This window comes from Vigna angularis, chromosome 5 (assembly GCF_016808095.1).
Source record: "Vigna angularis cultivar LongXiaoDou No.4 chromosome 5, ASM1680809v1, whole genome shotgun sequence".
NCBI lineage: Eukaryota > Viridiplantae > Streptophyta > Magnoliopsida > Fabales > Fabaceae > Vigna > Vigna angularis.
In genome coordinates, this window is record NC_068974.1 from 4,896,439 (window position 1) to 5,040,617 (window position 144,179).

The 144,179-nt window shown below is 33.9% G+C and overlaps 7 protein-coding genes across 10 annotated transcripts; 2 read left to right on the forward strand and 5 right to left on the reverse strand.

Moving 5' to 3' along the window:
• Positions 1-741: 741 nt before the first annotated feature.
• Positions 742-13,990, reverse strand: LOC108318809 (DNA repair protein recA homolog 1, chloroplastic). Its single transcript, XM_052878300.1, has 13 exons — positions 13,619-13,990; positions 10,842-10,933; positions 10,632-10,707; positions 9,126-9,188; positions 8,888-9,017; positions 8,680-8,765; positions 8,466-8,591; positions 8,198-8,302; positions 7,956-8,012; positions 4,497-4,559; positions 4,346-4,422; positions 4,021-4,093; positions 742-1,231 (listed from the first exon to the last, which is right to left on the reverse strand). The coding sequence occupies exons 1-13, from the start codon at positions 13,811-13,813 to the stop codon at positions 1,124-1,126; spliced, it is 1,251 nt and encodes a 416-aa protein (XP_052734260.1). The 5' UTR covers positions 13,814-13,990; the 3' UTR covers positions 742-1,123.
• Positions 13,991-30,394: 16,404 nt separating this feature from the next.
• LOC108340591 (kunitz type trypsin inhibitor 104) lies at positions 30,395-31,198 on the reverse strand. The gene has a single exon (XM_017578073.2). The coding sequence runs from the start codon at positions 31,113-31,115 to the stop codon at positions 30,495-30,497; it is 621 nt and encodes a 206-aa protein (XP_017433562.1). The 5' UTR covers positions 31,116-31,198; the 3' UTR covers positions 30,395-30,494.
• Positions 31,199-36,377: 5,179 nt separating this feature from the next.
• LOC108339849 (uncharacterized) lies at positions 36,378-37,979 on the reverse strand. Of its 2 annotated transcripts, none has more exons than XM_017577066.2 (2): positions 36,841-37,979; positions 36,378-36,655 (listed from the first exon to the last, which is right to left on the reverse strand). In XM_017577066.2, exons 1-2 carry the CDS (start codon positions 37,738-37,740, stop codon positions 36,611-36,613), a joined length of 945 nt encoding a protein of 314 aa, XP_017432555.1. In that variant the 5' UTR covers positions 37,741-37,979; the 3' UTR covers positions 36,378-36,610. The 2 variants fall into 2 exon arrangements, with proteins under 2 accessions (XP_017432555.1, XP_017432554.1); XM_017577065.2 differs by having other exon boundaries at positions 36,378-36,661; positions 36,841-37,978.
• A 2,752-nt stretch (positions 37,980-40,731) lies between these two features.
• Positions 40,732-41,673, forward strand: LOC108339156 (uncharacterized). The gene has a single exon (XM_017576298.1). The coding sequence runs from the start codon at positions 40,732-40,734 to the stop codon at positions 41,671-41,673; it is 942 nt and encodes a 313-aa protein (XP_017431787.1).
• Positions 41,674-51,120: 9,447 nt separating this feature from the next.
• On the forward strand, positions 51,121-51,774 carry LOC108339157 (uncharacterized mitochondrial protein AtMg00820-like). Its single transcript, XM_017576300.1, has one exon. It carries the CDS (start codon positions 51,121-51,123, stop codon positions 51,772-51,774), a length of 654 nt encoding a protein of 217 aa, XP_017431789.1.
• Positions 51,775-57,653: 5,879 nt separating this feature from the next.
• Positions 57,654-78,807, reverse strand: LOC108340390 (alpha,alpha-trehalose-phosphate synthase [UDP-forming] 1). Of its 3 annotated transcripts, XR_008248822.1 has the most exons (19): positions 78,585-78,807; positions 77,547-77,973; positions 75,933-76,030; positions 75,247-75,635; positions 74,103-74,217; positions 73,800-73,901; positions 73,090-73,240; positions 72,387-72,475; positions 68,499-68,547; positions 67,794-67,894; positions 63,171-63,358; positions 62,448-62,565; positions 59,600-59,767; positions 59,404-59,526; positions 59,131-59,224; positions 58,925-59,055; positions 58,726-58,824; positions 58,483-58,585; positions 58,134-58,273 (listed from the first exon to the last, which is right to left on the reverse strand). XR_008248822.1 is itself a non-coding variant. In XM_017577747.2 (18 exons), exons 2-18 carry the CDS (start codon positions 77,914-77,916, stop codon positions 57,881-57,883), a joined length of 2,778 nt encoding a protein of 925 aa, XP_017433236.1. In that variant the 5' UTR covers positions 77,917-77,973; positions 78,585-78,802; the 3' UTR covers positions 57,654-57,880. The 3 variants fall into 3 exon arrangements, 2 of the variants coding, with proteins under 2 accessions (XP_017433236.1, XP_017433237.1); XM_017577747.2 differs by lacking the exon at positions 58,483-58,585 and having other exon boundaries at positions 57,654-58,273; positions 78,585-78,802; XM_017577748.2 differs by lacking the exons at positions 58,483-58,585; positions 78,585-78,807 and adding an exon at positions 78,364-78,552 and having other exon boundaries at positions 57,654-58,273.
• Positions 78,808-123,806: 44,999 nt separating this feature from the next.
• Positions 123,807-127,624, reverse strand: LOC108340673 (zinc finger BED domain-containing protein RICESLEEPER 1). The gene is made up of 4 exons (XM_017578189.2): positions 127,339-127,624; positions 124,348-126,342; positions 124,192-124,257; positions 123,807-124,041 (listed from the first exon to the last, which is right to left on the reverse strand). Exons 2-3 carry the CDS (start codon positions 126,314-126,316, stop codon positions 124,208-124,210), a joined length of 2,019 nt encoding a protein of 672 aa, XP_017433678.1. The 5' UTR covers positions 126,317-126,342; positions 127,339-127,624; the 3' UTR covers positions 123,807-124,041; positions 124,192-124,207.
• Positions 127,625-144,179: the final 16,555 nt, after the last annotated feature.

The window sequence follows — 144,179 nt, forward strand, 5'->3', positions numbered from 1 at the left end:
AAGAATGATTTTTGCGTAGAAATATTAGTGGATTTTTATGTAAATTTAGTTAATAGTGGACATATTTTATTTTTAATTTTTAAAATTATAATTATGATTATTTAAAAGGTCTAATATACGCATGCTTGGATTTGTAGATCGTGAAATTCATAAACGTGATTAATCAATTCAAAATAAATTTTTAAATTAAATAAACCGTAAAAATATTCCAAATTAAGTAATCTATTAAACAATTTCAAATTTCTATATTACGTAATTCACAAATATATTTTAAAATCCAAAACTATATTACAAAGTGTACAATTTATAATCTATTGTAATATATTTTCAGATTACGCAATTAAGAAACGTACTATAAATCATATAATTTTAATTATACGATCTAAAATTAATTTTCAAATCCAAAATATATTATATCCGAAAAAATTTCAAATTATTGAATTCATAAATATATTATGAAAAGTATTATCAATACTACATTTATAATTCGTGATACACTTCTAAATTATATAATCCAGAAGAACATTTCTAAGTTCCATATCACAAAATCCAAAATAAGATTTGGGATTTTACAATCCAAAATATTTGGAGCATATAAATAATTTGAGCTTTTCCTCCAAAATCATATGCCATAATGCCATAATGCATAGGGAAGTCATAATATAATAAATTCCAATTTTCTTAGTACTGTCTAATTCTGTTATTTCATAAACTACTTATAAACACCATCTTCATTAAGGATAATTATAAAATATACTTTATTTTATGAAATCAAGAAAATCAAATGAAATTATTCAACATTATTTATCAGAATAAAATCTAATTTTACTTGTAATTGAATCAAAGGTTTTTCAGCTATAACTCAACCAAAAATAGAAATCTAGATTGCATTACTTGGGATTCAAAGAACATTCTGGGTTGAAAATCAGTCCTTCAAAATCCTCAATGTTTCACTGTTATCCTTTTGTTCATGTCTCATTCCATCAGTTTCTTTAACACTAATGGATCAAGATGGATGAGCCAAAAATTGGTGTAATCATCAAAGCCAAAACAACTTCACTTAGATATGGTGTGAAGAAAAAATTTCCCAGTTTCTGGAACCAACCACCCAAATAAGTGATTATCACTGACTTTCCTCAAATATATCATCATCTTGATGCACCACTGGACTGTTCTTCATGTGTGCAAGGCTTGCTTGATTACTTCCATCAACCAATGAAGACCTAACTACCTGCAAATAAACAATTTCTTATCTTCATGAATCCTACAATTGTGTGTAACAGTAAAATAAAATTTGGAAATATAGTTTCCTAAGATAGTTATTTCTTAAGATACACAAAACATGAGAAACAAACATTCTCTCCTTTTTGGGAAAAACTAAAAATTTACTAACTGCCATTACAGTAATCTGGTTATTTATAACTGAAATTTAAGATAAATTTGGTCAAAAACCATGTATTAGTAATATATGAAATGAAAACTAGGACACATTAACTTTATAGATACATTAGTAAGTAGGAAGAGAGAACATGAGAGGATACAGTATCCTCCAAAAGAAACCACAAAGTGGAAGGAAAACTAATTTGAGACCACCCACATATTTAGGGTCAGGATTTACTACCCCCAATAAAAGAAATATTAACACCAGTGTCTACTATTACCTGAAATTTATCGAAAATTACAATTCTTTTGTGAATCTCATAAATCACTCTATCCCAATAAATTTTAACCAATAGCAGAACTTATAAAGTGGATTTTAAGTGTAATCCAACTTTACAAAAACCATAAACTTATAAGATTTACATTTACTTATATACTAAAATTTAATCATATATTTAATCGATATGGAATCTCTCTGACAATAAGACAAGTGTATTAGTTGTACTGTTGAAAGTTAAACATATGTTTGTAGTAACTTCTCCATAAGCACTTGTAGGAGAAAAGAATAATATATAATAAAATTAGTTTCTCCAAAAGGTAAAATTATCTTATATACAAATTAATAACAATAATTTAAAGAAGTTATATGAGAAAACTTCTACAACATTGATCAATAAGAAGATATCTGGTGGTTCGACCGGCTGACCTACTGATCTTCCAACATCATTTCTTCCTCAAGATGAGTTTCCTGTAGATGATTTCTCATTTTCCTAGACAAAGGTATTTGGTACACTTGCAGCCCTAACCCTTTATATGTTAGTGCTCTTCATCGTGATTGAGTAGCTTCTTTCTATTTCTTTTTGGATTCTATGTCTACAATTGAATTCATGACTAGTCCGTGTTGCAATCAAGCAATGTTAGATGAAATGAAATGGCTTCTCAAAAAGTCAATGGCCCTTTGGAATAGGTCTACTTACCTCCCACAAAAGACTAGTGTTAGTTGCCAGAGCGTATACCATGAAGGCTGAAACATGTGACAATATTTATTACTACAAAGCTCACTTGGTGGTCAAAGACGATACTCAAATCTTTGGATTCAACTATCGAGACACCTCTGCCAAGATTACTTTTGTGCATCTCTTTCTAACAATGCTTGTCAGCTGCCATTGATCGTTTCACCAATCAGACATTATGAATTCCTTCTTACATGGACATCTAGAGAGCGGAATAGATACTTGAAATTGCGAGGGGTCCAATAACACCTCAATAGCAGGGACATGATAAGTTCAATAAATATTGCTAGGATAGACCTTGATACCATATTACAAAGTGGATTTGGGTATAACTCAATCTAACAAAATTATCTTGTAAGGTGAGAATTTCCCTCTCTTATATCGTATTTTGACACTGTTAGGAGTTGGAAAGTATATAAAAGGAGGAAGAAAAATACCGAACGGTAAGAGAAGGATGGTCCGAACGGTAGGGGAATAGGAGGAAGGGAGTGGGGATCCGAACGGTAGAGGAGGAGGAATGAAGGAGCCGAACGGTATATACACTAATACCGAACGGTGGCTGCTAAGGAGGAGGGAGCGCATGGCCAAACGGTATAAGGTTGCTAATACCGAACGGCTGATGATGAATAAAAAGAGCGGGAAAGTTTGTTAGGCTGTTATGGGGAGAGAGAGAGTATAAATATACCTGGGTTATCTCAGATACAAGAACGATTATTTTCTTATGTTTTGTAAACAGGTCCTGGACCTTGTTGAGGGGGATTAGGCTCCCAAGTTGTATTGTTTTCATTTTACAGTCACAGTGAATACATACCATTACAGAGATTATACACATTTCCTTTGATTTTCTCTTGTTTATTTGCGTTGGCGTGAGTGGGTGTTGCGAGAATAGTTAGGTCTCTTACTCGGAAACCTAACAGATACTATCTCTTGTTGATGCACACCTTGAGTATTAACCAAAACCCCTCACGTCTAGCAGTACTAGGCTTGGTACATGTAAAACATGGTGAGTGGACCTTCTAATAGATCAAAGATAGGCTCTAATACCATCATACAAAATGGTTTTCTCATCCCTATAAAACCATTTTGTAAAAGTATACTACTGATGACATTATTTGTATGTCTTGAAATAGCCTCATCATGCATGATTTGGTTGCTTTAGCTCTACATTACTCAAATCTGGTATGAGTTGTTGTGAGGCTTATCACTGTTTTTTCCCAACATTCTTCGTTGGCTTGAGCATCTATTTGTTATAACTGATAATGACTCGAATGGGATCCAATGCCTAAGTGTGTGTTTGGTTTGCAATTTCAGGGGCACCAAACATTAGTTTGCACATTCCACTGCACAAAAATGAAGTAATAACGGTAACGGATTGAAAAAAAAATAATCAGGAAGCAATCACACAAGCAGTTTATCATTTTAAGAAATTGGTATGCTCCACCGTCATCCAAGTGACATTCTTATGAATCCCATTGTGAAACTCCTATAAGGCTCAGGAACTAGTATAAAAACATAATCAGGAAGCAATCACACAAGCAGTTTATCATTTTAAGATACAAAAGAATATACAGCGTAAGATCTAATTTTGAAGTCAATAGCAGCATATAACAGGCTCAGATAATGCAACCTTTTCAATTTCTTCTAAAAGATACGTGTTCTCCTTTAAGTACTGTATTGCTTTGTCCCTTCCCTGTCCCAACCTGTTTCAAGACACCAATTGGTTGGTTAACATTAAACTATGGAAACTTACATACAAAAACAACCGACCAACCATTTGGAGAAAGAATGGGGAATACAAGGAAAAGGGAGAGAAAGAAGGCATTGGAGAAAAACCAACTTTTGTTTCACAAACTGATTAGCTTGCTAATAAATTTTACATTATAGAGAACAATGAAAGAGATCTCTAAATAAATAAAAAATAAGTATTAAGACTCAGAAAGTAGACACAATACCGATGGTCTCCATAGCTGTACCAAGAGCCCTTCTTTGAGACAATATCCGTCATTTCTGCACAATCTAAAATGCAGCCCTGCATTCAGAAGGAAGAGTTAAAATAATGATATAAACTAACAGGTCTAAATGCTTGTATGCTGCAAAACTCACCAGCTTACTGATACCCTCTCCAAATATAATTTCAAATTCAGCTATTTTGTAAGGCCTTGACACCTACAACAACGTATTGAGTTAATGACCTCCGGAACATAGTTTAAAATCAATGAAAATACAAGCATAATATTTGCTAAAATATAAAAAATATATCTCCAAATATCTTGGTTTTATCTTTAGAGTAATTTAGAGCACCTCAAATGAACTCAGGGATTGATTCCATATTTTATTTTATTATATCACCTAATTTGAAATTAAGGGTTAGTGCTTTTTATAACAGTGATTGTATATGTTATCTATCCGAGTAGGAGACGTAATTAACAGTGATCACGATAACAGTGCTTTTTATAACAGTGATCACGATAGGTAGAAAAGACAAATGAATCTTTTTAATTGATGGTAATATCTGAATAAACAAAAGTAAACAATAATTGGGAGCATAACCTCCTTCAGTTACTTGGGAGCATAACCTCCCTCACAGGACGTCTAGCCGCTTGTCAACAAAACTCAATAATCAAAAGCATAACCCTAACAATAGCCTCTAGCTTTATTTATACTAATTATTTCCCACCCATCTTGTGCTAAATCTTTCCCTAGAATATTGTTCTAAGTAAAATATTTCCCTAGAATAAAATATGAATATTGTTCTAAATAAAATATTTCCCTACAATAAAATCTTTCCCTAGAATATATTTCCCTGAATATCGCTCTAAATATACTAAATATTTCCTGCCTATCCTAACTGCGAGCAGTTAGGATAGTAACTTCTTCAACCAATCGGCTTTGCTTCCCCCTGCCTTATACTGTTCGGCTCCAACTCTTGACCACTTTCCACGGTTCCGCTTGCTTCCCCCTACTTCCTACCGTTCGGCTCCAGCTCTTCACCGCCTTCCACCGTTCGGCTTGCTTCCCTTTTGCCTCCTACCGTTCGACTATCTTGTCTCCTACCATTCGGCTCCCCTGCTTTCTATCCTATCACCTAGTATTCCTATCAGTATACCATACATATGCTATTATTTAAAATCTTACAATAGGGAAACGAGAATAAATCATAATTTGTAGTAACCTATATTTCCATATTTGCATGTAATAAATGTCCTCATTCAAAATAATTTTACAACACTCCACTTTAGGTTGAAGCATGCATTGCATACAAACCAGCTTGTTAAAATATAGACAGCAGACAGAGTCTTTAAATGAGTATGACCATGTCAACCAGTTGGTCACTACATCTAACAAAGGAAGTTGTATTTTCCCTTGACAAAACCTTTCTTACAAATCTACAAAATATCTTTATGTGCTTAGTACATTCACTGAAGACCTGTTTTGACTCAATTTGGATAGCAACTTAATCATCACAATATATAGTTGTTGAGGAATTGCTTGAGCCATGTAATTTAGCAAATACTTGCTATCAATAGTATGAGAACCTCCAAAACACTATCCCTATTGTTTGAATTGCACACACTAGTAACTCCTTTGCTAGCATCTCTTAGTCTCCTTCCGTTGGTCCTCAATTGCTGACTCTGGTGCATTTAACCACATTTCTGGTAATTGTTCTTTCTTCTTCCTTTTCTACATTTGATCATGCCAATGGTTCCCAAACCCAACCGTAGGGGCTCAACACTACCCACTCCTTTCCTTCCTTAACCATAGATTTTGTTCTAAATGTACCTAAGTGTTCTTTTAATATCCTTTTTATTCATCGCCTCAACCAATCCCATAACTGTTTAATTACCTTTACTAAAGACATTGTTACTGTTTGAAGGCCCACATCGACTAGAGATAAGGTCAATTTATAGTATATAGGTGGGTGTAAACCTCACCTTACAAGCCGATTTTGTGAGGTTGAGTTAGGCTTAAAGTCCACTTCTTAACATGGTATCAGAGTCAGGTTAGAGTCTATCCTAGCGAGATTTGTGTGGACATATTGTTCCACCCGCTATCGGGCCATGATCGAACCACCCATTAATATCTAGTTTAACACTCAAGATATATATACCTCGGCGTGAGGGAGTGTGTTGGAAGTCCCATATCGAGTAGAGATAAAGGCAATTTATAATATATAAGTGAGCGCATACCTCACCTTACAAGCCGGTTTTGTGGCATTGAGGTCCACTTCTTAACAGCTACCATGCATGACTAGAGTTCAAGACAGATGATTGGCGTTGAATGAGTCCCATGGCCTCTAGTATTTCTCTACTCCACCATAAGCATGCCTTGCATAGCCAAAGGCTCATCATTATGCTCATGAGGGATACTTTCTCTCCCTTATCTTCAAATATTGGACCCACATGAGGTTGCCAAATAGGACCTCATGCATGGACAATATTAGAGGTTGGTAGGAGCCCTCCATGAAGACTCTTTTCAAGGTTGCTTGGTGGGACCTTGTGTTTCCTGTTACTGAAGGTGTTGTAAAGAAGGCCTTTGCATGTACTAATGTAACTAACCAAAAGATTGCATTGCTTATGGCGTCTTCTGCAAGGAATCATCTAAGTGAGGGACCACGCCCTAGCCACCGTTCCAACCATGGGAATTGATTATCATGAATAGGATCCTTCAAAGGTGTCTGATTCCTAGAATTAGGAATGGCCAATTATTTTTGGATACTACTAAGGTTACTTTTCTTATTTTTGAGTTGTAGGCACATTATTTTAATTTATTACTTGTTATGGACAATTAGTACTTTATCAGCAAAATCCTTTGTTTCCTTTTTAACTCTCTTATATATTTGGATGTATGTTGATATAGTGGAGCAAAGAAAAAAAATATTACTCTCATTGTCACAATAAATTAGCAAGGAGCTTTGTCTAAAACTGCAAATTTCTGTTAGTTTTTGTCATGTAGAGAAGATGGCTCATTACATGAAGAATATGTGGTAGGGCAGAGTCTAGTAAAGGAATTGGGACTGGGGACGTGTCTGGCATGGCCTCACGGGCAGGTGCAGCGGCATGTTCAGGCACCACAATGGATTATTGGTATCACTGGTATGTTTAAAGAGGTCAAATAACTCAGGAATCCTCATTTAGAATTTCCTAGAAGACACAAAAAGGCAAGTGGAACAAGAACAACCATTGAAAGAGACACAGGAAATAATGTGGCAGACTCAAAAGTGTAACACAGCTGAGGAGTCTTCAAGTTGAATTTCCTTGAAGACATGAAATAAGGACAAGAGAAACAAAAACAACTATCAAAAGAGACTCGGGAGATAATGCACCAAACTCAAGAGTGTCACACTGCTATTCTGTTTTTATGCACTGTTACAATAAATCTAGAATAAATTAGGGCAAGAAACAGAGAGACTGATAAATGATAGGAAAGAATGAATCAAAATTCCTAACTTTGGAAAGTATAATAAATGTCAAGTTTCAAGGGATTATGTTATGCAGAACTGCAAAAAATGAATAGAAATGTTTTAAACAGAAATTTTCAAATTTTACAAATATTGTTGCTTACCTTGCTCTTTTGAACTCTTAAACGAACTTTAAGGCCAATTTCTTCATCTCCTTTAGCCTAAAAGAAATTCAAACCAGAACGATGAAAATGCACAGTGATGCCTCATCAAACAACTTTGACATCACATTCAAAAAGGTAATTTCAGTAAAACAGGAGATAGTTTGGAGTTGAGATGCCTCTGGAAAACAGTAAGGTTTAAGATTATATAAAAGATTATGCTATGACAGTGTTATTGAGCTTACAGACTTTATCTTCCCTATAGAACGAACTTCTAGCCGAAGTGATGCAAAGAACTTCAATGCAATTCCTCCACTGGTCACTTCTGGATTTCCATAATAGACACCAATCTACAGAAGTAAATAAAAAAATTAATCATATTAACAAGAACTAGAGGTTTAAAAAATCAAATATAAACATTGAACTCCATTGATTGAGTAAGCAGTTGGAATAGTCATAATGAAATGTATGAAGTCAACCAAAAGAAAAGTTTGATTCATTAAGCACAAGTACCTTATATCTTATTTGATTCAAAAATACAAGAGTACAACCAGCTTTAGACGCATTTCCAGACATCTTACGCAAAGCTTGGCTCATAAGACGAGCTTGTAATCCAATTTGTTGCATTCCAATTTCCCCCTGTGCATTTATATGAAAAGATGTGTTAAAAAAATGCACTTCTTAAATTATAACCAGGAGTACATGAAATCAAGAAGTAATTGTTTACTTCAATTTCAGCTCGTGGAGTGAGAGCTGAGACAGAATCCACACAAATGAGATCTATGGCACCAGATCTACACATTCGGTCTGCAACTATAATATGGAAAGTTCAATCAATTCATAGACACCAAACAGCACCCCACTATTGCAATATGGGCAGCACAAAGATTATTTTTTCCATTAGAACACAATCACATTAAAGGAAAATATATTACTCTCAAGAGCCATCTCTCCATGATCAGGTTGGCATACAATTAAATTTTCTACATCCACTCCTAATGCTTTAGAATATGCAGGATCAAAAGCATGCTCTGCATCAACAAGCATCGCATTGCCTCCTAACTTCTGCACATCATAAAAAAATAGCATATTGACCCACAATTTTCTTTTATATTAAGTGATTCTTCATGATCAAGAATTAATGATTTGAAAAAATCCAGACAGATAAGTTACCTGCACTTCTGCAATAGCATGAAGAGCTAGGGTGGTTTTCCCACTACTTTCTGGTCCAAATATCTTGAAAAGATATAGCAGATAATATCAGCTTGACCCATGACAAAACAGATATGAATGGGGAATTTTAAGAAGGTAATACATTTGTATAGACAATTTGAATTATTTCATGATAAAATATGCTGTTTAATAAAGAATTTGAAATCCTAAAATCTTATGAGTACTTTGAATTTCAAATTTAAGAAAAAAGTAAGAAATCAAAATTCCACTTAGCTTCAGTCAAGGTGTCATCAACTCAGTTAAAACCAAGACATTATCAGTTTATCCAAGATCAGGGTGTTGTTAATTCATCATCGTTCTTTTACTGATGTCAGCAAAGATTTCTTCTAAGCTAAAGTCAACCAGAGTTATTTTTTGTCCTGAGATTGTTTAGTTATTTTATTGTCAATGTGGGTCAGTGGTATTTCCCAATCAATGTTAGATAGGGTTTCCTTGGTCAATATCAATAGTATTTTTCAACTGATGACAAACTCATTTTTTCCCGTTGACTTCAATTGCGATTATTTTCAATTGATGTCAGTAAAGGTTTTTTTCTCGACCAACGTCAGTCAAAGTTACTTTTTATCCAAAGTAGATTGGGGTTATGTCTCAAATGACAAGCTTAATGAGTATTAGAGTTATGAGAAGACCTAATACCTTTATTTACTGGATTAGGTAGTTCTACTTCAGGAGCTAGAGATGGAAAGTTTGATGGAGTAGAAGATGAGTCTATAGGTGGAGTTTGGATGGGTTGGACAAGGCCTCCTTTGAGAAGGGAGCATGGGAGCAATGGAGACAAGAGTGAGAGCAATCAGACTGAGAATGATTAAGTGGTATTATTTTATTGAGATGGTCATTGTCAACTCAAAAATATATGGAGAAGAAAGGATGGGTCTACAAGAAGCTGAAATAAGAGCAGAAGAGATCAGGAAAGAGCATGTCAAGGAAAGGGAGGAAAGACATTTAAGGGATTTGGCAGCCATCTCATCATTTCCTAAAGTGTGGTCATGAACAACAATTCTTGATAATAGGGTTTGTTAATAAAATAACACATGAATATTTTTTTAATAAAAGGCTAAATTATTAATAGGGTTTCTATTATGAAGCTCATTTTACAAAAACTCAGTTTTGTTATTAAGAATTGTAATGTGAATTAGTTCACACATAATCATTAATGGGGACCATATGATAATTAAGCACTATTAGAGGTTTGTTACAGAATATTTGGGTTTTTACATTTATAATACACTTTTATGCATTATTTGCTTCTAATGATTAACTGTATACGTGGATGGGAGAGCCAATGTGAAAATCCCATTTGTATCTTGCTGTCTAACACAACCAAATTTAAATGAAATACTATCCCTGACAATAAATATATATCTCATTCTTCCTAATCAAAAAATGTTAATAGGGTATATGATAAAAAAAAGAAATGAACAACAACGAGATATGTAGAGGCAATACCTCTACAATTCTTCCTTTAGGAAGACCACCACCTAAAGCACAGTCCAAGGTCAAACAACCACTGGGAAAAGTTTCACTGCAAACATTCAAGATGAAATACAAAATCTGTCATGCCGTTTGATTCACAGAAAATAATGACAGGGTATATAAACTGATGTTTCTCAACAATTTAGGTGAGGTAGAAAACATATATGTGGAGAAAATGCATACACCAAAGCTCCACCAGCACTGCCCAGTCTTGTAACACTTCCCTTTCCAAAGGAGCTGTTTATATCATTCATTGCTGCTTCCAGTGCTTTTTGCTAGAATGGAAATGTATTGTGAGATTGAATACACTTAAAATTAGAAACATCTCATCAACAATTTATAACTAAGGAGAAACCCCATTAGAAGAATAAACTACTAATTTTATGAATGTGGCTGACAATATTATTTCATCAGAATAGTAACCTAAAATCAATTTTGGCTTAAATATGTTTTTATTCCCAGTACAATTAGTATATCTTGATTTTGGTTCACTAAAAAATTTGTTTCTTTATTTTGCATCCGTATAAAATTTGAAAGCACTCATTTTAGTCCTTATAAAATGTGAGTTTTAGTTTTTAGTCCTTATACCGTATTTCTCAGTGAATTTCATCCCTCAAATATGCCAAATCACCATTTTTAATGCCTAACATTCATTTTAAGATAGATAAATATCATTTATTTTAAGAATCTTAAGATATTCTTTTACCTGTTGCATGCTAATATTACATCACATAGTAGTATGCATCACTTGGAATGGTGACTTAACCTTTTGTTCAATACATAAGTAGTTAATTAGTGTCATAATACTAGGGATCAAAAGTAATTATTTTCAGTTTTAGAGGAGCTAAAAACAAAGAATTTTTACAGGGAGCAAAACCAAAAATCAATTATTTCACATGGACTAAAACCATATTTAAGTTTATTGAAAGTCCCACATCGATTAAAAATAAAGTCAATTTTACAATATATAAGTGGTTGTGGACCTCACCTTACAAACCGGTTTTGTAAGGTTGAGTTAGACTTAAAGTCCACTTCTTAACATGATATTAGAGCCATGGGTCAGAGCCTATCCTAATAAAGTTTGTTGTCTATTGAGTTTATCATTCCACCCGCTATCGGACCGTTATTAGACCATCCATTAATGTCAAGTTCCGTAGTCAAGATGAATATGTCTCAACATGAGAGGGTTGCATTGAAAGTCTCGCATCTATTAAACATAAGACCAATTTCTAGTATATAAATAGGTGCAAACCTCACCTTATAAGTCGGTTTTGAAGGTTGAGTTAGGTTTAAAATTTCTTAACAAAGTCATCAGTTTGTAACAAATTTGCTACCATATATACTAAAACTGACATGCTAAATGAATCTAGTGGACCAGTAAAGGAAACATTATACTTCCATGAGTATTGAGATCAGGGAAAGTGCACAAAAGATGATATGGTGAAATTTTCTTTACCATTATATCTATCCCTCTATTATATATCTACACATATTTTTGCCGACCAAATAAAAAAATTATATCTATCTAAAAGGTGGATTGAATATGATGTCAAACATATCTAGAAACAATAAAATATCACAAAAACATCATACCCCAGATAGAATAACTCTAATACATCATTGTTTTGGAGTACCATATCTCTTCTATTAAACAACAATTCTTGATAAGCATGAATTCACTGAATTCCTTCTAGCACTATTCAATAAACCCCACTAACAGCTTGATGAGATGACATTGGTCAATGATTATAGGTTGCCTGCCAACACTTGACATGGCAATAATGTAGCTTAGGAGACAAAATTGATGTTTTTATGAGGTTTCGGACATTTTGATTAGTTCTCTTCTTAGCTTTTATTTCTTAAGCCTAACCATACCCACAAGAAACAAGACCAGCCATCACTACTATCATCACCAACTTCCTAGTTCTGCATGTCATGTATAGAAAGGGGAGGCACAAAGGAGGCCAAGAAGGAATGGATGGAAGTGAAAGCAGGGTACATGGCTAAATGAGGAAAAAGAAAGAGGATGGTGTAAAACAGAGCCCCATGGTGAAGACCAACTGAGACCATGGTATCTGTGGCTGATTTAAGAACCATATTAAGAAAATGATAAAATCACAAGACACATTTCACAAGTCAAAATATTTTCTACGCAAGGATATCAGAATTTCCAGATGCATACTCCTCCCCTTCTTAGAGGAAAATGAACACATGAACAACATCATACAAATTCATCTTTCATAGCTGCCTTTGAATTTGGTGTCATTACAGTTTAAAGAGAGAATGAAGAGATTTAGATTTCGTGTAAAATGAAATTTTAACCCCAAGTGTACTGAGTACAATCAAGTATATAAGCTCTACAAACCTAACTTAGAGTCACTGTTGTACAAAAATAGAAAAGAAAATTATATTTTTGCAGACTAACTATACTCAATAGAGAATGTCACAAAATGCAAACAAAACTTGTCTCAACACATTTTAGTAATTGTTGTCCCCGATCCCACCTACATAGCTAGAGATTTTCAGAAACTATACATACAAAGTAATCAAACCCCCCCACCAAATTCAAGTAAGCCCTAAGGCAATGTCTTATGAAATGTCCTTCAAAACCTAGAACTTTGTTAGTCCAATTTCTCTATCTCAAGGTAAAGCAACACATCCACAGCATAACATCAAACACATATACAACAGCCACTGAACCAAGCACTTAGTAATGGAAGTAGAAATAGTACAATAAAGAAACAAATAAAAATCTCTTTCAGGCTATGTATAAACATACAATAAAAACCACAAAGAAAAAGTCCCAAAAAAGTGATATTTTCATCCACAAGTGAAAGTACCAACAAGAGCACAAACGCAACACTCACTTCAAAAGGAAAGTGAAGCCTTCGTGAATGAAATATAACCAGAGCCCATAAAAGCAAAAGTGTTCGTAACAACAACAGCAAAATGGGGCATACCCTATCAATGAAGCGAGTGTCGAAATCACCACCGGAGAGAGCCCCATTGGGTCGGCCTTCAAGCTCGCATTGAATATTTACATGCTTGAAAGCGGTGACAGCACGGAACCTGAGAGGAAGAGGGAACGACAGAGAAGAAAAGAGTGGTGCTTTGAGAATAACACTGTGCGGTTTCAGAGGGAACATCAAATCCATTATTGCTGGAACAAAACTAAAGATACAGAAAGACTTGTTTTTTCTGTTGTAACAGAGATAACAGGGAAGACAAGAACCTGCGCAAACAAAAATCTATATCTTCGGTTTCGTTGGTTGTTCAGTGAAAACATATAAACCAGGTAATAGAACACAACTAATGAAAACCAAATAATCTAAGTGACACTTACTAATATTCATGTAATGCTCTAATATATTTTTAAGATTTCTAAAAATGTTTATTTATCTAATTTAAAATTATTGTTGATAAAAAAAGAATTTCAAACTTTTGAAGATTAAAAACTGAAAGATACGATTTATAGAAACTAATGTGAAAATCCATTAATTTTATAAAATTAAAAATAATAATTTCAAAATTTAGAAGAATGAAAAACGAAGAAAAATAACTGGTGCCAAAATAAAGATAACGAAATCGAATATTAGAGTAAAATTATAGATTTTCTAAAATTCAAGAATTAAAGTATAAGAAAGAAAATATGGGGACTGAAATCTCAAAAAGGGAACTAAAGGGACTAAAAATGTAATTTAGCCAAAAAAATAGTTTATAAAAAGATTAAGCTTGGGCGACTTTTAAATGTAAACGTAAAAATAATAAATTGAAATTGGTTTCAATTTTTAAAAACTAATTTAGTTCTTTCGGACAAAATTAATAAGTAATATGATGAAATTGTTAAAGAATTAAAAGTAAAATGTTTTTTCATGTTGATGTTGATAAGAATGTTTATCGCTCTTGACGTGCATAATAAGTACTCTGACAAAATTCTACGTTCAAACTTTTGATTGTTTATTTTATTGCCCTTTCTCACCCTTTGATTATGGCTTGCCCTAGTTCGTATTCGAATCTCAGCATCGATTGAAGTATATTTTTTGCTAAACAACGTGTTGTTGTGCGGTTATTGGTGAACAGAGGTTAGTATATTACATTATTTCATCTATGGAACTAAGGGTTTTGCTTTGGTTAGGTTCCTTGATGGTGCCGCGTGCAAATTTTCAAAAAATTATAAGGAAGTTGCACAATTTGAATCATTGAATGACTCTCTTTTCATCAACAGGTTTTCTAAAGGTTGTTTTTGAGCTTATGAAATGAAAACAGAAAACAAACTGTAGAATATAAACTGATAAGGAAGCGTAGAATATAGAATACTGTGAATGCAATAATGCTTATGAAACTGAAACTGAAACTGTGACTGAATGCTCTGAAGAACAATAGCAATATAGAACACCGAACTAAAACAGTAAAAAGAATTGACCACTTCATCTGGATTATCAGCCCTGAATCTAATAGCATTGACACAAGTGGGACAAGGGTTGGCCCAGGGCTGACAGTGAAGAACAAGGAATGGTCAACCTTTATAGGGACTCTAGCAGGGTGCTTTTTGGAGTTTTGGCTTCTGAGTGAGTCAGGGAAGCAACTTGTGATTATGGCACTGGGAGCATAATCCTTAGATAAAGAGTTTTTCATTAGATTGCATAGCTTTCAGGGGCAGAGAATCTGATAGGTATTCCATATTTATATGAATCAACTTTACTAAAGTGTAAAATAATATATAACATTCACAGAACTTCCTCTAAAGAAAGGATCCCAAACAACATACAAGTTTCTGGTTATTAGAGAGAACCAGACTCTTCCTCCCTAACTTTCACAAGTAACAAAATAAAAATAGAAACTGTTAAAACTGTTTATAGAAGTCAGATGTAACTTATTACAGACACATAACTACCTTACAGACAGTTAAAATTGTCTTAAAAGAGGACATCTTAGTAGAACTACTGTAGTTAGTATTAAACCAGAATTCTGCCCAAGATAACCACTACGGCCACTTCCTAGGATGTGTACCAGTCATGCAACGTAAATAAGTCTCTAGGCAACGATTAACCACTTCTGTTTGGCCATCGGATTGTGGATGATATGCAGTGTTGAACCTGAGTTTTGTACCAGCCTGTTTAAACAATTCTTTCCAAAAATTGCTTAAGAAAATATTGTCTCTATCGGAAACAATTGTAGAGGGAAACCCATAAAGTTTTACTATTTCTTTAATGAACAATTGAGCGACTTCTGCTGCTGTAAAGGGGTGAGCAAGGGCCAAAAAGTGAGCATACTTCGTGAGTCTATCCACCACTACTAGGATGGTGTCTTTCCCTTGGACTTTAGGCAGGCCTCCAATGAAATCCATATAGATGTCCGACCAGACTTGAGTGGGAACGGGTAAAGGCTATAATAAGCCTACTGGAGCTAGTGTTTCAGCTTTGTTCTGTTGGCAAATTGCACACTGTTGGACCCATTCTTTAATATCTTTTTTCATACCCTTCCAATAAAGGACCCCTGCTATCCTTTTAAATGTTCGAAAATAACCACTATGGTCGCCTGTAGGAGATTCATGCAGCTCTTTAATTATAGCAGACAAACTGGAAGAATTTTTTGGTAACACTAATTTACCTTTGCAGAACAATCTACCCTTCCGTAACTCATAACCCTCATGAGATGAAGGGTCCAGCAGTAAATCCTGAATCAGGGCTACCAAATCAGCATCCTGTTGCGATTCTTCTTCCCAAGTGCTCCATTGCTCTAGCTGGAGAATAGAAATGGCCTTAAAACAGTCCCTGCGAGACAAAGCATCAGCCACTTGATTATCTTTTCCAGGTTTAAACCTTATCTCAAAGTCTAACCCGAGAAGCTTGGAAGCCCACTTAAACTGCTCCTCGGTCAACAACCTTTGGTCTATGAGAAACTTTAGGCTTTTCTGGTTTGTGAGTATGATGAAATGGCTGCCCATGAGGTAATATTTCCAATTTTTAACGGTCTGGACTATGGCCATTAATTCCCGTTCATAGACAGACTTTTGCTGGCCCCTTTTCGATAAAGCTTGACTCCAAAAAGCTAATGGCCTCCCTTCTTGTAACAGAACAGTCCCCAAACCTTTGCTAGAAGCATCTGTTTCCAAAGTAAATGATTTAGAAAATTCAGGGATTGCCAAAACTGGTAACTGGGAAACAACCTTCTTCAATTCCTCAAAGGCCTGTTGCACCTCTACTATCCAATGGAATCCCTCTTTAGATAATAGTTGAGTTAGAGGTTTGGCAATCTTACCATATCCTTGGACAAAACGTCTGTAATAACCTGTGAGCCCCAAAAATCCCCTTAAAGCCTTAGGATTTCGCGGAACTGGGCATTTCTCCATGGCCTCAACTTTCTGCGGGTCTGCTGCCACCCCTTGTTGGGAAATAATATGGCCCAGATATTCTAATTGTAGTTGGCCAAAAACACACTTCTTCTTGTTGAGCTTCAATTTGTGCTGATGCAGTACCTTAAAAACCTCTGTTAGGTGGGTCACATGAGTAGGTAAGTTTGGACTGTAGATCAGAATATCATCAAAGAAGACAAGGACAAATTTCCTTAGAAAAGGTTGGAGTATCCGATTCATCAAAGCTTGAAAGGTTGCTGGTGCATTGGTTAGTCCAAAATGCATGACTAGAAATTCATAATGGCCTTCATGGGTGCGGAAAGCAGTTTTTTCAATATCCTCTTTACGCATCAAAATCTGGTGGTAACCAGATTTTAAATCCAGCTTAGAAAACATGGTTGCACCTGCCAATTCATCCAACAACTCCTCTATCACCAGAATGGGAAACTTGTTGGGAATGGTGACCTTGTTTAGAGCCCTATAATCAACGCAACATCTCCATCCACCATCTTTCTTTTTTACCAAAATAATGGGGCTATAATAAGGACTTATGCTAGGACTAATAACTCCTGCTTGTAACATCTCCTGGACCAACCTCTCAATCTCACTTTTTTGTTGATGAGAGTACTTGTAGGGCCGCAAAGAAGGAATAGCAGCACCCTCTTGTAAGTGGATAGAATGATCATGTTCTCTGCTAGGGGGTAATCCCTCTATCTCCTGGAAAATGTCTTCATTGGCTGCCAAAATTGAGAGAACTTGTGGTGGTACTGGAACAGTCCCAAAGTTCTTAATTTCTTCCCACTTGATAACAAAACATGTCCCTTGCTGCTTAAAATCCTGCCACAAAGATTTTAAAGAGGATTCTGATCTAGATAATGTGGGATCTCCCCTTAAAACATCTTCCCGCAGCCCGTTCCCAATAGACAAACGTAAGTTGTCAAAATTAGCCTGAACTTCCCCAAGGGATGCCAACCATTCCAACCCCAGCACAATATCAGCACCTCCCAATGAGAAAACAAAGAAATCTTGCTGGATCTGCAACCCCTGAACGTCTAGAATCAACCCCTGGCACTTCCCTTGGCAACGCACCTTGTGCCCATCCCCTACTCCCACCATATATGGCAGGGTTGGTTGCTGTTGCAGCCCACATTTGGTAAGCAATTCATGTGAAATGAAGTTGTGAGATGCGCCACAATCAATCAAGATCACCACTTTTTCATTGCCAATCGTTCCCCAATATTTCCATGATTTTTTTGTAGTGAGGCCAGCCCTTGCACATTGAGATTATTGCAAAATTTGTGTAGTGTCCTCCCCTTCTTCCGCTGGCAAGGGTATAAGGTCCTTGCCACCTTCCAAATCTTTTATATCCTCATCAGAAAGCAGCAGCATATGAAGTTGTTTATTCTTACAGGTATGATTTGGACCAAATTTCTCATCACACCTGAAACACAAGCCTTTTTTTATCCTATCTTACAGCTCTTTAGGAGATAACTTCTTGAAGGGTGCTCTCTTGTGTTGCAGTCCATATGCAGAACTACTAACAGTACTCACATAGTCATTGCCTTCACCTCCTTCCGTGGAAGAATTGGAAAACGTTGTTGCACTTCCTCCCTCCAAAGAATGACTCCTAGTCTGTGGCAGGGGTCTGAAAGAAGTATTATATCGTTGCACCATCAAAGATCCTCCCTTGGAAGTGATCTGAATTTTGCCCTCCACCATTAGAGCCTTCATCATTAATTCAGCAAGGCTCTTGGGCTCATACAACTTAACCTCTGACCTTATGTCATCCTTCAATCTATTCAGAAAAATGCCAATCAAATAATCCTGCCTCATGCCTTTCAGGAATCTCGCATATTGCTCAAATTGTTCAATATACTCTCCCACCCGCCCAATCTGCCTAAGTCCAACCAAGACTTCAAAAGGATTTTGAAGCATTATTGGTTGGAATCGTTGAACAACTGCCTCTTTGAAAGCCTCCCATGTGGGATTCGGATAGCAAGTCTCCCACTATTGAAACCAATTCAGGGTTTTTCCTTCCAAAGCCACTATAACAACCCTCATCTTCTTCTCCTCATTGACTTCTTTCAACCGGAAATATCTCTCCAAAAGGTTAGTCCAGCCATAAGCATCTTCTCCTACAAAAACAGGAATATCTAGACTATGGCCATTTCTCCCCAATCACTCCTGAACGTCCACTTTTATTCCCCGCTTCATTACTATCGTCCTTCGCAACAGAAGCATTATTCGCTGTTTGTTTATCAGAGGATGTGAAACGTTTCACCAACCCTGACAGCCCTATAATCATTTCCTCCAACCTGTGGAACCTTATCTGATTTTCATGTTCCTGTTCTTGTATTAGGCTCTCCAAACCATTCAATCTTGCCTCTATTCACGTATTGACCATGCCTCACAACCACCACAGCACCAGGAAAATGGCTCTGAATACCAATGATAGGTATTCCAGACTTATATGAATCAACTTGGCTAAACTGTAAAATATTATATAACATTCACTGAACTTCCTCTAAAGAAAGGACCCCCAAACAACATACAAGTTTCTGGTTATTAGAGAGAACCAAACTCTCCCTCCCTAACTTTCACAAGTTACAAAATAAAAATAGAAACTGCTAAAACTGTTTATTCTGAGTTTATAGAAGTCAGATGTAACTTACTACAGACACATAACTACTTTACAAACAGTTTTAATTGTCTGTTCATACAAAAACTAACTCATACATTTTTTCTTCTGCTGTAAACCTTCTCTTTATACCTATCAGAATCAATCAGTGTACACATACTTGTTGGTTGGTTATGTAATTCCTGTAAAATTTTGCATGTTTTCTCAAATCTTCTAGTCATTTTTGTACTTTAGCATTAGTTTTGTTAGTGAAATAGATTTTGTTCGTCCTTCAGAGACAATAAAGCAAACTTCTCTTTCTCAGAATTAATGGAAGCTAGTTTTGACTTGTGAATAACTTCTTTGAGCTCATCACTTTGGTGCATAAATTCTTCTTTTTGTTCCTTTTCAGCCTCCATGGCGGCTTCATTGTTTTTGCTTTAGTCAAAGCATCCAACTAGATCTCTGGTTGCTACAGCTGTTGTTTTTGTTAAGAAGCTCCCTTTATGCAGCATTCAATTCACTTAAAACAAGTGAAAACTAGTCCCAGACCTTCATAACCTCCAAACTTTGATCAACCATCTCTTTCATCTTGGATTAAAGTTCATATTTGGAAGATCTATTCTAAACATTCGTTCATGTTCTTATTTTCTCAATTCCAATTTGTTAAATGGGGCGGGCAATTTGTGAATCATTTTTTGGTTGTGCTCCAACTTAAGAAGTGTTTGCATGTGTGCAACATGCCTTACTTCAAACTATACCATGTACTTGGAACCTGTTAGGAAACCACAGAACAAGAAATGAAATAAGGTAAAAAGATAGTATAAGAAAGGATCATAGATCCTGTTTCATTGAAATGAAGTCAAAAACAGAAGGAATAACCTACTGTCCAGAGCTAGGCTCCTTAAGAGACCAAAACGGTACTCTCCACTCTATATTTCATTCAACAACCCAATGCCCCCCTACACACACTGTCCTGACAATATAAAGGTAATAACGAAAAGGTAAATATTCCTAGGATCCTCCCATTCTCTCTCTCTAACTAATTCTGTCCACCTCAGCCCCTTTATTTTGTTTTCTCCTGCTATACACTTGTCCCCACCTCTTTTGCTCTTTTGTTTCTTTGTCCAATATATTGTGTGGCCCAACAGGTATTTGGGCTGTATCAATACCGCCCTCTTGAAAGATAGTCTTGTCCTCAAGACTAAAGGTTGGAAATTGGACCTTCATTGACATCTCATCCTCCCACGTTGCTTCTTCTGCTGTTTTTCCTAGCCACTGCACCAACCATTGGTTTACCCTTTCTCCCCCCTTGAGTATGCATCTAGTAGCCAACACTTTCTGGGGTAACCATACCTTTGATTGGTCCTCTTCTAGTCCTGTGGGCAGTCCTTCTGCTGATTTATACTCCCCAATGGCCTTCTTGAGCAGTGAAACATGAAACACAGGGTGGATTTTTGAATTGGGTGGTAACTGCAACCGATAAGCTACCTCTCCGATCCTTTCAATGACTTCAAAAGATCCGTAGTACCTTGCACTAAGCTTAGGACTAATGCGCGAAATAACCGAGTGTTGCCTGTGAGGTTTCAGTTTGAGAAACACCATGTCCCCTATCTCAAAACTTCTTTCTTTTCGATGTTTGTTTGCTTGTGCCTTCATACGATCCTGGGAACGCACCAAGTGTCCCTTCAGCTGACGAATAGCTTCATCTCTATCAACTAATTCCCGCTGAACTACCTCAACTTTCACCTCTCCTCTTACAACTGGAATAATCCTTGGGGGAGGCCTCCCATAAACTGCCTCAAAGGGTGTAGTTCCTATAGATTCATGGTAAGTGGTGTTCAACCACAATTCTGCCCACGGCAGCCAATTAATCCACACCTTCGGTTGATCAGTGATGAAGCAACGTAGGTATGTCTCAAGGCATCGATTGGTCACTTCCGTTTGACCATCGGTTTGTGGATGATACGCTGAACTCATCCTTAACTTAGTCCCCTGTAACCTGAAAAATTCCCTCCAAAAAGCACTTATGAATGTAGGATCTCTGTCACTTACCACTGATTTAGGTACCCCATGTAAGCGAACTACCTCTCTGATAAAAATCTCAGCGATGCTCTTCGCAGTAAAAGGATGTTTTACTGGAATGAAATGACTATATTTTGTAAGTCTATCAACAACTACCAACACCGTATCAAATCCCTTGGATTTTGGTAAATTTGTAATAAAATCTAAGCTTATGTCCTCCCACACTTCTTCCGGAATTGGCATGGGTTGTAACAATCCTCCTGGGGCAGCAGTTATATATTTTTGACGTTGACAGGTGTCACATTCTTGAACAAACTTCATGATATCCCCCTTCATCCCTTTCCAATATAAGTTCGCCGTAGCCCGTCTATATGTTCGATAGAAACCAGAGTGTCCGGATTGGGGAGATGCATGCAACTCTTTCAACAGTTCAGGAATCCAAGGAGATTGAGATGAAATGACTAACCTGCCTTTATACTGTAGTACACCTTGTTGATAGCTGAATCCTGTATACTTACCCTCAACTCTTCCCTCTTTCAGTGCTGTAATAATCTCCACTAGCTCCCCATCCTTATGCGCCTCATCAACTATTGCAGGATAATCCATCCAAATTGGCTCTGTCACCAGTTTTCTTAAAGCTGCAGCGTCCTTACTCCGCGACAGTGCATCCGCCCCTTTGTTCTCACAACCCGGCTTGTACACTATTTCAAAGTTATACCCCAATAACTTTGCTACCCAATTCTGTTGGCTCCCTGTTGTGATGCGCTGCTGCAATAATTGTTTGAGGCTTCTCTGATCAGAAAAAACTTTAAATTTTTGCCCTAGTAAATAGGGTCTCCAATGTTGGATGGATAGAACTACCGCCATCAACTCTTTCTCATACGCTGATTTGGACAGATTCTTTGGGCTTAGAGCCTTGCTATAGTAGGCGATTGGTTGTCTGTCCTGCATCAGAATGGCCCCAACCCCAGTACCTGATGCATCACACTCAAGTTCAAATTCCTTCTCAAAGTTGGGCAAACAAAGACATGGAGCAGTTGTTATCAATCTCTTCAACTCATCAAAAGCTTTGTGGGCATTTTCATTCCAACTGAAGTTATCTTTCTTCGTCAATTCAGTTAAGGGACGCGCCACTTTTCCATAGTTTTTCACAAACTTCCTATAATAACCTGTGAGGCCCAAGAAACCCCTCACGCCTTTTACATTCTTTGGCACGGGCCAGTCAACCACACTTGTTACCTTCTCAGGATCTACAAAGACTCCTTTCTCTGATATCACATGTCCCAGGTAGTTAACACTACTTCTCCCGAAACTACATTTCTCTTTATTTGCAAATAAGATATTCTCCCTTAACAGCTGTAATACCTTAGTGAAGTTTGTTAGATGCTCTTCCCAATCCTTTCCATATATCAATATGTCATCGAAAAATACCAAGACTCCCTTTCTCAACATCTTCTTAAAAACTTCATTCATTAAAGCTTGAAATGTTGAAGGTGCGTTCATGAGTCCGAAGGGCATTACCAAGTACTCGTAATGTCCCTCATGGGTTCGGAAGGCCGTCTTCTCTATGTCTTGTTCCCTCATCCTGACTTGATGATACCCGGAAGTGAGATCTAGTTTTGAAAAATACTTAGCTCCATGCAATTCGTCCAAGAGCTCTTCAATTACGGGGATTGGGAATTTGTCAGGTACCGTCACTTTGTTCAACGCTCTATAATCTACACACATTCGCCAACACTTGTTTTTCTTTTTCACCAGGATTACCGGGCTTGAGAAAGCACTTTGACTATGCCGAACATGCCCCATTTCCAGCAAGGAACGAACCTGATTCTCGATCTCATTTTTCTGGTGAAACGGATACCGGTAAGGTCTCACGTTAACTGGTGCACTTCCGGGAAGCAAGTTGATGCAGTGCTCCTTTTGGCGTGTTGGAGGTAGACCTTCTGGATCCTTGAACACATCTTCATATTGACCCATCGTCTGTTTTAATTTTTCCAACAGAGTTTGATTCGTTTCCTCTTCCTTTTTCACCTACCCTTCGATATCGAACTTGCAAAGGTTAGCACTCAAAGATTCACTTTGCTCTGTCCCTCGCAATACTTTAATTCCTTGGGTCAAGTTAAGCTTCATGATTTGTTTCTTCCAATCTACCCGCATCTCTCCCAACGACTCCAACCATGCCATGCCAAGGATAAGATCAATATCCTCAAGTTCGAATAAAAACGCATCCACTACGAACTCCCCTGTCTCAAGAACAATCTTCAACCCCCGACAAACCCCAGCTGTTTCTGTTTGATGCCCATCTCCCATTAAAATACGCATTCTCTGCGTATTTTGCCACTCCCATTCCATTGCTTTCACTAACCTTCTCAAAATGAAGTTGTGAGACGCTCCGGAATCTATCAAAATGAGGAGAGGTACTCCTTTGATAATCCCTTTTAGTTTCATCGTTCTGGGCGCATCTCGAGTCTCCTTCTCCAGCACGAAGAGACTGATTGCACTACAAACTCCATCGGCTTCCTCCGATTCGCTCTCGTCGTCACTTTTGTCGGTTCCTTCTTCATCTTCACATTCAATCTGAATCTCATTCTCGGCGACTATGGCCCTTAGTTGTTTAATTGGGCATTGGTGATTTGGCCCATACGGCCCACCACACTTGAAACATAGCCCTTTCTTTTTCCTATCCACCAAATCCTGATAAGATAAGTGACGCACGCCCCTTTCACGTGCTCCCCCTGATCCCTTATCATTTGCACCGCTCTTCCAGTTTGGGCCTAACCCATTACTCCAACTCTTAGACCCATACCCTTTTTGACCCACTCGTCCTACTATGTTGGATCCCGTTTTGTGACCCGAATTGTCACCTCCTACCTGTGCTTCGTTCCGCCTGTGCCACCCTCTGCTTCGTCCCGACACCTCCAGGTCAACAGCACGCGCAACGTTCATCAAACGCCCCCTGGTTAGAGGGTTTGCGATATGTAAGCTTCGCACCTTCGCTCGTACCTCCTCCCTGAGCCCATGGGTAAAATATGAAAAATATTGTTCATCGTGGAGTTTAGGAATTTGGGCGATCAGGCATTCAAATCGTCCAATATATTCATCCATGTTCCCTGTTTGGTTCAGCGTCGTCAGTTGATCATATACACTTCCTTCCCCCATTCCTCCGTAACGTTCAAGCAACTCCCTCTTCAAATTATCCCATGACAACACCTCATAATCGTTTAACAACGAATTGAAAAAATGGATTGTCCCTCCTTCCATGCACAAATGAGCCAGATGTACTTTCACCGTCTCGCTGGTCTCCTGGACCTTAAAGTAAATCTCCGCTCTCGAAATCCACCCAGCCGGATCCTCGCCCGTGAATGCTGGTAATTCAATCCTTTTTACTGATTGTTGAAACTCTGCCAAAGCATCCCCTTCTAGGGCTGTAGAACTCGCTCCACCCTTGGTCTTTGTATTTTTGTTTCCCACAGAACCTTCACCCTCTTCGTATATTCTCTTTTCAAAACTCTTCGTCATCAACTCTATCATTTTTGTTTGATTTTCTGCAGCTTCTTTTCTCATCTCTTCTAGTGCTGAGTAATTTTGAGTTGCTTGCAGACGCAACTCTTCCATGATTGCTTTCATTCGAATAACTTCTTCTTCTACATACCCTACCCTCTCCTCCATTTTTCCTGAGACCACTGGTTCTCCTTGTTTTCTGCTATCTGCTCGAGTGTTAACCATTCACCCTCTAATGAAGTTATCCGGCAGGTCGGACCAGAATTGTTAGGAAACCACAGAACAAGAAATGAAATAAGGTAAAAAGATAGTATAAGAAAGGATCATAGATCCTGTTTCATTGAAATGAAGTCAAAAACAGAAGGAATAACCTACTGTCCAGAGCTAGGCTCCTTAAGAGACCAAAACGGTACTCTCCACTCTATATTTCATTCAACAACCCAATGCCCCCCCTACACACACTGTCCTGACAATATAAAGGTAATAACGAAAAGGTAAATATTCCTAGGATCCTCCCATTCTCTCTCTCTAACTAATTCTGTCCACCTCAGCCCCTTTATTTTGTTTTCTCCTGCTATACACTTGTCCCCACCTCTTTTGCTCTTTTGTTTCTTTGTCCAATATATTGTGTGGCCCAACAGGTATTTGGGCTGTATCAGAACCATAGTGTACTTTTATTTCTCTTCCAAAGGTAGCATGAAAAAAATTCATGCTCAGGTTCTCCTGCTTTCTTGCAGATTGAGGTTAATCTCATGATTAATTATCTAATGATCACTAGCAACATTAGCTTCCATGAAAGGATATGTGACAAAATCTTTGTAAGTTTGATAAGTTTATGAAAGTGTTGTAATTAAAGGAAATATCTTCTTAATTAAATAAGATATTTATAGAAATTTCCTAATTAGAGAAAATAGATGTGTAATTTTCTAGATTATTTTTGTTTTCCTATTTTCCATCATTCTTATTTTCAACTTGGTGTCGGAGCTCCCAATCTTGGGGGCTCCGTTTCCGCTGCAACAATAGTCGCCTCCACCACTGTCTAACCATTGCGGCTGTCGCCGTAGCCTACTGGGGTTGTTGATAAGGCAGAAAGGTGCATCCAACTCTTGCGAACACAACACCAGAAGTCGCTCTGGAAAAGAAGCCTCCACGCACCACCACCGTCGTCGGCGCATGTAGTCCACCGCCTAGTTCCAACGAGACCCACTCGCTACCACCGTCACAGACAGGGTCACCGGAGCCTCCTGAGTCCGTTCCAAGGGTCGAGGACATCCCGTTTGACCCATGTAGAGCGTTAACTCATTAGTAAGTGCACCAAATCATTCAAGTAATAAAATATGGTAACAACAAGTATTATTTCCTAAGGGACTCCGGCAATACTAGATAATTGTACGATTAGTAACTTGTCTACACTAATGAATACAAGAATATGTGCAAGTAAATAAATGAAAATAAGAATTAAAGGTGGACTGTGATAGTTGGAGGCACTTAAAGGGATGGAAAAGTGAGGAATGGAATGGCATGCAAAGGTTAGAACTTGTCGGCTTCACTCTCGTGCACCCACAAAACATATCTTTTCCATCAAACACTAAAGTCAATCCATTAAAACACTCTAGCCCTAATACCTTAGGTGAAAGAGTCCTAGTTTATTATCAAATTGACTTTTAATAATATAACCCTAACTCTAATCAATTCTTAATTATAATTAGAAGAAACTTTAATTCGTAATATGATTTTAATTAATTAAATGGAAACCCTAACCTTTAATATTTCCCTAATATTGATGAAAGGAACCTTAATAATATTACTAGTCTCAATTTCAAATACTTTTTAGAGCTTTCTCACTCTTATTGAAATCAAGGTAGAACCTTCATTAAAAGATTTCCATGTGTATACCAAAAGAATGATAAACCAATGTTTATTGGTCTAAAAATTATCATTTTTCATGGTTCTCAAGCCTACCCAAAAAAAAAATTTCAAGAGCCATCCAATCAACACAGACATTCATCCGTGGTTTAAAGCATGTAGAATTAAATTAACAACTATGTACATATGTAATAAAGTAAGGTTAACTTCCCATATAGTGGCTTAATGCAAGGTGAATCAATCACAGACTCTCACGCTTCTCTTATTTTATCTAGGAACTCCTTTCTCCTCTTTAAAATGTCAGTCTCTTTGTCTTACGATGCTCTTTTTCTCTTTCTCTCAATTTTTACGTGTCTCTCTTTTTTGAATTAAAATCTATTATAACCTAAAAGTAACTGCCTAGATAATGTTTTTGTAATATCTCAACCAGTTTTTAAAACATAATTGCTATTCCAAAAAAAAAATCAGCTTATTTATTTCAAATGCAAGCCTTTACTTCCTACACCCCATTTCTAATTTTTGTACCTTAAAACACAAAGGAGAAAAAGACATTTTTGCCCCTAAGCAAAATTATAAATACAATAAAGCAAAGGTTTCTCATAAATCATTCTCCTAACAAGCCAACACATGATACTCAATCATCACAAATTTAACAACGATAACATGTGTTGCACTTATATCAACAAAATAAATAAATAACATAAAACTTTATTTTCTAATCAAGCCTTGAACACATGGTCACTTAGCCCATCAAAAAGCTCTCACCAAATAAGCTACACAATACGTTATGAACTCACACAAAATCTAATAAAACATACTTAAGTCTTATTATAGTATTATTCATAAGCCTTACATTTTCTCAGGTTTTATACAAATATGATTGGGTATTCTTTTTCAAATAGCCACTCTTGGCTATGACGAAGAAATTGGATAATTCCCAAGCCAACAAATCACTAGTCATTAGTTATTTGTTGACGTATGTAAGATTGATGGTTTCTTTTATTGGCCTTGAAAATTTAGTAGTATTTTGACAATATGCAATATGTTTGCTTTATTCTTCTTCTTGAATGACTTTATATGGACTTTTGAAAAAATTAGTTGTTATAGAATTATTTCTAGCCATTGAGCAACTTCAACTCTTTTAAATCTATTTTCTTTTGTCTAAAGAGTTTGATAGTGATAGATGCTTTTAGTGCATTCCATGTCGCAATAAATGTTTCTTTCTCAATAGTTAGAGTGGGCAACGCACAATCCCTTTATTCATCTTAAAATACAGTACATTACAAAATAGATCATTCTTACAAAGTTGACAATGCTTTGTTTAGGGATTTGGTAAAAAAAAGCATAAATATCTCTTTGTTCGAGTGGTTCTCTTAATGTGATCTGTTCTAACCATTTCTTTTGTCAAACGAAAGAGATAGAAATTCCTTTCAACATAGAATAACCTTTTGCTTTTTTATTTTGGTATGAATTATTCTTTTATTATATGAGAACATTTGTGTTTTATTAAAGATAAACTAAGATTGCATAATATTGTTTATCAAACAAAACACTTGCATCTTTCAAAATTTGTTGTGCATTAAATTGTCTTGAAATGAAACATAATCATGTTAATACATAATTGTTTTTAGTCCTTAATCAAAATTATATGATATTGAAATATTTTCTAAATGTGATATTGTGACATATGGTAGCATATAAAATAGTCTACAAATACATGAACCGAAGTATATCCTATCCCACTCATAGATGAGAGGTTCTTTGCTGGAAACTATACTATGTAATGCTGGCGATTATTTTTTGTTTACAAACTAGAAAAGTATAAGAATTCTGAAACGAAACACAATCACGACGTCTTTTTAAAGCAATCTATTTGTAATAAGGAAAAAAATTTAACAATTTTTTTTAACAATTTATGTAGTAACTCTGTGATTGATTCCTTTAAAATATATAAACTAATAAAACAATCACACATAATAGACTATGATGATTAATAAAAAGTTATATCAACTTGATGATATATCATTCATAGGAGAATAGCTCATTTCAATGTAATAGTTTCACTAAATCGGAAGTCCAAGCTCACTTTAATTTAATTATTTAATTCTTGCATTAGTGTATATTATTTAAAAAATTATATTTTATAATATTTTCAGCGTTGCTAACAGTCGTATCGTATCCTGTAATTTATTTCATTGAAAAATGTATTGAATTTGGGCACTGGTATTGGTATCTGGTAGCAGTTCCTTTATGAGCTAATCCCTATAACTTTCTAACTACATCTTACTTTTCTTCTTCCTTTCTAAATACGCCACCTCAAAATAAAACTTCAAACTAAAATATTCAAAACATAACGTCATGAGACTTATAATATTCAAAACCCCAGAATTTCAACAGATAAACTTATACGAATTTCTACATCCATTATCTAAATTAAATCTGAAAACGTGTAGGATCTACCAACTGCATTACGTAAATTATAATATATTTTTATAAATAAAAACTTCCTCTGCACCAAAGAAAAAAATATATAAGAAGATAAATACACCTTAATTATAATCTTATTATTACAATACAATGTGAAAAAAATAAGATTTTACAAAAGGTATTAACATCATTTTAACAATAATTGATTTTAAAAGTATAATAACAATTTTGCAAAGAACAACTATTATCGAACTCCATAACATATGGGTGGGTGGAAAGAAAAGAAAAGTATCTAATATAATAAAGGGCTAAAATAAATTTTATATTTTTCTATTAAAATTCGTATATCCAATAAATTTTAGTATTTTTTCATCGCAATATCTAATTCATTCAATGTCTAAAGTTTATTTTGTTTAATTAGCCGCGTTTATATGTTATCAACTACTCATATATATTAAACATAATAACATATCTCACATAATTACTTATATTATTGAATTAACACAAGAAAAAAAAAATCAATCGAATTACTAAATTCACATATTTATAAGAATAAAATAATACAAAACAAATTTATGAACTTACAACAAATTATTTAAACTTATAATGAGAGTGGAAAGATAACTAATGGTAACTATAATATTCATCTTAAATGATCATTTGAAAAAGCTAATGTCTTTAATACAGTAATATGATGTTTTCTAAAAAATAATATAAAATGACACAAATAATATAAAGATAAAATAATTATAAAAAATAAATTTTTATAATTTAAAAAAAATTAAAAAATATAAATGTAAAAAATTTGTGTGTCCACATATGAGAAAACTAAAAGATTAGAATGAGAATAATAATAGTAATATATAACAACAGAAATGATGAATGAATTACATACTCTTAACATAACAGTTTAGAGTTTTATTTTACAGATGAAGAAGATGAGAATACTAAAGAAATGTATATTTATTTCATCCAAATATACATAAAAATGGATGGTATGCTATGATATGAACAAAGAGAAGTTGTTTATTCTTGAAGTTTCAAATCAATCATCCTTTTTCTGGAAGACAACTGGGAGAGCAGAACCATCCAAGGCAAACAGAATCTGGCCATTCTCACGAAGAATTCCACCAGTTCCACAAAAGAACCTGCAAATGGGGCACACTTCAGTAGGGCACCACCCAATGTTATAGATGCTCGCATTCTGTGTTTCCTCGATTCTGAAATAGTTTCCGACACTTGACCGTCCATCATCACGACCAGTCACGATAACCCTTCTTCCACTGCTCGTGTCATTCTCACCCAGCCTCCATTCAGTCGATTGCACACACGTCGAAGAAACTTCCACGAACTCCACTTTCAGGTCCCTATTCACCTTCACATCATCATCGTCCTCGTCGTTGGCAAAAGGGGTGAATCTCACAGGGTATCCCTCTGGTAAGTCCGTGTTTTCGAGGCCAACGTACAAAGGGCACGATTGGTTCCTGTTGATCAAGGTGAAACGGCCACCGTTGTCTGTTATGGCTGGTCTGATGAAGTATTCCTCGTCGGTTTCCAGAGGGTCGCCGTTTGTGTCCAGCACGTAGATGTTGGATTGGGACAGTGTTGATGTGGCCGTCAACAGCCACACTGCAAGAGAAACCGAAGCGAACAACTTCACCGACATGGTTCTACTCTGTTCTCGGAACACCGTATGTGGGTTAATGTTTGCGTGTTCTGTAATGGTGTGTGTGGTTTTTGATGTCGGAAGAGGAAGGTATTTATAGGGTTGTTGGAGGTGTTGCCGTACGTGGTGACGAGTAAAAGTCAAACATGATTTATCCGAAACATTGCTTGTACCTTAAGTATTTCAATCATAAACTTATTATTTCAATATATTTGTGGAATTCGTTTACTCCACCAAATCGAAATTTTGTCAGTCTATATGTCATATAATCATAATCTGATGTGAGTAAAAGACCCAATTCAATTCACTCTTATCGTACCGTAATATATTAACAACTTCTTTTTAATAACTTTTTTAGAATGACACGGACACGTGTTAAAGAGGTGTTAGTCCATTTCAATTAATTTTTAAAATGAAGAAAAGTGACGTGGAAATACACATAAATTTAAAATGAATTTTGCTTTTTCTTTTCAAAATTATCTCTTTTCAATTTTTCGAAAACTTCTCCTTTTCCATCTCTCCATTCTCTTCCTTTCTCTATGTGAGGTGATTAGTGATTCGATTTTCATCGACGACACCTTTTCCATTTCTTTCACTATTATTAGTGTGATGACATTGCCCTCATTTATTTGGATGGTTTATTTCTTCAATTGAATCTTCACCGGCAAGACACCTCTCCCATTTCCATTTTTTTGTGTTGTGGATTCAAAAATGGAAAACTCTAGTGACTATGGTATTTCCGCTATGCCTTTTCCTCTTTCTCATTTCCTATTTATCGTTTCCTCTTTGATTTTTTTTTCTTTTTGCATTGTTATGACATAATAGGTATACTTTTAATGCAGTTGTGTGTGAACTATTCATTCAAAACGAAGTTAGTTGGTGTTTTGAATCGAATGTTGACTCTATAGTAGATGAGTTTTATTCAAAGGACATCATTTGATTGGTTTTTAGAGTTGCATAAGAATGTTAAGATTGGTAGTAGTCTCTTGAATGAGTATGTGTTAGATAGGTTGATTGGAGGGGTGAATTTTGTTTCGGAAAGAAAATTGTAAAATTTGAGGAAATGGATGTGTGATAAGGGTTAGGGTTGAGTTTAGTTGGAGAAAAAATTGAGTTAAATGGGGTTGCGGTACATAGTGAACGTAGAAATTACTTTGATGCTGGAAAAGTTTATGTGAATGTCATATATGAACTTTTGTTGGAAGAACAAGAAAACTTTCTTTTATCACATTTCTGTAACTTAGATATCTTGTTAGGGATATCTGAAGTTTTATTGCCTAATCGTAGCAGAACAATTTTTCTCATTCCTTTTAATATTGTTGATGACATAGGGTGTGTGCGTTAATGCTATTAGGGTAGTTTAGTTTAACAGTATTTGGTGAGTAATTTATGCAATGCTTCTATAGCATTTAAGAAAGGAAAAGGTACAATCAATATCTATGTTGTTAGATGCGTTTACATGTTGCAAGCAAATCATGTATATTAAATGTATATTTTTTATGGTGTGGAGTGGTATGTGACCTAGTGTTTGGTTTTTGACATTTTTCAGATATGGTTTTGTGATCATTTTATGTGTTCACACTCATGCATATACGAATTCCCAACACTGATGCATTATATTAATATAAATATAGGTGAGAATTTCATTAAGCGTGTTATGGATAAGGCTGTTGTGTGTATTTGGTTATTTGAGATTTTTATGTTATACATATTGTCACTAAGAAATGAATGGTTTTTAGAATGAAAATTTTTTAATTTTGCAGGTAGTTAATGATGTTGGTGTTTCAAAACAAGAACTTTGTCATGCAATTGTGAAAGAAGCAGTTGATAGAAGTGGCGAGGATTTCAACCAGTAAAAAGGAACACATAATAACAGACGTAAAAAAGTTCTTATGTGTTCTTTAGAGGAACAAGATTTACTAATTGAAGAACTCGAAGCTTTAGTTTTTGTTTTGGAGAAGTTGGTTGAAGAGAAGAATAAAGATTAGGGTGGAAGTGTTGCTTCTCGTGTATTTCAATCAGACATGGAATTTGGTTGTGACAGTACGTCTTTTCAACATGATCACATCAACACTCAGTTCTAAGGCGAGGGAGGCATTGACCAAAGCAATATGTACAAGCGCATGAAGGAAGGATGATGGGTACGTTACAAGAGTCGTGCGCTAAGAACTTCCTATGTCGAATATGGTCCCAAACGACACTAATATGTGTATTAAATAATTTTTTTAATGAGGTTAACAATATAAAATGTAAAGTTAACTAAATGAAATTTGATTTCAATAATTATTAACAATGCTAATATATATCCAAATATTTCCAATCAGTGCCATCATTGGTGGCTAAAATAGTTTGAGTAAAAAGTTAGGATCCAATGTGATTTGAAGTAACGATTATGATCATTGGTGACTAAAATAGTTTGAGTAAAAAGTTAGTGTCCAATGTGATTTGAATTGATGATTGTGATCATTGGTGTCATTCATTGTTCGACTAAATACTTAGCGTCCAATGTGATTTGAAGTGATGATTGTCATCCTCGATGCCTATTATACGCATCTAGGACATCCAATTAGTTTATGTAGATGAATATTCAAAACTGGCAACCTGACCACCAAGATATAAGAACTAGACTCCTCCATGTATTCATGAAAAACATCTTATTCCATTAAAATGTTGTGGTGAAATCCCATATAGGTGGTGGGAAGATAGGTTGTTCAAATCCGTGAACATTGGTGCCCAACTTAGGCTCTGATAATCGACTACAAGGGCCTAGTAATAGATTACCAAAGGCATTTTGAGAAGTTGTACAAAATCTTGAACGTGGCTCCCTAAGTAGGAGAACAGGGCTCCCCAAGGTGGTCTTGAGTGTGTTTTTGGGTGATTTTTTCAATTCTTTGGCTTGAATAAGTGAGTTTCCTCGTCATTGGTGGTGTTTAGTGCATGAAAAGCTATCTTATTCCATTAAATTGTTGAGGTGAAATCTCATATAGGTGGTTTGAAGATAGGTTGGTCAAAACCATGAACATTGGTGGCCAAGTTAGGCTCTAATAATCGATTACAAGGTCTTGGTAATCGATTACCAGAGGCATTTTGGGGAGTTGTACATAATCTTGAACATGAATCCTCAGGTAGGAGAACAAGGCTCCCTAGGGTGGTCTTGAGTGTGTTTTTGAGTGATTTTTTCATTTTTTTTTCTTGGATAAGTAAGTTTCCTCATCATTAGTGGTGTTTAGTACATCAAAATACATCTTATTCCTTTAAAATATAGAGGTGATGAAATCCCATATAGGTGGTGGGAAGATAGGTTGGCCTAGGCTCTGGTAATTGATTATAGGGTCCTAGTAATCGATTACCAAGACCCTCGATTACCAAAACTTAAGTTTGGCACCTCAACACTCCGGAAGAGAAAACAAAACCCAAAGTACAAAGAAAAATCATAACCCAACCATCAACAACAAAAATAACACAAAGAGAAAACATAACCAGTTTGGGAAAGGAGACATCTTTACTCCTTTGTCAAGAGCACAAGAGAGGTGGAATGCGAAAACAATAATGGAGCAACGGTGGAGGTAACGGTAGTAGTGATCGTCGAAGTCATAATAAGTAAGAAACTAACGAGAAATAGTGAGAGAGAGAAAAAATCTCGAAAGAGATAAGAGAGAAGACCAACACATGTGAGACACGACAAAATGCGAGAACGGCGGTGGTGACGATAGTGGTTACCATCGACAAGATAGAAAACAATGGTGAATGAACACAAAAATGACGAAAGAGAGCAACAGTGAAGAGGCTGAAAAGAGAAGACGAAGAGGTTGCAAATTCATTTTGGAGATACATGCAAAACTTTTTTTTTTCTTCCAAATTTATCCTTCATGTCACCATTTCAATTTTTAAATTTTATTTGAAGTGCACCAATGAAACCTGATAGTTGGAGTTGTTAAAAAATTTAGTCACTTTGATTATTAAAGTAACGTTTTTCATTAAAGTATAACTTTGTATAATAAAGAACATGATTAATAATTTCTCCATTAATTAATTATTTATGAGTTTCTTTATATTAGAACACCATGTAATATAGATCAACCCTCAATTTTGATATTCTATATTTTTGTTACGGGAGATACAGAAAATTTTTAATGCGAAACCTATATGAAAATTTTACAGTTGTTAGAAATTTTACATTAATTAAAAGTAAAGTTAATTTATAATATATAAATAGATTTAGTAAGGTTAATTTAGACATAAAATTTATTTATTTTTTTTATATGTTTAACTCAAAATACTAAATAATAAATTTATAAATATTTTAACTAATACATCTTCGCTTACACGTTTTTATTTAAAATAGGACTTCCATCTTAAACTATTAACAGTAGCTTCTTTAATATTATTCTTTATATCATTTTTGAGTTTCCATTTCTTAGGAAAAAATTGTTGATGTATTATGTATTGAATAGTATATCATTTTTATTATCAACAAACTATTTTAGATTGTGGAAGCCTTGGAACATTCACCAAATTTAAATAGAGAATTTTAACACTTATTATTTATTTCATGCTTAATCACATCAGATAACATGAATTAAAATCAAAATTATCAAAATTTTATTGATTTATTTCATCTTTTACCATAAATGATAATAAAATGTTATATGTTAAGTCGTAATAGATGATAAAATTACACTCATGTTATATATATAAAAGTAAGTCGTTTATGGTAATAGATTATTTGTAAATAAAGTAAAGAAGTTAAAGTTTGCTGGTATTTTATGCAAATGATAAAATGTAGTAATACGTTTATACATATAATTAATGTTATTAATCATATCGTAATCTTGGCCGTTAACAATAGATTGATGCAAGGAAAAAAATGTCAATGTTCGGGAATTATATGTATATTTTGTACCTTTTTCTCCCTCTATGACTAGACTTTTGTATCAAACCTACCAGAAGAACATTACATTTTTCTATAATAGTGTCAAAATTTTAATTATTTTATGTGATACATTTTCTAGGGTAACTTAAGTTACCTTATAAAAGCAATGGATCAATGGTAAGAGATTGGATTAAACTAGAAATTCAATGCAAGGTTGTGTCTGTCCGTTGCATACTTATACAATATCCTAATAATAACAAAGACTAAAGTTTAAATTTTAAGCATAAGTTAGACATATTTGAGAGCTACTACTTTATTTTGAACCACAATAATATGAGTTTTTTCTTTTTTCTTCTCCCACCCTCCCCCAATTAGAGAAAACTTAAATATAATAATTAAAATAAGGCGTATATTCTAAGTTTGTAAGAATTCAACCATTATTGTTAACACATCATAACTGTGGTCCACAATCTTCATCTAAAAACTTAGAACACTTACAAAAAGAAACATGCTATAACCTATTCAAACTAAAATTACAACATATTCAAAATGATCTCCAAAATAACTAACTTTGAATTTCCTAAGATTCGTTAACCGACCAACATAACTTGAGAAATTATTCCTACTTTTCATCTTCAAGAGGGACAATCTTGTACTTCCCAGATTGCTGTTGCTGCGTCAGAAAAGGACTTCAGTTAAACCATATGAATATAAAATACCAATGTAACAAAACTAAACAAAAAAACTATGAGTAATAGAAATAAACTAAACTCTCAAAACATAAAATAAAATAAAATAAAATAATTGATGTAGTGAAAGAATAAGAAGAATGAATCAAAAGCAGAAATTTACCTTTTCCCAAATCTGCGTGTGGGATTTGCAGAAGCCAGCAACAATGGTGGCCCCTTTCTTCCCTTCCTTGTACTCAATCCAAAGCTCCTCCTTCAGCGCGCATGTCACATGAAACGCCAACCCACACTTTGGCTCGGAGCACACGAGACCGCAACCGTCACAACACTCGCAAAGGTAGCACCTTTGCGACCACCTCTTCCTCGGAACCATGGAGCAGTCGATCCCCTCCCTCCCTTCCGGATCCTGGAAAAACACCTCCGGCACGAACAGCGCGCACACTACGTGCGCCCACGCGCCGTCCGCGGTGCGCTTCATCGCGCCCTCACTCGCGGGACACAGCGCGCAGCGCGTGCCGCTCTTGCCTTCCCCGACACGACACCGTTCGCAGAACCAGTCGCCGTCGGGGACTCCCTCCGACAAAGGGTGGCCGTAGCAGGAGGCGTGCACCGTGAGGTCGCACCCGTCGCAGAACACGATTGGGTCGGCAGGATCCCCGTCCGTGCTCTGGCACACACAGCACAAAACCCCGTCGTCATCGTCGGCCGCGTTGTTTTCGGATTCTCCGAGGTTGGGGTTGTATTCGATGTTGAGATCAAAGGGGGGTGCGGCGTCGTCAGAGGAGGGTTGGGGAGGGGAAACGATGTCGTTTGAGGAAGGAGGAGTTTGGGGGCGTGGGGCCCACACTCGTTTTTTGGCGGGGAGGGAGAAGTTGTGAAGGGTGGAAGGAGGAGAAGGGGTTCTCGATTCTCTGCGTTTTTTGGCGGGTAAAGGGGAAGAGTCAGAAAAGTGATTTTGGTGTGTTTGTTGTTGTTGTTGAATGAGTCGGAATCTCTTGAGCGGCGGAAGGTGGCGGAGGGAAGTGGCGGAGGAATGCATTTTGGGGTTGTTAGATTGAGACATTGGGAAAGAAGAGAGTGAAGATTAAGAATTGGAAATGGTTGAGAGAGACATAAAGAGTGAGATTTGGGTTTTGAATTTGCGAATGGGAGGGGAAACAGAGCGGTCAGGTCAAAAGGGAAAGGTGGGAGAAAACAATTCCGACAAAAATTTTGGGTGGCGGGAGATTGAAACGAAGCATTTCGTAAAAATTAAATAAATAACAATTGCAGACCCCGCGTGTTTTGTTCTCCCTATTCAACTGAAACCATGTCTGTCAGCTTTAATTTTGCTGTCAGTTTTTCAGTTTATTTATGGTTAAAATAATATTTTTGACATTAAATTACAAATTAAAATTAACTTTTCTTTCCTTCATAATGTTTTATTCTATAATTAACCTAATTAGATCTTAAAGTGGGATCGAGCTACCAGAGTTCTACATTCTATATATATGCCTTTAATTTCTTTCACTAATTAATTATAAATGTATTTTTCTCTACTTTTGGAGTTAAACTTTTTAATTTGATCATTAATGTTAAGATAAAAGTAATTAAAAAAAATGTTGGGTTTTTTTGTTTTTCATAATTATATGGACTTCATAATTTAGGGAATTTTTAAAGTATGGAATATGAGTTTTTTTTTTTCATGACAAACAATTTTGACTACCTCATCATAAAACATGATTTTAATCATTTTTTTAAGGTTTTTTCTCTTCCTTTCCATCACCCTATTTTATTTAGAAATCATGAAATATATCATTTGATTCCCAAAATGTTTGAAACTTTTAATTTTCAAACTCATTACCATGGACACTTTTAATTCCAGAGATACAATAATCTTTTTTAATCTGTACTTTTTTGTAGAATATCACAAACACATGGAAAGACTCAATCTTGTAGACAAGAAAGATAATCCATGTTCATTTATCTGGCGATAAACAAGGTTTGTCTATCCAATTATGAGACTCCACATATAAAACACATGTTCATGGTATTTATCAAAGGAAACCATATAACCATAGTCGCATAATTGACTTATTTTCAGTGCATTATATTTGAGTTTTTTCACTTATAAAACATTTATAATACATACTAATATAGATATACCTATATGAAGATGAGGGGTATATGGTTTTAATGGTCTCAACTGATCTATTAATGAGGAAGCTATATAGAGTGAAAATTGGAGATTGACCATAGATGAAGAGATCAAATCTATTTTGAAAAAAAATCAAATGTGGACTATTTGATGGAGTGAAATACAAAACCAAATACCATGAGATTGGAAAAATTGATAAACACAAGGTCTGATTGGTTATTAAAAGATATTTTCATAACTATGGAGTAAACTTTAGAAAAGTTTATGCGCCAATGACAATAAAGATACAATAAGAATGATCATTAGCTACACATAAGAGTTAGCAGCTTTTTTAGCTGGATGTTAAATCAGCCCTTTTTTTTCATGGTGAGTTGATTATTGATGTTTATATGGACCAAGCAAGAGGATATGAAATAAGGGCATAAGGGTAAGTGAAGATATCTTCTTTATAAGTTGCATAAAGCTTTATACAGATTAAAACAAACTCCAGAAGCATGGTTTAATCTAATTGAAGCACATTTTAGATTGTGTGTTTATGTTGATGATTTAATTTATATTATGATGACTGAATTTAAAAATTCTATGTTAAGGAAGTTTGATATGTTTAACTTGGAAAAGATGAGGTTTTTTTATAGGATTAAAGTCAGATCTAGTGGTATTTATATGTGCAACAATTCAGTAGCCAACCCAATAGTTTCAAGTTGTAGAATGAGCTAAACCTTGTGTGGATGAAACATACTATAAACAACTAATTGTCAGTTAGATGTACATTACTACCATATGGTGTATATTACTTGTCTTATAAGTATTCATTAATAGGTATCTAAAAGGGTTCTTTGATATCTAACAAGAACCATCAACTATGGAATTTATTAAAAGAAAGTAGGAGATTGTGAGGAGTTGGGATTCACAAATAATGATTATACAGGAGATTAATGTAATGAAACATGACGTGACAATTTTATGTGGTACTATCACTACTACGTCACACTATCATTGTCACGTGATATAATATCATTTTGAAACGTAACAATTTTTATTTAAAAAAATATCAAAAATATTTAAAAATATCAAAAAAATCACAAACAAATTGGCGCTCCCTTTAACGGTATTAGTATTGTACTAATAACAAGGACCTAATTGCTTCAATTTTTCAAAAATAGGGATCCAATTGAGACAAAAAAACCTCAAGAGACCGATGTGTTAATATTAAGTTTAATTTTGTTGTTTAATTACGTGTTAGTAAAAGTTCCCTATTTTATTGGGTGAACCAGTCTTTGATATCTAGTTTTTAGGAGTATTGGTTACTGCTTTTAACTTTCTATTGTAAAGTATGCGCACTTTAAGTTATTCAATTTCATTGTAATGCTTATATAAGCTATCTTTCATTATCAAATAAAAACAGACTCTCTGTTATTTCTTTTTGAGTTGTATATATCCTGAGTTTCAATATTTGGTATCAAAGCTCTACAAGGAGGCTGATACAAAGCGTGAGAAATTAAAAGTGTGAGCATCGTAAACATCCATGTATGAAAGTGTAAAGGATGTCTACCTTAGAGAAATTTGGGTACCCGGACATACCTAGGTTTGATGGCCATTATGATTTTTGGTCCATGACAATTGAAAACTTCCTACGAAGTAAGGAATTGTGGCTGCTCGTAGAAGATGGCGTACCTGTGTTTGAAGCCACACCTACTGAGGCTTAACAAAAAAGTGTGACTGAGGCAACTATAAAAGACCTAAAGGTGAAGAACTACCTGTTCCAGGCCATTGATTGAGAGATTTTGGAAACTATCTTGGACAAGGCAAAAGTGGATGTAGTCGTGGGAGAGGTCGCGAGAGACAATCGTTAAAAAAGCGGTCATTGAATGCTTTCAATGTCACAACCTAGGTCACTTTCAATACGAGTGTCCTGAGATGGCAAAGAAAGCCCACTATGCAACATGTGAAAAAGCGACAAAACCTGAAGAAGAACTCCTACTAGTGGCATATGAGGAGGTAACCCAATCTGCTCATATGGAATACTGGTTTCTGGACTCAGGCTATAGCAACCATATGGCCAGAAATAAACTCTGGTTCACAAAAGTTAAGGAAGAGGACTTTAGTAGAACAGTCAAACTCGGGAACAACACTACAATGATTATCGCTGCAGAAGAAAGCATCCGTGTTCACATTGATGGCACTTTTCACACTATTTTAGATGTTTATTATCTTCCTGAGCTTAAGACTAATCTCTTAAGCCTAGGACAACTCCAAGAGAAAGGGTTAGCTATCTTAATTCAAAATGATACATGTAAAATTTTTCATCCCGAGCGAGGTCTGATTCTTAACACGGACACGAAGGGTAATAAAATGTTCCATTTGTCAGCCTCAATGCCTCCTCAACACTTTAGGTATCTCCAAGCTGAGGACAAATCAGAAAAGGAAATGCATTTGTGGCATAAATTCTTTGGGCATCTTCATTTTCACGGATTAAGCACTCTTGCAAATAAGCAAATGATGATTGGGTTACCACCAATAAAACCTCCTCGAACAATTTTCACTGCTTATCTTATTGGCAAACAACATAGAGATCCTATACCAAAGCAAATTTCATGGAGAGCTTCGACAAAGCTTCAGTTGATTTGCGCCGACATCTACGGTCATATTTCACCAGCTTCACATAGCAACAAACGGTACACTCGAAGCTTTATTGATGATTACTTACGTAAAGCTTGTATTTATTTTTTACATGAAAACTATGAGACCTTCGCTAATTTCAAAAGTTTGAAAGTTTATGTTGAGAGGGAAGCAAGAGTCTACATCACCTGTCTCAGAACAAACCGATGTGGTGAATTCACATCCAAAGAATTTACATAATTTTGTACTCAATAAGGCATTACAAGGAAATTGACGGCAACCTACACCCCTTAACAGAACGGAGTTCCAAAACGCAAAAATCGCACTATGATGAATGTTGTTCGTACTGTTTTACATGACAAACATGTGCTCAAACCTTTCTGGCCTAAAGCAGTGCGATGATGTATACATGTTTAGAACAAAAGTCCCACTTCCACCATTAGTCAACAAACTCCGAAAGAGATGTGGAGCGGCGTCAAACCTCGAGTTGATTATTTTCAAACATTTGGGTGCATCGCTCACATTCATGTTTCAAATAAAAAACGTAGCAAACTTGATAACAAAAGCCAACAATGCATCTTATTGGGAGTAAGTGACGAATCTAAAGCCTACAAATTGTTTGATCCCGTTAAAAAAAAAGTAATTATGAGTAAGGGTGTGGTGTTCAAAGAGGACAAAAGTTGGAATTGGAATGAAAATATAGAGGAAAGCACAACTCTTGACTGGAAAAATGAAGCAACCAACGACAATGATAATACAGAGTCTCCATCAAACGAAATAACATCTAGTGATGTTGATAATCTAGAAATGTTGGAACTCGAATCAGCCTCAAATTCTTAACAAAATGATTCCCCAATTGTGTCAGAGCGGCTGCAGCGGAATGATTAGCGTGGAATAACAAACCAAGAGGGGGGGGGGGGGGGTGAATTGGTTTTTAATAACAATGTGTGCCTTTTAAAATTTCTACTCAATTTAACTTACCAAGCAAATATTAACGATAAATAAAAGAGTAAGGTTGAGAGAAATTTGCACAGATAATTTTATCCTGGTTCAGATCTTACCAATCCTACATCCAGTCGCTTATCTCAAATCAAGATAAATAGTTCACTACTCACAAAACAATTACAAATTACAATCACAAAGAAACAATTTGTAAGAATTTAGAAACCACCTCTCTTGATACCACAAGAGATGAATCTGCACCTCCTTTGAGTCTTCACAAAGGATGAAACACCTCCTTCTAATACTTCACGAAGGATGACTTTCTCTTCCAAGAACTTCCTTAGATGCACCAAGGATGTACCAGCTATTCCTCTGTCACCACAATAACACTTCAACAACTCCACAGAAAAGAGTTTCTTTAGTTGAGCACGATCACACAATTCTCAATGATTTCTGAGTACTAAAGCACTAGGGAAGAGTTGTTGTTGAAGGAAAATGAGAGCCTATTTATAGACTCAAGCAAACACTCTTCCGTTTTTCGTTTTCAATCATTTTAACGCTTTTAATCGATTAACATTCTTGTTAATCGATTAAAATAAGTACAACGGCTAGTTTTAACAACGAGAAAACTCCAACAGTCACCTTTAATTGATTAATCCACATTTTAATCGATTAGTTAATCGATTAATGCAAGTTTTAATCGATTATTGCAGAGGTAGTTAGAGTTTTTAGCTCCTATATGGATTAATCGATTATCACTAGGTTTAATCGATTAATACGGTACATTTTTTACTCTAAACAACAAATTTGAAATGTGAAAGTACATGGAATCAAAAACTACTAAGAACCTAAGTCCTAAACACTTAATTACAATTATTACAAAAGCTTTCTATAAAAATATGAGTCTTCAAAGGATCCTTTTGAAACTTGATATCTCTTGACTTGATTTGGACATCATCAAAACTTTATCTTCATCATTTTGCTAACATTCTCCCCCTTTTTGATGATGATAAAAAAACTCCTTTGATTTAAAGCTTTTAGTAATAATCTGGATAAAAACACAACTTATAGAAGAAAAGAGCATTAGTGAATAAACACAGATAAATTTGCTTTAAACATTTTAAACATCATCAAAACTTTATCTTCATCATTTTGGTAACATTCCCCTCTTTTTGATGATGATAAAAAAACTCCTTTGATTTAAAGCTTTTAGTAATAATCTGGATAAAAACACAACTTATGGAAGAAAAGAGCATTAGTGACTAAACACAGATAAATTTGCTTTAAACATTTTCGCTCCCTTTTTGATCATAATTAAAAAGCTGTGTTAAGATATCTCCCCCTAAAAGTATACTTCCCCTTAATAAAAAGCATGTATGCATAAGATGTAAACAAACATAATATATTTTATTTGATATCAATTAAAAAACATAAAGCATCTTAGAAAAACAAGAGAACCTAAAATGCATCACTATCCTGAAAATGTTTCTCTAAACTAGAGATCCTCTCATCAATTTTCTTAAGATGAGTACAAATTTCCTCATGACGAGCATTTTCCAGTCTTGCCATCTCGAACATTTGCCTATATAAGCTTGCCATACTAAACTCTTCCTGCACATGAGACGGTCCTGCAACATGAGTTGGGTCAAGCATTGGAATATCTTCTTCGTCTTCATCCACTAGAGCACCAACATCATCAACATGAATGTATAAATTTCCATTCTTTATGAAGCCCATTTGCCTCAGGGAATTATCACCAATTTTGTGATTTGGAAGCACATGCTCAACTTGTTCATTGGAGACATTGACACCTTTATATTCGCATATGCGACAGACTAGGAGCGGATAGGGGAGTGGTGCAGAATCCAACCTTTTTGCTTTGTACATGATGCTCTGGATAAGATGAGGCCAATTAATAGGAATACTTTGAAGTATTCCATACATGATCACAAGATCAACTTCTGAGCATTGGGCATGATTGGACCCTCTAGGACATAAGAGCCACACAAGACGATAATGCAACAAACGTTCTTCCATCTTTAGGCCACCAACAAGAAAGAGTCGATTGTTCTGGAGTTGTTGGGGACTCCTCAAAAACGACTGATACACTAAGATTTTGTCAAAATCACTCGGAATAATCTGAGAATTTTCCAAGAGAGGAATCTTAGCAACATTTGCCCAAAAATCATTGTCGAGAACAATATCAACCCCTTTGACCCTTGTGTGAAAAATATCATCATGAACTTTGAGGTTGTAGTAGAAAACCTGAACAAGATCGGGATAATAGCTCCCTCGAAGTTCCATCAAGTATTGAACATCTTGTTCAACAATGAGATGAGGAAAGTTGAATCCATAAGATGTGAACCATTGTAGATCAATAAAATTTTGTTTGAGAACTTTCCTCTCCTTCCAAAATTGCAAGAATTCATGTTGTTCTTGCGTATCAGAAATCCACCCTTCAAGATTAGCGTCACGTTGCGGAGGGTTGCTTTCGGATGCCATGCTTCTTCTTCTCCTCCTTCTGGATGATTCAGCCATTTATGAAGGGAATAAAGATTGCAGCAAATTTTAGATGATGAAAAAGTGAAGAAGGCAAGCACAAAAGAGTTTGGAAGGTCTAAGTAAGGTAAGGAAGCACAAATGGGGTATAAATAAGGAAAGAAAAGCTTCCAAACGGTCAAAAAATTTATAATATAGCCGTTAATAGTCGTTTAGAGACGTTGCCAACAACTAGAAACTCGAAAACCAATGTACTGGAGCGCATTTAGTCGACTAAAATGAAAATTAATCGATTAATTAGTTGATTAAAACTTGGATTAATCGATTAATTCAGAAACAACTCTACAACTGATCAAGGGTTACGCTTTTAATGGATTAACAAGTTGATTAAAAACGCTAAGTTTCGAAAAACACGAAAAAGGGCATGAAAAAACAATTTTAAGAGATTTCTAATATTCCCAAATCCCTCCTAAGCTCAAAAAATCTATCCTTAGGCAAAGCTTGGGTGAAAATATTAGCTAATTGGTGTTTTGAGTCAATATATTCTATCTCACAAACTCCTTTCCGCACATGATCCATAAGATTTGTACACAACAATTACCAGCAGCAATATATTCGGTCTCAGTGGTTGATAAGGCTACACATGCTTGTTTCTTAGAGTGCTAGGAAACTAAGGAACTACGTAGAAGATGACATGTTCCACTAGTGCTTTTCTATCTATCTTACAACCTTCATAATCTGCATCTGAAAAACCTACAAGACTAGGTTCAGCTCCTTATGGATACCATAAACCAAAGGATGTAGTTCCCTTAAGATATTTCAATATACGCTTAACTGCTGTAAGGTGAGATTCTCTAGGACTAGATTGATACCTAGCACACACACAGACACTTTGCATAATATCCGGTCTACTAGTAGTAAGATATAATAAAGAACCAATCATACCTCTATATTTAGTTTGTTCACCTTTTTACCCCGTCTCATCTTTATCTAAATAGCATGAGGTTCACATGGGAGTAGATGCTTCCTCTTTTAAGAATTTCTCTGCAGTATTTAGTTTGAGAAATGAACGTACCTTCCTCCATTTGTTTAATTTGAAGACCGAGGAAGAATGTTAATTCTCCCATCATTGACATCTCAAATTCTCCCTACACAGTCTTAGCAAAATTCTCACAAAGAGATTTATTAGATGAATCAAATATAATATCATCAACATATACTTGAATAATCAGAAAATGTTTTCCGACTCTTTTAATGAACAACGTTGAATAAACTTTTCCTCTATTAAAATCATTTGCTAAAAGAAAATTGCTAAGCCTTTCATACCAAGATCTAGGTGCTTGTTTTAAACCACATAGTGCTTTCTTTAATTTATAGATGTGATTAGGATATTTAAAATCTTCAAAACCTGGTGGTTGTTCAACATACACATCTTTTTTGATAAAACCATTTAGAAACTCACTTTTAACATCCATCTGAAATAATTTAAATTTCATTATAGATGCGTAAGCAAGAAGTAGGCGAGTTGCCTCTAACAAGGCAACTGGAGCATATGTCTCATCATAATCGATACCTTCTTCTTGACTGTATCCTTGTGCTACAACCCTAGCTTTATTCTTGGTGATGTTTCCATCTTCATCCAGTTTGTTTCTGAACACCCATTTGGTTCCAATTACTTGATGAGTGTCTTTCTTAGGAATCAATTCCCAAACTTGATTTTTTTCACACTGGTTGAGCTCTTCTTGCATTGCTATACATAACTTTTCATCTTGAAGAGCTTCCTTAATATTTTTTGGTTCTAACTGTGAAACTAAAGCAACATTCATGCAATAATTTTCTATATTTCTTCTAGTGTTTACCCCTGTAGATATGTCTCCGATAATGTTGTCCAATGATAATCCTCTAGGTTGTTGCCACATTTTGTTTAGATCTTCATCTTGAGGATTGTCATCATTCTTCGTTTCATTTGTTGTCTTCAGCAAGTCTTCATTACTATCTACATCTGATTCATCTGACTCAAGAGGTTTTGCCTCAAGGTCCACAATTTCATCAAAGACAACATGCATAGATTCTTCTATTACAAAAGTTTTTCGAATAAATACTCTATAATTTTTACTCGTTAGAAAATATCCAAGAAAAATACCTTCATTAGCTTTGGAATCAAATTTTCCTAAATTTTGTTTTCCATTATTTAAGACAAAACATTTGCATCCAAAAATTCTCAAATGTGAAACATTTGGTTTTCTATTCTTAAAAAGTTCATAAGGAGTACGTTTCAAGATAGTCCTAATAAGCGTTCTATTCATACATAACATGCAATACTCACAGCATCAGCCAAAAATTGTTTAGGAACATTATATTCATTTAACATAGTTCTAGCAAGTTCCTCTAAGGATCTATTCTTTCTTTCTACAACTCCGTTTTGTTGAGGAGTTCTAGGTGCAGAAAAATTATGAGAAATGCCATGATCTTCACAAAATTTTTCAAACAATTCATTTTGAAATTCACCTCCATGGTCACTTCTAATAGCTTTAATTTTCAAATTCTTTTCATTTTGAACCAAATTAGCAAACTTTTTAAATTCTTTGAAAGCTTCACTTTTAAGAGTGAGAAAGAAAGTCCAAGTATATCTTGAATAATCATCAACTATAACTAAAGCGTAATAATTTCCTCCAAAACTTTTTATCCTAGAAGGACCAAATAAATCCATGTGTTAAAGTTCTAAGGGTTTTAAACTAGAAACAACATTTTTCGAATGAAAAGATGACTTCACTTGTTTACCCTTTTGACATGCATCACACAATTTATCTTTCACAAATTTTAGTTTTGGTATACCAATTACTAAGTCTTTAGAAATGAGTTTATTCAATTGTTGCATATGAATATGAGCAACTCTTTTATGTCACAACCAAGGATTTTCTTCTTTTACAACTAAACAAGAAATATTCCTATTTGATGCCTTTTCTAAATCAATCAAATAAATATTGTTATGCCTAATTCCTTTTAAAGCAATTTCAGAAGAATCATTTTTATACATAGTGCAAGAATTATGTTCAAAGGTTACCTTGAGTCCTTTGTCACATAGTTGACTAATGCTAATTAGATTGTGCCTTAGTCCTTCCACATATAGCATATCTTTGATCATCAAGGTATCTTCACTCCCAATATCTCCTTTTCAGAGGATTTTTCCTTTATTGTTGTCACCATAGGTGACAAAGCCTTGCTCCTTTTTTCGGAAGTTTGTAAATTTCTTTTTATCTCCGGTCATGTGTCTTAAACATCCACTATCAAGACACCACAATAATTTCCTTGGTTTTGATAGTTTCTGCAAAATAAAAAGAACAAGCTTTTTAGGTACCCAACTACTTTGTGTGGGTCCTTTGGATTAGATTTTAGAGATTTGAAATTATTTAACAACCTAAACATATCTGCCACTTGAAACACCATAATGCTTAATTTGACATTTGTTTGAAGTATGACCCTTTTTCATACAATAAAAGCATGATACAATATTTGCGTTTCTAAAAGTTGTTCCTTTTTCTACCCATGTTCTACGGGTTTTATTATTATGTTTATTTTTCAATTTAGGACCATACCAATTTTTAACAACCTTGTTTTCATTATTTTTACTACATTCTCCTAAGGTTGTGTTATCTAGTGGTTTCTTATGATTCACACAAGATGCACATTCATTACTACTAATATATTTTCCTTTTTCATAAAATAAAATTTTGTTTTTCAAATGTTTATTTTCTTCAAAAATATTTTCAAAATATGATTTAAAATTTTTATTTTCCTCAAAAATGTTTTCAAAATTTAATTTTGGATTTTTGTTTTCTTCAAGAATATTTTCAAAATTGAATTTTAGTTCCTTGAAATCCTTTTTCAATTTCTTATGAGTCTTATCTAATTTTTCAGATTCTATTATTAAAGCAGCATAAATTTCATGCAATTCATCTTCATTATATTGACTATAATTATTAGAATAGCTAGATGTACTTACTTGGCTTCTAGTGTCGTCGTCCGCCATTAAACATATGTTTGCTTCTTCATCAGAATCACTCAAATCAGAAATTGTTTCATTGTCATCATCCCATGCAATGTAGGCTTTCTTTTTTTTTGAAGGTTTTCTTTTCTTTCTTTTCTTTCTTTTCTTCACCCTTCTTTTGATTTGGGCAGTCAACTTTTAAGTGCCTCTTTTCTCCGCAACCGTAGCATCTGAGTTTGAGGAAGATCCTTGGTTTTCTCTCTTTTCATACTTAAATCTTCCTTTTCATTTTGACTTCTTGAACCTGTTGAGCCTTTTGATTACAAGACTCAATTCTTCATCATATGAGTCTTCATCTTCCATTTTGTTTTTGCTCCTTTCGACCTCAGATTTAAAGGCTAGATTCTTTTTCTTAGTTTTTGCTTCTTCTTCATCTAGTCTTCCAAGGTCAAGTTCATATTCTCTCAACTTTCCAAACAATGCTGCCATAGTCATTGTGTTGAGATTTTGTAACTTAGAAATTGTAGTCACTTTTGGTTACCATGACCTGTCTAAAGATTTCAAAATTTTGATATTAAGCTCATCATTTTCGAAAGACTTACCTAGTCCAATGAGATGGTTAACAATGTTGGTGAAGCGTTTCTGAACATCTGAAATTGTTCCTCCTTGCTTCATCCTGAATATTTCATATTTCTGGATTAAGGTGTTCTTTCTAGCTCTCTTTACTTCATCTGTACCTTCGTGGGTTACTCTCAGCACTTCCCACATTTCTTAAGGAGTCTTACAAACAGAGATCTTGTAAAACTCGTCAACAGTTAGAGCAGATGAAATAGTATTACGAGCTTTTACATCATTTTGAAATCTCCTATTATCTTCAGTAGTCCACTAAACACGGGGCTTTGGTTCTTGCATATTGTTAGTAGGAACAAAAGGGCCAAATGCAATATTTTCCCAAATATCAACATCAATAGACTCAATAAATGTTTGCAAAATTTTCACCTGTGAATAGGGGTGGTCTATTGATAGAAGCACCCTGTGCAAAAGTTTGATATGATCCTGCCAATTGAATACCTATCAAATCAAGCTCTGATGCCAATTGTCAGAGCGGCTGCAGCGGAATGATTAGCGTGGAATAACAAACCAAGAGGGGGGGGGGTGAATTGGTTTTTAATAACAATGTGTGCCTTTTAAAATTTCTACTCAATTTAACTTACCAAGCAAATATTAACGATAAATAAAAGAGTAAGGTTGAGAGAAATTTGCACAAATAATTTTATCCTGGTTCGGATCTTACCAATCCTACATTTAGTCGTTTATCTCAAATCAAGATAAACAGTTCACTACTTACAAAAAAATTACAAATTACACTCATAAAGAAACAATTTGTAAAAGTTTAGAAACCACCTCTCTTGATACCACAAGAAATGAACCTGCACCTCCTTTGAGTCTTCACAAAGGATGAAACACCTCCTTCGAATACTTCACGAAGGATGACTTTCTCTTCCAAACACTTCCTTAGATGCACCAAGGATGAATCAACTATTCCTCTATCACCACAGTAGCACTTCAACAACTCCACAGATAAGAGTTTCTTTAGCTGAGCACGATCACACAATTCTCAATGAATTCTGAGTACTAGAGCACAAGGGAAGAGTTGTTGTTGAAGGAAAATGAGAGCCTATTTATAAACTCAAGAAAATACTCTTCCATTTTTCGTTTCCAACCATTTTAATTCTTTTAATCGACTAATATTCTTGTTAATCGATTAAACTAAGTACAACGACTAGTTTTAACAGCGAAAAAACTCCAAGAGTCACCTTTAATCGATTAATCAACATTTTAATAGATTAGTTAATCGATTAAAGAAAGTTTTAATCGATTATTGTATAGGCAGTTAGAGTTTTTCATCTGCTATATGGATTAATCGATTATCACTAGGTTTAATCGATTAATACGGTATGTTTTTTACTCTAAACAACAAATTTAAGATGTGAAAGTATGTGGAATCAAAAACTACTAAGAACCTAAGTCATAAACACTTAATTATAATTATTACAAAAGCTTTCTATAAAAGTACAAGTCTTCAAAGGATCTTCTTGAAACTTGATATCTCTTGACTTGATTTGGGTATCATCAAAACTTTATCTTCATCATTTTGCTAAAAAATTGAAGGAAGAACCACAAGAACACGAAGGCAACCTGTATGTATGTCTGATCACGAAACTCATCTCTCGGTAGACGAAGCAAATTTACTAGCTATGATGATTACAAACTCTAAAGATCCTCAATCCTATGAAGAGGCTTGTAAAAGTATACAATGGAGGGAAGCTATGAATGTAGAAATGAAAGCAATTGAAAAGAATCATATGTGGGAACTAGTAGATCCTCCAGAAGGGGTCACAACTATTGGTGTTAAATGGATTTTCAAGACCAAATTCAATGAAAATGGTCACGTTGAAAAGTACAAGGCCGGACTAGTGGCCAAAGGTTATGCTCAAAGGTATGAAGTTGATTATAAAAAAGTATTTGCTTTAGGTTCTAGACTTGACATTGTGAGAATACTACTAGCTTTGGCTGCTCAAAATACATGGGATGTGTTTCAGCTTGATTTAAAAGAGAAATTTGAAAGATGCTTTAGTGAACACACCCTCTTCATGAGAAGAATTAAAGGTCCTATTCTCATTATCAGTCTTTATGTTGATGATCTGATCTTCACTAGAAATAGTAAACGTTTTGGTGATGAATTCAAAAGCTCAATGAAGAGGGAGTTTGATATAACTGATTTGGGTAAAATGAGATATTTCCTCGACATTGAAGTTATACAAAGTAATACAAGAATTCTTATCTGTCAAAGACAATATGCTCGTGATGTGCTAGAACGATTCAATATGACCAAAAGTAACCTTGTATGAAACCCCATCGTATCAGGTACAATATTGTCCAAAGATGATCAAGGTACTACAGTGGATGCCACAAAATTCCAACAAGCAATCAGAAGCCTCATGTATTTAACAATTACTTGACCAGACTTAATGTTTGGAGGAAGCTTAATCAATCGTTACATGGCAAACCCAAAGGAATCACATTAGGCTGTAGTAAAAAGGCTGCTACAATATGTAAAAGGTACCATTAAATATGGCATATTTTATCAAAAAGAAAAGGAGACTGGTTTGACAACTTATAGTGATAACAACTATGTCGGAACAATCGGTACCGTTATAGAGTTGCGCAGCAGAATAAAATATAGATAGCGGAAAGCGTGTAACGATCACAACACAAGTTAAAATAATCGGTTTCAAAAATTGATTTTCTTAGTGAACTTTTATCGAACGGTTGATGTGCTAAGAGTTTAGGGATAAAGAAAATCAACACAGAATTTTTATCCTGGTTCGAATCAAAAGATTCTACGTCCAGTCGTTAATCACTATAAATAGTGATTAACCTTTTTCACTAAAAATATGGTTTGCAGATTACAATCAGATAATCAAAATAAGCAAGGAATAGAAAACACCTTCCTTCGACAAACGAACGGAAGAACCTGCTCAGCCAACTTGAAGAGAACCGCTCCGACCTTTGACACACAAAACGCGAGCTTCTCCTATTCACAAGACCAGGCAAGAGCACTCTATCACTTTGAGAACTTCCTCAGACAAACTGTATTCTCAAAATGGCATAGATCCTTTTCACTCACAGAGAGCTTCCCTTAGGCACAAAGCTCTAATACTCTCAATTGAAAAGTTCTTTCTAAGAGCTGTGAAGACCTCTATTTATAAGCCTAGTTTCGTGCAGGGTCAAAAACTGAAAAGACATCTCCCAACTGCCACTGATAATCGATTATCAAAAGTGATAATCGATTATTAAAGTCCGTTATAGGGTTTTCAAAATGTAATAATCGATTATGTGATGTGATAATCGATTATTCCTGTATGACTCTGTGATAATCGATTATTGTCATTCCATAATAGATTATTGCAGTTAAAAATGCAAGTTTACAAAGTTTACAAGAATTTCCTACTACATTTAATTTCTACAAATTGCTTTTAACTAATTCTAATATCTTCTTCAACTAAAACTTCTTGCAGCATCATCAAAACAAATTTCTTCAAGATTTACCAATACTCCTTATTGGTAACAATCTCCCCCTTTTTGATGATGATCAAAAATTCAATTTGTTAAAAGCATTTCTAATTTCCTGCACAGATTCCATACTTACAAACATGTTAGTAATAATTGCACTACTAAAATTAGAAGTTTTCTCCCCCTTTTTGATCATAAGCAAAAAGTAAAAAAGTGGAAAAACTCCCCCTCAAATTTTTCTCCCCCTCAACAAAATAATTGATGCATTTCAAAACAGAAATAAAATTGAAATTTCATAACATGAAAGAACAGAATTCCTCATGGAGTATAAGAAAAACAGAAATTCAACTCTAATTAAGAAGTACAAACAATATTAATTAATCCATAATAGAGATAAAAACAAGATATATAACAAACTCATATATCTTCCCTTGAATGTAATAATCCCCTTTTAAAAACAAACTCAAAAAAGTTTTTTTTTTTTTTTTTTTTTTTTTTTTTTTTTTTTTTTTTTACGCTGTGACTTAAGATAATCGATTATTACTTTAAATAATCGATTATTTGTGAGCCAAATTGCCAAAATCCAAATTTTGAGGACGAGATAATCGATTATTACCCTTGGTAATCGATTATTTACGTTAATTTTTGAAAAACACAAATTTGGGCCAAATTTTCAACCTAAGACACATCTAACATTCATAAATTATTTCAAAGCTCTTAAAAAATACCAGGATACCATAGAGTCTTCTTTTCCTTTTGAAAAATTAACCTGCAAAATAAAACAATAGAGTTTTGGTCCCCATAATCTCATTTGGGTCCTTTGAGGTTAGAGACAATTTACTTTATAACAGGAATCCAAGCATATTTTCCATTTGGAACATCAAAATGTTTAATTCTACATTTGTTAGAAGTGTGCCCCTTTTTCATACAATAAAAGCATGTGACAACATTTGGGTTTCTATAAGACACAGTTCCTTTTTCAACCCATACCCTACGGGTTCTTTTAATTTGGTTCTTACTTTTAAAAACACTTTTGTTTTTATAAACATTCTTAACAGTTATAGGCATTTCAACATTATTATTTCCAGTTGCAACTTCAAGAAGATTTTCAAGAATATCAATATCAAGCATATGACTCTTACATGAAAGACATTCAACAGGATGTTCAACATTTGAAGACTCTTTCATTTCCAAGTTGCAAATTTTATTTCTCAAACTTACTTCCTCATCTAATGCCTTCTCATATTTAATTCGCAATTCTTTAAATTCCTTTTTCAAATTTTTATGAGCAGCATTCAATTTTTCAGATTCATCAAGCAATTCAAGAAAAGCCTTTTGTACATCAAATTCACTAGTGTCAAGGCTAGAGCAACTTACTTGGCTTGCAGTGTCATCAATATTAACCGTCAAACACAAGTTGGCTTCTTCAACAGAATCACTTGAACTAGAGGTGGTTGATGCATTATCCTCCCAAGCAATGTGAACCTTCTTCTTCTTGTGAATTTTCTTTTCTTTTCTTTCTTTACTTCTTTTGTTGCTTGAACAATAAGCTTTCACATGGCCTCTTTCACCACATCCATAACATTTGAAGCTTGAAGAGGAACCTTGATAGTCCTTCTTTTCCTTCAAGATTTTGCTTTCAGATGATTTATCGTTGGCCATCAAGCATAGATTTTCTTGCTCATTAGAATCGCTTGAGCTTGAGGAGTTTGATGTAGAGCATGAGTTCGAACAAGTCAACTTAGCCACATTCGATACTTCATCATGAGTGACTCTTAAAAATTTCCACATTTCCTGAGCACTTTTATAAACAGATACTTTGAAAAAATCATCAATGGTTAGTGCAGATAAAATTATATTCCGAGCCTTAATATCAAATTGGGCTCTTCTATTTTCCTCAACAGTCCAGTCAAAATATGATTTTTCTACTTCCACACCATCAACTGTATTTTTAGGAATATATGGACCATTTTGTACGGCTTCCCAGATGCCTCTGTCAATTGACTCTAAAAATATTTGCATTCTTATTTTCCAAAACGCATAATTTTCCCCCGTAAACAAAGGAGGTCTATCAATAGAAGCACCCTCAGCATAAACTTGGTTAAGACCGCCCATTTTCAAAAAATTTGAAAAACTATCAAAGCAAGCTCTGATACCAATTGTCGGAACAATCGGTACCGTTATAGAGTTGCGCAGCGGAATAAAATATAGATAGCGGAAAGCGTGTAACGATCACAACACAAGTTAAAATAATCGGTTTCAAAAATTGATTTTCTTAGTGAACTTTTATCGAACGGTTGATGTGCTAAGAGTTTAGGGATAAAGAAAATCAACACAGAATTTTTATCCTGGTTCGAATCAAAAGATTCTACGTCCAGTCGTTAATCACTATAAATAGTGATTAACCTTTTTCACTAAAAATATGGTTTGCAGATTACAATCAGATAATCAAAATAAGCAAGGAATAGAAAACACCTTCCTTCGACAAACGAACGGAAGAACCTGCTCAGCCAACTTGAAGAGAACCGCTCCGACCTTTGACACACAAAACGCGAGCTTCTCCTATTCACAAGACCAGGCAAGAGCACTCTATCACTTTGAGAACTTCCTCAGACAAACTGTATTCTCAAAATGACATAGATCCTTTTCACTCACAGAGAGCTTCCCTTAGGCACAAAGCTCTAATACTCTCAATTGAAAAGTTCTTTCTAAGAGCTGTGAAGACCTCTATTTATAAGCCTAGTTTCGTGCAGGGTCAAAAACTGAAAAGACATCTCCCAACTGCCACTGATAATCGATTATCAAAAGTGATAATCAATTATTAAAGTCCGTTACAGGGTTTTCAAAATGTAATAATCGATTATATGATGTGATAATCGATTATTCCTGTATGACTCTGTGATAATCGATTATTGTCATTCCATAATAGATTATTGCAGTTAAAAATGCAAGTTTACAAAGTTTACAAGAATTTCCTACTACATTTAATTTCTACAAATTGCTTTTAACTAATTCTAATATCTTCTTCAACTAAAACTTCTTGCAGCATCATCAAAACAAATTTCTTCAAGATTTACCAATACTCCTTATTGGTAACAATTAGGCTGTAGTAAAAAGGCTGCTACAATATGTAAAAGGTACCATTAAATATGGCATATTTTATCAAAAAGAAAAGGAGACTGGTTTGACAACTTATAGTGATAACAACTATGCTGGAGACTTAGATCGATAGAAGAACTACTTCCGACTAAGTATTTTTTTATCAGAAATGAGGTTGTCTCATTGGCAGAAAAAAATAGCCTATGGTAAGTTTATCTACAACCGAGGCTGAATACATTGTTGCAACATTTTGTGCTTGTAAATGGATTTGGATTCGATGAATCTTAGAGCATCTTGGGTCAAAAGAAAAAGAAGCAACATAAATCCTATGTGACAACAATTCCATGATTCAATTATCCAATAATCCTATCTTTCGTGGAAGAAGTAAGCATATTGCAGTGAGATTTCACTTTCTTAGAGACTTAGTACAGAACCACATAGTTCGCTTAATTTATTGCTCCTCTAAGAAGCAAGTAGCAGATATAATGAGTAAGGCATTAAAGCTTGATCAATTTGAAAGAATCTGACACATGCTTGGGGTTGTAGAAGTCACTGAAATAAGCTAAATATAACTATAGCTTACAAGAGGGAATGCTAATATTAAGTTTAATTTTGCTATTTAATTACGTGTTCGTAAAATTAGGTGAACTAGTCTTTGATATCTAGTTTTTAGGAGTGTTGGTTACTGTTGTGCTGTATGCCCACTTTAAGTTTTGCAGTTTCATTGTAAGACTTATATAAGTCATATTTCGTTATCAAATAAAAATAGACTCTATTATTTTTTTTTCTAAGCTTTATATATATAGTGAGTTTGAATACAATATACAATATCCAAAAAAAAAAAAAGGTTCAGTGGAATGATTAAACCTAAAAAATACCTCTTAATTTGAGTTTGTCTTTAAACACAAGTTGGTTATTCATTTGCTCGTGAGTTTGATTCAAAGTTTGTATCTTCTTACAACCATTAGCCTCTTTCTTTTGAGTTTTGTTCTCTTCCTCAACTTAGGACATTATAAGAATAGATCATATAATACCAAACTATACCGTTTGATTTCATGTCAGAGCAAATTGTCAATCTTAGATTGTCTATTGCATAAAATTGTTAACAAAATTTTGAACATAAATGGATTAGTCAATCCAAAATGGTCTCCTAATGAATTTGATAATCTTAGTAAACTAAATTTAGAAGTGTTTGTAAAAAGTATAAATTAGAAAAAAAAAAAAAAAGAGAATTTGTTGGAGGCAGTTCTAATAAAATGAGAAAAAAAACAATTTAAGAAACATATTGATTTTCCGGTTCATTCACAAACTTTTTATTGGTTGTTATATAATTATTATTCATTCAATTTTCAAATAAAAATGAATTGATCAAATAAGAATCAATCATCTCATTAAATATCTGACTCATGTCCAAGTGTATATGTATGATATTTCTTTTTATATTTTTTACCTCTTAAAATGTTCCAAACTCTTGAGAAAACATAAATTATCGTCTAAAAATCTATCCAATCTTCCATGTGTATTTCTGTTTTTTATGACTTTATTCTCGTTTCCAGTAGATATTAGTAGTCTTTGGGAATGGGAGTGAAGTGAAGGATGTACCGAATTCGGATTCTTTCTTTACACGCATTCATTCATTCAACAACTAGGAACTGTGGGATGAAGTTCTGATGACTAATATTTTATAAGCAGACTGATGTAAAACACGTATGAGATAAACAGTCTGATTTTCACGCAACAGTTATAAATACACTGAATGTGTGAATGCGTGGAAGAGTGATCGCACTGAATTGGACTCTGCAGAATCCTCCCTGTGCCAAGGTGCAGTATTTTGACTCACTTCTACGTTCGGATAGAAGCATTAGCTAGTTCCTTCAGAAATGTAACAACATCGTCGGATGAATCAAGCGTATACCGAGCATTTGTTCGAGTTCGTCCAATGGAACAAGAGAAGTAATTCTCTTTCTTAAGGTCGAGGACGTTCCATGAAACCTTTTCAGGTGCTGCCCTTCGTGGTGTAATGGAGATATGATTGTTTGATTTCTTCTCAGAATTTGACACTGGTCGTGTTGCCTTATTTTGAGATGACTTTGGTCCGCTCTTAGTTGGTGGTTCCTTCAAACACGGTTTCCTCTCAACAGGAAACTTAACTCCATCTGATGTTACCTTGCTTCGCGGAAGGCCCACACCAATAGAAGGAAGATCTGGCTCAAAAAATGAATAAATATCTTCGTCCTGTTAAAATTAATAATGTCAAATTTGTAGCTCCGAAGTATTCAACTATATATAGTTAAAGGAGATGAAAAATTCTTGCAATTAAAATGGGTAAATACTAACTAGTAGTGCTTTAAAGCTTTCTGTTTGGGATTTCTAAACTAATGCTTTTATAAGACATTGATTAGTCATACCCATTAAAATAATAATCAACTGTACAACATCCTTACAATTAATTGCAAAGAATGAAACAAGAGGGAGTTGCTGAGAGTTGTGGTGTTAGCAACACGCTCTCTAACATCAGATATATTGTAGGTTAAAATTTATTGAAACCTATAGAATTAGAAAAGATATTTCAGTAAATAAGTTTAGACCAACAAAAACTTATAATTTAATAGTCTACTATAAAGTGTGTTATACTAGTATTTCTTTTTGAGGAAATGTCTAATGGTGCTACAGAAAGTTCAATTTACCTTCCCCAGAAAATGTCCTATGCAAAGAACATAATCAATTGGTGATGTCATTGATTTACTGTGCACTATCTCACCCAAGATGCGGTCAATGGCTGCTCCCTGATCAGGAAAGGAATTTAGAGTAGACATTTAAATACGTATGAAAAATTGCAAATAGGGAATATTACTCAGAGGTCAGTTATTGGAAACAAGAGGTCACCTTCGTAACACCAACAGCTCGCACCTCAACAGATCGGCTCCCTTGAACAACTTCAACTGATGCATTAGAAATTGGACCTGTCCAGAGATGTTGCAGCATGTCCCTTGCTTGAAGCTTTCCAAACTCAACATCTGGTTGAGATCACAAGATAAGTAACCAAAAAGGAAGCTGGAAAAGGAAAAATCTTCTTTAAAACATTTTAGCACCTGCATATTTGTAATTCCATACAAGTGAAGTTTCTCTTTCTTCATAATCAAAATGTGACCGAGGTGTTCTTTCTGTGAAATACTCAAAAACATGCTGCAATGCAGGACCAGTAACGTCAGTAACCTCAAACTAGCTCTATTTCATTATATTACATCCATAAACTAATTCCATTCATTTCATATCCCTATCTTTGGTGTTATTGAGATAAGAGATGTCGTTTCTAAGAGAGAACATTAAACATCAAATGAATTGAAACATCAAACTGAGAGTACCTTCACACTATCAAGCCATTCCATATTCAGATGCTCTGGCATTGTCGTCATCCACTCACCCTTTGAAGGATGTAAAAACATTCCATTCTCAGCCGCCAACCACATGTCATATTCTTTGAAGTTCTGTTATAGGAAATATGTTAAAAGTGGACTCATAATATTTCACAACGAAAAGAAGCATTGTGCCAAGAATTACATCATCCAGGACTTGTCTACCACTTCCACTGAGCACAACAACTGTGGTATTTGGATCACTGCATAGTGCTGTCAAGGGTTGTCTCAGTTTTGGATGCACCTTAAGTTCCATTTCCTTAATCTGATCACCTGTTTTCTCGACTGGTTCAGTTAAAGTTCCACTGAATCCCTGCAGTGTGTATCACCAGTGTTGAGAGAAAATGTTAATACAAAAATTCATATACGTAAACCAATGCTGGTTAGGATTCATACCAGTGTAACACTGTATAACAAAAAGCATCCAGATTTTTTATGATCATGATTTTGCTTTAGAGGTTGCAAACTCAAACACACACGTACATCATGTTTGTTAGGTATAAACTACTCACGAGCTTTCATCTAACCTAACTGCTCAACCATTTTGGATAGTTGGTTCAGGGAAAATTTTGCTGAAATTAGTAGCAAAATTTGAATTCATTTTCCTCTACGACTCTAGGAGAGTCCTATCATGACTGTTCGAGGTCAAGAATGATATTTACTGTCCCAATTTTTTAAAATAAGAAGTTAAATTGGACAAAAGTTTTGTTTTTTTTTTTTTCAATAAAACGGTAGTGGTATGGCATCACAATGTTAATTGTCATCCAACAATTAGCAACAATCTTCTGCCGCACTCCAGTCCATAAAATAGAGGAGAACAAAACCGAGTGGAGATTTTAGACCAAAACCCACAAAGAAACCTGTAACAAGGAAGTTGACATCTATGTTTGGAAAAATAAAAATTTACAAAAAATAGTTATTATAGCACCATGTATAGAACTGTGTACTAATACCAAAATTGGCTTACTTATCCACACAATAGTTCCCTTTCCTAAAGATATAAGTGATAGAAATCTCCTTGTCTTTAGTCTTCTCCTTGCAATTAAGCCATCTCTATAAGGCAATCTCCAAGGAACTATAGTTGAATTTTAAGAGCCTGGACAACTAATTGAGAATCACAATCCAAGTAAGGCCTAATTGTTCCAACCTCAAGTTCATTGGATCAGAGGTATTGTCTGATTTGGAGTTCGTAGTTCTATCAAAGTTTTGTCCTTAAAAATTGTTTTAGAAGGTTAATGGAAAAAGGTGTATTTAATTTACTTAGTCTCAACTTCTAAGCAATATTGGAGCATACTGGAACACTAAGCATCTTATTGTGAAAGCAATCTAAATTATCAAAATAGCACCCATATGCATACATGGCATCTTGCACGCCAAGGAATTGTGAAAAACTAACCATAAATGGCGCTCTTTTGTCCCTAGATATACCACCATGAGCAACAGTGCCCAAAGAGTCCTTGGCAGCCCCATCATTTTAACCATCCAACAAAAGAGCAAGCTATAAGAGAAGTCTAATAGCAGGGATCCTAATAGGATTCCCATTCCCAACAAAAACTTTAAGAATGAGGAACTCAGTTATGTTAGATTTCATAGTCCTTAACAATGATTTCCTGCCAAATTTACCTATAAATAAATCCTATTTTTCAGACTTGCATACTTAAGATGCCATTCTCAAAATGGAGTTATGCAATGACTTGCATATTCAGGTAAGTTCCACTACTTATTTTCAATAAAATCAAAGCTTGTAGCTGAATGTTTCATAGAAGACCCCCAGTTCTAGTTTTGGCTGCCAAATGTGCATTTCTTCCTCACCTTCAGATCATTTGCTGTTAGCACCCGCAAAACTTTCAACGGATAAACAAAAGTCTCTAAATCCCTGTATACTAGAAAATTTTCAGAGAAGACAAGCACACACACACTTTCCCAAATATGGTTTAAGCACTTCATTCATAAGTGATTGAAAGGAGGAAGGTACATTTCATTGCAATTCTAGTCTACTAAAACCACGACCTAGTGCTGCTTTGTCTTCCCAACATGATCTGAACCGTATTTTTCATCACACCTAAAACAATACCTTTACGATCTTTTCCTTCAGCCTTTCAAACCCTCCCACACTAATTCTGAAAGTCTCACCTTATATACATATCTCTAAACGATGTGAAGTCTCCAACAAAAGTCTGCTGTGAATTTAAATTCTTCTTACAAACAGTGTCTATGACTCAGAAAAATGCCTTGCCTGGCATTACCATTGATACGAGCTTCACCTTTCATGATTCAGACCTTTCCTCTAGAACCAAATACTGGTTAAACCTAGCTCCAGGTTACTTGAACCCAGTTCTGTCAAAGGATGGAAATGGAATACTAGATTTTTTGGCTTCACCTTTTCTTTCACATAAAATCCTCAAGTAAGCTCCCTTGAAATGCACAAAATTTCTTAGTCACCATTATTGCATGTTACCAACTTCTCCCATAAAATTTCTGAGTCACCCCCTTGGACTTGTTTTGTACTTTTTGCCTCTGGATCTCATCCATCCACGGTTTCTAATTGTTATTCAACACAAGTAGTGCCATTAAGAATTGGCCATTCACCACCTACGGCTCCCCAATCATATTCCTTAACTTTTCTGTTGCCCACAAGCTTCTGGATGGAGCTCTGGTACCAGTTAATAAAACTGGAATCAGTAAAAAAAGGTAAGAAATTCTTTATCACAAAATCCACCCAAATGAAAACAGACAATACAATTTCACTGAAGTTTCAAGAGTTCCAGAAATTTTCTTATCCTCTGGACCCTTCTTACTATGCCTTGCATAAACCTGTGATTGGGATCTTTACCTATCAAAATATCCTAATCTAGTACAGTTGCACAATAGATTTCACTGCATCTACTCGGCAAATGAAGCACTATCTTATAGAAAACACTCATTAGGAGAAAAAGACAGGAAGAAAAAAGACTGTATTGAGAGAAGTCTCAAGCTTCATTGAGACATCATACCAATATGAGCAATCGATTAGTTGATTGCTGATAACTTTGAATTGCAGTCTTGGTTGGAAGTTGAGGTGGAACTTGTCTTGTCCTTAGTTGTGCCTCAATAACAGTGTCATTTAGTTCACTGCAAATATTCAAAGATTCATCATATATGGATCTCTCCTAAAAATCAAAGCAAGAGATGCATTAACATATCTCGGTTGATAAATTACAATCGCAAATCATGTCTTTCTAATATTCCTAAAATACTTAGGTAACAAGTAAATAATCATCATATATATGCATGCAATTATCTGTAAATACAATCAGGACTGTGATAAATGCAAACAACGGCAAAGCCCACAGCTGAACCATGCTCATATGTATAAAAGTTGTGCTCTTTAAAAGGATGACTTACATCCATCACAAAATTTCAGGGATTTGAGAATTCAACAAAAAACGAGGGAGATTCCATTCTTTTCGATAAAAAGATGTCGCCATATTGAAGATAAATGACAAACTCCTATAGAAAAAAAAAAAAGATGTTCAAAATACCAAGGGTTTTCTTAAGAAGGAAATAATAGAAGCTATGAAATGAAATCTTTAAGTATTTAACATTTTGAAAATTAAAAATAGATGTTTAATAGTTTCTTCTTTGAGTAACTAGGATATGTTATAAATGCTACTGTTATTCCTTCATATTTGATTACAGGGCACGAGTTTACAAAATCCAGATACTAACATGCATACCTTACGAAGGTTCCTGCCCATTCTTGAGCAGTGTGGGATTTTACATGAAGAAAATTATGCTTATGTCTCTTTTCTCTTTCTGCAGATGGCATCTTCAGAGCCCTGCCAATTGCAGCCGCAACTTCTGTAATGTTCCAGGGGTTGACAAGAATTGCCCCAGCCCCAAGAGACTGTGCTGCACCGGCAAACTTCAAGAAGTATGCCAAATGAAGTATGCCAAATATCGGGAATCAGATCAAAACAATACATATATAGTTAAAACTAGTTAAAGAAGTCAACATGCAAAAATTGATCTATCCATACAACACATGAAAGGTTTCTATAAACCAAGATGGGAACTAAAAATATACGATCTAGACAAGTGTAAAGAAACGAAGCATTGATAACTAACATTATTTAAATCACTTTAAATGGTAGAAGTTTAAGCATGTTCAGAGTTGTATTATAAAATGCTTAATAATGGAAATAAAATAATATTTGATGTTAGATTTTGATTACGATAAGTGTGACTAATATTAAGAAGTGAATTTTAAAATTAACTCAATTCTACAAAATCAATTTATAAAATGAAGTTTTCACTTACTTATATACTTTAAATTAATTTTATTTCTAGTTGATATGAGAAAGTTATTACATGAATAGTATAATACAAGTCGAATTAGTCAAAAACAAAGTACACATAGAAGGGATTGTTAGAATTATTCAAAAACTTTTGCCATTTTAAAACCCTCTCGAAATCAACAATATGAGTTTTAAAACACGTAAGCTTCATCCAAAGGCTTTTTAAAACAAGGGTAGAAAGTGCAAGAGCAGAAAAAAGTTTGTTTTACATTAGTTTTGTTACGTATCCGAGTCGGAGACGTAATTAAACACGATCACAACAGGTAGAAAAGACAATGATAATTGACAAATGAATCCTTTTATTGATGGTAATATCTGAATAAACAAAAATAAACAATAATTGGGAGCATAACCTCCGTCAATTATTTGGGAGCATAACCTCCCTCACAAGGCAATAATGTCTGTCACAAAACTCAATAATCAAAAGCATACCTTTAACCCTAGACTCTCCCTTTATTTATATTAATTATTTTCTAAATAAAATATTTCTCTAGAATAAAATATTTTCCTAGAATAAAATATGAATATTGTTCTAAATAAAATATTTCCCTAGAATAAAATCTTTCTCTAGAATAAAATATTTCCCTAAGATATATTCTTATTTACTATAATTATTTCTAAATATTTCTCACCTATCCTAATTGTTGTCCCAGTTAGGATAGTCACTCTTCAATCGATCGGGTTCAGCTCTCGTTCGGCTTCGCTTCCCCTGCACCCTACCGTTCGGCTCCAGCTCTTCACCGCCTTCCATCGTTCGGCCTGACCTTTCCATGCCTTCCACCGCTCGGCTTGACCTCTCCCTGCCTTCCACCGTTCGGCTTGCTTCCCCTTGCCTCCTACCGTTCGACTCCCCCTTGCCTCCTACCGTTCGGCCCCCTTTTATCCTATTACCCAGTATCCTATCATTACACCCCGCTGCAAAACAACCTTGTCCTCAAGGTTGGGAACCAAGGATCTTGATCTCATGGCTCTTCTTTAATTCAGGTCTGGAGGTTTGGGTGGTGGAAATTCCTCCTCGTCCTCCGCCAATATCAAGACTCTCAAACTCCTGTCCGGGCAGTGGTGACAAGGACCGAACGGTCCCCCACACCTGATACACCTTCCATCTTCTCTCCGTTTTATGGCTTCTGAATAAGGCACATTCGTGGTGTTTCTCCCATTATTATCACTACCCTCCTTCCGTACGAACCCCACACTCTCGGCGACTCCCGATCGGCCTGGGTTATAGTGATTGGCTTCAGATCGCTCGGCGACTCCCGATCGGCCTGGGTTATAGTGATTGGCTTCAGATCGCTCGGCGATGACCAATCGGCCTGGGTTATAACGATTTACTCCAGGCCGTGTCTCCTCACTATTCGTTCGTTCCAAAGGTGAGGGGTTCTTTGTCACGCTCGAATTCTCATCCTTTTTCCTGCCCTGGGCCTTCTCGGCATCCCCTGCAATTCTCATGGCGACCATCAACTCCTGTGGATCAAGTAGTCGGATGATCACGGATCCCCTCCTGTAAGCCTGCCATAAAATACCCCATCAGTTGTGCTTCGGGTATTGCTTTTGTTTGGCCGACCAAGATTTCGAAATCTTGGATGTATCCTTCCACGGTGCCTGATTGTTTACAGGTCGCCAGTCTCTCGAAGACTGTTCCCTGGTTTCCTCCTGCGAATCGGACCACCATCGCCTCCTTTAGTCCTGTCCACGAACGGTTCCTGGCCTTCTCCCTCTAGAATCTGAACCAGTGTCCAGCAATTCCCTCCATGCTGATATAGGATAGACACAACTTCTCTTCCTCCGATACTCCTTGTAGTTCAAAAAAATTTTCCACTCTATTGATCCAATTCAACGGATCAATTCCTTCAAAAACGGGTAAATCTACCATTTTCCTCCAATTCAGCTGCTCCTCTTGGTGTCCACCATCTGGCCCGCCACCATCTCTCTCACCCTCCTCATCCTTTCTCCCGTTGATAGACCCCTGACTTCCATCCGAATTTCCTTCATGTTGTCGACCTCGCTCTCCCATCACCTTCACCAGTTCTTGGACTGCCGCCTCCAATCCTCCCATGGAGATTTCTATGACCTCCAATTTCCCTTCAATTGCATTCACTCTTCCCTCCATGATGTCTTTCCTCCTCTCACAATATCCGCAGGTCGGACCAATTATTACATATCCGAGTCGGAGACGTAATTAAACACGATCACAATAGGTAGAAAAGACAATGAACGAAGGAATCTCTTTTATTGATGGTAATATCTGAATAAACAAAAGTAAACAATAATTGGGAGCATAACCTTCGTCAATTATTTGGGAGCATAACCTCCCTCACAAGACAATAATGTCTGTCAAAACTCAATAATTAAAAGCATACCTTTAACCCTAGACTCTCCCTTTATTTATATTAATTATTTCCTAAATAAAATATTTTCCTAGAATAAAATATGAATATTGTTCTAAATAAAATATTTCCCTAGAATAAAATCTTTCTCTAGAATAAAATATGAATATTGTTCTAAATAAAATATTTCCCTAAGATATATTCTTATTTACTATAATTATTTCTAAATATTTCCCGCCTATCCTAACAGTTCCAGTTAGGATAGTCACTCTTCAACCGGGTCCAGCTCCCATTCGGCTTCGCTTCCCCTACACCCTACCGTTCGGCTCCAGTTCTTCACCGCCTTCCATCGTTCGGCCTGACCTTTCCATGCCTTCCACCGTTCGACTCCCACTTGCCTCCTACCGTTCGACTCCCACTTGCCTCCTACCGTTCAGCCCCCTTCTATCCTATTACCCAGTATCCTATCAAGTTCCCTCAAATTGAATTTAGTCTGATTCTCCTTTAACATAACAAAGGTTCCATTAATCAAAATCGATTATAAAACAAGTATTACAACAAATATTCTCTATATAACTCCTAGATACCCATAATCTTTACAAAAAATCGTTTTCCAACTATTCTTTAATATTAAGTCACTTGACTTTCACGAACTTAGTTTTATAGAGTATACAATTCACAACGAGAGGATACACAATTAAGCACAGAACTCTTATGCTAAGGCAAAAGTTGTGAACTCAAGCTATAATAAGGTTTTCATCTAGATGAGTTATTGGACACAAAGTGTTGCAGAAAGTTTCTAAGAGATTTTTCTTTCAATCTTGCCCTTCTTGTCTCTTATATTTTGTTCATTCTTCTATATTTTTCTACTTCTAGTGAAGATTCCTTATATAGTACTGAAAAAGAGGACAGTGGGGATCAACAACTTTTGCTTTTTCAAAAATTGAAAAAGCAACTTTTGAATTGGTACTCTGAAAACATATAGAGAAACTAATAGTGGATGTCCATTCTAGCCAGGTTGCAAAGCTCATTTCCACTATCTTGTAGTATAATGATCATGTCAGAGCATATATCCAATTTGCAATATGCATGTTGTTTTGTACTTCTAACTTGTTGGCTGAGGAAGTTGCATGATTCTCTGTGCTCTCAGAACTGAACATCTTCCGTCCATGTTTTGTTATGTATTATTATTTTCAAAACATAGAAAGTCCGAAGGGTTAGACATCCAAATGACTTCGTGTAACAATTTTTTCCTTCGTTTTCCTCTAGGAGAGGGTTGTTAAGGACCAATTCTTCTAAAAGTGTACGCCACTACGTGAGGGCTTAAGATTGATTTTATAACTCTTAGAAAATTCAACACACGTACTCATTCTACCATGTGGGTAAAAGCAACTTCCCTTTGGAAGAATGGAGGTAGCCAGGATTCAAATCTTGACCACTTAGTCATAGCAGCACTCATACGATGTTAAGAACTAACGCTCCAAAAAATTCAAACTGTTTAGACTAAGCGTCAGTCTCATATCTATAAAATGGAGCGCTATCAGCAGTTTTATTATCAGGACCAACACTTCCAACTTTCGACTTTATTTTCTCATCATTCAATGACTCAACCTTGACAAAGCCTGAATTGACAGAGAAATAAAACATAAATACACAAGCAAGTTTCTACACTTACTTCACTAAGAATGAGAACCCCTTTCTTTTTTTCCTGGCAGGCCACAAATTCATAGCTGACAAGATTCATTCCATCCCTCAAAGAAGTGACTAGTGCTACATCTGGGTAAGAAATAGCGAGTATAAATACAAAATTAACATAAAAGTTACAATATAATATATACTGATTACCACAAAAAAAAAAACAATAAAATTTAATGCTCCGAAGACAATCAAGAATTCAAGAAAATGAGTAATGAAGTATTAACATACACGAGGAAGTGTCCCAGACGCATCGAACATGTTTTCACCATTACAACTCTAACAAATTTTCTTATTTTCAAAATTTTTAGATTGTCACCCCAAAATTTTCAAATCAACTCTAACAAATAATAAAACAATTTTCTATATAGACAATTTTCTTATTGTTAGAGTTGTCTTACCTTTTGCTATATAGAGAAATTTATACATAATAGACGAAAAAGGGAGGAAAAATGTACACAGCATTCAGTGCAAACTTCAAAACTAAATTTCTCTTTAATTTCATAATATACAAAAAGCTCTAAGAGTCATTTCTAAGAGCACGCTGGAAAATACTTCAAATTTTAGATATAGAACTTTAAGCATAATAAATAAGTACACGCTAACATCTGACATGTTCACAAAAGAAGTTATTCGCAGAATAGCTCGCAATCAAATTAAAGAAAATGTAAAAGCACAAATTTACCAGTAACAGCGTACAAAGCACATAGTTGATAAAAGTCAAGTGAGCGATCCTGTTGTGACAATAAAATTGTAAGATTATCAAGCATAGAAAATTCTTCAACCAGTTCAATATTAATAATAAGAGGTGTAGACTAATGATTAATCATCAGAATAAGCATATAAAACTATCAAATCACGTTTAGAAATTCAATGGAATTATAACATTAGAAAAAAAATATAATAAATAAAAAGACTCACAAATATGGGAGAGATAGTAAATGGAAATCAGACCAACGCCCCTTCCCCCAATTTTCCCTCTTCTATCTAATTGCATAAAAATTACAAAATCATACTTTCAGAAAATGAAAAGTGAAATTTTACATACACAGCAACAGTTGATTGTTATGGGGATGGCAGTTTCTGAAGGATAGTTGTGTAGGATAGAACACCATATTTCTGTGTAGGTGTGCTTAACATTGCTCTTTTTTTATTTCATTCTGACAAGCCAAGAAAGACCAGTGCAGAGGACCAATTTCTTGAGTATTTCTTGGTCAGGTTGCGTCCGGACATTTGGAGCCAAATCTCCCCCCACGTCCGGACATTTGGATGCAAGTAATGGAGGTAGTTCGCGACATTGAAGAAGTCATGAAACAAGTTTGAAGGTTTCTTTTGTATAGACGGAGTACGAGGTTATGTTTCAGGTATAAGGGGACAACAAGTTTGTATTTAAAGTAGGGGCATTTGGTGGCAGCAATAGTACCCATGCGTCCACTAGTGGGACTGGAAATCAACAAGGAGAGACCAAGATATCTTCTACATCATTTGCTGCCAAACTCTGTTCATAGGGTGTTAGAGTCTGTTTTTTTAGTAGTTAACTGTGGACAACTAACTATTTGTTAACTAACTCTTTAAATAGTTAGTTCGGGGTTTTTGGAAAAAACAATAGTATCTTCTTCTCTGTTTTCTATTCCTATAATCAAGAAGTCTCGAAGTTCTTTCTTTCATAGAATTTCCTGCAATTTTGGATTCTTTGAACTCTATAGTTCCTAGCATCTTGTGTTTTTTGCAGTTACTGTATCAACTGGTTCCTTGAGCCTCTCGTTCTCGTGGCACGCTTCTTTTAGGACATGGCAGAATCTGCGCCCTCGCAAGCCACTTTACGGGAAATAGAAGAAAGATTGGAAACTCGTATAACTGAAAATTGAAAGGAAGATGGTGGAGCTCGCAGGTGCAATGCAAAAGACATTACACGAGTCTCTAAAGGAAACAATAACCGAGCTATTGCAAAACAGTCATGATAATGTTGAATCGGGCGGACGAAGGCATCACAATTCAGAACCCGATCATGGACCATCACATCAAGATTCTGGTTCTGGTGCTCATCGTTATCAGTCTCGTGCCCCTTATGCTTGTGGCACCAGGTTGGCAAGAATCGATTTTCCCAATTTCAATGGTGAAAACGTAAATCAATGGATTTATGAATGTGACATGTATTTGGAAATTGACCTAACTTATGCTATTTTTGTGATGAACCTTTCACTTATGAGCATAGCTTAATTAACAAGAAAATTCAATTACACATGGCGGAAGTGGGAGGGGATGAGGATGATGAAGAGACATTAAAATCAGAGATATTCCTACCAGACATTAACAACTAGTAACTTTGTTGAACCACACATTGCTGTTTGTGCACTCACAGGGATCACAAGCTTTGGGACCATGAGAGTCACTTGTAGCTACAACAAGAAAAGTTTACATATACTCATTGATGGTGGAAATACACATAATTCCTTAGATATTCAAGTAGCTAAGAAATTAGGGTGTAAAATAGAAGCTTTGAATCCTTTACAAGTTACAATGATAGATGGAAATAGGCTAAAGATTCTAGCCATGGTGAAAAATATTATATGAACTCTACAACAAAACAATTTTCAAGCAAATATGATGTTGATTCTTTTGGGTTGCTGTGACATGGTGTTAGAAATTGATTGGCTGGTGCAATGATGGAAAAATCAGTGTCCTAAAGATGAAACTTGGGAGTATTACTCTGATCTTCTCAGAAAATTTCCTCGTTTTTGCAATCCTGTCGGACAAGGGTTTCCTTGAAGAGGGGAAATTGTTAGAGTCTGTTTTTTAGTAGTTAACTGTTGACAACTAACTATCTGTTAACTAACTCTTTAAATAGTTAGTCCAGGCCTGATGAAAGGGATTTTTGGAAAAACAATTGTAATTCTTCTTCTCTGTTTTCTATTCCTATAATCAACAAGTCTCAAAGTTCTTTCTTTCATAGAATTTCTTGCAATTTTGGATTCTTTGAACTCTATAATTCCTAGCATCTTGTGTTTTTAGTAGTTACTGTATCATAGGGAATCGAATCAAACAAAGGAACTCACCCTTCCCTATGTTGAGTATCTTATATGAAAGGATGAGGGACATTGTTCTCACAGTAGATTGGCCTTTGGGCTAGGGCATCATTGTCCAGTGAAATTATAAAAGTGGTAATCTTAATTGACGATGAGATTGTTATTGAATATAGGAAAATTATAAGATTAGAAAAGGAGGAAGAAAGTTAGAAAATTTTGGAGGCCAAATACCAGTGGATGGGTCTGTTTATGTGTTCTGCGGCTGGGCTAACCGAGCCTCAAACCATGAAGCTTATAAGTGAACGAACAAGAGGCAATGATCTTGGTTGAAAGTAGAGGAGCCTATCCAGTACATTGGTACAAAAGTTGGTCCTCGGTGTAGATCCCACAAAGCCCAATCATCTCAGAATAGGAGATGGTAATCGCAAGTCCACTGAAATATGTTGGGAGCTTTTTTTATCTGCACGCAGTTCGGAGCTTATCCACTGGACGGAGATTTCCTATTTTTTTACTTGAGACAAGTGGATTTTTTGGGAGTTGTGTGGCTGGTAATCCTGGGGGAATTAAAATGAATTGGAGGACCCTAAGTATGTCATTTGTCCATCAAGGCAAGAATGTTGCAATTCTGGGAGATCCTAACTTGTCTAAGGCAGTGATTACTTTGAAAACACTGCAGAAACTAGTTACTGAGGAAGTTGAGATGATGGACATGCTGTGGAAAATTGAAAGATATTATGTGGAACACAATGATTTAACACTAACCAAGAAGGAAAACTATGGAAAACGCTAACAGAGTTCGCTAAAGTTTTTCAAGATTCCATTCAAAATTGGGATATATCCAATTAACGTGAGATGTTCTCATCAGGAATTATCAGGCCAAGCAATGGCCCTTGTTCCAACTCAGTAATCTTGGTGAAAAAGAAAGACGGAAGATGATGATTCTGTGAATTATTAGGCTCTAAATAAGGCTACAGTCCCAGACAAGTTTTCAATTACTAATATAGAGAAGTTGCTAGATGAATTAAGTGAAGCCACGTACTTCTCTAAAATAGATATAAAGGCAAGTTATCACCAAATCAAAATGCATGAACATGATGTTCTAAAAACAATCTTCAGAACTCACCAAGGACATTATCAGTCTCCAGTGATGTCATTTGGGTTAACAAATGCCCTCCGCCACTTTTCAATGCACTATGAAGGCGACACTTAAATTGTTCTTTGTAAGTATGTGTTAGAATTCTTATGTGGCATTTTGGTCTATAGTAAATCTTGAGAAGATAATTTGGATCACTTGAGACAAGTATTATACACGCTCTTTGAACATTCTTTCTTTGCAAATTTTAAAACAATGTTCTGTTTTCTTTCTTTTGATTGCGACTTTTCCTAGCAGGTTCTATTTTCCTTACATTAGAAAGAAGATCCCACATGAAGGACAGCTGAGTTAGGTAAGTCAAGAAAAGAAAGAAAGAAGTATCCTTGTACTGTTTGTGGTGGTGACTCGGCAATAATACAATTTCAAAAAAATTATAACTACGTTAAGAACGCACCAAGTGATGTATAGGAACCGTAGTCAACGTTCCAAATCTGCCATTGATGCGCCCAACTATTTCATGAACCTGGCTTGTAAGCTTTTGATCTAAATAAAGAAGAAAAAAAAATTGATCAGTCATGATACCAAAGCCACAACTAAGGCGCCACAATCGAAAATGTATAGAAAAATTAGTAAATGATGTTTGGCGTGCCAATGTGTATGTTCCCAAAACTAGGCATTCCAAACAAATTGAATGAGGAAAGAGACGAGTAAAACTCGGTATCCCAGGTATGAACATTAAGAATGAAGTGTAAAGTGAATGTGGCATAATAATAGGGCAACGAACATAATATAATGATTATGACTTAGTATTCGACAAAATATTTATTTCATTGTCAAAGATTGATACATATAAAACAGAGACAAAACTGCAGAATAATGTATAGATCTCAGATGATTTGCATTAATGTTGGCAACTTAAAGTAGAAAACCATTTATTTTTGTCCAACATAAGATTCTAGAAAGTACAAGTACAAATAAGGGTATAATAGAAAACATTATAACTTTTATTTTTAAACGAAATGACAACTTCCTTGTATTTTTAGAAGACATTATCTTCCATTTGTTGAAACAAAGATAATTTGAAAGTGAGCAGCCTTTTTTAAAGAAACTATACCAAAGAAGCCACAAGAACAAATAAAATCATGTGAGTAGCATACACTCAGGAACATCTGTTCTTGTCGGGACAGCGATTTGTAGTAGAACAACTTTATCACGCCAATAAGGATCTTCTTCCAAAAATTTTTCAAATGCTAGAATTTTCTGCGGGATTCCTTTAATCATATCAAGGCGATCAACACCTAACATTACCTGTCAAGGCATGAAAAAGGTTGTAACAATTCAATTAATAGAACCGAATCAAATAAGCACTTAGATCATATAAAGAAAAAAAAGTGTTTGTCATGCGTTCATGGCACTGCATGCCAAACAAATACTTATACCGTGAAATTCTGAAAGCAACATCTTCATTGGGTCAATCCTAAATTAAGTCCCCCACTACGAGAACAATGTGGTAAAATGAACATCGCATGAAACAAATACTAGAACAAATACTTATTGTCATTGATCTTCAATATAACGTAATCAGAACAGTTACCACTACTAGAAAAAATAATTATACTTTCTAAACAAATAAGAAAGAAAATCAATAGCATGGTAACTGCTTTGATTATGTTTTATTGAAAATTTATGATACATTGATATTTCAATTTGGGTGACACATATCCTTTATCTGATGCATTAGGATACTTTATCGATATAATCTATAAAACAGTAAAACTTTTATAATAACACTAATTTATTATTACAAGGAACAAGTAAAAAAGTTATTAGATATAAAGAAGTGTTTGCTACAAAGTTAGAGAAGCACCTTTCTGCCTTTAAATCTTTCTTGTAGTTCTTTGATGTGATCTTGTACTGCGGGAAGGTCAAGAGCTCGTATAAATCGTTCCGAGTCTATCCCAATTGGAAACTGGCATTCAAGAGAACAGAGTCAAATTAGAAATTTGAATTTTAAGTTCAACATCGTAATAGATTAAATACTGAATTTCATATAAAAAGTTTCTTCTTCCGGTCCTCCTCTTTTAATAGGTAAAGTTAGGAGCAAATTTTTAAACAACTGTTCAAATGACAAAGCAAGAGTTAGCTTGTGGACAAATTTTGTATCACATACTGCAGCAACTCGAGTTAGCTTCCCTTGATACTCAACCCCATAAGGTGTACCTTCAAGTCCAAGGATGCGAGTACAGGCACTAACAAAATGTCTTGCATAATCGTAGGTGTGAAAACTGCAAGAAAAATCAAATCAAAACAATAAAAAAAAAATGAAAATGATTAAACCGAACCGAATATAAACAAAGAAAATTCCAAATTAAGAATCTAAAAGAAACATACTGTTAAACTAGATGGAAAATTTTAGCCGAGTAAACTTGAAGTATAGCCCCATACTTCCATGATTTGCATGACTAAGGTAATAATACTCCTAACAGTTCAAATCTTATCAAAATTTTATCATGATAAATGGCTTCATGATATGTATTCATATGTAATCTATTTCCTGCGTTATGCTTATAGTGGGTTGGTGTAATACTCTCAAATTCCGTTTAGACACACTTTTGTTTAAGCATGGTCCTCTATATCCACTACCAGGACTATCAACCCTCTCCAATAAAATGATTTGCAGTCACTTTGACCAGTGGTTTGTCGACCCTTCCACAAGGACTGATAACATTTAGACAGCAGTCAGTAGTTTTAGCCAATTGGGGTTAGGGGTTACAGTCAGGTGACTGCAGTTGTTACTTTCATGTATGTAAGCTGATTAGACAAAGGAAATTGTTAATATCCAGTTTCATGGAAAACACAAATATATAACAATGTTGATTCCCAAAATTTGCTTATATGAAATAGATTCATGGAAGCTAGAAGGTACTGAAGATATTTGCGAGAATCAAAAGGAGGAAATCAAGTACTCCTCTTTATAGATGAGATGTACTAAGGCATAGCACCAAACATTTATAACACGATCCTTTATATATTTAGTTTAGGAAACAGGATTTCCTATCAAGTGCAGGTTTGCCAGCTAATGGTTAATGGCAAATTCGATATACTAAACTAGTGGTTTATTATAACTTGCCCAAAAACAGTCAATACATGGTAAACATTTACAGGTTGAGTCTAATGACAGCATCTTATATATCCACCCAAATTTTCAAAAAGTCCCCTGAAACAATTTTATTATCAAAGCACGTGCCCGTATCAAATTAATAATAATGATACCAGAGGATGACTGCTAAATGGAGGAGCCAGTTAGGACTTACCCAACTAAATCAGCAGCGAGAACGGAATGCAGGAGCTCTGAACGAGATGGCAGTGTCCTGTGAATTTCAGAAGAAGGGAAAGGGGTGTGGAGAAACCATCCAACTTTCATTTTTTTGTTATGTTTCTTTAGGCATTTTGGAAGGAACATAAGATGGTAATCATGGCACCAAACAACATCACCCTCTTCATAGTGCTTGTTCACAACATCAGCAAACATCTGATTTGCTTTCTCATACGCCTCAAACTGAGACTGAAAACTGCGTGTGGTGGCAAGGCGGTCTTCTTGTGGAAGTCCAAGGTAGTGGAAAAGGGGCCACAATATATTGTTGCAATAGCCATTATAATACTGATGAACAATCTCTTCGTCAAGAAATACAGGGATACACCTCTGCAACGCACAACAATTTTCATGAATTATTTACCACATTTTCTTCCACTGAATATAGTATACGCGGGAAAAAACGACGGGAACATGTGGCATGCTAATAAGTGTTTAATTTCTGTCTGTATAAAACAACTAGAACTAATTAAGAATTATGATACCTACAACTTTTAAATTTACGCTCTCTATATTGCCAACATGAACTAATTTTTGTAACAATAAAGAAACTCATAAAAATTGAAGATATACAAAACTATTTACAGCAACATAGCACTCAATTAACTGAGTTATTTAACCATATACCTTTTCAGCCAAAGCTTTAGTAAGTGCCTTCTGTCCAATCTCATCTGGCACGTTCACTCCAGCCCAACCTATCCACCTTGCCTCAAACTCCTTCACACCTTTGTAAAAGAACATAATCATGTTAGAGCAGATGAAGACGGTAATTAGCTTAGTCATACATAGTAATTTAATATTCTTTTCTCTCTAAATCTCATTCAAATAATTAAAAGAAATTGCATAAATGTAATCATTAAATAAATTATTTTTAGAACTTAATTAGATTGCACTAACTCTATAGAAGATGTTTAGACTATCGTTAAATCATATAATAACACGTATAAAACAAAATCGCCGATAAAAAAAATGTATAAAACAAAATCAGTTTAAAAATCATTAATGTTAGAAGCCAGTCCAAACTCTTACTTTAATACAAGTTTAAATAAATTTCATATTCAACATAAGCTGTAAACTTTTTCTCCAAACTACCAATTATTTCAAAAGGTAAACAATGGGCGCAAAGGTATGACCGTACACCGCCCACCACACTGATACATTTAGTCCTACGACTTGAAAAGCCGTCACAAATTTGGAAGGAAAAAAGAATAGAAATACTATCATGAGATGGTTTAACAATTATTTTAATAATATTTATATTTAAAACGAACTTATTGCAAAATAAGTTGTGAGATGTGGTAAATATGATAGAGATGAGATAAATATGATAGAAAGAAAACTCTCGATTAAAAAAAACTGCAAAAAGTTTACTTCCTTTTAATTTAATAACCTTGACTTATGGTTTTGTTACTCTTTTTAAAAAATAACAAATAGTGAAATAAATATTTAAAAGTAGATATCAATAATAAGTAATATTTATATATATAAAAAAAAATAGAAATGATTACGAGTTAATTGGTTGGAAATTTTTGTCACGTTAAATTCTCTAAAATTTTGTCTTTAATTTATATATAAACTAATTTTGATTTTAGAAAAAACTACTTTCATAGAGAACTCTTGAACTACTTTTTGGTAAAAAGAAAAGGGGGGAAAATATGTTGGATGAAAATGATTAAAAGCAAAATTAACATTAAGGATATTTGATTGAGTATAAAAATAAAAATACAAGAACTGGGGGCATGAATTCTCTCTAATCAAGAAAAAAAAAATATCAAGAGTAGAGAGTTTTAAAATTTCACGATCCATCAATGTTTTTCTATACTTTTTATATTAAAATTATTAAATTAAATAACTAAATGAAGGCTGAGATGTCATCCCATTCTATAAAAAAGTACAAATACTATAACAATCCCATCATTTATAAAATTATTCTTTTCCTCCCTTAAATGTATTGATAATCAAATAACCAAATAAGTACCAACATATGACCTCTACTCAATCCCTCCCTTTCAGTAAGGTTCTTGTGAATGGAATAAATATGTTTGGAAATCACGATTTCATTAATTACTTGAAAATACTGGTACAGCCAAACAAGTTATAATGCTTTTCCCCATATCCTATTATATCACCCAAAAAAAAGTTATTAATTAATCTGAGATTTTGCTACCTTAGCCCTCTCTCTTCCAACTGAAAATAAAACACTCAAACAGCATGATGATAATCATGGTGACAGCCACTTACCTAACAACGCGCTGACGAGACCACCGGCACTTATCTCCAACGACCACGCGTCCTCGCCTTTCCTTACCGCCGACACCGGCAACCTATTAGCAACCACCAACAGCCTCTGTCTAAAGGGCTTCGTTTCATGCCTCTCTTCCCCCACCCCTTTCCTCACCCTACTCCCTTCAACACCATCACCCGCGTCGCTCACTTCTTCCCTCAAACGCGCCTTCTCCTTCTCGAAAGCCTCACCACTGCTCCCATTGACCTCATTCCCCTCCTTCAATTGAATCACTCTCCCACTCTTCCTCAGCTCTCTCTCTCTGAGAAGCCGTTCCACACGCCCCGGTATTTGGTTCGAGTTTCCGGGGTACTTGTTCCCAGGCATACGCTCGTTCTTCCTACACACACCAGGCTTCAATAATCAACAGCAGTTTCTTCCAACCTGCATTCAAAAACACGCTCCATCAACAACACTGAACACAAAACAAAAATCCAGCAAACAAACAAACGTAAAACAATACCAAACAGGATGTGCTCAATCACAAACAACCAATTTGTTGTGTCCAACGCGTTGGAGATTTTTCACACTCGAAATATCTATTTCAGTAAAACAGAGTTGACAGAGGAGTTTAATGTAAACGAATGCAGCAACCACATTGCATGGAGTAAAACAAAATTGCGAACATTCAGAAGCAGTTTTCGAGCGTTTTTTTTTTCTTTTTTGGCTGACATTCTTCTCTGAACTCTAGGTTTTCTTTTCCATAATGCAAATGCTCATTAACAGAATTATCAATTATCAAATACAAAGAAACTATACAAAATTGATACTCACGGATTAGAATTTAACGGTATAACCGAATCAAAGGTTTAGTTCGAACATAAATTTCTCTGGAAGAAAGTAAGAATTGCGTTCTACACGAACAACGGCATAAGCATGTGAGAAACTGAGATATGAAGCTTTCTTATGATGAAAACGATGCGAAAATAAGAACGCAGAGAAAAAGCTGTGATGAACATAGAAAGAAAAAGTTTGAACGGCAATTGAAGAGTAACCTCGGTCCGTGAGGTAGCGTTGAGGAGAAGCAAGAGACAGAGAATCCTGTCCGCGAAATCTTTGGGAAGTGTTTGGACAGCGAGTTAACAGCTGTGTATGAAGAGGTGAGAAGTGAGTGGAAAATTTTGAAGAATCTGAATGACAAAGAATGTTGAAGTTAATGGCATCACTTAGAAGAAAAGAAAGCGGAATAGTGGAATCCCCGTGTAAGTTTCATAAGCCACTTTAAAACGCCCCGCCCATGCAGGTAAACACATATAAACAGAAGCAGAGTTCAAAATCGGAGCCAAAACTCATTTTTTACAAGTTCAAAATTATGTAAATTTGGTAACCAGAATTTTTGAAGATGAAATCTAGGCGTGGTTTTCTTTTAGAAGTTTTAGAACTTTATAGTTGTGAAATATATTATCTTTATTTTATATTTTTAATTAGTTTTTTATTATTTTTTATTTATATTTGTTATTTAGTTTATATTTTTTCTTTTATAAATATAGGATCATATATTTATATTTAATACAAGGAAGATTAATCTCATATATAGTTTTCACTATATTCAACATGGTATTAGAGTCTGGTTTCGATTTAGAGATTTATAAGTGCAAACATCACCTTATAAGGGTTTTGTGAGGTTGTGTTAGGCTTAAAGTCCACTTCTTAACATGGTATTTAGAGTCAGGTTCTTTTGAGTAAAAAATCCTTTTGTCTCTACCACTACACTCGTCGTTGCCAGCGGAGGTGCCATCTACCATTGCCGATGGTGTCATTGTTTATTGCTGCCACTACTAGAGTTCTAATTTCGACCAACGATTACATGGTTTTGATCGTCTTGACCAGGTGATCACCATGTCATCAACAACGCCTTCATCAGAGCTCTTACGCGCTCTTAGCGCCTTTTGAAGTTGTGAATTTGTTCATTTTCCGTCGTGCATGGTGGCATGTCTAGTAGTAATTCAGAGCGTCGAGATCCTCGTTTTCCGCTTTCAGGTTCATCATGTGTTGTTGCACGTTCCGTCTCCTCTCAGGTAACTATTCAAAGCATCGAGGTTGCTCATTTTCCTTTTTCAAGTGCCTTGATTGGAGAACCTTGGATTTTTTAAGATTTCTTTTTCCTATTCATTCATGGCTTTGTTCCGTTGTTGTCTCTTCTAACCTCTCTTTTGTCACCATTGCGTTTGACCAGTCCATATATGTTTTTTTTTTCATTGAAAAGATGGTTTTTGTAAGTTTATTTATAGTCGTGGTGACTCTCCAACAATTACCTTTTTATCCACTTGTGTCATTCCTCAACAACGATTTGCAAGAAGAGATTTACATTGAGCAACTTCCCAAGTTTGTTGCTCAGGGTGGGTTGATATTTCGTTTTTTATGTTGTCTTGCAAATCGTTGACAATTTGGTGTCACTTAGTGTAGAAGCAGATATTTTCATTAAGTCTTTAGGGGTTAGATATATTATCTTTATTTTATATTTATGTTTTATCTTTAGTTACTTTGTTATTATTTTTTATTTGTATTTTGGATTTAACCCATATTTCTTCTATTATAAATAGAGGAAATTATTATAAATAAAGGATCGTGTATATTTAACACAAAAAATACTAATCTCATTAGTTTTCAGTATTATTTTAGTTAAAGTTAACTTTTATTATTTGTAAAATGTATATTTAACGTTTTATTAGAATTACTTAAATGAAATGGCTTTATAACTATATAAAATATTTCCAAATCAGTAAATATAATAGTAATCACTATAATGAAAGTGATGATAGTATTATTTATATAAACCTACTAGTGAATGGGTTCACAATTTAACATCATTTTATTAGTAAATAGTATTATTAATAATGAAAGTGCATTAGTTGATTTTAAAGTTATAACAATAAAATATAAGACAAATTTTTTTAATAAGAATAATTTATCTTTATGAAAACTAAAAAGGAAAACATATAGCAATGTTATCCCAAATTTGCATTTAACATTGACAGATGTAATTTTGGCTAGTATCGTGAAAAAGACCACTACGAAGGACATTTGGGATAGTTTCATCAAAGTCTATCAGGTTGTATATGAGAAAATTCTTGAAGTAAACTGAATATAAAATTAAAACAAATAATACAATAAATCTATTTTATTATTATAGAAAAGACATGAGTTAAAAATCTGAAAATAAAACATATGAAAAGTTTGTTTACTATATACTATAAAATATGTGTTATTAATACTATAGTTCTGATAATATAAACAATCTTTTAGATATGTATATGTTGAATCTCTCTATTAATCTTTGAATTCATATAATTTCCTTACATACTTAGGTAAATTTATCTAGCAAACAAAGTTAAAATATCACGTAACTTAGATAACCAATGCCCTTCCTACAAGTGTAATGTGATATACTTCCTTTTTATAAAGATCAATTGCAAAATTTGAATTACTACAAACTCTAATGATCTTCTGAAACATAATACAACACTTGGAGTTTCTTTTATATATATCAGGATTTTCTTAAAAACACTTCAATGCTCTTCACTAGTATTTATTATGAATCTATTCTCACTGCATGTCTAATAACTGGTAGTACAAGATATACATAAGGTTTTTCACCGCTAATGCTTATAGTATTCGAGACATTTCTATCATCTTTACTTCATTGTTTGGACTCACTCATAAAGACAACTTACAATTAAAAAAGAAACGGTGTATAGATTTGCTTCTAATCTTACACATTAAAGTGTCGCAAGATTTTCAGTAAACAATTCTTTTAAGAAAGTCAAATTTTCTATCTTTTTTATATAAAATCTTCACTAGAACAATAAAAAAACGACAACGATTATTTTCGTCTATACACATCGGTTTCTAAACTCTTTATTTTTCATTTCGAACTTTCTATTGAACTATATATTCAATTCTTTCGAGTCTTATCGGGGACTACTACCAACATATCATTCAATACAACAAGATGATAAAATCATTATCGTCAAATTAATTGAATTTCTTGTATCAACACTTAGGCGCTTGCTTTAAATAATACAAATATATAAATCAAGTTTTCTTGTTTTGTAAAGCATTCTAGTGCTAATTTTGTAGTTCATTTTCTAAAAAACTACATATCTTTTAGGGTTAAATATGTTTTTCGTCCCTTAAGTATCACACGATTTTGGTTTTAGTCCCTACTCAAAACTTTGATGATTTTTAGTCCTTATAGTTTTGAAACTCTTACTATTAGTCCTTAAAATTGGATGGCGTTAACTTTTGTTTGACGTGGCTAACGGCCAGCTCACGTGTCATGCCACCTAACTACTTTTAATTGACGTGACAGTAAAGGTGTGGTGGTCGGTCGGCTTGGTGGGTGGTCGACCACTCGGTCTGGTGGTCGGCATGGTGGTCTTTGCCCATAACCGTTCGGTATTTTCCCAACACCTTTCGGTATTTCATATATTGCACTCCACCCGTCACCATAATCATTCGGTCTTTGCCCAATACCGTTCGGTCTTTGTCCAATACCGTTCGGTCTTTGCCCAATACCGTTCGGTCTTTGCCCAAAACCGTTTGGGTCTTTCATATATTAAACTCCACTCGTCACCATAACCGTTCAGTCTTTGTCCAACACCGTTCGGTCATTCCCCAACAACAGACATTGTGGCCGACCACCCACCAGGCCGACCGACCACCACACCTTTACTGCCACGTCAATTAAAAGTAGTCAGGGAATGTGACATCACACGTGGGCTGGCCGTTAGCCACATCTACTAAAAGTTAACGCTGTCCAATTTTAAAGACTAATAATAAGAGTTTCAAAACTATGAGGACTAAAAACCATCAAAGTTTCGAGTAAGGACTAAAACTAAAATCGTGTGATACTTAAGAAACGAAAAACATATTTAACCCTATCTTTTAATAATAACCTTGTGCAAAATGGGATCCTATAAAGTATACCCTTTTACATTGTCAACATAGTTCAAGAATATATATTTTTCAGATTTTGGATCCAACTTTATTCTTTTTTTTTAGAGTTATACATCACATAAACATGACAATCAAATAAAGTAAGAAGAAGAATCACTACATATGACTAAGTTTGTTATGTACATCGTCATTGTATTTTGTAGATTGCTATGATACAATTTTACCGTAAAAGATGAGATTTATATTTTATTTATATATTATAATTCAAAGCAAATTAGGTAAAAGTGTTTGACAAAAAAAATCTACAGAGTCAATAAATGTAGGTTTGGGGCTAAATTTATGGCACTTGATGCAAACATGAAAGGAACAAGTGAACATTACCTTCATAATTAACCCTAACCAAAGCTCACGTAAAATACCACCACCTATAATTCAGCTCAGGCAAAAATTGACTATATATGTTTACCTTTACCTATTTTTCCTCACATGCTGTTTGTTATACGACTAAGTTTGATTAAAAGGTTCAATCTGAAGTCAAAAGTCCAAAGCCTAGTCAACAAAATTTTTAACTTTAAATATTTCTTTCCTTCAAAAGTTTAGATACACACTTTAGAATATGATAAAGACATGTTTTCTTATATATCAATAATTCTTTAATAATATGTATTCCCTTATTATTGAAAGAAACGTTTTGGTTTTATTGTTATCATGCTGTCAATCCGATTTAACATATTAAAGTTGGTTTAAAGATTATAAATTATCTAATAAGCTCAAAAAGTAAGTATTGGGGCATTTATTTTGGTTATAATTTAATGATCATATATCTAAGTAAATATGAGATTACTTTTATAAGTACTTGTGAAATTCTATTCTCCTGAAGTAAAGATTTTAATATGTTGAAGGAAAATGGAGTTATAAATTAGTGAGAAAAATGAAATGTTATTTCCATTTTATTTTTTATTTTTTGTGAGTGCAAGTCTTAGTATTTGACTCATTTTGTGGTTGATTCAACACCACTATTGGTACTTGTTAGGCACAATAGCTATAGTGTCGGTAGACACATCAAGAAATAGAAGAGAAAAAAGTGAGGGAGAGAAGTGTAATTTGGCTTTTAGATAATAATATTCTTATTAATTATGGTCAGAGAAAAAACAATTATGAATATTCATTATTAAAAGAATGAGATGTCGACAAGTTTGTCCTTGTGAAATAAAAAAATATTGTAAAAGGGGTTTTGAATAATATTTTTATCCTTAACATTACACTATCTTTCATTTTGTTTTGTTAGTTAAAGTTGTCCAATTTTTAATTGAATTCAAAAAATTTGATGAACTGAGTTCAAGTGAAGTTTGTACTATTTATTGAAAAAACAAGTATATTCATATACACATTATCAACAGCTAAAGTAAAACTTTCAAGAGTCAAAGTATAGTGATAAAAATATAAAATCTAATGCTTAAAGTTTTTTTTTCCATCTTTTCCAAGTTAATATGGATACAAATTTTAAATTAAAATATTTAGTTAAAACTTGTTTAATGTTTTATATCCAGTCAATTTCTACCAACTTTTTATTTCTAAATTGTTCAGAAATTCATGTTTAGTTTAAAAATATAAAGCACCATTTGATAAGAGCTTACAAAATACCAAAACATCTAGTGTCATCAAATTCTTAAAATATTAACCATTACTTATTTTCTAAAAATTTTCTCTGACTGTATAAGCTTTAATATAAATTATCAAAATATTCATTATTATTTTCATACCACTGGAACGAGATATACTCATTACTTTCATGATTTATATTTCTCATAATCTAATAAAGGCCGTAAAAAACATAAATGACTTAATGTTTCATTAATAAACTTTGTGATAAATTATAAGTGCAAAAACTTATTCTTTGGTTATTAGCAATATAGAAGATCTTATTGACAATATAAATTAAATTACTCATTATTAACATTAGTGTAACTCAAAATTTATAAATCACTCATTATTAAATTACTTATTATTAACCACTAATATTTTATTTGGAAAAACATTGTTTCTCGTATAAACCTACATAATAAATTTATTTTGTTTATCATATTAACAAGATTGGATAAAGTTTTAAGTTTCTCATAAATTTGAATATTTTAAATTAAAATCTTATTAATTTTTTCTTTTGTTCATGAGTATTTAAAACTTGAATAGTTTTCGATTGAGTCATTTAGGTTTTTTTTTCTTGAATCCATGTGTTAAGAAATGTTAGGTTTTATGATTAATATACAATATTGTTGTTTATCATTTTATTAATTACAAAATTACTTAACAATTTTAAGAATAACATAATAAAATGTAAAAAGTATTCTAAATATTATTTAACGATAAGTCTTAAATTTTTATAGATTTTATTAACATTACTAATGGTAGTGAGGTTCACCATATCAATTAATGATAAAATGAATAATACGTATGAAAGCTAGAAAGTTAAATAATCAATTAAAAAAGGGTTATTTATTTATTTTCTCCCTCCTAAACAAAACTAATTTAAACAAAAATCATGATCCGAACAAGCAAGAAATACGCATTCCAAGATGAAATTAAAAAGTAAAATCTTAAAAAAGCTACTAATAGATCTTTTTCTTGACCAAAAACTACAATGTTCTATGTATAATTCAATGACCTAAAACTTGGCGGAAAACATGGGAAGTCATTTAAATGTGGGAAAATCATAAAAGTACTTATAGATGACCAGGAGAAGAAAAGAAGGGATCGATAAGAATAAACCAAAAATGAGAAAAAGGGGCAAAACCATATTCCTCTGCTAACAAAAATTAAATATATTCACAACATAAAGAAAAAAAAACTTGTATTTCTGGGTTTTCATTTAAAAGGAATCCCATAAAATTGGGGAAAAAAGAAGTGAAAATTAGTGAGAAAGATAAGAGAGAAGATACATTGATTGAGATGGAATAAAGCATTACGAATCATATTTTTCTTAAATGTTGTTGAGTATCAAGTCAAACTCTGTTAAAACTGTTGGGTTTTACCCGTTAACTTTTCTTATTACTCTGTTATTTCGTTTTGTCTGTTGGATTATATGTTGCTTTATATAAAAAGCTGCATTGGCTTTTTATCTAAGAATACGAAGTATTCCTTTCAATCTTTCTCTGCTATTAGAAGTCCTCTTCCAATTCTCCAATAGAATTGGTACCAGAGCCAGGTTGTGTATAGACCTGTGGTGCTTCAAGAATATCATAACACAGTGCGGTGTGTCTGTGTGTAGCTGAAGCAAGAAGAGAAAAGGTGAATGTCAAGAATTGAGTTCTTGCAGAGTAGGTGTTTGAAGAATGGCTGGAAGCGATATCTCCACAGCAAATCTTCCAATACTCACGGAGAAGAACTGGACAAGGTGGAGCACACAGATGAGGGTGTTGTTCAAGTTTCAAGATGTGAGTGAAGTGATTGAAGGTGGTAATCGTGAGCCTGGTGTTGGTGCAACTGAAGAGCAGAAGTCTGTGTTCAAGAAGAAGGATAACAAAGCTCTCTTCATCATCCATCAATGTGTTGATGATGCCCATTTCGAGAAGATTCAGAATGTTAGTACTGCCAGAGAAGCCTGGGAAATCCTTGTACGTTGTCATACAGGAGGGGAGAGGATCAAGAAAGTGAAGCTTCAGACTCTTCGAAGGCAGTATGAATTACTGCAAATGGAGGACAGTGACAAGGTTGGTGAATATTTCAATAAGATACTCACCATTATGAATCAGATGAAAGGGTGCGGGGAAGTCATCAACGATCTTGTTATCATGGAGAAGATCATGAGATCACTCCCACGAAAGTTCGAATACATAGTAGTTGCGATAGAAGAATCAAAAGACCTCTCAAGGATGAAGATTGAAGAGCTTCAGAGTTCGCTGGAAGCTCATGAAATGAGGATGATGGAGTGGAACCCAGCCAAGAACAACGAACAGGCTCTAAAAGTGCACCATTTCAAACATGATGAGAAGAAAAATTCAAAGAAATGGAAAGGGAAACGATCAAAGGGAAATTGGAAGTCTGACAAAAACAAGACTGAGAATGGGTCTGTGTCAATGGAGAAAGATGGAAACGCAGAGAAGAGTTATCCAAAGAAGGATAAAAGAAACATAAAGTGTTTCAACTGCAACAGGTATGGGCATTATGCATCAGAGTGTCATGCAGATGAAGGGAAACAGAAGCGACCTCAGGTTAAAGAAGCAAACGTTGCTCAAGAAGATTCAGATTCAGAGCCTCTAACTCTGATGGTGACTACTTCAGGTGAAAGCTCCAACTCTCAAAGCGATATGTGGTATCTTGATTCAGGGTGCTCGAATCATATGACATATCATCGGGACTGGCTAATCAACTTTAATGAGACAAAGAAGAGTAGAGTCAAGTTTGGCGATGACAGCACTTTGAGAGTTGAAGGCATGGGAGATGTCATGATTCGGAGGAAGAATGGGTTGCATGCTGTAATCATGGGTGTGATGTATGTTCCAGATATGAAGTGCAACCTTTTGAGTGTTGGACAGCTGACCAAAAAGGGGTTTAAGGTGGTTGCTGGATATACACTTCTTCCTCCAAAGGACCATGCAGGAAGGCGGACTTCACGTCTAGCTGAAACAGTGACCAACACAATGCACATGCCACTGCTATCACTAGTCGAATGGTTTCCATTCGTGCCACCGGTGCAAACACTTCAGTGAAGTCCAGTCCTTGCTTCTGGAGAAAGCCCTTTGCCACTAGTCTGGCTTTATACTTCGAAACCGATCCATCAGGCTTCAACTTCCGTTTGAACACCCATTTCACTCCAATACTTTTCTTCCCAGCAGGAAGATCAACAAGTTGCCAAGTTAAGGTGGTGATGGAGAGTAATAATGTTGAGCTTTTTGACAATGATAAGAACCTGATCTTGAGAAACAAGATCTCCAAGAACAATACCTTTCAGGTTAGCCTGGAAGCTGTAGAACACTCCGAGTGCTTGGCTGTTGTAAAGAACGATGACGAGAGTTGGCTGTGGCATTTTAGATATGGCCACCTTAACTTTAGAAGTCTACAACAACTTAGTGCAAAGAAAATGGTCCATGGCTTGCCTGAGATTGCCCTACCAGAAACAGTGTGCGGAAACTGTATGGTGGGGAAACAAACGAGAAAACCGTTTAAGAATGAATTGAGAATGAGAGCAAAAGCTTGCTTAGGTGTGGTACATTCGGACATATGTGGTCCAGTTGAGGTGCCAACAATTGCTGGAAACAGATACTTCATCTCTTTTGTCGATGAGTTCAGTAGAATGATTTGGGTGTATCTGATTAAGGCAAAGAGCGACGCACTGGAGACATTTGTTCGATTCAAAACACATGTCGAAAGAGAAAGTGGGAATCAACTGAAGATACTCAGGACAGACGGAGGAGGAGAATACACCTCTGTGGCTTTTGAAGATCACTGTCGGTTGCATGGGATTGTACATGAAGTCATTGCCCCATACACTCCTCAGCATAACGGACTGGCAGAGAGGAGGAATCGCATGATTTTTGATTTGGCCAGAAGTATGCTGAAGGGGAAGGATCTACCACGAAAGCTGTGGGGCGAGGCAGTGTCCACAGCTGTTCACATACTTAACAGGTGTCCCACGAAGAGGTTAGAAAGAAAAGTTCCACTTGAGGCGTGGACAGGAGAAAAACCGACAGTTGGCCACCTGAGAGTATTTGGCTCACTAGCACACATGCATGTTCCAGACCAGAGACAATCGAAATTGGATGATAAAAGTAAAGTGATGGTGTTCATTGATTATCATCCAACTGGGGCGTACAAACTCTTCGACCCAGTTGAAGAAAGGGTCACGTTGAGTAGGGATGTGGTGATCATGGAAGACAAATGCTGGGACTGGAATCGAAAGAGTATCAGTTTAATGAAACCCAGGGTGATGGAAGATGTGAATAACCCTATCACAGCAGAGTCGACATCGACTATGGAAGATAGGGGTCATGTCCAGGGTGATGAACCTGACAGACCAAGAAGACTGCGAACACAACCGCAGAGGTTTGGCGATTGTGTGGTTTATTCAGACTCACAGATAGGTGATGAAGGGGATTTGGTACACATGGCTCTGCTGGCTGGGGCAGAGCCCATAAACGAATCTGATGCACTAAAGGAACCCGTGTGGCAGAGCGCAATGAAGGAAGAAATCGAATCCATAGAGAAGAATCAAACTTGGCAACTTATTGATCTTCCTGCTGGGAAGAAAAGTATTGGAGTGAAATGGGTGTTCAAACGGAAGTTGAAGCCTGATGGATCGGTTTCGAAGTATAAAGCCAGACTAGTGGCAAAGGGCTTTCTCCAGAAGCAAGGACTGGACTTCACTGAAGTGTTTGCACCGGTGGCACGAATGGAAACCATTCAACTAGTGATAGCAGTGGCATGTGCATTGTGTTGGTCGCTGTTTCAGCTAGACGTGAAGTCCGCCTTCCTGCATGGTCCTTTGGAGGAAGAAGTGTATATCCAGCAACCACCGGGATTCATCTGCAAAGGTAAAGAACAATATGTGTATAAGCTGAAGAAAGCTTTATACGGGTTGAGACAAGCTCCTAGAGCTTGGAACAAACGCATAGATGCGTTCTTGCTTAAACTTGGTTTCACAAGATGTGTTGTGGAGCACGGTGTATACGTAAGGAAAGGTGAGGAAGATGAGTTGCTGATCATTTGTCTGTATGTAGATGACCTACTCATTACAGGCTCAAATCCAGTGAAAATAAGCGAATTGAAAAAACTGATGCACTCAGAGTTCGAAATGACAGACCTTGGAAAGCTGAGTTATTTTTTGGGTATGGAGTTCACCTACACTAAAGCAGGTTTGATCTTGCATCAGAAGAAGTACGTAAAGGAACTGCTTGCAAGATTTAACATGTCTGAATGTAACCCAGCAAAGAGTCCGTTGGAGGTGAATCTAAGATTGACAAATGATGAGAATGAAGCAGAGGCTGAAGAAACTATGTTTAAACAGATTGTAGGTTCACTGCGTTTTCTGTGCAATAGTAGACCAGATCTCTCATTCAGTGTGGGGCTGATAAGCAGGTTTATGGGGAAACCAAAGAAGACGCATATGCTTGCAGCCAAGAGGGTGCTAAGGTACGTAAAAGGCACTTCAGATTTTGGCATTCTGTTCCCGGTTGGAAGACGCAAAGCTGATGAGGAATTTCTGGAACTTGTTGGGTTCACAGATTCTGACCATGGTGGAGACTGTGTTGACAGAAAAAGCACGTCAGGTTACTTGTTCATGTTAAATGGGTCTCCCATTTCTTGGTGTTCCAAAAAGCAACCAGTGGTGGCTCTGTCCAGCTGCGAAGCGGAGTATATAGCAGGCAGTTATGCAGCCTGTCAAGCGGTATGGCTGAAGGAGGTGCTGAGAGAGATGATGATTCCTACGAAAACACCATTACAGCTGTTGATAGATAATGTGTCTGCAATAAACCTCTCCAAAAATCCGGTGAGCCACGGCAGAAGTAAACATATAGAAGTACGGTATCACTTCCTCAGAGATTTGGTGAATAAAGGAAGAATCGGGCTTGTGTATTGTAACACTGAAACCCAGCTGGCTGATGCATTTACAAAGGCTATGAACATTGAGAGGTTCTGTTGGCTTAGGAAAGAAATTGGAATAAGATCTCTGTGTGAGTGTTAGACTTGAGGTGGTGTGTTGAGTATCAAGTCAAACTCTGTTAAAACTGTTGGGTTTTACCCGTTAACTTTTCTTGTTACTCTGTTATTTCGTTTTGTCTGTTGGATTATATGTTGCTTTATATAAAAAGCTGCATTGGCTTTTTATCTAAGAATACGAAGTATTCCTTTCAATCTTTCTCTGCTGTTAGAAGTTCTCTTCCAATTCTCCAACAAATGTCTGTAAAAAACTATCACGTCTTATTTATACGATAATTGATTATGTTATTTTATATAATTGATTATATTTGTAAAAAATAGTTTTTAGTTGTTTTAACTCTCTTAATTGATTATGTGATTTTTATAAATAAATTATGGGTCTATGTCTTAATTTTCTATCATTATAAAATTAAATGAATAATTTTTACTTCCATTCATATTTTACATTAAAAAAATTTCACTCATTTTTTTTTTCTTTTTCACTTCTTCTATTTTTTTCCTCTCTACCAAGGGAATTATTAATAACAATGTTAGGTAGAGAAACTTATGAAACAAAGAGACACGATTAAAAAAAAGGAAAAACTTATACATTTGTTAACAAAAATAATGATTATTTTATCATTTAATATTTCTAAGTTTGGACACATATATAGATGTTCAAATCAGAATTTAAAAAATGAACTTTGAGCTTCATTTAATTTTACAAAATGGAAGTAATGTTTGTACTTATTTATATATTATAATTTGGTTATATTTCTAGTCAATATAGAATCTGCAATATATCCTCTTACGATGAAAACATTGTTGGTAAAATTAAGTTTTCTCTCACTTATATATTATAGGCGATTTGAAATCTCCAATACTTCGTCATGACGAGGACATTGAGTTAGAGGAAATACAATAATAGATAACAAAATAGGTTCAACAATCTGACTAGGATAGATTCTGAACCTTATGAAATTTGTTATGATAAAATAAAATTTTTACTCATTTATCTTTATAATTGATATAAGATCTCCAACATATCACCTCATGTTGAGAATTAGATATCTCAAGCTTTTGACTAGGGAAAACTCAATAGTGAATAACATGATAGACCTAAAAGTTCACTAAAATAAACTCTTAATAAGTGACATTAACTTAACGTAGAATTTAAGTTTAATTTAACCTCACAAAACTAGTTTAGTAATATGAGGTTTTATTTCTAGTAGATGCAATATCTTCAATAAAAAAACCATAGAACAATGGCTTATCAACAGGTTGAAAGGAGATAGACATTGGAGGAATGAGTCCCTCTTAAATGTATTTGGTCTTTTTGTGAAATTTTTGTAATTAATACAAAAATGACAATCCACCTTAATGTATTTAGTCTTTTTTGTGAACTTTTGGATTTTTGGCATTATAGATGAAATTACATATCATTTAACATTGAAAAATGAGGAAGAATTTTTGGAATAAATTCATTGAAACTCAAAAGTCAAGGAAACAAGTGCACAATATTTCTCTCTAAGATGAACAACAAGAGATAGTACATTGTTTTATTTTTCATAAAAAAACAAAAGAAGAATCAAGGATGACATAATAACTTGGTTGATTTTCTCTTATTGATGTCATTAGTCCAATTAGAATAAGAATACCTCTAAATAGTAAAATTAATTAAGTTAGAAACTGGGAGTCTTAAACTAAGTGAAACTAAGATTATACATGGCATAATCTACATATGGTGTACCAAAGGTTGCGATACAAATTAGTTGAGTTGTTGGACAACATAAATAATATTGAGTAGGGTGTGTAGTAAGGCAGATCGATATATTTTCCAATAATTCCCCTATGTTTAGTTGAATTGTCTACTAAATGACCTTAATCATCCATATGTTTGTAAATTGAGTTGTTGAACAACATAACTAATATTGGGGTAGGGTGTGTAGTAAGGTAGATCAATATATATGCCAATAATTCTCCTATGTTTAGTTGAATTGTCTACTAAATGACCTTAATCATCCATAAGTTTGTAAAAGGGATCCATTGAAGATGCATGCTTACTAGTAATAAAATTAATGTTAGCAAGAAGATTAAAACTATATTTTCTCTAGTTAAGTATTATGTCTTGAGTGGATCAAGCAACTTTTAAGATTAAGAAATACTTGAAAGGATCAATATCCTTGATGTTAAGACTAGACAATCTAATCTTAAGAACCCTAACAAAAAATCTAACACTAGTAGACCATCCAACAATTTTGTGTTATGCTATTATATGATATGAATATTCTAACATGGATCTTACAAAGTTTAGGCTTTGTCTTTAATCAAAAAGTATGGTGACCTCGTCTAGTGATTTAGTAGATGATTTGATGGACCTCTACACACAAATTATGCATAATCAAGTGTTAGCTGAGATAGATGAAACAATCAAATTCAAGAAGTTATATAAACAGATCAAGTTAAAGTAGAAGAATATATCAACAATAAACATTTTTACTAACTCTTATAAGGATCATAAACTTTTGTGTGGATTGTGAGAAATATCTTGTAAATCCTTCATAGTGTGAAGTTTTTCTATTGAGGTTAAATTGTCCTCTTTCTGAGAATTGTTTTCTTTGCGCTTGAGAGTTATTAATCTCAAACAAAGATTAAGAAGGTTCAACCATGACTAGTTTGTATAATCAGTTTGTAATCTTTATTTTGATCAGTTAAGTGTTGCTTAAAAGAAAACTAAATATAGTCTAAGAGATTAGGATGAATCGATATAAAAATTATGTGTGTTGTTTAATTCGATCTCACTAAACAGTTTAGTTTAGCTTTATACAAAAAAAAAAAATCTCATGCACTATTCATACTTAAAATCAGTTATTCTAACACTTGATAACATAAAATGACCTATTTTTCCTGATTGTAGTGAAAATGTTATTAATTAAATGAACATATTTAACAACAATGTGTTTATGTTTTCTTTCAACCAACTTTTTTTTTTTTTGAAGTAGTAAAGTGACTAACATGTTCATTAAATAAAATCATGGAAGAGAGCCACAAAATAAAGGGAGAAAAATGAAAATTTTGTATAATACCATTACTTTATAAATTTCCTAGGTTTACTTAACTTATTTTGAAGAAAATTTGCAATGTATTTTTTTTTACATGAGTTTGATTTGATTTCCCGTATATTTTGTTATTATTTTTTAATAATATTTTTTATGTCATGATTGATATATTTTGAGTTATCAACTTAGTTATGTCGTAATATATAATGATATTTAATATGACTAAAAAAATAAATATAATTATTTAGACACATTAATATAACAAATAAAATATAGATACATGTATCAAGAGTAAATGGTTATAAGAAACCTAAATAACTTTAATTGTTTTCCAATCTAATAATTGAGTTGTCTAGAATTTAAATCTGAATATTATAATTATTATAATTTTCACATAAATTGTTTAAATTTTGTTAGACATAAAAGATGATAATTTAAATAAATAATAGAGCTATTGAAAATTATAAAGTAATATGTTATTGTTTGTAAGGAAGTTGTGAAGTCTTTTTTTTTTAGTTCCAAGATTTAAAAAAAAATTCAAATAAAGGTTTATGTTTGATCAATGCAATGAGGAAAGCTTGTAGTATTTGAAAAAGTTGTACTTCTATTGTTAAAGTTATGTATATAATTTAAAAAATGTTTTATCTTCATGGAATTAATTATTTTTTATGCATTAACGTGATATGATTTGTTTAATTTTTTATATATTGTATTATTGTTATATAATGTGTATATTTTTTTAAGACAACCGTGATTAATTATCATTCTTATTATTATTATCATTTTATCATTTGTTATAATAAGTTTATTATTGACATTTTTTTAGGATTATATGAAATATTTTATGGTGGAAGTTAGTGCTCTAAATTCACAGTCAAATAATGGCACTTAGATGATTATAATCTAACGTAGAGAAAATTATATCTCGATTATTAACTATAGTCTTTAGTTTAATAATAAATATTAAATTCAATAATTATCTAGTTATTATTATGCATGCTTTAAAAAATCAATAAAATTATATTTATTATTCTCTTATTTTTATCTTATTTCGTATCCTATTAGGTGTTAATTACAAAACTAGTCCGACAAATATTTTATTTTCTAGTTAAAAGATGTCTTTAAACATAAAGATAGTAAAAAATATAATTAAAAATAATAATTTGTTTTTGTTTATAATTAAATCATTTTGAAATTTATTTCAATAATCAATTATTGATATAATTGTTTATTTTGATAATAATGTATAATAATTTTCAACATACTTCCTCTAAACTGGTCTTATAATTAGTTAATATGGGATTTTCAACATACTTTCTCGCATTGAGGTATATGTAAAATTAAACATTAATGGATGGTTTGATAACAATCGAATAAGAAGTAAAACAATGTCTTACAAACAACAAATTTCACTATGATAGACTAAACTATGACTCTCATACCATGTTAAAAAAGTAGACCTTAAGCTTAACTCAATTCCATAAAATCGACTTGTACTCACTTATATACTCTAAAGTAACTTATAATTAATTGATATATGACTTCCAACCCTTTATGTCAAAAAAATGTTAAAAAAAAGGTAATGAAAATCAATTATTAACAAAAGAAATTGAATAAAAAAGATACAATATTAGAATCCAATTTTCCTCCATATGTTTCCAAATAAGAGAAAACAAAAAGTATAAGTGTATAAAAGTTGGTCACAATCTGAAAAAAAAGGTATTGGAGGAACTTTTGTAAAGGTAAGAAAAAAACGAAATTTGCGAACACGACGAATGTAGCTACATATGACATAGTGGACTAAAGGTCCCATTAAAAGGGACAAAAGCAGCATCGTATAAAGGTTTGCATTGCATGCAAGGTTGTTATTCTGCACTAAACGCAGGCAAGTGGACGTGGGATTCGACTTTTAAAAGCTAGGGGACCCGTGAAAGATGGCTATGTTACTCCATTAAACCATTAATTTTTCCAACAACCAACAAAACCACATATTATTTTGGGTCCATATCACATTCTTTTCTATATCTTCAACTCATTATTACAAAATATAACCAACACCATTATATTCTATTATAATATATATTTTACGTACTCTACTAAATATATTATTTACACTTCTAGAAAATAATAGGCATTTAACATCGGTAAAAAATGATAACAAAAACGTTAATAAGGTGATGAAGTTAAATTAGATTCATTGCATGTTATTATAAAATTATGAACATTAATTTATTAGTGTCAATCAAGTTGATATTAATGTATTTTTATTTTAAAATTTATTTTTAATGTTATCTAATTTGTGGTGGTTTAAGTAACCTTAACGAAAGATATATAAAAAAATTTAAAACATTTTAAAAAGTGAATTTTAATGTAGAACTTTCAACATATTTCTCACTAGGTATATACATCTCAAGTATAAACTAGACATTAATAAATGATTCAATAGTAATTCGATAATAGATAAAAAAATATGTTCAGTAAACCACAAATATTCCAATATAACTCATGACTCTAATAAATGTGGAATTTAATTCTAATTTGATTCTACAAAACTGACATATAAAATAAAGTTTGACTTATATATATATTTTCCTTACTTTGAAAATGGTAACACAAAGACACCATCCAAGAAGATGGTAAAATGGGAAAATTGATATTGAATTATCCCAGTCTAGCCACTATACAATTTCATAGTCTTAATCAATTTTATAGGATTATTTAAATTTATTAAAAATCAATAAACTGTAATTATATAGAGAGATTGATTACAAGTCTAGGAATTTCACTGGCCATGCAAAACGGCAGTTGAGTACATAAAATGCAAGCTACACCAATGGAGCAAGAAGTCACAAAAAGCACTTTTGAAACTTCATTTTCAAATTATGAAACCAAACAAATCTTAACACTTGAAGGGGGACAACCATTTTACAAGGCTATATATTGTGTCCTCTTATTGTGTTCCAAAGTTAGACAGCCAAATGGCACAAACTTTTTCATGTATGAAATCAACTTAACATTTTTACTTTTCTCTTTTGTTTTATTTTGTTTTTGCATCATTAACGTGGTTCATATATTGATAAATACCTCTTATTCTGATTCTATTCACATAATATATATCATTTTACAGTTTTATAAAATTACTTTAAATCATTAAATAATAATTGAGATACTGTTAAACTAAATGTTTATATTCAAATGTATTTTTGAATGAAAAATATGAGAAAGTAGACGATATTATTTGTGCTTATCTTTTAAAAACTATTTTTTTAATAAAATGAGCAGTTTCCTTCTTTTTGTTTAACAATCAAATCTTATCCTTTCTTAAGTCAGTAATTATTTAAAAATTAATTATTTCAAAACATTTATCTTAAATTTGACCAAATTGTTGTGTGTTTTAACCAAATTGAACCATGTTTTTATAAATTTAAGGTTTGAACTCGACATCTAGTCCAAAAAGATTTAACTTTAATTCATTTAAAAATTCAAGACGACATTTAAATTATATTAATTATTTTGGTCTTATAGTGTCTTCTTTTGAACAACTTATTCAACAACATCTTTTTCTATAATTTTTTTCCCATGTTATTAGTGTAAAGTATTTGATAGAAACAACCTCTTATTCAACGACAATTTATTCCATAAAATTTTGTCGAGTAAAGTATTCAATAACTTTTTCGATGACTAAAAAATCAGCTCAATTCTATGGATATATATATATATATATATATATATATATATATATATATATATATATATATATATATATATATATAGTGTGTGTGTGTGTGTGTTTTATTTATTTGACATGGTAAGAATTTGTATCATCGTGAAGGTTTTATAATGATATCCTTATACAGCAATTATGGTTAAAGACATTAAAAAGAATTTGGTGGTATTCTGAAGCCAAGTAAGAGTTTTGTGATTACACGCAATCTGACCAGTCAATGTCTCCACACTGTTTTGTTTGGGTGTCTTATTTGTGTGTGTTCCACGTATTGTTTGAACCACGTGATTAACTGAAATATTACTTTTATTTATTATCTTAAGATATAAGATATGATTTTTCGTCTTTATTAACTTGAAGACTAAACTATATTATAAAAAAAAGATTTGGTGAGGATTGTTTTCGTGTTTGATTACATTTGAGTTTTTCGTTTGTTTTTATTAGTGTTGAATTTGTTAAAAAAATTATAAATTTAACTCAATATCATAAAGTTAATTTTGTAAGGTAAAATTTATATATATATATATATATATATATATATATATATGATATTGAGCCATCTCATTTGGGTATTGCATAGTTGGACAGTTGGTCATTAGCGATTTAAACGCCTGTAAAAAGACTAAATTGAACATAAATTATATTGTTTAGGACAACATTGAACAGAAAATAAAACTAGGACCATTTCGAACAAACTTAACAAAAATAGGGATCATCAGTGCTATTAAGCCTTTATATTAATATGGAGGAAAAAAAACTAAAGAACTATATTCTCACGAGTATAGAATATGACCTGAACTCAATTATGTTGAGATAATATCATTAGGATTAATTATCATAATTGAGTTATTGTGGATTAATTATCATAATTGAGTTATTGTCTGCTTTTGAATTTGAAACTCCTATTACGGTTTTTCTTTAAAAGACATCTTAAAGAATTGAAGGATGAAGAGTATTTAAATTATTCTTAGTCTAGATTCCTAACTTTAAACTAATGAGTGTATTGATGACAATACTGAAAAATATAGACTAAGCCCAAATCAAAATAATATTGTAACTAATATAAGATATTATAAGTAACTATATATTAATAGTTGGTACACACGAGTATTTTAATATCCGCTTATAAACGGTCGAATACGGATATTATACTACGGGTATTATACCCGCAAAAAATAAAAATAAAAATTTAATTTATATTTTATTAAGTTAAATTTAATTAAAATTCAAATTAATTTATTTTATCGGGTTAATTTTAATTAAAATTAAATTTTAATGTATACTATATATTATATATATTTTTTTGTAATTTTATTTAATTTTCATTTATAAAAATTTATAAAATATATTTTCTTAAATATTTACGGATATCCACGGGTAAGACAGGTTTTAAAATACTCGCGAGTATTTTTTAAACGAATATTTGTGCAAGTAACGGGTGAATTTTTTTGTTGCGTTGTCATCCCTTATTGTTATATTGTCCTAGACATTATTGTTATTGTTATATTGTTATATTATCTTGTTTACTTATTTGTATAAGCTAAGAAAAAAAATGTGAGACTATATGATTGATGTAAAAAAAAATGTGTTTAATGTAAAATGATGAACAACTCTTTTTTTCTTTCATTTAAAACATTTGGGTAACAAGAGTGGTTCAATCAATAATAGTGACAATGAGAGTCTCTTATCGTTGTAGGTGATAATATGAAAGTTATTGAGAAATATGACGATCTCATTATTTAACATGTTTTTAATTATAAAGTAATAAAAATTATTCACTATTTTACATTAATTATAATATAATTTACATATTAACCATATAATATCAAATTTTTTAACACTTTTAGATAACTATATAAGATGACAAAATAACATAGTACACCTTTCAATTCGTGCCAACATGGGTAGAGGGTCGAAGGTGATAAAAAACTTAAGACTCACATATTTGATTGTCATATGTCATTTGAGTGACATCTCCAAATTTTAACTTTTTAAGTAATTATTTATGTTATTTAAGTAATTATTTATGCCAAACAAGTATATAACTGTTTGAGGGCATAAGTCTAATATTGTCTTTCATGAAAGGATCAAGTGTTGTGAAAAACTGACATAATCACGAACAATATTTCCTGAGGCGTATAGATTTACTGTCCTTAAGGACCTATCCGCGGTGTATTGCGCAAACTCCCTAGGATACAACAGGAACTTTCCAGAATATTTCTGAGGATCTCAGAAGTAGCAAGGATCTCTAAAAAGAGTATAAAATAACCTAGAATAATTTTAGAAGAGGAAAAGAAGAAAGGAAAATGAGAGAAAATTGCTTTTTTGGTGTATCTTGGAATGGAGGAAGAACTCTCTATTTATAGAACTTAGGAATGAATAAAATAAGTAAAGGAAATTAAAAATCATAAATTATTAACGTTGAAAATTAATTCACCTTTAAAAATTTGAACGTTGGCACAAAATGTTGGCACAAATATTATTGTTTGCCAATTAGAAAAATATGAACGATGTAAACTAATGTTACAAACCTACATTCTTTTGCAATAATTATAATATATTATAACAATCCCCTACATATTGCAAAAGAAGTTGAAAAGTTTGACTCAAATAGTTCAAACTTAAAAGAAAGATAAGAAACTTTTATTCTGGGTCTCAAAGGATGTAATGCATCAGAGCTGGTATAGCAAGCTATATGAACCAGTCTTAGATTTAGAAACTTAACACACAATGTAGTTGGTATAGCAAACTATATGAACCAAAGACACTTGAAGTGTGTTAGAGGTTTATCAATCACAATACACCCCCACAATCCTTGTTGTTATCGCTGTGTTGCGCTTACTAGGCCATGCGCGTGCCCAGTATTCATGAGTGCTCTAGATTTCATGCCACGATCTCATGCAAGCGGCCCCACTCGACACTCATATAGGTGATTTCATCAAGTGTATGCTGCAAATCATACACCACCCATAAAGGATATGAAAATCATTAAAAACTTTGTTTAAACTAAAATTCTTTCACCACATAGAATTTTAATAACAAAGTTTAGTCTCTCAATAATGCAGTCTCTAGCACTTTCACACACACCATAGGAAGGGACATAATTGATTAAAGGTTTAATACATCATTTGGTCCCTAATTTTAGGGTTTTTGTTCAAAGTCGTCCTACGTTTTAAAAAAGTTAAGTTATGCCACATATTTCGTTAAAAAATGTTCAAAATGGTCCTTTTGACTTACGACATTAAAAACATAACGGTGTAATTGCCACCGTGGCCAAAACTGGATGACTTGTGCATTTTGATGAATACGTGGCAATGTGAAGTGAATTGACTTGGTGGAAACCTTATATCATTAGTTTTAAGACTTTAATGGATGTGTATTACATAGTTAATAGGATGAATACGACCAGAGAGGAATTCAATCCTATGACCCAGATGGGGTAAATGCAATGTATGTAAATAGCATGCCAGATGCATTTTGATTGTTGAAACACTTTTGTCTCCTCTAAAATTGCATTTTTACAATGGAATTAATCAATGAATTTGAGAAAGGAAAAACGAACCTAGAGTGAAAGATTTTTGTTCGCAATCAAGGGCTAAACAACATCGTTGTGGTTTTATTGGCTACAAAATATGTTTGGCTCTGTCCGTTAGTGTTTGGCCACGAAGGCAACTACACTGTTATGTTTTTAACGCCGTAAACCAAAAGGACCATTTTGAACATTTTTTAACGAAATATGGGGCCTAATTGAACTTTTTTAAAACGTAGGATGACTTTGAACAAAAACCTTAAAACTAGGGACCAAATGATGTATTAAACCTTGATTAAAATCAATTTAGTGCTATCAGAACTAACAAGTGACTTGTTTTTACCCATATGAACCTTATTCATGAGATCTCCAATCACAAAGGTTGGGTTACCATCACTTGTTTGTTTGCAAGTGGCTTAAGTCTCATTCCCCTCGATGTTTCCAATACCATTTGTCTTCCTAGGGGTTTTGTCAGAGGATCTGCTAGATTCTGCTCTGACTTCACATAATCAATGGAAATAGTTCCACTCTTTAGCAGCTACTTCACCAAATTGTGTCTCAATTGTATATGTCTATTCTTTCCATTGTAATTCTTGTTTTTAGCTATAGCTATTGTCGATTGACAATCACAATGTATTGACACCGATGGGGTTGGTTTCATTCCTAGTGGAATGTTTGCTAAGAAGTTTTTCAACCACTCAGCCTCACTACCAGCCATCTCAAGAGCGACAAACTCAGATTCCATTGTTGATCTTGCAATAATTGTTTGTCTGACTGATCTCCATGTAATCGCACTACCCCCAAGTGTGAATACATAACCACTAGTGGATTTGTCTCATCTGAATCAGAGATCCAGTTAGCATCACTATACCCTTCTAGTATAGTGGGAAATTCACTGTATTCAATGGCATAATCCATTGAACCTCTTAAGTATCTCATAAGCCTAGCAAGTGCATCCCAATGTTCCTGATTTGGACATTGAGTGTACCTACTCAGTCTACCTACTGCATAAGCAATATCAGGTCTAGAAAAGCTCATCAAGTGCAGTAAGCTCCCAATTATCTAGGCATACTAGGCTGAGATAATGATTCTCCTTTATTTTTCATTAATTTAGAATTAACATCACAAGGGGTACTCACTGGTGAGGTCATAAAACCTAAACTTCTTAAGAAGTTTCTCAATATCTTGTTCTTGGGATAGTAATATACTATCTCCCTTCCTTATGATTCTAATACCTAAAAACACATTGGCTTTTTTTTGAGTAATTAAGTAAAATTACCTACACCCCCACAATTTTAAAATATTTAAGATTGGTAAACGAGAAAATACCCGGTTGTGCTTTTCTCTTTGTAGGTAAAGTATACGAAAATTTACTCAAGTACCTTATCTTCTTCGTCCTCATTCGTAATCCTTACAAATGCGATCAGAAGCCATTGTTGCTGCGAGCACCTTGGCAGCCTCTGAAAGTTATGGGTTTCGCAAATACCGTCTGAGTTCTGAAAACAAAGTTTTGATCCTCTAGGATTGAGTTGTTGATGTCAGCCATAAGTCCTTAAGATTATTTTTTTGAATTGATTCAATTTCAGTCCTAATGGCCTTATCCCACTGTTTTGCATCAGGCGTAGTAGTAGCTTCTACAAAACTTGTTGGATCATTATCAACAAGATAAGTATAAAAATCATCTCCAAAGAAAATTTCCTTTCTCTGTCTTTTACTTCTTCTCAAATCCTCATCAACAGGTTGAGACATCTCACTAACCTTTAAGGGAAACACGTGTTCAAAAAACTCAGCATTTTTCGTTTCCGTTATAGAATTTCTCTCAAGTATGTTACTTTTAACAACTATAAATCTATAGGCAGCACTATGTTCAGCATAACCTAAGAACATGTTGGTTTAGTGGTTGAAATGTTGGTCCTAAGGAAGGGTTCCAGGTAAGCGTGTCCCGTTAAGGTGAACGGCGGTACGAAGGGGTACTCGTGGTTGGGAATTCTTCCGCTGGAGGGGGAGTGTACCTATATGGAAGGGACTCACCCTTGAGGGGGAGATTTTTGGGAATCCAAGTGTGAGTCGAAGTCCTTAAGATTGTTGTAAAAAACTGACATAATCACGAACAATATTTCCTGAAGCGTGTAGATTCACTGTCCTTAAGGACTTATCTGCGGTGTATTGCGCAAGCCCCCAGGATACAACAGGAACTTCCCAGAATATTTCTGAGGATCTCAGAAGTAGCAAGGATCTCTAAAAAGAGTATAAAATAACCAAAATAATTTTAGAAGAGGAAAAGAAGAAAGAAAAACGAGAGAAAATTGCTTTTTTGGTGTATCTTGGAATGGAGGAAGAGCTCTCTATTTATAGAGCTTAGGAAAGAATAAAATAAATAAAGAAAATTAAAAATCATAAATTATTAACGTTGAAAATTAATTCACCTTTAAAAATTTGAATGTTGGCACAAATATTATTGTTTGCCAATTAGAAAAATATGAACGTTGTAAACTAACGTTACAAACCTAAATTCTTTTGCAAATGTTACAAACCTAAATTCTTTTGCAATTATAATATATTATAACATCAAACTCATTGAGATTGAATGTGATTTTATTCAAGAAAATATTGTATACAGAGACATCAGGATTGAGTTTATTAACTCAAATGATCAGTTAATAAATATTTTCACTAAATCTTCACGAGAACCTAGAATTTATTATATTTGTACCAAACTTGGTACATAATTTATATAAGCTTGAGTTGGAGCGTTAGATACTATTAATATATAGTTACTTATAATATCTTATATTAGTTACAATATTATGTGTATTTGGGCTTAATATATATTTTTCAGTATTGTCATCAATATACTCATTAGTTTAACACTGCTTAGGAGTCTAGACTAAGAATAATTTAAATACTCTTCCTCCTTCAATCTTTTAAGATGTCAAGTCAAGACCGTAACAGGAGTTTCAAGTTCAAAAGCAGACAATAACTCAATTATGATAATTAATCCAAAATAACTCAATTATGATAATTAATCCTAATGATATTATCTCAACATAATTGAGTTCAGGTCATATTCTATAGTTCTCCTAGTTTTTTTTTCTTCTGTTCAATGTTGTCCTAAAGAATGTAATTTATGTTCAATTTAGTTCTTTTTATCGACGGTGTTTAAATCGTTAATGACCAATTGTCCAGCTGTGTATTACCCAAATAAGATGGCTCAATATCATAAAATTAATTTTGTAAGGTAAAATTTATATATATATATATATATATATATATATATATATATATATATATATATATATATATTAAATTAGATGTATACATCTTATATCTTATAGTTAGAATAGATCTTAACGTATAGTTTTGATATAATATTAGGAGTTAAATTTTAAGAATTTTACATGAGAATATTTATTTATATATTTTAAATTAATCTTATCTTGATGTATTACTTCAAATAAAATTTTTTGACTGAAAATTTTAACTACCATATACAATACTTTCCACTTGTTGTTATAAATTTTTTTATATATTTATGATTTGTTATTAAAAACTTTCATGTTACAACATGAATTTATTAAATAATATGTAAAAATTTACACCACATTACCAAGAGAAAAATAAAAGTAATATAGGATAAAAGAAAAAGAATAAATGATTGTTTCTAAAAAAGATAAATGACTCATTTATAAAGTTATTAACCTTAACCTAATTTTTTACATGCTACTCAGTAACATGAAGATGGAAAATAATAAAATATAAGGTAATAAAGAAAAATATATTAATTAAGTAAAGTTAAATGGTGACATTTCATATCAAATAATATAAATTTATATTATATAAGTAAGTATTAATAATTTTATGAAGTTAAATTAGACTTTTAATATATTATCAAATATATATAAAATTTATTTTAACAATATTCGTTATTTGTTACTCATGTTTTAGTTATTAGATTAATATTGGACCACCGTCAATATATAGTCTTACATTTAAAATATAAATGTAACATGTATATGTTAAATCTAAATTTATAAAACTAAAGACAAATTTTGGTGCTAATTTTATTTTAAAATCTGATTTTAAAAAATTAAATTAGATTTAAATTTCCGTTTTAATGTTACATTTAACAACTATTTATGAAATAGAAACATTCGAAACAAAAGAAACCAATAATCTAACTATCATACATTAGAAAAATCCTAAAGTTAAAAACAAACGAGAAATAAACAAAAATATTAAATAAAACAATTGATAAACACAAACTTCCCTATCACATAAAAGTTGAATCAACTAAAATAGTTGAGAGTGTGAAAGTAAGAGAGAGGAAGAAATAGTGTGAATCCTTAAAGAGAAAGAAAGGAATGTGAGGGTTTGAATAATTTAGAGAAGAAAGTAACAGAAAGAGAGCATTTTTTGAGACATGGATCTTTTTTGTCTATAGGGAATTTGTTCTACTTTTTTTATTCTTTTCCAAAAGTTTTTAAAATTTATTTTTCTTTTGTTGTAACCAAACGCATGGTTATGATTTAAAATACCCTTTCCACTCACTCACCTTATTCTCATGTATAATGTATGGAACTAGTCACCTAAATAATTATAGTGACAAAAAAATTTGATTTTTTAAGTCAAAATTAATTTTCTATAGAATTTATTTAAAAAAAGAAATCATAAGAGTCTTTTTTTTGTTGTTAAATTTGTGCATACATTATTATTATTTTTTTCATTTTTAGAAGTTCTTTTGGAAAAGTATGTTGTCACACCTTAAATATAGATTATTGAATCTCTAAAGTGTGTCACTCTTCGGCTTTGCTTTGTCTATTTAAATTCGAGTTTTACATTGTGTGAAAATTTTATTATTTATAATTGTGTTATTAAAATCCGATCAAGAGGGCACGATTATTTATCATAGGAAATATATGGTTAAAAATACAAAATGAGTGATAAGATTAAGAATTACATAAAATAAAACTATACATGTATTTTTTGAAATATCCTACGTATTAAATTTGATGGTGGAAAAAATGTCACTATATTTGTAGTTGTAGGAATATTTGACTATATTAAACTTTTTCTTTGTTTTGCTCAAGTTGATTGGATAATGGGATCAATTTAGACTTGTTGCCCACCTAGTTAAATCGATTTTTTTTTCGAGAGAATAGATGCAAAGTGATTTGGTGATTGATTGATCATGAACATATTTTTCTGAGGAGTAAATTTTTTATGAATAAATATTATGTTGACCCTCTATTGTTATTGTTTTTTATTTATTATTTTATCAAGTAAAATATCTAATATTGTCTAATTTACTCACTTTTTCAAAAACGTTATATACCAATATACTCTTTTACACTTATCTAAGTTAGTTGTAAGAGTTCTGAGGTTATTATCACAACTTGGTCAAGTTGTCTTCTCCATGACCCTTTTTTTTAATATAATAAGAAAAAAGCCTTGCATGCATGATCGTTTTTCTTTTTAATTGTTCGTGATATTATATTTATGGAATGTTAAGTTAATGTACTAAATTTGATGATTTGTTGTATTACTTAATTATTTAATAAAACAGAAAACTTCATAATCACAATAAGCATTTAATATTTAATAAAAACGAGAAAAGTAACTTCGTTACGAAGAATCTTGAAAAATTGATGAAATATTGGTTCATGTTATTGCATGAAGAGTGAAGAGGTAGTTGTCAACGGTTGTTGTAATAACAAGTTCTACAGAAATAGTTTTGGCAAATTTAGTATTATTAAATTTTAAGTTTATACATTTAATAACTTTTAATTACATTTTTTTATTAGGTATTCAATTTTATATATTTTTAATCAAGTTTGTTTATTTTTTTAATTGAGTGACGTGATTAGGGATGGAAAAAACTAGTGCCCGTAAACATTCGTGAATAAAATTCATCATGAAGAGTAGTACTCGTAAGTATTTTAATATCCGCTTATAAATAGATCGAATGCGAGTATTATATTATGTGTATTTGTTATCCACAAAAAATAAAAATAAAAATTTAATTTATATTTTATTAAGTTAAATTTAATTAAAATTAAAATTAATTTATTTTGATCAGGTTAAATTTAATTAAAATTAAATTTTAATTTATATTATATTTTATATATTTTTTTTGTAATTTTATTTCAATTTTATTTTAAAAATTTATAAAATATATTTTCTTAAATATTTGTGGTACCATAAATTTTAAAATACTCGCGGGTATTTCTTAAACAAGTATATGTGCGGGTAGCGGGTAAAATTTTTTGTTGCGTTATCATCCCTAGATGTTATTGTTATATTGTCCTAGATGTTGCTAAGAAAAAAAATATGAGACTATGTGATTGATGTAAAAAAATATTGTATTTAACGTAAAATGATGACAACTTTTTTTTTTCTTTCATTTAAAACATATTTGGGCAATAAGAGTTGTTCCATCAGTAATAGTGATCATGAGAGTCTCTCATTATTGTAGGTGATAATATAAAAGTTAGAAATATGAAGATTTCATTATTTAACATGTTTTTATTTAAAATAATAAAAATTATTCACTATTTTACATTAATTACAATATAATTTACATATTAACCATAAAATATCAAATTTCTTAACACTTTTAGATAACTAAATAAAATGACAAAATAACATAGTACACTTTTCAATCGTGCCACCATGGGCAAATGGTCGAAGGTGATAAAAAACTTAAGACTCGCTTATTTGATTGTCATATGTCATTTGAATGACATCTCCAAATTTCAACTCTTTAAGTAATTATTTATGACAAACAAATTCATAAGTGGTTGAGAGCATAAGTCTAATATTGTCTTTCATGAAAGGATCAAACTCATTGAGATTGAATGTCATTTTATTTAAGAAAAGATTGTATATATAGACATCAAGATTGAGTTTATTAACTCAAATGATCAGTTAGTAAATATTTTCACTAAGTCTTCATAAGGACCTAGAATTTATTATATTTGTAGCAAACTTGGTATATATAATTTATATAAGCTTGAGTTGGAGTGTTAGATACTATTAATATATAGTTACTTATAATATCTTATATTAGTTACAATATTACATGTATTTGGACTTAGTCTATATTTTTCAGTATTAATCATTATTGTAAATATATTACTCAATGTGTTTACAATGAGAATTAACTTTATACTTACTTTTCACTATTTTCATATAGTATCTAAAGCTATCGTTTCTTGGTAATCTAGCTATATACATATTTTAGGGTTAAGAGAAAAAGAGAAACATTTATATTCATTTTGTGATATGGTTAATGCTAGAAAGATACATTCGTGTGATTTAGGAGATAACTTTGTTAAGACCAGAACTAAAATTATAAACAAAACATGTACATCCAAAAACTTTAAGAGATAAAGGAAGAAGAGATTTATGAGAAAAAAAATAGAATGAGGGAGTTTCTGTTTTCATAGATGTCGCCAATGTTCCAACCTCAAGTCTATTGTTATCAATCATTACATGTAAGTGTTGTCATCATCACACTCATTAGTTTAACGTTGCTTAGAAATCAAGACTAAGAATAATTTAAATACTCTTCCTCCTTCAATCCTTTAAGATGTGTTTTAAATACAAACACTGTAACAGGAGTTTCAAGTTCAAAAGTAAGAGTTTCAAGTTCAAAAGCAGACAATAACTCAGTGGTGATAATTAATCATAATGGTATTATCTCAACATAATTGAGTTTAGGTCATATTCTATACTCTTGAGAATATTGTTTTTTACTTTTTTTTCTCATATATTAATAGAAAAAGCATTAAAATACTCTTTCTTACTATATAATAATGGTGTTGTTATCATCTTCATGTCACTAGAGAAAAATAAAAAAAAGGAGAACGTTGGAGAGGAAGAAGAGAGATATAACATGATGCAGAAAAAATCACCCCCATAATTCCTTTCCTTACATTTCATAATATGAAAATGAGCAGCATATCTCATAATGAAGCTATATTTTAGAATATATAAACTTAAACACTTTCTAATTACACAGTCTAAGACTAATCAAAATATATTTTAAAAACGTAACATGAAATTTATAATATACACTGGCTATAATAAGTATGCATTGGTTATTTTTTTAATTTGTTTGTATTGTAGGGTAGGGAGTAGAAGTACAAAGATGAAAGAAGAAACAGTTAGATGGAATATGTAATATATTTGGGATTGTCTATTTTTTGTATCTCAACATTTTTAGGCAGTTTCCTTTCTTAAATGAGCTCATTTCGAAATCAATGGAAGTTCCAAAAATTTTCATGGGGGAGTGCCGAAAGAAAATGTCCATATTTTGAGCATCTTTGATCCAACTTCCAAGATTGTGCACTGTACGGTAGACAACTAAACGTCACCGAGGGGATTTCTTTTTCTTTCAGTGTTATGATTAATACGAAAACTCTCACATTTGTCTATAAAAAAATATTTTTAGATTGAGTATTTCAAAATTTATTTTATTAAATAAAAAAACTTATGGATTGTGCATTTTGTAAGTTTTTTTTTACTTTAGAATTATGCCATTTGTATTACTTTTGGATTGTGATATATTGTTAAGATATTGTTAGTTATAATATTATGTTAGTTTTAAATGTAAGTAACTTAGACTAATTTTTTTGTATTTTTTTATTTATAAATGTATAACTTTATGTGTTCAATATATTAGGGATTCATCTTGTCCCATTTTCTTTTATTTTGACATAATATCCAAGTTATGGTTACTCTTTGCCTCTTTGATGGATCACCATTTTTTGTTTTAATATTTTCAAATATTATTATTTTTGACATATCATCAACATTATCATTGTCAACACTAGAGTTTTGATGGCCTCTTAGACAACTACCACCACCATTAAATTGACACCCTCTTTCTAGACATACAACTTTTGTCCTGATCAAGTATCATTGGAATTTTTTAATGTTTTAGGATTGTTTTCCTTTCGGTAATTATTCTCACTCGCTTCACACCTATGACCTTTTCTACCGTTCCTATGTCGTCTGTTCTTTCAATAAACTTACCATCTTTAATGAATTTTTCAAATGGTATAAGAATTGTCACAACTCTAATTCCATTGCTTTTATTGTTTGCATAGGCACATCTTTTAGTAGCCTCACTCATTCTAACTATTTATGCCATTGGGTTCTGGACTCAAGTGTCACATATCACATTACTGATAATATATCTTTTTTTCTCTTCTATGTATACTTTAAGTTATTTGTCTTCCATTACCATGGCCAATGGATCTTAGGTTTCCTCACATGGTGTTGGTATTATTCATCTTCTTCCTTTCCTATCCATTGATATTGTTATTGATGTTCTTAAGTTACCATTTAAGTTATCCTTAATCGTCTCATTTTTTTCCTTGATTGTATTATCTTCTTTACCAAATATTCTATATGTTTACAAGAGTCAAATAACTGACACTAGATATGACTCTCATGATCTTTTTTATCTTTAGACATATGCACATATTGGTCATAACATTGCTAAGATGCAACAACTTGTTCCAAATTTGTCTAAGTTACCCAATTTTTCTTGAGTTGTATCAATTAGTAAAACACAATTGTAATTCTTTTTCTACAAGTGTCTTACTACGTGCTTCATCTTCTTTTCTCTTAGTTCATTCTGACATTTGGGATTAAGTCGTGTTTAAAAAAAAATTGGGTTTCAGTATTTTGTCACTTTTATTGATGACTATTCAAGATGTAATTGGTTGTTTTTAATGAAAAATCATCTTGAGTTGTTTTCTATATTTAAAACATTTTATAGTGAAATTAAAAATCAATTTGGAATTTTTGTTCAAACTTTGTATTGAATATAGTGAAAACTATGTGTAGAAGTAATTTTTCTTGTATTGAATATACATATAGGGTATTCTATTTATAATAGAAGAAATATGGGTGATAACATTGTCGTTAACGTGATCAAATTAATATTACTAGTTATAACAACTTCAGTATTGTTAAGATAGTAGCCAACAAAATAAAAATGATAAATTCAACCCTAAGTTGTCTTCCAACGAACATGAAATTGATTCTTAAAATAACAGTTCTTATAAAAACTATATAAAAGGATTAACAAAACAAAAATAATAAAGAAAATAAAGATTAATAAAAGATTAAATAACAAAATAACAGAAGATAAATAAATTTATAAAAAGATTTAAAAAGATAAACACAATGATACGTTTTCTCAAAATAGGATTCATCATTGGTTATCTAAAGATTATTGTTTTAGATTTTTAAATTAATCAATGTAAATTTTCAATGAATTTGTTGACGTTCTCACTCTTAACCAAAGTATATTCTCAATAAAAAGAACTTTGTATATTAATCATAATAAATTTAATCAAAATTACATTCTCAATTAAATATTACTATGCCTAATCATGTCTATTCTTTTACCTCTTATGTCAAGTAAAAAATTAATTAACCAAAATACATTCTTGATTAACTCTTGTTAAAGTTTTTATCACTCATCGAAGTACATTCTCAATTCAAAATAAAAAATGTTTTTCTTAATGAGAATTTGTAGGAAGAAATTCATATGGGACAACCTCCAAGTTTTGTTGCTTAGGAGGAGTCTTCTGGATTGGTATGTCATCTCTGCAAATCTTTATATGACTTGAAAGAGTCACTTAAAGCTTGGTTTGAAAAATTTATCATTGTCGTTCAACAATTTGGTAATGACTATTGTGAGACAGATCACTTAGTTTTTTTATCGTCATTTAAGTGTTAGGTGTATCTATTTAATAGTATACGTTGATGACATTATTCTTACAGATAGTGACCAACATGACATCTCCTAGATGAAACAACACCTTTATCACCACTTTCAGACCAAAGATATTGACAAACCCAAATATTTCTTGGAGAATCCAACAATGATACTTTTATACCTTAAAGAAAGTATGCATTGGATATTTTGAAAAAAACTTAAGTTGATGAACTCAAAATTTGTTTAAGTGTAGCCTTTCTCATATCTTGAGAAGTACAAAAGATTAGTTGAAAAATTAAACTATATTATTGTTACTCATCTTGACATTTCTTTTGTAAGTCAGTGTGGTGAGTTAATTTTTGAATTCCCTATGTGTAGGTTATTATAAAGTAGTCATTTGCATATTACAATAATTAAAGGATCTTCTGGAAAATATTTGTTATATGGTCACTTACAAGTATTGTGTCTCCATTAGTGATAACTTGATATCTTGGAAGAGCAAGAAATAAAATGTTGTGGCAAGATCTAGTGCAAAAGCAAGAGTATAAAGTTATAACCTCAATCACTTGTAAACTTGTTTAGCTTAAATAATTACTTAAAGAGTTGTAATTCAAAGATGTCACTCAAATGAAATTTATATGACAATCAAGACACTCTTCATATTAATTCTAATCTTGTCTTTAATAAAGAATCAAACAGGTTGATTTTCATTTTATTTGAGAAAAGATCATATTTAAAGACATCAAAACTAATTTTGTTAACTCAAGGGATCAATTAGCATATATTTCCACTAAGTCCTTGTAAGAACTTAAAATATATTACATTTATAACAAACTTTAATACATACTAAAATTGTTAAAATATCATTACATATTGTTAGTTACAATAGTTTTAAATTAACGCGCTTAAACCCATGTTTTTATATTTTTCTCTTTATAAATGCCATAACCTTATGTGTTCAACACACATTATGAATTCCTCCTACACCACTTTTTCTTTTTTACAAAATATTACATTATTTGAAAGTTGTTTTTTGTAACACCCAAATATTTTAAAGGGTATTACTGATAGTAGAGACTAAATTAATTCGATACCTCATATAAACAATCAAACTTTATTTCAATTACTCCAAAGTACAATACCAAACTTACAAACTTTAAACAATATAGTATTCACCGTTGACATTTCAACTTTTAAATTTTACACAACATAATCTTCCCAATACAAATTTATTCTTTTTACAAAAATCCATGAAAGGTTTTCCCCGCATCTCTCTCATCTCTAAGCTTTTTCAACCACATCTGCAACATTATCTAATCACATATAACATGAGTTATATGATCATAGCATAAACAAATAAGGGTAAGCCAACCATATCAAATCAATCATTAAACTTGTAATAAGCATAGTTTAATCATTTATTTCTACAATTACTCAAATATTATTACCCTGATGTCATTAATTCATCATTATCAAAATCATCTTCCTCAATTTCATAAACCTTACAATTTATACTATGCTTACTCACGAAGCCTTATGGTCAGACCGCTCTCTGCCTGCTTCCTTAAGCCTCACCTGTATACTATGTTTTACTCTCTGAAGCCTTATGGTCAGACCGCTCTCTGCCTGCTTCTATAAAACTTATGAACCACATATTTATGTCAAAGCCTTATGGTCAGACCACTTGCTGCCTGCTTTCATTAACCTCAGGTGTTACTTTGTTCATACCAAGCTCTCATGGTATAACCGAACATACTACTTCCCGTAGGAAACATCATTTCATAAGCAATAATTTCTTATATCCACTCCAACATTTCATCACATCAACATTTCATACTCTCTTATCCACTCCAACATTTCATCAAATCAACAATTCATAACCTCTTCTTCACATAACTCAATCATGTTCATTCTCTAATCATAATTTGACAATAACCTATTTTGGTGTCAATAAATTAAACATATCGCCAGCTATCATACTTCATATTATAACTCATTTTTGACCATAACGAGTATAATTCAACATATTTTCACCAATTAAAAATTCATAGATCAGCCAAAACATTTCTTCATATCTTCGTCACTACGTATTAAAGTCTGAACTCAATGTAACGATAAATAAAATAGATATGAAGTTTTTACCATGATAACTTTATGCATCTCCAATTAACTTATTTTATTTTAATTTCATCCTATTAGAAATCTTTCTTTACCCCAATTGGTCACCGGAGAGGACCCAGATGTCTGAACGCATCAAACTCACCTTCGACGCCAACACATATGACTAGTCACAACTGACTGGACCAGGCCAGGGCTGCTCTATGATCAGGGATGTGCCAACTCAGGTTTTTAAGGTTCCTCTATCCTACCAACAAAGGGAGGCTTTCAATAATTAACAATTTATTTATTTAAATTATCTACCTTGTTCGCTTATGCTCTAAATCTAAAATGCCTAACTTTAATATTTTTACTTCCTCTTACAACAACTTCAAATAGTATCACTACATCTATTTAATACTCATATACAAGTTATTACAGAATCCTTACTCCAGACCTTCCAACAAGATCAATTTCAGCCAAGAAACTCATTCATTATAGAATTCATACAAGATAATTATAAACAATTACCCATAATAAGATATTACTATACATGGTCATAGAAGAATACAATATTTGACAATCATAAGAATAATCTTAATATAAAAATTCATGGGAAACAAGAAGTTGAATCTGGCAGAGCCGGTTAGACAACTTCTAATCCATCCCAAAATACAATATAATTAAATAACAAGAACAATACATGTCTGGGGAAATAAGAAGTTGAATCTGGCAGAGCCGGTTAGACAACTTCTAATCCTTCCAAAAATGCAATAAAATAAATAAGTAAAGCAATAAATAGTTTGGGGAAACAAGAAGTTGAATCTGGCAGAGCCGGTTAGACAACTTCTAATCCTTCCAAAAGTGCAAAAAAATAAATAACTGAAGCAATAGAAAGTTTGGGGAAACAAGAAATTGAATCTGGCAGAGCCGGTTAGACAATTTCTAATCCTTCCAAAATACAATAAAATTAAATAAGGAAAACAATAGAATGTTTGGGGAAACAAGAAATTGAATCTGGCAGAGCCGGTTAGACAATTTCTAATCCTTCCAAAATACAAAAAAATAAACAACTAATAACATACAAGAGGCATAACATAATCAACATTACATTTTACAACTATCACACTTGGATATCAACACAAAGCATACTCTCATTTAAAATTTAAGATCATACAGAAACAAAATACTCCATATTCAAGATATAAGATCAGAAAAGAAAATATAGCATATCCAAGACTCAAGATAATACAAAAGGAAATACTCAAAGTTAGCTCCCCTTACCTCTATTACAGACTTAATCCCCTCGTCCTCTGAAAACTTCCAGAATATCCCCTTTGCAAAAATTGAAATTCTTCCAACTCTCTTCTCTCAAAAATTTTCTAAGTTCTTTGGTGTAAATTTTCAGCCTCCCCCCCTTGGCTATTTATAGCAAAAAAATTTACTATTCATTTTTACTATTCATTTTAACTATTCATTTTTTTATTCATTTTACTATTACAAAAATAATTTTTTATTTGCAAATTGATAAATTCTGATCTCAAAGCTACGTGGAACACTTATCCTTTCCAAAAATATTTTTATTTTTATTTATTTATTTATTTATTTTTTTTACTATTCACTTTTTACTATTCACCTTTTACTATTCACAATTTACTATTCACTTTTTTTTTTTATCTAGTATTTAACTTACAAATATTTTTCAAGGATCTTACAATCTCCCCAACAACAATTATTTTCGCCCTCGAAAATTATTTATTTAAACAAAGACTATCTAACAAAAGATTACTTACAAAAGAGATATGGATATTCCTTTATCATAAATTCTTCTAATTCCCAAGTCATTTCCTGTGTGTCTTCATTCCAAAGTACTTTTACTGTGCGAATATCTTTCCCTCTTAGCTTTTTCATTTGAACATCTAGTATACGCACTGGTCCAACTTCCATTGTTAAATTTTCCTTGACCTGAATTTCATCAACTTCTAACACATGCTTTGGATCTGGAATATACTTCCTCAGTTGGGATACATGAAAAACGTTATGCAAATTTGCCAATCCAGGTGATAATGCTACCTCATAAGCCACTGGCCCAATCTTTTTGAGAATCTGATACGGTCCGAGAAATTTTGGTGTCAGTTTCCTCATCTTGATAGCTCTCCCGACTCCTGTAGTTGGTGTTACTCGTAAGAATACATGATCTCCTTCTTCAAATTCTAACGGTCTTCTTCTTTTGTCGGCATATGACTTTTGTCTACTTTGAGTTGCTTTCATCCGATCTTGGATTAATTTTATTTTTTCTGTGGTTCGCTGTAATAGCTCGGGTCCCACTGTTAGTGCTTCCCCATCTTGAAACCAACACAACGGGGTTCTACATCTTCTTCCATATAAAGCTTCATATGGTGGCATACCAATACTGGAATGATAACTGTTGTTGTAAGTAAATTCTACTAATGGCAGTATCTCATTCCAACTTCCAAGATGATCTAATACACAAGTTCTTAGCAAATCCTCCAAAGACTGAATAGTCCTTTCTGTTTGACCATCAGTCTGAGGGTGATAAGCCGAACTCATCCTCAACTGCGTTCCCAGAGCCTTCTGTAGCGTCTGCCAAAACCTTGAAGTAAACCTTGGATCTCTGTCTGACACAATGCTTGTAGGTATTCCATGCAACCTCACTACTTCCCTGATGTATAACTCCGTCAGCTTTTCTAGAGACATACGTTGATTAATGGGCAAAAAGTGAGCGCTCTTGGTTAGTCTATCAACGATAACCCAGATAGAATCGTGACCTTTTGATGATTTTGGTAAATGTGTTACAAAGTCCATCGAGATACTGTCCCACTTCCATTGAGGAATGTCTAACTGTCGTAACATCCCTCCCGGTTTTTGATGCTCCACTTTTGCCTTCTGACACACCAAGCAGGCTGCTACAAACTCGGCCACATCCCTCTTCATTCCATTCCACCAAAATGACTCTTTCAGGTCTTTATACATCTTAGTCATACCTGGATGTATGCTAAGACGACTTTTATGGCCTTCGTCTAAAATTAAATGTTTTAATTCACTCTTTGCAGGTATACACACTCTATTCTTAAATCGAAGAATGCCATCTTTACTTAGAACGAAGTCCTTAACCTGATCGGTGTCCAACAACCTAATCTTTTGCTGCAACTCTTGATCCATCGACTGCTCAACCTTCACTTGTTCTAAGAAGTCACTAGTGATTACTAAATGACCACACCATATATGATCTGGGGTTAACTGCAACCCCAAGTTCATATCACGTAACTTTTCTAACAGTTCTAATTCCTTCACCATCATTGTTGTTATCTGAGCTTGTCTCCTACTCAATGCATCTGCCACCACATTGGCCTTTCCTGGGTGATATACAAGCTCAAAATCATAGTCCTTCATATATTCCATCCATCTTCTTTGTCGCATGTTCAGCTCCTTTTGATCGAACAAATACTTTAGACTCTTATGGTCACTAAAAACTTGGAAACTTGCCCCATAGAGGTAGTGTCTCCATATCTTTAATGCAAATACTACTGCTGCAAGTTCTATGTCATGCGTTGGGTAGTTCTTCTCATGCGCCTTTAGCTGCCTAGATGCATAAGCTACAGGTCTCCTTCCTTGCATTAGGACGCACCCCAATCCTTGATATGACGCATCGCAGTACACCTCAAAAGATTTGCTAGAGTCTGGAATGATTAATACTGGTGCTGACGTTAGTCGTTGCTTCATATCCTCAAAACTGGCTTCGCACTTGTCAGTCCACAGAAATGGTTGATCTTTACGAGTTAACTGAGTTAGAGGACCTACAATCTTGGAAAACCCTTCAACAAAACGTCGGTAATAACCGGCTAATCCTACAAAACTTCGTACTTCAGTTACAGTTTTCGGCCGCTCCCACTTTAGCACAGCTTCCACCTTTGCTGGATCCACTGAGATTCCTTGAGCAGAAATCACATGACCCAAAAATTGTACTTTCTCTATCCAGAACTCACACTTTGACAGTTTCCCATACAGTTGATGTTTTCTTAAAATTTCCAACGCCACCCTCAAGTGTTCTGCATGCTTTTCCTTATTCTCTGAATAGATAAGAATATCGTCTATAAATACTACCACGAACTTATCTAAACATGACCGAAATATTCTGTTCATGTAGTCCATAAAAATCGCTGGAGCATTCGTCACGCCAAACGGCATTACCACGTACTCAAAGTGTCCGTAGCGAGATCTGAAAGCCGTCTTTTGCACATCTTCCGTCTTGACCAGAATCTGATGATACCCAGATCTGAGATCAATTTTTGAAAACACCTCTGCTCCTCTCAACTGATCTAATAGATCGTCGATTCTTGGCAAAGGATATTTGTTCTTTATTGTAACCTTGTTCAGCTGTCGATAATCCACGCACAGCCTTGAACTTCCATCCTTCTTCTTCACCAGCAATACAGGAGCTCCCCATGGAGACACACTTGGACGGATAAACTTCTTCTCCAGCAGATCTTCGATTTGCTTTTTCAACTCTACTAGTTCGGCATGAGCCATTCTGTATGGAGCCATAGAAACTGGGCCAGCTCCAGGCATTAGATCTATTGTGAAATCGATCTCTCGACTAGGTGGTAAACCTGGTACTTCTTCTGGAAAAACATCAACATATTCTTCTACCACAGGTATTCCGATGATTTGTTCTTCAGTATTCTCTCTTTTCTCCTGAGCTAACACCACAAAGCAGGTAGCTCCATCTTTGATATCCTTCGCAACGACTCGAGTTGAGCTTAGTTCTAAATCGTTCAAATTTAGAAACTCTATCTTTTGTTGCCCACAGTCAATAAGAACGTGATTGGCAGTCAACCAATCCATTCCCAAAATAATGTCTAGATTTTGAAGAGGTAAGCAGATCAAGTTCACTTTGAACTTGCGTCCTGCAATTTGGATCGGGCATCCGACACAGACTGAACTGGTCGTAACTGGTCCCGATGCTGGTGTAGAAACTACTAATTCACACCCTAGATCAAGCATCGGTAATCCGAGTCTTTCTAAACATGCTAGGGATATAAAGGAGTGTGTGGCTCCAGAGTCAAACAAAACATATACACATTCTCCTAACAACATACAGGTGTGTAAGATTAATGTACCTGGCTTAGTAGCCTCTTCTGCAGACATTGCAAATACTCTCCCTGTTGCCCGGGGCTTTACTTCAGCAGAATCTTGTTGTTGTGGTTCTCCCACCTTCTTTTTCTTTGGACAAACATTAGCAAAGTGTCCCGGATCATTGCAGATGAAACATCTCTTCCCTTCAACTTTTTCCCCAATAAGTTTAGGGCAGTCACGTCTGAAATGTGTCCCTCCACACTCAAAACACTTCACTGTTCCTCGATATGATAATTGTGGTTTTTCATAAGGTTTTTTGTTGAATTTCATTGAAGATTCTCCCTTGGCAAGTCTGGAAACTCTACTTGGATCAAACTCCAATAATTCTATCATTCTGGCTTTCTCTACCAATGCTGGAAACTCTTGTATTTCCAATGGCATAAGTACCTTCTTCAGTTCATGCCTTAGTCCTCCCTCGAATTTTCGACATCTCCATTCTTCTGTGATATTCTGAGTATAAAACCTCGAGAGATAATTAAATTTTACTACGTACTCTTGTACTGATAACCTCCTTTGTTGTAAGGTCAGGAACTCCGCCTCCCTTGCAAATTTTGCACTGTTTGGAAAATATTTTTCCAAGAACCTTATCTTAAAGTTCTCCCAATTCACAGCCTCACCACGAACCGTCATCAACTGTTGCATACTTTCCCACCAATATTCAGCCTCCCCCACCAAAAGAAATGATGCATAAGTTAATTTTTGTTCTTCTGAGCAAGTTATTACCCGAAAAATCTTCTCGTTCTGCCTTAGCCAAGAGTCAGCCTCATCCGGAGTAGCCTCCCCATTAAATTTAGTTGGATCATGCCTTAAGAAGTCATTCAAGCTAGAATGATTTTGAGGTACTTGATCAACTTGTTGTTGCTGCATCTTTGTCGAGTTTAAATGATTTCTTCAAAAAGATAACAATACAATTTAGCATATGATATCAATTTCCTCCAATAGTCGTTTTCATCATAACAATTAATAGTTTTACTAAGAATAATAATTTCACTCCCCATAGTCCCAAAATACTTTCGAAAACCATTGCTCTGATACCATAATGTAACACCCAAATATTTTAAAGGGTATTACTGATAGTAGAGACTAAATTAATTCGATACCTCATATAAACAATCAAACTTTATTTCAATTACTCCAAAGTACAATACCAAACTTACAAACTTTAAACAATATAGTATTCACCGTTGACATTTCAACTTTTAAATTTTACACAACATAATCTTCCCAATACAAATTTATTCTTTTTACAAAAATCCATGAAAGGTTTTCCCCGCATCTCTCTCATCTCTAAGCTTTTTCAACCACATCTGCAACATTATCTAATCACATATAACATGAGTTATATGATCATAGCATAAACAAATAAGGGTAAGCCAACCATATCAAATCAATCATTAAACTTGTAATAAGCATAGTTTAATCATTTATTTCTACAATTACTCAAATATTATTACCCTGATGTCATTAATTCATCATTATCAAAATCATCTTCCTCAATTTCATAAACCTTACAATTTATACTATGCTTACTCACGAAGCCTTATGGTCAGACCGCTCTCTGCCTGCTTCCTTAAGCCTCACCTGTATACTATGTTTTACTCTCTGAAGCCTTATGGTCAGACCGCTCTCTGCCTGCTTCTATAAAACTTATGAACCACATATTTATGTCAAAGCCTTATGGTCAGACCACTTGCTGCCTGCTTTCATTAACCTCAGGTGTTACTTTGTTCATACCAAGCTCTCATGGTATAACCGAACATACTACTTCTCGTAGGAAACATCATTTCATAAGCAATAATTTCTTATATCCACTCCAACATTTCATCACATCAACATTTCATACTCTCTTATCCACTCCAACATTTCATCAAATCAACAATTCATAACCTCTTCTTCACATAACTCAATCATGTTCATTCTCTAATCATAATTTGACAATAACCTATTTTGGTGTCAATAAATTAAACATATCGCCAGCTATCATACTTCATATTATAACTCATTTTTGACCATAACGAGTATAATTCAACATATTTTCACCAATTAAAAATTCATAGATCAGCCAAAACATTTCTTCATATCTTCGTCACTACGTATTAAAGTCTGAACTCAATGTAACGATAAATAAAATAGATATGAAGTTTTTACCATGATAACTTTATGCATCTCCAATTAACTTATTTTATTTTAATTTCATCCTATTAGAAATCTTTCTTTACCCCAATTGGTCACCGGAGAGGACCCAGATGTCTGAACGCATCAAACTCACCTTCGACGCCAACACATATGACTAGTCACAACTGACTGGACCAGGCCAGGGCTGCTCTATGATCAGGGATGTGCCAACTCAGGTTTTTAAGGTTCCTCTATCCTACCAACAAAGGGAGGCTTTCAATAATTAACAATTTATTTATTTAAATTATCTACCTTGTTCGCTTATGCTCTAAATCTAAAATGCCTAACTTTAATATTTTTACTTCCTCTTACAACAACTTCAAATAGTATCACTACATCTATTTAATACTCATATACAAGTTATTACAGAATCCTTACTCCAGACCTTCCAACAAGATCAATTTCAGCCAAGAAACTCATTCATTATAGAATTCATACAAGATAATTATAAACAATTACCCATAATAAGATATTACTATACATGGTCATAGAAGAATACAATATTTGACAATCATAAGAATAATCTTAATATAAAAATTCATGGGAAACAAGAAGTTGAATCTGGCAGAGCCGGTTAGACAACTTCTAATCCATCCCAAAATACAATATAATTAAATAACAAGAACAATACATGTCTGGGGAAATAAGAAGTTGAATCTGGCAGAGCCGGTTAGACAACTTCTAATCCTTCCAAAAATGCAATAAAATAAATAAGTAAAGCAATAAATAGTTTGGGGAAACAAGAAGTTGAATCTGGCAGAGCCGGTTAGACAACTTCTAATCCTTCCAAAAGTGCAAAAAAATAAATAACTGAAGCAATAGAAAGTTTGGGGAAACAAGAAATTGAATCTGGCAGAGCCGGTTAGACAATTTCTAATCCTTCCAAAATACAATAAAATTAAATAAGGAAAACAATAGAATGTTTGGGGAAACAAGAAATTGAATCTGGCAGAGCCGGTTAGACAATTTCTAATCCTTCCAAAATACAAAAAAATAAACAAATAATAACATACAAGAGGCATAACATAATCAACATTACATTTTACAACTATCACACTTGGATATCAACACAAAGCATACTCTCATTTAAAATTTAAGATCATACAGAAACAAAATACTCCATATTCAAGATATAAGATCAGAAAAGAAAATATAGCATATCCAAGACTCAAGATAATACAAAAGGAAATACTCAAAGTTAGCTCCCCTTACCTCTATTACAGACTTAATCCCCTCGTCCTCTGAAAACTTCCAGAATATCCCCTTTGCAAAAATTGAAATTCTTCCAACTCTCTTCTCTCAAAAATTTTCTAAGTTCTTTGGTGTAAATTTTCAGCCTCCCCCCCTTGGCTATTTATAGCAAAAAAATTTACTATTCATTTTTACTATTCATTTTAACTATTCATTTTTTTATTCATTTTACTATTACAAAAATAATTTTTTATTTGCAAATTGATAAATTCTGATCTCAAAGCTACGTGGAACACTTATCCTTTCCAAAAATATTTTTATTTTTATTTATTTATTTATTTTTTTTTTTACTATTCACTTTTTACTATTCACCTTTTACTATTCACAATTTACTATTCACTTTTTTTTTTTTTATCTAGTATTTAACTTACAAATATTTTTCAAGGATCTTACATTTTTCACATAAAAAAACTTTTAAATTGCACAATCTAAGATATTTTTTCATAGAAAAAAGTTTATAAATTCCGTAATCCAAAAAGTTTATAAAGAAGTAATTGATAGCACAATGTAGAAATGCCTTTTAAATTATACAGTTCAAAACACTTGCTTTCTTGAATTCATTCACAAAAGTGATTGTGACAATGATCACAAGAAGACCGTAAACTTGTGGGATCAACTTCTCCACCATTAATATTTGTGAGAAATAAGGTTGGTTTAAAAGATTTGGAAAGAAGAATTAAAGAAGTTGTAAGTTCAACATTTTCACTAACAAATTTTAACAATTAACATTTTTTTATTAAAAAAAAGAGTACGGTGATAAAAAGGGAATAAGGATAACAACGAAGACAGTTTAGTCTTTTAACCGCTCCGATAAAATGTACATAGAAACTTTGAGAGTGCAAATTTGCTTGACACCGAAAATTCCCCTTAATTTTGAGACATCCCTCCTATCCAGAAATGGCAAATCGCACTTGGACGTGGGCTCGTCATAATTTAAAAAGGGCTACCCTATCAATCTTTCTTACAAAACTTGGTTTCCGTACAGCTAACTCTATTCTTGTGATTGCTAACATTGTCAATCTTTTCATTTTGAAGCTCCACTTCCAGCTCCACAAACCCCATATTATTTGGTAAGAGACAATGAACTCCAGAGGCTTAGTGCTACTGATATTTGTTTGCTGATTATGTTTTGATAAACAGAATATTGGAACTTAATTGGGTTAGGATGGATGCTGTTTCTTCCTGCACCCAATCAATTGGATTCTGCTTTCTGGAACATACTATACAGATTCCAAAAATATCTCTCCGGAAGACACTCATTCCACCCATATTCCAGATCAAAATTTCCGAAAGTCTATGATGAGGTGCTAAAAGAAATTTGATAGGATGCAGGAAGAAACACCTAGCATGGATTATCATGGGTGAATGTGGGTTTGGTGAGGAAGAAGGAGAGGGCAATAATGGCCAAGAAAGGAAAGAAAAAATGTCACTGTCCATAATCACCTTCTTAGACAGCAGCGGATAGTTGCCGCTGGAGACAACAGAGGACAGTTGGAGAAGAAATTACTTGAAAAGGGTTGGGAGGCTTGGTGTGAACTACCTTAATAACAAGACGGGAAATGTTTTATGAATAATGACATAATAAAAGAAAAAAGAATAAAAAAGAAAAAGAAACAAAAGATGTATAATAGATATCTTTCAAAAGAGGTGTGCGAATGTGTGTGTATATATATATATATATATATATATATATATATATATATATATATATATATATATATATATATATATATATCACTCTCCTAACAGGATTAATATTGCACTTAACAATTGTGATCTATCCTAACCTTTCTCTCATGTTTAATTACAAAAGTGTGGATAAAAACTTCGTATTATAAAGGTGATGAAGGATACTTAAAACATACCATTCTGAAGTGATCTTTATTAGTTAAGATCATTCATTTAGTGCAACTTTATTGTGTGAACAGTGAAGCGAAAGAAAACTCAGGCAAGGAGCGATTTTGATATCAAGGGCATGCAAACCTCTATACAAAATCAGATTCAGCCGAATGCTAGTCCAATAAAAGCATCTAACCGAGAAGAGATCTCTATAAGTATAAAAAAAATCTACATTGTTGGTCTAAGAATATACAGTGCATCTTCACAGAATATTTTCACAAAGATAGATCACTTCCCTGCTACAAATGACGCGGGGAACAAGGGCCAATTTGAGAATATGCTTCTTCCATAAGGCCTGAAATTATAAAATAAAATGGTAAAAGATTATTCATGAACTGGTCACCGACCCATCGGCCTTGGAAATCAAGCACATAAAACATAAAATATTCGACAATGGAGTCTGGAGAGATTAGGAACTCATGTCACCAGTTTTACTGAAGCATACCATTGTAAAATTAACTTCATTCGATGAGAAGAGGTAGAGCAGAGTGGATTGGGGATGGATTTAGATCTGACAAGAGTTAGAAAAAATAATGCATCAGAATCAGAAATCAATCAACATTATTCTATGGGTGGAAAAGGGTAGAAGATAAATACATACCTCCAGATTCATTTCGGAGCCAATCTTGGGTACATATCAAAGCCTCTCTTGTATCTGGGTTTAGTGAACTACGAGAAGAATCTAGCACTCTGCCCCCAGTGCCAAATGCCAATTCCGGAGCCAAAGTTGACATTGGAGTCCCTAGAACATCACGTGCCATCATAGACAAAATTGGGTACCTTGGCATGTGGACTTTCCACCAGTTCAATATGTTAAAATCAGAATTACGTGGAAAGATGGGTTCCTCTAAATACTTGTCCAAGTCTGATGTCATAGACTGGCTCTGTGATGTCTCATGAAGGAATCTGTCAAAGCCTTTTAGCCTGTCTCTGGAACTACAACTAGTACTAGGCAAACTGCTACCAGGCAAGGCTGAGCCTTGATCAATCATAGTTGAACAAATAGAATATGCGTTAAAAAGTTCTTTGATACCATCAGACACTTCCTTGATACGCTCCAGAGCAGTGCTGCCATAAATCAGGGAGTAGTAGTACTCAACCAATTTCATTTTAAACCGAGGATCTAGAACAGCAGCGAGAGCTAATGCCAAACTGCACTTGCTCCAGTACTTGTCAAATTTGGCTTTCATCTTCAAAGCCATGGGACTAAGAAAACTATCTGAACTTCTGCACCAATCAATTAACTGAATATGGACATCACAAATCTCAGGGAAATATATATTAGCAGTAGGAAATTTGTTGGCCGAAAATACGTTTGTAATTTCAACTAAAAGTTTTAAGTATCCAGTAACTGAAGTGGCCCATTCCCACTCTTCATCAGTTAGTGTTGATGAATAAGAGGGATCGTGATCTTGGAAGAGAGAAAAAGCACTCCTGTATTCTACCGCAGTTTCAAGCATGAGATATGTAGACTTCCACTGAACAGGAAAATCAAGAAACAACACCTTCTGCGTGTTAACTGTAGCATGCTGAGCAATTTCATTAAATTTTTCCTGCACTAATTGTGAACTTCTAACATATCTGATACTCTCTCTAATCTTTTGGATCACTTCCTGTAATGCATCCATGGCATCTTGAGCAATGGAATTTATGAGATGTGCTGCAGAGCGTATGTCAAGTAACTGACGAGTACTTAAGAAAGGCCTTTTCTCGGAAACTCGCTCCTTTATTCTAAGGGTGATGTCATCATCTATGGAACAATCATCAAGTGTCAAGGCAAAAAGCTTGCCATCAATATCCCATTCATTGAGACATTTGATAATCACTTCTGGAAGTAAGTCTTCAGTGTGCAAAGAATCAAGTGTGACAAAGTTCAAGATTTTCTTCTGTAATGTCCATTCCTCGTCAATATAATGAGCAGACAGGCATAAATACGAAGAATTTTCTGCTGAAGACCACATTTCAATAGACAGATTAATCCTACCGTGTAGTTTGTTTATCATATCATACATTTTCTCTTTCTCCCTCCTATAGATATCTATACAAGAAATCTCTACAGCACTGTTTGGCATAAACTCAAAGAGAGGCTGGAGGTTCTTCACAAAGACCTTGAATCCTACTTGTTCAACCAAGCTCAATGGGTATCCATGTAATATGATCATGCGTGCAAGATCAAGTTGACTCCTTTCCTGATCAAATTTACTACTTCCGAAGCTAATGATATCATCCTTCTTATGCTCTTGTTCAAACTTGATAATCGTTGGCTTTATATATTCTTCTTTCCTCTGACCTTCATCAAAACTAATGTTTGCTAGACTGATGGTATTATCTTTCTTCCTTCTCTTTGCAGCAAGTAATTGAGACACGTCAAAATTTGATCTTTTCAAACACCGCATCAAGTGATTTCTCAGATGAGTAGTTCCACTGTTACTTGATCCACTAAGTCTCTTATTACAATGCACACAAACAGCATAGCAGATGTCAGCCTTTCTAACCCTTTCAAAGTGATTCCAAACAACCGATGTTAGCCTTTTTGGTTTCTTAGTACCTGGATCATTTGATATTTCCATCGCATAGGCTTCAGATTACCAACACTCTACACATCACACAAAATTAAGTGATAAGTAATCACCCAAAATGTTGTAGGACAAAGTCAAAACTTCAAAATTTGTGAAGTAGCAAAGCATTTAAGGATGACTGGGTAAAATAAAATCAAAAGCTGATGCCGGTCCCACCTCTGAAATAAAGGTGGCGAATGCACAAGGCTCCTCCACCAAGTGGGGTTTGGGGAAGGGAAATATAAATATGCACAATCTTACCCTGCAAGCAAACTTTTCTAGGTTTGTACTTGTGACCTCTATGTCATAAGGCTGAAACTTTGCTATTGCAGCAAGGCTCACCCCTCACTCTTTCATGAATTAGACAAAGATATAAATGGCTAAAGCTTATCTTATAATAAACTCACTAATATCTTGTGAAATCTTTGGATAAACCTTATCACAACAACAACCTATATTCCTAAACCAGATATCTTCCTTTAAAGCAAGGTTTTATATTGTAACCTACCTCACATGATGCGGCTAAAACTCAATCATCTTAATTGCCAATAACTCAATCATCTTAATTGTCAATATCACAGCCGCATCAGATCACAGACCTTATCACGGTTGCTCTACAAGATTCCTTAATTAACTATGATGATCACAATTACAACTGCAATTTAAAACCCTACTCAAGTTAACAAACAAAACCTTGAAACTCAGCATACTCAGAAAAGCATAGCAAGAACAATTAGTTTAGATCAGAATCTAGATATATCTTGACTCAAACTAACTTAAACCTTAAACAAACATCAAAGTCACAGTAAATTGAAGGGAATAAAAATAAAGAAAAAAAAGCAAACTGGGTATGTCTGGAATTTAAAACATAGATTGCTACAATTTTGTGGCCTGTATACAACAAGCTCTAAATAAAAGCCAAATTTCACAAAATTGTTGTGCAATTCAGATAAATTGAACCGTCATATAACGCAATTAAGAGTTCCAATTAAAGAAAAAGGGAAGAAAATTGAATTGAAGAGAGAGAGTCTTACTTAGAGAGAGAGAGTGGGTGGTGGTTATGATGTTAGAGTCCGATAAGAGAGTCCGGCAGAAAATGATAGGGTTAGGAGAGAAGGGAGACGGACAGAGAACCCGGTGATGATACGTGTTAGGATTTGGATCCGATTTTGATAGGTATACCCAAATTGGGCGTTGGTGAGGAGATTAGAAATCGGGTGGGTGGGTCAAATGCGGGTTCGAATAGTTCTGGGTTTCGGGGTTAGGATGGTGGTTTTGATTGGTTGGGTTCGGAAATTTTGATATGAAATTGACCTACTCAAGTTGAAATTGGACTTTTGCATATATAATTCCGAAAAGGAAAGAAACAGAAAAACAATAAAAAAAACCCTGTATAAAAGATGAAAAGTATTATAATAACTAGTAAAAACACGCGAATTTCTTTTTATTATGATAATAAAAAAATTATTTTTATTATTATTAGTAATTAATTAAATTTTAAAAAATAATTATAAAATTTAAAAGATAAAATAAAAAATATAAATTATATTTATAAAAGTAAAATTAGTAAGATGTGAAGATGGGTTAGGTATTGGTTTGTAGTAAGATGGGTGGGTATTTATAAATCAGGCATATGGTTGAGTATTGGTTTTGCAGAATTTGCAATAGATATAAAGATGGAGTGGGAATATGAATTGTTTTGGGTTAGATAATTTTTTAGTTCCTAAATTTAAATTTAAATTTGTTCAAATTTTAAATTTTGATTTTTAAATTTAAAAAATAAATAAATAAAATCAATTGATTTAATAGCATTATTTTTTTTTACATATTAAAAAATGTTTTATATTGATATTTTTAAAATTTGAAAATTAAAATATATCAAAATTTATATTAGCTATAGATTTTAATTCTATATCCAGTCCAACTATTTATAGATTGTTATAAGCTAAATTCACTTTACAGACTTTATAATATTATGAGCATTTCTTTATTTTACAATGCTAACCAATTTCTTTATCGGTTAAATGATAATTTTACCTACACACTTTAACTTCATTAACAATATAAACAAATCTTGCATCCGTGTTTATTTGTGTTTCCTTAAGAAAAAATATTCATTAAAACAATACCTATCAAACTTTCATATATACACTTAGAAAGTAACCCACTTTAAATAACATATACAATTTCCATTTTAGATTTATACATCCAAAAATAGCTACCCTTACTAACTTTCACAAGATCATGATATGTTAACTTTTTTTTTCATCACTCTCTGTAGGAGGGATGACTCAACCGAGAACCATGAAACTTCAAGGGAGCTTGGGGATAAGATGGTGTTGATCATGGTGGACAGTGATGCCAGCCACAACTTTATATCAAAGGCAATGGTTGAGGAGCTCCAACTGGAGGTGAACAAAGGCCAGACGCATTCAGTTTGCTTGGTTGATGGACAGCGAAAACAAACACAAGGATGTTGTCAAGGAGTAGTGTTACAGTTGGGTGGAGTTGAGAGGTGTCGACGTGATTCTGGGAGTGGATTGGCTGGTAAAGTTGGGAGAAGTAGTGACCAATTGGGGCAAGCTAACCATGTCCTTTAAACAGGGAGGAAGGGAAGTAATAATTAGAGGAGATCCAACATTAGCACGGGAAGTGATAGCCCCTGCTGCCATGCTCAAGATAACTGAAGTTGAGACAATGGCAGTAATGTGGGCATTAAGACAGTTGGATGTGGCTGGAAGAGGAGAAAAGGAACAGGAGTTGACGGTGAGGCAGTAAGAAGAGTTGGAAGAGACACTGTCAGAATTCCAGCAGGTGTTCCAAGAGCCTCACGGGTTACCTCCAAAACGTGGGATGGAGCATAAAATCATATTGGAGGAAGGGATAGGTCCCGTTAACGTTCGGCCATACAAATACCTCCACCTGTTAAGGGGAAAATTGAGAAGCAGGTGGATGAAATGTTGAGAATGGGAATTATTCGGCCCAGCACTAACCCGTATTCTAGCCCGGTCATCCTCGTCAAGAAGAAAGATGGGAGTTGGCGTTTCTGCATAGACTATAGGGCTCTTAATAGAGCTACTATACCGGACAAATTCCCCATACCGGTGATAGAGTTGTTGCTTGATGAATTGAGGGGCGTAAAATACTTCTCCAAGATAGACCTCAAAGCTGGGTATCATCATATCCGAATGGGAGGGGAGGATATCCAAAAAACTGCTTTTAGGACACACCAGGGGCATTACGAATTCCTGGTAATGCCCTTAGGGCTTACCAATGCCCCTGCCACATTCCAAAGTGCAATGAATGGCTTGTTGAAATCGCACTTGAGGAAGTTTGTCCTAGTGTTTTTTGATGATATTTTGGTGTATAGTAGCTTGTGGGAAGATCACTTAGAGCATGTGAGATGTGTATTAAGTCTATTGCTGCAACATCAGTGGGTAGCTAACCACAAGAAAAGCGAATTTGGGAGGACTCATATCAGATACTTAGGCCACATTATATCGGAGAAAGGGGTAGAAATGGATGGGGAAAAAGTGGAAGCTATCATAGGGTAGGAGGAACCCAAAACTATTAAAGCCTTAAGAGGTTTTTTGGGTTTAACTGGATATTACAGGAGATTTGTAAGAAACTGTGGTAAAATCGCTCGTCCCCTCACTGACTTGTTGAAGAAGGGAAACTTTGCATGGACCGACTTGGCTAGAGAAGCAATGGAGAAGTTAAAAGAAGCTATCACGACTGCCCCTGTGTTAGCATTTCCCAATTTCACCCAACCTTTTCATGTTGAGTGTGATGCCTCAGGGGTTGGAGTGGGAGCAGTTTTGACACATAATAGGCGACCTATAGCTTTCTTTAGCAAAGCTCTCTCGGAAGGAACTTTAAGCAAATCCATATATGAGAAGGAACTCATGGCATTGGTGTTAGCCATCCAGCATTAGCGGCCCTACCTCATAGGCCAAAAATTCGTGGTGCATTTTGACTAAAGGAGTTTGAAGTACTTGTTGGAACAAAGAATAACCACCCAAAATCAATAAAATTGGATTGCCAAATTATTAGGCTACGATTTTGACATCATATACAAAGCTGGGGCTATGAACAAAGTGGCAGATGCCTTATCAAGAAAAGGGCTGGAAGCAATGACAGAGAAGGAAGAGTTAGATGAAAATTTGGAGGAAAAGGAGTTGTGGATTATAGCTAGACCTTATTGGAGAGACTTCCAGGAGATCTTGGAAGAAGTGGAAGAAGATGAAGAACTCAAGGAAATTGTGGCAGAGATCACAGGGGATCCGGATAAGCATTCGACTTTTACTCTGGAAGGGGGAAGACTGCATCATAAAGGTAGACTGGTGATGTCTGCTAAATCCAAATGGATCCCCAAGATACTGGCCGAGATGCGTACCTCATCCATAGGTGGACATTTTGGGGAATACCAGACTTATAGGAGGGTGGTGCAATCCCTATACTAGAAGGGTATGAAAAAAGCAGTGACAGATTATGTGGCTCAATGTGTGGTGTGCCAGCAACACAAGTATTTAACAGCATCACCACAGGGATTACTGCAGCCTCTACTTATTCCCCAGGCCATATGGGAGGAAATCAGTATGGATTTCATTGTGAGATTCCCAAAATCCAAGGGATATGATGCAGTTTTGGTTGTAGTAGACCGTCTCAGCAAATATAGCCATTTCATCCCTTTGAAGTACCCTTATACAGCTCGTACAGTAGCAAAGGCATTTGTGAGAGAAGTAGTGAAGTTGCATGGCATGTCCAAGTCGATAGTAAGTGACAAGGACCCTTTATTCCTGAGTTTGTTCTGGAAAGAGTTATTTAAGCTACAAGGGAAAAATCTTCAGATGAGCACTACTTATCACCCGAAGTCGGATGGGCAGACAAAGGTGTTAAACCGGGTGTTGGAAGGTTACTTAAGGTGTTTTTGTTCGAAACAACCTAAAGGTTGGAGTGCTATACTGTCGTGGGCAGAATACCAGTACAACACCAGTTATCAGGGAGCAGCAAAATGCACTTCTTTTGAAACAATTTATGGGTGAGCACCTCCATCCTTAATCAGATTTGTCTTAGGGGAAACTTTGGTGGAGGTAGTGGCACAGGATTTGCAAACCAGGGATGAGGCTCTTCAGCAGTTGAAGTTCCATCTAACCAGAGCCCAGGATGCTATGACCAAACAGGCGAATCGCAGAAGAAGAAAAGTGACAATCAAGGTAGGCGATTGGGTCTATTTGAAGATTAGACCTCAGAGACAATCCTCCATGCCAACCAGGATACACCCAAAGCTAACAGCAAGATATTATGGGCCTTTTAGAGTGGTGCAACAGGTGGGGGAGGTGGCCTTCCGTTTGCTGCTTCCTGACACTGCTAGGATTCATCCCGTATGCATCGCAGTTGAAGATGGCGATTGGAGCGAAGAGTGTAGAGAGGGAGCTACCAGCTGATCTACAGATGGAGGGTCCTACTTGTTGGCCAATACGGACAGAAAACAACAGCAGAAAGAAGAGGAGATAAGAGAACAAGTGTTGATCGAATGGAATGAAGGAGAAGTGGATGACGCGACGAAGATCGGGTTACTATTCAAGAGCAGTTTTCAAAATTCAACCTTGGGGACAAGGTTGATCTTCAGGATGGGGGTAATGTTAGAGGCTGGAAGGTTTATGTGAGAAGGAAGAAGATAGAGTAGAGGAATAGAATTCCTAACTACATCAGCAGTTAGGAAAAGGCGGGGAATATGGGTATAAAAGGAAATAAGCATTGTATTCTTTTTATTCAGAAAATTACATACTTTGTATAGGTCGGTATTAGACTCGGTGGAGGGAGGTTAGGCTCTTGATAGACACATGTTTTACACATGTCAATACAGTAAATAATATACCCATTCTTTGATTCATCTTTTTGGTGGAGAGTTTAAAACAGTGAGTGAGAGAGTCTGTTAGAATTTTTCACTGAGATTCCTAACAATGTGTCCTTTCTTTTTACAAAAGAAACACTTCGACCCCTTCTTTATGTCTGGCTTAGCACGAATCTTCCCTTTATATTTATCTTGACTCTTATTATTCTTTCCAGAAGTAGTCAAGTTCACCTTTTCCCCTTCTTCCAATAAAAACCTTTCCTCTTCTTGAACACACATGGTCAACAATTCATTAATAGACCACTTATTCTTATGTGTATTATAAGAGATCTTAAAGGGAGCATATTGTTGAAGCAAGGTGCACAAAATATAATGTACTATGAAAGAACCTGACATGGTAACCTCCAAGGCTTTCAGTTGAGCCACAATATCTCTTATGCGCATGATATGATCACACACTCCTCTATTCCCAATGAACTTCATGGATGAAAATTGCATTATAAGGGTGTTGGAAAGGGATTTATCAAATGTTGTAAATTGTTCATCAATAGCCTTTAATAAATCCTTGACTTTGTTATGCTGATTGATAGAACCTTGTACACTAGTAGAAATGTTAGTCTTTATGAAAGTCACAGAAAGACGATTAGACCTCTCCCATTTTTCATAAAGTGTAACTTCATTTGGAGTGTTGGTCTTAGTAATAGCAAGTGGTTCTTCCTTTCTAATAGCATAGTCAATGTCCATCCATTCTAAATGAAGAAGAATTCTCTCCTTCCAAATTTTATAATTATCACCCTTTAGCTCGGGAATACCACATTTAATATCAGAAATATTTATGGGTTGAAAAACTGAAAAACTGCAAAATTCCAAAAACATGTTTATCATATAATATTGAGGCAAAATTAAATGTCATGTTTTACCAATGTAAACATGCTTTTAATTCATGAATCTTGTGACATAAAACTTGTCTGAAGTCCTACTCAATTAGATTCATTATCTTAATGATAAAATATTAAATTATTTTCCTTTTTCTTAATTCATGTGAGTAAATTAAGAAATATAATTTAATATTTTATTCTAATTAATTATATAAATATGACAAAATTCTTATGGATAGATTTTATCATATTAGATACAATTATTTACAATTAATGTTTCTCATACAACAAAACTTTATATATATATTTTTAATTGATTAAAGATGTTGTAACTACTCTTTAATTTATTAAAACTATATTACTACTAAAATATTAATAATATATAAATATTTACATAAAATTCTTAATATGCAAATAAAATATTAATAATGCATATTCTAATTTACACGTATAATAACAAATATATACATACAATAAATATCTACAAAACATACATAATTATTAATCCAAAAACACCTAAATATATATATATATATATATATATATATATATATATATATATATATATATATATATATATATATATATATATATATATATATATATATATATATATATATATATATATATATATATATATATAATATTAGGGAACCTGTTCACATGATGAAAACATTCAATGACACGTTATTTTTCAATCATTTCTTCCAAAATTACTCTTTTATCTTTAACAAATATTAAAAAAAAGTGGAACCCACTGTATCATTTGAATGTGAAAAACAAACATTAGTGTCAAATATTATTTTTGATAATATTATATGTTACGTATTCTATATTATATGTTACAAAAAAAAATTAATTAAACATAAAAGCACCATTTAGTACTGCAATTAATGTTTGCGTGGAAAAACAACATCAACTCATTAAATTGACTCAAAAATAATCAAAACAAAGAAAAAAAGGAAGGGTTCAGTGACAGGCAAAAACCCTTTTTCTATCTTTATTAATTAATAAAGATGCAAGCTTTAAAGACTCAATTCTCCACTAGGACAATTCAACACAGAAAAAACCCCTTCTTCATTCCCTTCAAGCAACAACATAGTACAAAATGGCCGTAAGCCGAAAGAATCCAGAACATGGACGAGTCGCTGCAGAAACTGGTGAAGAAGCACAAGCCCAGAAAATGTTAATCCTAGGACGCTATTGGAAATCCTACAGGCTCCGATGGGCAACCAGCTGTCGTTGCAGGTTAAGTACCAGCGAAGAAGGAAAGCTTTAAACAAAATGGTTCATCGTCAACTCGGGAATCCTAATGACGATCTTGCTAATTTTATTCGTTTTTAAAAGGTAAAAGCTACGTTTAACATTACAAGAAAATTGTAATAAGGGTTTTACGTTAATATGGTAATATTTATTTGGATTAAATGAGTCAAAACAATAAAGCCCATAGATCTAAAAATCCAAACTAACAAAATTATGCAAGGTAGAGGATAAACATAAACTTTGATACCAAATGATAAAATAACAATATAAAATTGACCTAAACATGTTATATTAACATGATAAAAAATAGAAGAAGCAAAAACACGAAAGAATAACTCACTCAAACCTTTGTTTTTTAAAAGTTTAATATCCTATTTTGTTTTCAGTTTTGTTCGAAAATATTAAATTAGTCTATCTTTTAAAAAATGTGTTAAATACGTTCTCACTTAATAAAATTTAATAAAATTTTTTCGGTTAAAACCGTAAGCGTTAAATATTTTTCTCTCTCCTACTCTTCTTCTGTTTTTCTGTGCAATGCAGGTTTTTCTCACATTTTATTTTCTCTTCTACTTTTCTTATACTTTAAATACTCTCTCCTCACAAATCACTCTAGTAGCCCCTTACCTCCCATCCTCCCACGCATACTCTTCTTTACTTTCCATTCTTCTCTCTGCTCACTCCAATCCAATTTTTCCGGAACAAGGCACCTTCTTTCTTTTAAAGATCAAGAACAAAACTCTAATAATCCCATAGTACAATTTTCTCTCTCCACATTTTTCCTTGCTTTTCCGATACAATCTCATCCCCTACAAACAGAAAACCAACCCCTTGCTCTCTCTGTTATGATGCCTTCCTTCATTCATCTCCTTCCTTCTTAAACTCCAGAAACCACTAAAGTCCTCTCCTCTTTCTCTTTTCCATCACCTAAATACCCATTCATCTAAACTCACACTCCCATACATAAAACCTTCACTCAACCTGAACTTCTATCCACCATCCCGAGGTCCAACAACTCCTGCACCATGCATCATACCCCTTTCCAACAGCTCCTGGACCATTGTAGTCTGTTGCAATGTATCTAACACAACATCTAAGAAGGTATCATGAGTGACTTTTTGTTAGTTTATATTACACACAGAGGAAAAAGGAAAGATCAAAGAATGCTTGATATTATAACATGCAGAGGTACATACATAGAGAAGAGAAGGAAAAATAATGAATCGTGTGAAGAAAATATAGAACGAGGTAAAGGAAAAGTATAAAAACAAACATGTTAGGTTAGGCATAAATGTTGAATTTGAACATGGGTTATGAATGATTACCGTGTGGTGTAATTGGAAAGCACTATTTAATAGCGATAAGGTGGAGGAGTTGATTAAAAGTGGAAGTGTGGGAGAGGAGGGAGGTGAGTTGTGTGAATAAGACGAAGATAGTGGTGGAGGAGGGGAATGGTATTTGAATGGCTTAGGAGGTGGCAGAGATGGATGTTTGTATGGCTTATTGTATGGTGGTGGCGGTGGCGGTGGCGGTGGAGAGTGGTAAACTGGGTAAGGCTTCTTTTGCACTGGAGGTGGGGTAGAAGTGTGTTTGTAGGGTTTCTTTTTGGGTGGTGGTGGTGAGTGGTGTGGGTATCTTTTAATTTTGATTATCATATTAAGTTTATAGTTAATTATCAAATTCTTACTCATGCAACCGGTCGACCTTAGGACATAATATTGAGGAGCATGCCACTTAATAGAACCGACGATCACTTTATATGTATATTTGTTTATGTTCATAACATTTTACGTGTTATTGATTGCACTAGTATACATTTATCAAGTGACTATGTAATTCTGTTTTGTAGTTCTTGTATTAAAAATAAATAGAATTTGTAAGATATATATCAAGTAACTGACGGGAATTGTTACTTCCCAGGGAAAGTTTTAAGAGAAACTTGTGTCTTAAATCTGTTTTACAACAAATCATTTCGTTGACCAGTTAGATTCAGACATTATAAAATATATGTTACATGTTTACGGAGGCCATTTTTTGGTATGTAATTAAATTTAAATTTTCGGAGTTGGTTGTGATTTTATTTTAATTTTAGAATCCAATAAGTGATACGAAATATGATAAGTGTAATTGTTTGGCACATATATAGATATTATACTTTCACAGTACATAATCATTTAATAGTTAATTATATTAATACTTTGATTATATATTTTATTTTTAAAATGAAATTATTAAAATAAAATTGTGAAATAAATCTTTATTTAATATATATATATATATATATATATATATATATATATATATATATATATATATATTATTTGGATGTAACCAAAACTGACTTTTTACTAATCTAGAAGTTTGGGAAAAAGTTTTGGAAGCTCTGAAGTTCCTCACCATTCTAAAAGTATTAGTTAACAAAAAGGTGGTTTATGTTTCTAATAAAAAGTCAATTCTCTATTTCAAGTTAACCTTCCGTGTAGATTCTTTCTGGACCTCTCCCCTAAATTTTGATGCATTTTTGCAGGTCCTGTAGTATGTCTGTATCCTTGGGACTGTCCATTTTAAATATTCTATAATTGATAGAAGAGAGAGAAGAAGGATAGTCAAAGAGAGACAAAATCTAACAAAAACCTGCTAAAACCTAAGTTGCACAAAAAAAGTAAAAGAGAAAAAAAAATATTTAACGCCGTTTGTATGGATTTAACGGAAGAAATTTCATTGATGCAAATTTTATTAAGTGAGGACTTAATTGACGCACTTTTTAAAGGATGGACTAATTTGACATTTTCGAACGAAACTGAAGACAAAATAGGGTATTAAACATTTTCTAAACCTTAAGTCACTCATACAGAGATAAGTTTAGTGATCAAAACTAAGAATAATTCATTCCCTTATATAAAAATTGGTAATCACTAAGTTGAAAAGATAAATGAACTTCAGTTAAAACAAAATTAGTATATACTTTAAAAGATAAAAATAATAATTTAATTGACCATTTTATGTTTCTTAAAATTAGTAACCGAAAATGCTATAATATTTAAAATATTACTAACATTTCATACCACTTACAGACTAAACAATGCTTAAGAACACCACCAACTTGGAGACAGTCTCCGGAGAAGGGAAAACCCACCGCCACCACGAACCACCGTAAAAGAAGCCAAAGGTTACCTCTGCGAGACCTTTAAAATGCACCACACAAAACTTGGCGCGAAAAAGGCATGACACAGCACAAACCAGGGTTATTATTGGAACAACAAATCTTATGGAAAACTTTCAATTCTTTCACCTGCACACCATCTCCGCTACGTCAGACAAACAAAATATTATTATAAAAACACCTGAAGATCTGTAATGGTGCCACGAACTACTGTTTTACGTTAAACATTTGTTCCTTTCCCATGCATTAATTACAATACATGGCCCCACACATAACAAAGACCTAAACATTAGACAATAACTGGTACATGTTAATTATTTTTATTTAATATTTTATTTCTTAGATAAAAAAGAGTTTAATAAATTATTAATAGATTATTTGTTAATGTTTCTCATTTTTTTTATAAATTATTTATGTATCATAGGAATTTTAAATGATAAATTTAATTGAATATTTTATTAATATTTAGAAATAAGTTAATAAAAATAAAGAAAAAGAAGGAAGAATTTGAAATGTATTTTAAAAAAATAAAATTGTAGCTGGAATTAAATATATTTAGACAACTTAAAGTAATTTAAATAAAAAGTGTTATATTTATTGATTTGTTTTGGTGTAGTATCACATTATGAAAAGGAAAATGTTATGTCGACAACCATTTTTTGACAATAATTTCACAACGCCACGTGGCGTCTTTGCATTGGGTAATTAAAAGTGAAAAGAAATAAGGAAGAGGTTATCAGGCCGAGGGGTATTTTTGGAATATCTGATTTAAAAATTTTAAGAAATGGGTTTGGCGGTTTATTTTGGGCAATACGTGTAGGTTTTTCAATCCTTCCATCTTCTCTGTAGCTCTCTCCTCCATCTTGACCCTTCCATCTTCTATGGCGTTGTATCCTGTATGTTATCTTTGAAACCCTAGTGTTGTTGGTCGTGTTGTTGTATTTGTGTGGTTGGAAGGCGGGTGTGGTTTTCTGTGTGGTTACTTTGTTGTGGATTTCCCGTCTGTTGGAGGAGGCCGTGGAGCATTGTTATCCGTCTTTGTTGGTGTAAGTAAAAATGGCCGAGCCCTGACATTGTCTTTTACATTGTCTTTTTAGTGTTTCATTAACCTTAATGATATAACGAGTGTGAAATGTTATCTTGTTAGGGCGGTTTCAATGGAAGGGAAAAAATCAAGTGTAAGAAAAATTATAATTTTCTATTTATAGATTATTTGATTATCGTATCAATTGTAGTTATTAATAAAGTTATCATCATTTTTGTGTAGTGGCGGCTTCTTATCTCGATGGACTCATCGATCATTATTGAAATGAATCGTTTACTAGGAAAGTGTCATGTGGAGCGGATTAGGATGACTCCATTTATGTGGTGTTTGAATATTCATAGCCCTGTGGAGGTGAATTTGAAATTATTGAAGGTTATGGTTTGCAGGTGGGCCGGGCATGATAATAGTTTGAGTAAGTCAACAGTTGGTGCCCTTTTCAGTTATTGATGTGTTCATGAGCATAGATTTAGAAATAGGTGGTTTAGAGATTCCGTTTGATGAAGTAGTTGTTGGATTGGTTGGTGAAATGTTCAAATAAAAAACTATCAGTTTGAAGGAGTTGACGGACATGTTTAATGTCATTATGCATGATAATAACATTGATGTTGATGTAGTATGTAGGTTATATATATTAGTTTGTTTGGTTGTTTTTTATTTTCCTAGGAAATCAAGGCATGTTTGTAACATGCCTTTTGCAGTGTTAGATGACTTAGACAGTTTGTGTCTATACGATTGGTGCACCGGTGTACATAAACATATTGTAGAGAATTTAAATAAATGTAAGAAGAAAATTATGAGAGGAGGTATCGCGCAGTCACTCACTCTTAGTGGCAATGTGGCAGTGTTGCAAGTAACATGATTTATAGTTTATTATTTTGATGTACTGCAGAACATTGTCAATTAGGTTTGATGAAATAATATTATGATATTGTAGGCTTGGGCGGTTGAAAGACTTTCTTTGCATGGTCATGCTTCACACAGGTTTTTCCCGCGCATAATGTGATGGTTCCCGTATAAATCAAGGACCGAAAAAATTGAACATATATTTAAGACCGGAGATGTAAGTGTTTTGATATTCGTTATTTTTGATGTAAAAATGGATTGTCTTATTTGTCAAAATTTGTTGTGTGATAATGATGCAGTTAAATCTGGAGTGGTATGTAAGAAAGGAAGATCGTCATCGCCCGAAAATCCGTGCAGCTTTCCACATGGATGACGAAGGGATGAGTGAAGGATCCTTGGCTGAAGGATCCAAGGTTGAGAAAGATGATGACGAAAGCTCTGATAACGGGACATGGGAAGTAGGTGCAGAGGAGAGATTGAGGAAAAACAATGAAGATCTCATAGCATTGAATGCCAAGATTGGAGTTCTTACTAGGGAGTTATTTGAAATTTGTCAAACTCCAATATTTACTAAAGAAGATGCATGTGGCATTGATGAAGAAGTTGGTGGTGGAGTTGATGAAGCACCTGAAGTTGGAGGTGACGAAGAGCCTGAAGTTGGAGGTGACGAAGAGGCTGAAGTTGGTCGTGATTGTGGATTTGAACAACAAGGTGATGGTAATGCAGTTGATGACCCCCTAGGTGCATATACTGAAGTAAGAGGGGAGGATAAAACCGCACATGAAGATGAGATAGTTTCAAGAACTGATGATAACATTGTTTGTATTGAAATCGATGATGATGGTGATGAAGAAGAACGGGAGGTCGTACCATTGGTTATCCCCCCATTGCGCAGTTTTGTTGGTGATCCAAGCACCACTGTTGATGTAGACCAATTGTACAGAGCAGTCAGCGTCAGAGAGATCACTGTATACAGGTATATGTTGTGAATTGTAGTTGTGGTTGACGAATCTCTATTGTTTGTGATTGACTAATATTTATATGTTTAGGGTTGTATGCGAGATAATTGCAAACCTTGAGCACGACTTCATTTTACACTTTGACCCCGATAAAATACGTTGATAACATGGTTAGTATTGTGACATTTGATTGTGTTTCATGTTGTAGTTTATGTTAGTAATCTGAAATTTTTTTAGGTTTAATCCTTTTCGACATCCCTATTTATGTACGAATGTCTCAATTGGGTCCTCGTTTTCTAAAGTGTATCAAAATGGTCCCTAATTTTGAAAATTGATATCAATTGAGTCCTTTCCGTTAAGTTGGCTGGACAGCGTTAAAAAAATTGATGAGTGGATACTGAGATGACGAACGAACGCTCGTCCACCAGCGAACGAACGCTCATCCATCAGCGAACGAACGCTCGTCCATTAGCGAACGAACGATCGTCGACCACCGAACGAACGGTCGTCCAGTGTGGAACGAACGGTCGTCCAGCAGTAAGAGGTCGACGAGCGTTCGTTCTCTGGTGGACGAGCGTTCGTTCGCTGGTGGACGAGCGTTCGTTCGCTGGTGGACGAGCGTTCGTTCGTCATCTCAGCATCCACTCATCAATTTTTTTAACGCCGTCCAGCCAACTTAACGGAAAGGACTCAATTGATATCAATTTTCAAAATTAGGGACCATTTTGATACACTTTAAAAAACGAGGACCCAATTGAGACATTCGTACATAAATAGGGATGTCGAAAAGGATTAAACCATTTTTTTATTGTGTAGGAGGTGTTATTTGCTTGTACGATGTTTATGTACTTTGAGAAAAGGTTGTGCGGTGTTGTTAAGAGGATTCATTTTAGTCCATTATACTCGGTAAATAAAATTTGATATTGTATCATATATTTCATTGAAGAAATGAATTTTGATTGATTTTTGATTGATGATTTTGAAATTGTCCAAACACCATATTCTTACTGATTATAGGAAACGTCCACAGAATCGTCATGTTTGGACGCTTCATAACTATAACAGTTATCTACGTTGCGATCAGTTTGGACTTGGAGACATTGCCACAGCTGACTTTGTGAGTAACCTTTAATTTGCAATATTTGTCCAGTTTTGGTTGTAAATGTGTTACTGATATTGTTTTTATTGTTTGTAGTTGTTTATGCCATTTGTCCACGATGATCATTGGTGGTGTTATTCAGTGAAATTGAGTTCATTAGAGATATTTGTGATTGACTCATTGGGTAAGGGGATTAGAGACCGGAAAAGGATAGACACAGCTGTTGTAAGATTCCACATCTTTCAATGTTGATGACCCTGTGATTGTCAGATAACCCTGTATTGTTTAACAATTTTTTGTATTTGTTAACTGGTAGGCTGAAAATATGGCACAGTTTTTTTGCATATTGATGAATAGACCGGAAGGTAGTATTGGTCCTTTGACTGTTAAACAAGCAAATATCCCATCCCAACAAAACTTGTAAGTTTTTTGAATTGTACTGCTGGATTATATTGTGATGAATATATGGTCAAAAGTAATTTTATGTGGTGGGTATATTATTTCAGATATGATTGTGGAGTCATAATGTTGAAAGCAATGGAAATTTGGGATGGAGACGACAAATACAACGGAAAAAGCATGCCTCAATATACAACTGTAAGTAGCAACTGTGTGTTTGTTAAAATTATTTTATGTGTTGGTTTCTAATGAGGAAAATGATGGTTTCAGGAGGAGCTGCTTGGGATTAGAAAGAAATATGTATGTGAATGGATCCTGGACAACGAGAACATAAGACGAATGGAAGCCCTAGAGCTATATGGCATTCTTTAGGATTGGTTACACATGAACAAATTTGACTTATAACACAGCATGTTTATATATGTACATAATGTTAGTTGACAATGTAGACTTTGTTTTTGTAATAAGATTATTGGTTGGATTTTCAGTTTAATTGTTTTGACGTTGTGTTTGTTATAATGAATAAATCTTTTATTGAAAAATTAACGCACCATTATAATAAGTATTTCAAAAGTAGGGGAGGGTTTGATAAGTTAAATTAAGGGTAATTAGTGCGAGGGAGTTGATCAAGTTCTGAGTTGGGCTGGTGAAAATACTAAATGGTAATCGTTTACAGTGGGATAGTAAACGATTACGCGACAATAAGGTGTGTTTTGTACAGAAAGTTCAACTGAAGTAGTCAGTCATGTGATGTCATGTGACCCCAAGGACTGTGGAATGACCCCTTATGAGTGGGGAGACCAAGTTGTGCAAGGGATGAATGAGAGTGTTCGTAAAACCCTATGGTAATCGTTTACAGTGTCCTGGTAAACGATTACTCGAGAAAAATCCGTATTGTGTACAGAAAGTTCAACTGAAGTAGTCAGTCAGGGTAACAGGGGTGACCATTGTCAAAACCAGTGAGTTTGACTCACATTTGCACTTGTGTTTGGAAGATGTTGGTGTTTGACTGTTGGCAAATGGTGCTTGGTGATGTCATGTGACCCCAAGGACTGTGGAATGACCCCTTATGAGTGGGGGGACCAAGTTGTGCAAGGGATGAATGAAAGTGTTCAAAAAACCCTGTGGTAATCGTTTACAGTGTCTTCGTAAACGATTACCCGAGAGAAATCCATATTTTGTACAGAAAGTTCACCTAAAGTAGTCAGTCAGGGTAACAGGGGTGACTATTGTCAAAACCAGTCAGTTTGACTCACATTTGCACTTGTGTTTGGAAGATGTTGGTGTTTGACTGTTGGCAGATGGTGCTTGGTGATGTCATGTGACCCCAAGGACTGTGGAATGACCCCTTATGAGTAGGGGGACCAAGTTGTGCAAGGGATGAATGAGAGTGTTCAAAAAACCCTGTGGTAATCGTTTACAGTGTCTTCGTAAACGATTACCCGAGAGAAATCCATATTTTGTACAGAAAGTTCACCTAAAGTAGTCAGTCAGGGTAACAGGGGTGACTATTGTCAAAACCAGTCAGTTTGACTCACATTTGCACTTGTGTTTGGAAGATGTTGGTGTTTGACTGTTGGCAGATGGTGCTTGGTGATGTCATGTGACCCCAAGGACTGTGGAATGACCTCTTATGAGTGTGGGGACCAAATTGTGCAAGGGATGAATGATACTGCTCGAAAAACCCTGCCGTAATCGTTTACACAGTCCTGGAAAACGATTACCCGAGAGAAAATGAGGTTTTGTATAGAAAGTTCACCTAAAGTAGTCAGTCAGGGTCAGAAGGGTGACCATTGTCAAAACCAGTGAGTTGGACTCACATTTGCACTTGTGTTTGGAACATGTTGGTGTGTGACTGTTGGCAGATGGTGCTTGGTGATGTCATGTGACCCCAAGGACTGTGGAATGACCCCTTATGAGTGGGGGGACCAAGTTGTGCAAGGGATGAATGAGACTCCTCAAAAAACCCTGCTGTAATTGTTTACACATTCCTGGTAAACGATTACGCGAGAGAAAATGAGGTTTTGTACAGAAAGTTCACCTCAAGTAGTCAGTCAGGGTTACAGGGGTGACCATTGTCAAAAGCAGTTCATTTCAGGCAGAATTCCACCTCTAAGTGGATGGGGAGGTAATATTTGGTTAGTGGTATTGGTGTTTTACTCACAAGTGCATTCTATTAAGTGTATCATAAATTCAACATTACATATTAAATGACGAAAATTGAGGAACCAGTTTGACAGTAAAGAACTTCACTAAATGAAAGACTTGAAAATATCAAAGTAGGAACTGTGATACATAGTTTTTTATAATGCAGAAAATAAAGCCTAAACAAGCAATTCTAAGTCTGAGGATTGTTTTCAGAAGCACTTTGC

Excerpts from the sequence above, each read along its gene's own strand:
- LOC108318809 (XM_052878300.1), bottom strand. The coding sequence starts at position 13,813 with ATGGATTTGATGTTCCCTCTGAAACCGCACAGTGTTATTCTCAAAGCA. Across the intron at positions 9,189-10,631 it reads CTAAAGGAAGAATTGTAGAG|ATATTTGGACCAGAAAGTAG; the intron begins GTATTGCCTCTA and ends TATCTTTTCAAG. Across the intron at positions 8,303-8,465 it reads TGAATCAAATAAGATATAAG|ATTGGTGTCTATTATGGAAA; the intron begins GTACTTGTGCTT and ends TTACTTCTGTAG.
- LOC108340591 (XM_017578073.2), bottom strand. The coding sequence starts at position 31,115 with ATGTCGGTGAAGTTGTTCGCTTCGGTTTCTCTTGCAGTGTGGCTGTTG.
- LOC108339849 (XM_017577065.2), bottom strand. The coding sequence starts at position 37,740 with ATGTCTCAATCTAACAACCCCAAAATGCATTCCTCCGCCACTTCCCTC. Across the intron at positions 36,662-36,840 it reads ACACGCAGATTTGGGAAAAG|CAACAGCAATCTGGGAAGTA; the intron begins GTAAATTTCTGC and ends TTTCTGACGCAG.
- LOC108339156 (XM_017576298.1), top strand. The coding sequence starts at position 40,732 with ATGGCAAAGAAAGCCCACTATGCAACATGTGAAAAAGCGACAAAACCT.
- LOC108339157 (XM_017576300.1), top strand. The coding sequence starts at position 51,121 with ATGATGATTACAAACTCTAAAGATCCTCAATCCTATGAAGAGGCTTGT.
- LOC108340390 (XM_017577747.2), bottom strand. The coding sequence starts at position 77,916 with ATGCCTGGGAACAAGTACCCCGGAAACTCGAACCAAATACCGGGGCGT. Across the intron at positions 72,476-73,089 it reads AAGAACAGATGTTCCTGAGT|ATCAAAAGCTTACAAGCCAG; the intron begins GTATGCTACTCA and ends TTCTTTATTTAG. Across the intron at positions 59,527-59,599 it reads GTAGACAAGTCCTGGATGAT|AACTTCAAAGAATATGACAT; the intron begins GTAATTCTTGGC and ends TTCCTATAACAG.
- LOC108340673 (XM_017578189.2), bottom strand. The coding sequence starts at position 126,316 with ATGGAAATATCAAATGATCCAGGTACTAAGAAACCAAAAAGGCTAACA. Across the intron at positions 124,258-124,347 it reads GCTCCGAAATGAATCTGGAG|ATCTAAATCCATCCCCAATC; the intron begins GTATGTATTTAT and ends AACTCTTGTCAG.